At 42.8% G+C, this 144179-nt stretch overlaps 2 protein-coding genes across 2 annotated transcripts; both read left to right on the top strand.

Annotated features, from left to right (window-relative positions):
* The first annotated feature begins 35573 nt into the window (after positions 1 to 35573).
* On the top strand, positions 35574 to 107863 carry LOC142499946 (vomeronasal type-2 receptor 26-like). The gene is made up of 5 exons (XM_075610003.1): positions 35574 to 35978; positions 63146 to 63437; positions 67551 to 68363; positions 70113 to 70340; positions 107699 to 107863. Exons 1-5 carry the CDS (start codon positions 35716 to 35718, stop codon positions 107861 to 107863), a joined length of 1761 nt encoding a protein of 586 aa, XP_075466118.1. The 5' UTR covers positions 35574 to 35715.
* A 3042-nt stretch (positions 107864 to 110905) lies between these two features.
* On the top strand, positions 110906 to 112038 carry LOC142499945 (vomeronasal type-2 receptor 26-like). Its single transcript, XM_075610002.1, has one exon. The coding sequence runs from the start codon at positions 110906 to 110908 to the stop codon at positions 111800 to 111802; it is 897 nt and encodes a 298-aa protein (XP_075466117.1). The 3' UTR covers positions 111803 to 112038.
* The last annotated feature ends 32141 nt before the right edge of the window (positions 112039 to 144179 follow it).

Below are 144179 nucleotides of genomic sequence, written 5' to 3'. Positions count from 1 at the left end.
ATTCTGCCTGCAGCCTCTACTTCCATGTGCTCTGTAGCTGCTGTCACGGAGCACTCTGGCCCGCCCCCCTCCCTTCACTGGTCATTCCTCCCTCCTTCTGTTGCCTGTCATTGCGAGGAAACCCAGAACTGGAGAACCACACATGCGCAGTAGAGCCCGTTCCTGGGGCTGAGGGGGGTCTCCCATAGTTTCCCTAGTTACCCATGATGCTCCTAACTGCAGTGAGCACATGAGATAGACGCCAGGTGATGACGTCATCTGTTCCTCACCGGAGGAGGTTGCAGTTACACAGGTGTGTGCAATTTTGGTTTTAATTAAGGTAGTTAGTTATGGGTATATATTGGTGGTCATGGTCTATCTGTGGTAAGCACTCCCTTGATAAAGGTCCTGTTTTTAGGACTGAAACGTTGGTGTTTTGTGCCTGCTTTACTAATACAATTCTTTTTGCTAATAAGTGTGCTGTCTCTTCCTTGCTGTGCCTACTTTGGATTCCCTGGATTCTCTGGTCTGCCTGGTAAGGAGCCTTTGATTATATTCATTCATATGGGACTAAGCACCTGTCTTCATCTGTATTTGTGTGCCATCTGCTCTGATACCTATATAGATATGTAGATATATATATATATATATATATATATATATATATATATATATATATATATATATATATATGCAAATACACCTGTATGCTCATCTGCATGTCTTAGGCAGGTCTGCAACCCCGCCTTTCCCCATTATCACCCAGCATACAGCACTGCCACTGTATTTATTTATATATATCTATATGAATATATCAAGAGAGACTAACAGAGAGAGTCAAAGAGAGAGCGAAAAAGAGAGCGAAAGAGAGAGAAAGAGAGAGAAAGAGAGATAAACAGACAGAGAGAAAAACAGAAAAAGAGACAAACATAGAGATGTGTGTGTATGGTTACATCCAGCTAAGTGTAAGCAGAAATCTGTTCATCATAGCACTGTAGATGATTTCACACACATTGTTATTCTAATTCAAAGAGTCTACTTGTTTTGCACATGTTGATTGCCTAAGCCGAAATTAAAGTTTCGATTCCTGTGAAAATAGCAACTTACCCAAAGAATTTCAGCCAATTATTGTAACAAATTTCTTGTGGGAGAAAACCTAGGCATATAACTGCTAGGTTATATTATAACCTTGGAAGAAACTGCGAAGATAACATTTAACTATTCACAGATTCAACCGACATCCGTATGCGTTCAACTTAACACAACGTACACTTGAAGAGAGAAGAAATGGCAGAAACTTCCACATTGCACAGCCATCCACGTAAATCATACAAATTTATGATTTATGAAGCAATTGAATCGACGCCAGAGAAAAGGGCAACCGTGGCCAAAATCTATGACTTGATCCAAAAGAAATATCCATACTATTATTATTATTATTATTACTACCAAGAACCTGACAAACAACGAAATTTTAAAACTTTTGTACGATTCACTTTATCCGCAAATGAATGTTTTGAGCGTGTCCATGATCGGCTAAATCAACGATATGGATGCTGGCATGTTGCGCCATCATTTAAACTTACCATGGAACATGGAACATATCTTCTGTTAAATAGCATATTTTTGCCTAATACCAGTGACACTGAAGCCGCACCGACTGTCGCGTCTGCTGATCTACCATCAAGATCTACCATCTACCCTCCATTCATCAAGACCAGATGCAAGATGGACATAACTACCATGATATGTATCCAAACTTACATGGGCAATACCAATGTGGATGGGAAAACAACCAACAACTGTACGTACCTCCGGACGTCTTGTTTGAAGAAGCCACTGCAGATCCATATGGCCCTCATGGAGATGTGTGTGATTCAGGATTCAACGGTTGCCTCAACCATGGATGATACTGTTGTGCCTTCCTGGAGCGAGCAGTTGCAGCCAAATCAGTTTTGACTTCTACAAGAATGGTAAATACAAATTTCGTTATGCCTTTACTCAAATTATATATGTCTACATTAATAATATACACCATTTGTAAGCCAAATGAGTGGATACAGCTTAACATTGCAGACAGGCTTACATGTAGCGTGCACAAAGACATTATTTCCTATAACAATACACTAAATGACGAACCATTAGTACACATTGGTGACGGAGTCCTAAATCCTAGATTATTATCGCTTTTAAAGTATCATTTCAACATGTTACACTAACTGTAACACACACACCTCATTGTTTAGCATTCAACATATAAAAACAAAGTGTCGCCCACATATGATGTGGGACCGTGGTAATGTCCCAAGGCGTCCTTAAAAAGGTTACCGATGCAAGCCCCACCCGAACCGACATACGCCCGTGAAACCGTATTGGCTGTGCCCGTAGCTTATTGTTGCGGTCAGTGCAGTGTGTCATGCACGTGCGTCGGTGGGGCGGTGCGTGCACAGCACTGGAGGCCAATGTTCATTCAGTGGGAGGGGTGTTTGCTTGCATTTCACGGTGCCTTAACATGATGTCACATGTATTTTGTTCACTCATTTGCTGATCGTCCATTTTTTCCGTGGGCACACGTCCGTTTACAAAGCTTAGATATGTACGTGTGTACAAGTGAATTTGTTTCGCTTCCATATCATAACTTCCAGCCATGATATGCATACTGCTAGCAGCACCATGGAGGGACATGTATTGAACGCACAGCGTACACATCGTTTTGCGCATGCGCTAAGACTTAGTCCACACATTCGTGACGTGTGCGCGCAACAGACGTTGTACACGTACATTATTATGTATACAGGCACCGGAAAAAAAATGTCAGTAGTAATGCCAGCAACGCTATTAGAAAAATGAGACAGTTCTGTATCTGTAGTTTTATCCTTGCAGTTTTAACATATACGTTACTTATGCGTGAATATCCACAATCATATAGAGATGTGTTAAGCGTTGTCATGCTGAGACATATATAAATGTGCCATCTTTGAACATCATGTGTTTGCTGTATTTCACAGATGTCGCGGATGAATACATGGGACCAATGTATGATTTCAGATGAGCCAATCGTTATATTAGATTATTGTGACGACTAGCAAACAACTATTATAATAAATATGTAACAATGCTTTCAATGATTGGTGCGCAGATTAACAATCACTACATAATGTTATCCTATTATGCAAATATTTACTATGCACTTAATTAACATAATGATGTTGCTAAGCACTGAAGTTAGAACTTATATTTTTTTTTGTTCTTTTCTACTAACAACATATGTATTGCCATGTGATATATGCAACAAACATTATCACTCAGCAAACACATTAATCTACTATATATTATAATCTCACGTGTGACTTTTCAAAGAATGTAAATGCTACATAACAACTCGTAGACATTGTATCTGAACGTACACAATAACAATAGTGAGGTGATAGAAACTGTTTAGTCATGTGCATTTTATATTATCACCTAAGTTGTAGTGGTAACCTAACATGCATGAGCTAATGCATGTTAGTTAAAGATCATGAAACTATGAACATTTGTGTTTAAATTTTATTCACACTACTAACTATAGTTTAGTGTTATTAGTAAACGTTCAACACATACATAGCTAAGTGAGGCCGATGATAATAGCAACATTATTATGTTGGTTTATATTATTTCACGTAGAAATAAATGCATCACACAAAAACTACAACACACACACACACACACTGTTGCTGAAATGTGTGCGTATGCAAATGTCCACTTCATTAATGTTCATATGTTGACATTAGTTATAAAGGATCATGATCATTATGAACAACTAACGTTAATGAAATAAAAATTATATTAACTACATTGTCATTGTGTTGAATGAATTAGGAAAAGTTGAGAATCAAAGAACTATATTTTGGAATGGTGTTAACATTTTGACACATGTTACATGTACGTCAAATCAACACACATCTTTCACTTATACATACACATGTGACAATGTAGTAATCAACATGAAGATGAAGTGATACAACAACTAATCACATACATTGCAATGTTAATGATGTTTAAAACATTGGGGTCTTTTCATATAAACATGCATTGAGTGTTAACATCGCTCATGTGCATCAATGGATGTTCTCCTCCCATAATCAATAGCTGAGCAGGGTTTATCCCCTTCTCTCCCCCCACCCCTATATTTCATGAATGGATGTTGTTACGTTTGCTAAATTACATGTTATGTAATGTCCCTAATGATTTTAAAACACACTGCACAATAAACAAGTGTAGCTAAACGCACGTACACAATACAGAAACGACATGTTTCAATTGTCACATCTTTTTCATTGCGTTCTGTTTATACATCCTGTAACTATACCTGTATTGAGGTTTGCACATCTTATGACAGATGTGAATTGAAATACATACCATGAGCAGTCATTGAAGTGATATACCTTGAAAAAGAAAACATGAATGAATATAAATCATTGTCATGACATGTTCATTAAGGTAAGCAACATACAGATTTGACAATTTTGTATGTGATATGAAACAACATCTATAATACGTCAAATATTATTTGAAATACACAATAGTGTACACATCATTGTAACTCACATGTCACACTCCAAAAGCAAAATTGTATGTAACCATACTGCGCTAGCAAATGGCTATCGACATAGTAGGTTTATTGTGTATGCCTAACCAAAAATAGCATGTACAGAAAATATAGATTTAGTACACATTATTTCCTGACGTACACACAACACCTTTTAGTGGTAAGAAGTATAATACAACTTGTTGATGAATGACATACCGGTGCCACATGCAATTGTCCACACAGCAGAGAAGAGAAAGGTGTGCGAACCATATTCATCTGTTTCCTAAGTGAATGGTATTTGGACAAATGTATTTATCATAACAAAGAATGAATACATCTATGTAGTACTATGAACATATATGTATTTGCTTACATGAAAAAAATGTGTTTATGACATTCAGACGTGTCTCAACACCACTGGCTGTTTGGTTAGTGTCAGCTGGTAAATTGACGGGATGCTCCTCCTCCAAGCCCTGACGTATGTTTGTTTGTAAATTATTGCGGAGTGCCACATTGTGCAAAATGCAACATGCAATTATAATATCAGACACTTTAGAAGGCTTATATTGAAGTGCCCCACCAGTTCTATCGAGACACCTAAATCTTATCTTGAGAAGCCCAAATGTCATCTCTATGATGGATCGCGTAGATATATGGGCAACATTGCACCTCTCCTCTGCTTCACATTGAGGGTTTGCCACGGGGGTCAACAGCCACGGCCTAATTCCGTATCCTGAGTCACCTATAATTCATCGTGCACAAATATAAAACAATTTGTGTTAACATTATTACATACAACATTTCCTAGAAAACCAAGAGTTGTTTGTTAACACATCATAATATGTACTCACCCACCAGCCAACAAGGTCCAAAATAGCCTTCTTTGAAAGCATGGAAGACTGATGAGTTTCTCAGGATAGAGGAATCGTGACTGTAACCAGGGAATGTGGCTACCACATGCATAATCTTCATAGTGGCATCGCATAACACCTGTATATTCAGGGAATGGTAGTGCTTATGGTTGCAGTAAGCATGCTCACTCTGACTAGGCGGGATCAAAGCAACATGGGTGCAATCGATTGCACCCATCACACATGGTATCCCGGCTTTGGTATAAAAGCCATTCCTGACTTCCAGCCACACTGTGTGCTCCGTAGGAAAATGAATATAATTCCTAGCGCGTCTATTCAGTAGAGGTGGTGTAGTGGTCAGTGCAAGGTGTTGGACTCAGAAAATAAAAGATAATAAAATACACAAAATCAATGCATATATTAGTTAGACATAGTTGGTATTAAGGTCAAAGGGGGGAGGGGGAGGGGGAAGGGGGAGGGAGGGTAATGAAACGGTGGAGGACAGATGGTGTTATTAATAAAAGAAACAATAAACATAAGTTTCAATGACTCACACGGCCTAATGTGAGACTCTTCCCTCAGAGAAGAATGGGGTGAGTGGGATGTTGCATATATCCTCTAAATTGGAGGAATATTAAAGAAGAGAAAACTCACACGGCCTTGTGTGAGCCCCTTCCCTCAGTGAATGGTGTTGTCAATCTGATAGGAATCAGTCTCGTCTTCCTTTCAAATACTCCCAATGGAGGCAATGCGTGAATGGCTCCTCTCCCAGGTGCCCATATACCAAGAAATGGGCAAAGCCTGGATTAGTAGCAATAAAGGTTTATTACAATGAGTAAAATGTATAAAAACTATATAGCACTCACACAAAACGTAAAAACAGCCCGATGTCAGCCGTAGGTCTGTCCGGTGGACCCGTTCCTTCCAGTTGAACTCCCGCTAGCGCGTCTGACAGCGGGACCGGGAGGGAGGATCTTTCCGGAAGTCTGGCGGCTGCCTGGGTCCCTCACACAATGAGCTCCTGCAGAGAACTACATGTTTCGCAATGATGCTTTGTCAGGTTCCTGCCGGATGCTCATTGTCTTCACTAGATATAGGCAAGTCAATCATTTACTCTATTGTGCTGCTTGACTATACCTGTTGCAGTAAATGTAATAAATGATCTAATTATTGTGTGTGCTTTACTGTCTTCAGTGCGGTGACATTTAAAAACGAACGAAAAAGATGTTGGTACAGAATACACTCTGGCAAGTCAGTTGTTTCAGTAAATAGTGCCTTTATGTAGTGTGGCAATGTCTCCTTCTTACGGACTGTGTACAAATGATGTATATATACAGAATGGCTGGTCTATATCTACACATAAATTAGTATGGCACAATAAATGTGCTATGTCACAGCACCTAGTACTTATTGGAGTTTTAGAGAACCCTAAGTGCATACCTTTGTATGATATCGATACCATCCCTTATAGAGCACTGCTGCTAGATCTGCTCTAGCTTCTAACAGCCTCACATTCTTGCGTGTGCATAAGTGAAGATTCCACACGAGGCGGTGAAGCAGAGCACAGCCGTGCATAAAGGGTAAGTCAGGATCACAGCAGCAGTATAAAAAAACTTCTTTATTGGAACACCATGGTGCAGACAGGAATGGAGGGTAGCTCTTACGCATTTCACGCCTGTACCGCGCTGTGCATAATCTCTTTGCTAGGCAAAACTAATAAAATATATAATGGGAGACTTCCGGTGGCATCAGGGAGGATGGCAGCGTGAGGAGCTAGCTCCCGAGCCCCTCCATTAGTATAGCTTTATGAATAGTGAAACTGTAGGGAAAAAAGAAAAAAGAGCCGGAAAATAAATAAATAAAAACCCCAGTACTGAGCCCCGCGACTCACGGAGTTCCGGTGTGCCCACGCGAGGCTCCGGAGGGCTTTCACCGGTGCTCGGGGGGGCCTCTGGCAGGTGCCAACCCCCTGCTGCAGATCTTCACCTGCAGACTGCCGCGCGACTTGGCGTCAGCTGCGGGAGCGGAGGAGAGAGACGGCGAAGGCACGTGTGCTCTGTGGAGCACGGATAGAAGGGGACCCGCAGGCGAGCAGGGATGGACCCCCCGGCCCCACCCTCCCCCCCTTGTGTTGCAGAGGCACACGTGGTAGCCTCCCGCGGCGTGGCGGCTGGAAGAGGAAAAGTAGAGGACTCCCCCTGGATACCACACCACAAGACTGAGGTACTAACCTGAGCTGGGACCCGGTCGTAAGGGGAGAAAAGCAAGAAGATATCCCCTAATTAAGGGAGGCAGAGGCCCCAGGCACGAGGCTAGCAGGGAGGAGGCAGCCATTTTGAGAGGGTAAGCAGAGGCACCAACACCCCACAAAAGAGCCTAAGGAGCGGACACCCTGCCTGTTGAAAGTCCCTAACCCTACTATCGGAGCCCTAGGGTCACATATCCCTACTCCCCCACAATATTCTGGACTAAAATAAATAAATAACTGGTGGCCTAAAAATAGTGCCAATCGGGGTGAGAAATCAATCAAAACTAAACAGAGCACGGCGCAACTCCAAGGGGATGAGCGTAAGGCCGAAGGGATCCGCGCAAGTTTAAAAAGTTTTTTCATGCTGACGCACAAACCCCCAGCTAGAGACGGCCCGACCCAAGGGGGCGGCTGGACCCCCCCCCCCCCGTAGAAAAGCCTGACAGCATGCCTGAGCAGGGGAGCAGAGGAGAACAGCTAGAGGTGACCAGGGACTACCTAGAGGATCTATTCCTGAGAATGAGACAGGGATTCCAGGATGATCTTAATAAAGCCGTCAACTCGCTCAGAACTGACATGAATGCCCTGTCAGAGAGAACTGACACTCTGCAAAAAAAAGTGGAAGATACAGAACATTCCTATTCCCAAGCAGAGGACGAAATAAACAGGTTAAATTACGAAATTCGCTCCCTGAAAGAGAAAGCAGAGGAACAAGAAAACAGCGACCGATGCCAGAACCTCCGCGTGAGATACATCCCGGAGGAGATAGAGGCTGCCCACTTGCAGCCGTACTTGAAAGACCTGTTTATATTCCTGGTCCCTGAGCTACAGCAGGAACAAATGGAGCTGGATAGAGCGCACAGGGCACTGGGCCCAAAGTCACAGGACCCTAAGAGAGCCAGGGACGTCATCATACGCTTCCATTCTTACACAACTAAGGAGAAGGTGCTCACAGCCAGCAGGGAGAAAGGTGAGGTCCAATTCCGTAATACCCACCTTGAAGTATACAGTGACCTATCTAAAGAAACGGTAGACAGGAGAAGAGAAATGCGGCCCCTTACACAAAAATTAAGGGATCACAAAGTGAGATACAGGTGGGGATTCCCCTTTAAATTGATGGCGCAGGTTGGAGGGAAGATGCACACGGTGTCCTACATGGAGGATGTCCCCAGATTCTTAAGAGCCTTGGGTCTCCAACATACAGACGAGGATGAGACGTCTGAGAGAGCAGAGGAAGAGCAGCCCAGACAAGGAATGGCGAAAACACCAAGGGCATCCCAACGCCTGGCATCGCAAAAGAACCAGATGCGAGACGAGTAAGGAAGTGCAGGAGATGGAATACCAAAAGAAAATAGCAGAGAGACGGTCGCTGCCGCCCCCTTGTTCCTATTTCCCCCCCTTCCCTCCCCCTCCTTCCCTCCCCCTCCTCCCCCCCCTCCCCCCTCCCCCCCCTCTCCCCTCCCTCTCCCCCACCCCCTCCCTCCTCCCCCCCCTCCTCCTCCCCCCCTCCTCCTCCCCTTCCCCCCCCTCCCCCCCTCCCCCCTCCTCCTCCCCTTCCCCCCCTCCGCCCCTCCCCCCTCCTCCTCCCCCCTCTTCCCCCCCCTACCCCCCTTTCCCCCCTCCTCCCCCCTCCCTCCCCCCCTTCCCCACTTTCCCCCCTCCTTCCCCCCCTCCCCCTTCCCCCCCTCCCCTCCCCCCTCCTCCCGCAAGTTCCCCGAAGAATGGGTCTCAGCCCCAGACGCGGGTCGTGGGTGGGGGGGTTGGTTTGGGGGTTTTGGGGGGGGCGGGTGCTGGCAGAGGTCTTTACCTGAATGAGACCGGACTCAAGCGGAGGAAGTGAAAAATATTATCCCTAGAACGGTGTCATTGGGATGTACTGATATACTGTTTATAGTCTTTAATCACTGCAATGCTAAAATTCAGGTATAGATGTTGTCTTGAACTAGCCCTCTGGCTCACCTTGTGGTGAAAGATAGAAATGTTCGTAAGGAATCTGGGATGGGTATGTCAAACCTAGAGTAATGGGAAAGGCTAGAAACTGTTCAGTAGTTAAATAATGTTAAGCCTTTAATACCCCCCACGGGTGACAAGTGGTTATATAAAGGGTTAGAGTGTTGATTTCCAGTGTTATACATGGTCTCGATTGATCTCTGAATACCCTGGAGGGGCTTCGGGACCTCCTTGGTGGATTCCGAAAGTGGACTCACCGAGAAGTCTCCAGAGGGCAATATGCCCGTCTCCCTCACCCTTAGAGTGGTGGGGGTTACTATGTTAGGGCGTTGTTATCGCCCACTTTCTCTTTTCTTTTTCCTTTCTCCTGCCCCTCTGTCTCCCCCTCCCCAGGTGTCCAATCAGCTTGTCTCCAAGCCATCCCCTCCCAGCACAGAACACACAGAGACTAGAAGACTCAGAACTGCTGACGCCAAAAAGACATCCGGACTTCAGTTAGACACGCACGCAAAGGAAGAAGGTAGGATGCTCCTCCACCCTGGGAAAGTGGAGGGATCTCAAGACCCTGCCCAACTAAAAAAGGGAAAATGGTTAGTAAAACACCCCTAAAGATAGTGTCCCTTAACGTAAAGGGGCTAAATTCAGTAATTAAGAGAAGACTGGCCCTCCAGGAACTCAAAAAAACAAAAGGGGATATACTATTTCTTCAGGAAACCCATTTTAATACTACATCTCCCCAAAAACACTTTAAAACGGGCAAATGCTCGAATAAACTCGGCCGCAGCAGTATACTCCCCAAATGATGGGCAAGCAAAATTTTTAAGGGACTTATGTGATAATATATCTCCCCAGCCAAGAACCACACTATTGATAGGAGGAGATATGAATATGATAGTCACCCCAGAACTAGACAGATCAAGTGTGCAAGGAACGTCTCACCCACGCTCCACTGAAAAAAATGTGAAAGCCTTTAGAAACATCTTAAAAGAATACTCGCTTATACTGTAGATATTTGGAGGGCACAGCACCAGGGCCAGAGGGACTAAACGTTCTATTCACCCCCGCACCAGACCTATTCAAGGATTGATTATTTTCTGGGAACCAAAGATGTTCTACAGGCATCCTCCCAGTCAGACATAGGGTCAATATCATGGTCGGATCACGCTCCAGTCTCACTAGTACTCTCTCTCCCCTTCAGTAAAAGCACTCAATATAATTGGAAATTAAACGATTCTCTGTTGAACCAAACAGATGTAGAAATAGACATTAAACAAAAACTCAGAGAATACTTTACGCTGAATAAGGGCTCCGTAGAGTCACCAGCAATGCTATGGGAAGCCTATAAGGCTACAATAAGAGGGACTATTATTTCTACAGCATCGTATAAGAAAAAAGCTAAGCAAAAATTATATAATGAATTAACGGAAAAAGTGCAGCTTTTGGAACAGAAAGACAAAAGCAACCCCTCAAAAAAATTATTCAACGTACTGGATAAAACTAGATCTGAATTGAAGCAGACACAACTAGATGAAGTGGAGAGGGCGTTAAGGTGGACCAAGCAAAAATATTATGATAAAGGTAATAAAGCCGATCGACTTTTGGCATCCAAACTTAGAGGACTGAGAACCAAAACGCAAATCTCAGCTATTCAAACTAGGTTAGGAACAAAAACATACAACGAGACGCAAATAGCAAAAGAATTCTCAGAATTCTACCTTAAATTATACAATTTAAACTTCCCCAAGAATAGACTATCGGGATCGGAGGCTATCTCTGAATACCTGGGGAAATGTAAACTTCCAGGACTTACAGAAGAAAATCAGTTAGAACTAAATAGGGACATAACACAGGAAGAACTTCTAGAAGCCATAGCTCAATTAAAAGCTAGTAAAACGCAAGGCCCAGATGGCTTTTCAAACCAGTACTACAAAAAATTTAAGAAGGTACTAGCCCCATATATGCTGGATATGTTTAATTCGTTCCTAGGGGGAGCAGATATTCCGACAACAATGTCCAAAGCAAATCTAGCAATCATACATAAGGAAGGGAGAGACCCATTACAATGCGGTAACTATCGCCCCATAGCCCTCCTTAATTCGGATCTAAAACTCTTTAGCAAAATCTTGGCAAACCGACTCATCCCAATATTGCCCAGTCTAATTTATATAGATCAAGTCGGGTTTGTCTCGGGAAGACAGGCCTCTGATAATACCAGAAAAATTATCTACCTTATTGACCATGTGCACCTCTCAAATACGAAGGCTATCCTGTTGAGTCTAGATGCAGAAAAAGCATTTGACAGGATACGGTGGGATTTCTTAGATCAAACTTTGATTAAATTCGGATTTAGGGGCCAATACTTAGAGGGGATCAGAGCCCTATACAAAACTCCCACAGCAGTCGTGAAACTCCCAGGAGGAGACTCAAGCCCCATAAAAATTACTAATGGTAGCCGACAAGGATGCCCCTTATCTCCGCTTCTATTCGCCCTCTCCATAGAACCCCTGGCAGCGACAATTAGAGACGAAAAGAATATCAAAGGTATCGATATTGGAGAGACAAATTACAAAATATCCCTGTTTGCCGACGACATTATCCTAACCCTGTCCAACCCACTGACGTCCCTACCACATTTACAATACCAATTAGACCAATTTAGTAAAATTTCGGGATATAAAATTAACACGGACAAGTCGGAGGCTCTGAATCTTTCATTAACAGCATCAGAAGTTAAGCTGTTACAGGCAAACTTTAATTATAAATGGAGCTCAATAAAAATAAAGTATCTGGGAATACAGATAACGAGCTCTTTTAAGACCCTATACCAACACAATTATCCCCCTCTCTTTGAAAAGATTAGAAAAGATCTTCAGAGCTGGAACGAATATCAGATCTCTTGGCTAGGAAGAATAGCCACAGTTAAAATTAATATCCTGCCAAGACTCCTATATTATTTCCAGACGCTACCAATAGACATTCCATTAGCAGAACTTAAAAATATCCAGAATAGAATTTTTCAATTCATCTGGAAAAATAAAAGACCAAGGGTTGCTAGAGCAATTTTGCTAGCCCCAAAAGATTGCGGAGGTCTGGGTGTCCCGGATATCACTAAATACTATCTGGCGGCCCAACTAAAACAAGTAATAATGTGGAACAATGATCCAACTACAAGTTGTTGGCTGGGGATTGAGTCTACCTACGCAGGATCCCTCTCTCTGCCGGCAACCCTTTGGACCGGGGGAGGGAGGGAGAGCCTAGCAGATAAATTAAAACTGGGAGCAATGAGGTGTACATGGAGAATATGGTCAAGAAATAAGGAGAAATATCATTTGGCATCGTCCCCCACTCTAATGACCCCCATATTTAGCAATCCCGAGTTTATCCCAGGCTGCCTCCCAAAGGGACTCAGTAAATATAAAGAGCTGCGGTTGATATTGGCGGATGACTATATATCCAAAAATAAGATTCTTGCACTCCCAGAGTTGGAGAAAAAGCATAAAATTACAAATTTACCGGTGTTTGGTTATTTGCAAATTCGACATTACCTACAAACAGTTTAAAAAAAACACAGCGTTTGCTGCTATGACAAAATTTGAGAGATTATGCAGAAGAGGCTATTATTGCAAAGGTCTGATTTCTGAGGTATATCTGGGTCTGGCGTCGGTCGCGGCACAAACTAATCATAGCTACATGCTAAAATGGGCAGAGGACTTAAACCTAGAATTAGATAGAGAGGACTGGGAGGATATCTGGGAAGCGGCCTCTAAAACATCAATCTGCACAACTATAAAAGAAAATATATACAAAATTATGTTCCATTGGTACCTAACCCCAAATAGGTTGAGCCAGATTTTCCCCGGGTCCTCAGATTTGTGTTGGAGAGGATGCGGGCAAAAAGGAGATATGGCTCATATCTGGTGGAATTGCCCAAAAATTCAGGGGTTCTGGATCATGATGCAAACAATGATACGAGAGCTCCTGGGGATAGAGATAGAGGTGGATCGACTGGTCATGGTGCTGGCTAAACCAATAGAGGACCTACAACCCCAAGAGAATAAAATAATAAGTCATGTCCTCACTGCAGCTCGATGCTCGGTAGCCGCGGCATGGAAAAAAATAAATCCCCCCTCCAGCAGACAGTACTGAGACGTGTCAGGGAAATAAGAGTAATGGAACTCCTCTCGGCGCAGCTGAGTAAAAAGGTGGATAAGTTCCATAAGGTTTGGTCAGTATGGCCAGACAATTAAAAATAAAATATAGGGACCATACAAGATTGGAGTTAATAGGACACACCCTCCCCCCATCCCCCTCACCTAACCTCCCCCCTTCCTACCCACTCCCCCTCCCTCTTCTTTCTTGCTTTTTTCTCCTCTATCCTTGATTTTCTCTGAGAGAAATGCCCGGAAGCGGCTGCTTCCTAAATAGGTTGCTAAAATTTAAAAAAATATATATACAATGTTTTGTAGAATTCAACGGTTGTAAAGTAGCTTATAAGATAAAGAAGACAACAAGGGTATCATTTATGTTGTAATACAATGTTTAATATTTATTCTTTTTATACATTGTGAAATTGTAACAGATGTATGTTGAAACCTGTTATTTGATGTTATTCTCTCAAAAAAAAACAATTAAAAATTTGAAACAAAAATAAAATATATAATGGTTGTTTAATAATAATTCATAAAATGGAGGACCTAAACACTAAACATAGCAGTTATCACACTATATTAACAATTGCTAAATTGAGTTTTAACATATCACAAAAACGTTGATATCTGGACGTTCAATTTCATAAGTTTAAAATCTCAACAGAAGATGTAAGTTCAATAACACAAATAGTAGAAACACAGGTAATCGATTTAAAAATATAGATTTACACTATATTGAAAACAATTGATCTAGAGTGATCATTAAAAGGTAGAAACACAGGTAATCGCTTTAAAAATGTAAATTTACGATGTATTAAAAACAGTTGGTCTAAAGTGATCATGCAAAGGACAAATTATCAAAAAAGGTAAATAGATTTGCTATAATAAATGTATATAGAATTGCAGTCGTGATGGCTTTGCATAAAACATAAGCTGCCATCAGTAAAACACTTGTATTGCAAATACATCATATTCTTTTAGATGCTGCAAAGAAATCCATTTCTATGGGGACAGCTCCCCCTTGTGGGGAATTTTAAATTAGCAATGTTGGTACTCCAGTTGACCTTGTAGGTATCAGCTCTACGTTATATCACATAGACATCCCTTTAAGGAAGGAGGTTCCAGAATGAGTGCATATTGAATATGTAATGACAATACATCAGATAGACCTCTAGCTCGAAACAATTACATCTAGCTCAAAAACAATTACTGCAATGCATGTGGTTACACAAATGGGGTTACATAAATGAAAACATATTATGAGTAAGCCGGCATGATGTGCCTAAAAAAGCGGAAAGGAAATGAAGGGAGGGGGGAGGGGGCGGGAGAACAACAAGAAAGAGAAAAAAGAAGAAAAAAAAAGAAAAAGAATAAAGAAAAATGTTGTTAAAAGTTAATGGATGTAAACTCTTACGCTGGTTGCTACAAAAAAGCCCCAATGTCGATGTCAATATTTAGTCCTTGGGGAGCCAAGGTTTTTAATTTATATATCCAAAAGGTCTCTTTTTTGGCTAGCTTAGTTAGTCTGTCCCCCCCTCTCCAATTCGGGGGAATGTGTTCTATAGCTCTAAATTGCAAGCCAGATGGATCTCCTAAATGCTGGAGTGCAAAGTTTTTTGACACACTATGAGTAATTAATCTTCGTCGAATGTTGCCCAGTTGCTCCAGTATGCGGACCCTCAAAGGTCGGCTTGTGCGTCCGACATACTGGAGACCACATGAACAACTTAATAAATAGACAACATATTCAGTTTTGCAATTGATAAAATGTGAGGTTTTGAAATGTTCCCCTGTTACATTTGAGATAAAATCTAGCTTTTCATTCAAACCCTGTTTGCACGCTTTGCATGTACTGCATTTAAAAAAGCCTTTAACTTTTGGTAACCAATTACCTTCCTTTTTGTTAACTTCTGTTTGAAATAGACTAGGAGCTAGTCTATTTTTAATATTACACTGGCGACACACTTTATTCGAGCTCGGCTAGTCCCACGAATTCGGGTATACCCGGGTGTATTGAGGTTTGTGACTGTTTTCTGCCCGAGTGCATTGGGTTATTTTCCAGGCAGGGATTGAAGCATTTTATTCCCACTGGCTGCAATACTGCATAGTATATATATATATATACTGCATTACAATTCATGAATTTATGCCATCTGGTAGACACGCGAAGCATTGCAGCCTATTAAATCCTAATCATTATCATTTAACAGATCAGCCGCCCGTCAGCCAGGCATGAACCCAGGCTGGGAAGGCAAACGCAACGGGGCTTGTCAGAGGTGAGGAGCGGCGCATTCCAGGTATCTGCCAGGTACATACCGGGTATTTGCTCGAATAAAGTGTGTCGGTGCAGTATCTGCCCTCCTATAGATAACTTTGGGTCTTTCTGGGAGGTGGTCTATTCAGTGCACATAGAAACTGGGTAAAGGCCCGCGAGAATGTAGATTGCGAGACCCCGCCCACTATGCCCACAGTTGTCTGGAATTACGCGGAAGCAAGATAATGTAATGAGCACAGCATTTTAACAAGCCCAGGGACTGCACGACTTCTGGCTGTCACAAAATCTAAATCTCCCCGTATCTCTTCATAAAGAGCTAAGATTGCTGCTGAACTCAAACGATAGCGACTTAGAATCTCCTCCTCACTCATCCCATCTAACAGGGTTCTCTCCCTGTACAAATGAGGACGAGGCACAACTTCTCTCCTCTCTCTTCTCCTCTCATCTCCTTGCCCTCTCCCTCTCCCTCTCCCTCTCCCTCTCCTGTCCGTGTGCCTGTCCCTGTCACTGCCCCTGCCACTGTCCCTGCCTCTGTCCCTGTCCCTTCCTTGGCCTGTGACATCCTCTCCATCAGCAAGCCTCTCGTCCAATAGAATCTTCCTCCGTCTCATAAACATTCGCATCATTTTCAGGTCTTTACTGCTGCGACACACTTTATTCGAGCAAATACCCAGTATGTACCTGGCAGATACCTGGAATGCGCCGCTCCTCACCTCAGACAAGCCCCGTTGCGTTTGCCTTCCCAGCCATGGTTCATGCCTGGCTGACGGGCGGCTGATCTGTTAAATGATAATGATTAGGATTTAATAGGCTGCAATGCTTCGCGTGTCTACCAGATGGCAAAAATTCATGAATTGTAATGCAGTATATATATATATATATATATATACTGTGCAGTATTGCAGCCAGCTGGAATAAAATGCTTCAATCCCTGCCTGGAAAATAACGCAATGCACTCGGGCAGAAACCTCAATACACCCGAGTATACCCGAATTCGTGGGACTAGCCGAGCTCGAATAAAGTGTGTCGCCAGTGTAGCTGTGAATGCGCAGGTAATTGCCCTCCTTTAAATACCTATGTGATGATGTCAGGTGACTTGCTGAAGTGCAAGGTGTTACATTAACATATCCAACGTGTATCCAGTAGCAATTAAAAGGATTATTTATGTGTGTTCACCAGGCAATCATGATATTTGAGAATGATGTAACGTTAAGCTTTGTACAACCATTTATTGGCAAGTATTTCTGGAATGTGTAATGCATGTACCACTTCAGAACGCAACACTCAGTCATCTAATTAGGATACAACCATGACATTGATGTTGAGTAACTACTGCTGCGGCAGACTTTATTCTAACAAATCACCGGTTTGTCCCTGGCTGGTTTCTGGAATGTGACACTGTTCACCTGGAGCATGCCGCGTTCCCAGCCAGGGGTCATGCCCGGCTGACGAGCGGCTGATGTGTGAATTTATAGTGGTTCAGGATTTAATAGGCTGCAATGCTTCGCGTGTCTGCCAGATGGCATAAAATCATGAATTGTAATGCAGTATATATATATACTGTATAACAACAACCCCTATAACCCCTAACATACAGTACTATACACATACAGTACTGTATATGCACATCAATGATACTATGGGCCGGCGGGGGCGAGATGTGATTGCAGCAGAGAGAGATCCGCTGCTCTCTCTGCGCAAACATCGGCACATTAAAAATTATTTAAAATACATTTTTATTCATAGTATACATGTGCAGGGGGTCTCCGGAGCTGAACCGCGTTGGTTTCAGGTCGGGGGACCCCCTGCTTCCCGAAATACAGACCCCATTATGAGGTGCCCATATCCCTCTGCGTTTAAAGGTCCCGAACACGTGACCGCGGAATGCAAACAAAGCAGAGGAATACCGGCACCCCCTAAAGGGGCCTGTATCTCGGGGAGCAGGTGTGCCCCGGACCTAAAACCAAAATGTTTCTGCTCCAGAGACCGTCTGCACATCTACAGTATGAATAAAACACATATATAAATAAAAACTCATTCCTTACCTTAGCGGCTATGTGCTACGGTAATGAAGCAGCATTTCTGTATTTTAATAATATTGTACAGTGAGCAGGGGGTTCCCTGAGCCAGAAATTAATGCTCAGGGGACCCCCTGCTCCTGCACAATATTATTAAAAATACAGAAATGCTGCTTCATTACCATAGCTGATAGCCGCTAAGGCAATGAAGGGGTTAACCCACCGTGCCCGCTTTATTGTGGGTAGCGGGGGTGGGTGAAGGGGGTATTTGGCCCTTGGTGTGAGTTTAGGACTTGCGGGGGGGTTGCGGGTGCACTTAACCCCTTCACGACCGTTGCGGTTAATACCGCTACGGTCATGAAGGGGTTAACTCCTCCCGCTACTCCCCGCAAGCCCTAAACAACCACCGTTGGGGCTAATACCCCCTTCACCCACCCCCACTAGCCACAATAAAAAAAACTCAGACGCAGCAGCCGCCCAGAAAATAAATAAATAAATCTAAATAAATAAATAAATAAATGAATATAAATAAATACATTTGAAATACATTTTTATTCATAGTGTAGATGTGCAGGGGGTCTCTGAAGCTGAACCGCGTTGGTTTCAGAACCGGGGACCCCCTGCATCCCGAGATACAGACCCCTTTATGAGGTGCCGGTATCCTTCTGCATTTAAAGGTCCCGATCACGTGACTGCGGCCTGTTAAGCAAGCAGAGGGATATCGGCATCCCCTAAAGGGGCCTGTATCTCGGGAAGCAGGGGGTCCCCAGACCTAAAACCACAGCGGTTCTGCTCCGGAGACCCTCTGCACATCTACAGTATAAATAAAACACACACATGAATAAGGAATCGTTCTTTACCTTAGCAGCTATGTGCTATGGTAACGAAGCAGCATTTCTGTATTTTTAATAATATTGTACAGTGAGCAGGCGGTTCCCTGAGCCAGAAATTAAAGCTCGGGGACCCCCTGCTCCTGCACAATATTATTAAAAATACAGAAATGCTGCTTCATTACCATAGCGTATAGCCGCTAAGGCAATGAAGGGTTAAGGCAGAATAAACAATAAATACATTAAATACATATTTTTAATGTGTGTGTTAAACCTCCCTGCCTTCACTGTAATCTATGTAAAAACCGCTCCCCCTATTGTGTGTGTTAAACCTCCCTGCCTTCACTGTATTCTATGTAAAAAACCCTCCCCCTATTGTGTGTGTTAAGCTTCCCTGCCTTTACTGTAATCTATGTAAAGCCCCTCCCCCTATTGTGTCTGCTAAACTTCCCTTCTTTGACTAATCTGTGTAAGCCCCCCTCCCCCTATTGTGTCGGTTAAATCTCCCTGGCATGTGTTTCTGTGAGTGCAGTGTACTGTATGTAAATGTGGGGAGGGCGATCCCGTGTAAATAACCACACCCACACCCACTACCCACTACCCACCTGCACATGGCGCCTCCGCTGCTGCAAAAAAGAGACAAAAATTAAAACATACATAGTAATGTCCTCTAACCCTTAAATCACCATAGCGGTTATTAACCGCTACAGTCATTAAGGGGTTAACCCACCCTCACCCACCACTCGGGATGCCTATATACCCTCCCATACTAACCCCCCCTCCCCCGTGAGGCCTAACCACCTTCACCCAGTAACCACAAGGGAGGCCTACACACATACCATTGGGGAAACACCCCCCCCCCCCCCAGTACCTACAATAAAAACAATACAGTGACCCACAATAAACATCATTCTATTTATTAAATACATTACCCACCCCCTGTGCCCCCCCATAAATACAAGATTTATTCTTTTACATACAGGGTTCATAACGCAGCCCCACGCGAGTCCCCGGTGGGCTGGCGGGGCACCTGGACAGACCTACAGTTTACCAGCAGCCCTTTTTACACAGGTTCTGGAGGTCTGCTGGTGGGTACTGCCAGCACCATGGCCCCCAGGTGGTCTCCTTTGGTCACGTGGGCCACAATTGGGTCCCCACAAAAGGCCCACGGATGTCTGGGAGCCCCGGGTCAGACCCACAGGTGGCTGTGGGGCCTTGGGTGGTTCCCACGGGGGTCTGGGGAACTCACGAGTGCTCACTACGGGTCCGCGGTACCCCCACAGTAGTGGGACCACACATCATCAACCCCGCACCTACGAGTCGGCGGTGCCCCCACAGAAGTGGGACCACACATCTTCATCCCCGCAGACTACGGGTCGGCGGTGCCCCCACAGATGTGAGGCCACCGCTTCATCCCCGCATGTGTCACCCGTGGAACCACCAGCCTGATATCCGTGGGATACTTGAGGAGACCCGCAGCTGGTCTCCAGAGGTCCCACGCAGAACTACGGAACCAACCCTGAATGTAAAAAAAATAAACCTGGCCTATACATTCAATACATACACCCCCCCCCCCCCAACACCTACAGTACAATAATGTGCAAAATAACTATTATCCAGATATGGATAATAGATTAATTGCCCATTATTAAAAACATTAACTAGCATATTAAAATAAATAAAGTACTACTGACCTCATCAATACAAAGTATCTGTCGCCAGCAACATTCTTGTCTTGCCCACAAAATACATAGCAAATACAAAGCCAATACATTGCAATTACATTCAGATATCAATTAACCCCTTAAACACCTTATCAGATAATAACCGCAAAGGTGATTAAGGGGTTAAGCCACACTGGCCCGATAACCACCCTTCACACATGAATTTGTACAGTGGCTTCATCATGCAACTATACATATATACTGTATATATATAAAGATATATATATATATATATATATATATATATATATATATATATATATATATATATTGTGACAGAAACCAGGGGTTGGTAATAAACTCCATATACAGGGCTCCCAGGATACTGAACAGTTTCTGTCCTGTCTAAGCTGAACAGGGCAGCCTCGTGGTACAGGCACTCCATTCCACAGTTTGTCTGCTGCCTGTTTTCTGTCACCTGTCATGCTGATTAGAGTTCAGGTATATAAGACCTGTTTCCTGTTTCCTCTGGGCCCCGCCCAAGAGCCTGGAAGGCTGCTGAACTGCAGAGGGGTGAGAAAGCCTCTTTCCCAAATCGCTTCATTCATTCTGTTAGTTTGTCTAAAGACTGCAAAGGTACTTATTTTGTTGGTGGAAGTGGACAAGCCACTTCCAACTCTGAGTCAGGGACATCTAAGTTTAAGTTATCGCTCAGACGAGCAGCTTTTTGTTTGGCTTTGTTTTCTGTTTAAACTGTGGCAGTCTCAGTGCCTGGGACTGAATAAACCAGGCATAGCCTGTTTAAAGGAACAGTACGTGACGTCTCATCATTTAACCTACCCTAAAAGACCGTGTTCTAACACAGCGGTGCGCAATCTGTGGGGCGCGACCCCCAGGGGGGGCGCGAGACTGCCGACGGGGGGCGCGGGGTTTACAGAGGCCCCGCGCGCTTCCCGAAGGCACTTAATTTAAGTGCCGGGGGAGCTGCAGGGCCTCTGTAAACCATACTTACCCGTGGCTCCAACGGCTTCCTCCCGGCGTCGCCATGGCAACGCGGCGTCAAAATGACGCTGCGAGGTCATGTGACGTCACGTTGCTATGGCAACGTGACGTCATGACGCCGGAGCGCGGGTAAGTTGGGGTTGGGGGGGGCGCGGGAGCGAGGGGACAGCCGTCAGGGGGGCGCAGGGAAAAAAGTTTGCGCCCCCCTGTTCTAACAGTCCCGGACAGACGGCGGAGCCCCGGAGTAAGCCGTTTGTCACATATGGTGGAGAATGCGGGCAGAACACTGAAAGGTCTGGGGGTTAAAGAACTTTAAAAAAAAAAAAAAAAGGAAAAAAAAAAAAAGAAGGTTTTTTTTTTTTTCTCTCTCTCCAAACAAGATGGAAGACGTGGTGAGTGCGCTGGTACGCAATGTCGCTGTCCAGAAAGACGCGAATGAAGCCCAGCAACAGGCGAGTGAAACCCAGCGACAGCTGTTAATAGCCCAACAAGAGACTAATGCAAACCAGCAAGAGACAAACCGCCTGCTGAGAGAGGAGCAAAAGCGGTTCGCTCAGGGCTTACAGCAGGAACTCGAGATCCTGAGGGGGACTATCAGTAACCTTCCACTGGCAGAGGCAGCCCCAGTTCCGAAAATGACCAGGGCAAGCCACTACCTTCAGAAGATGGGACCCTCGGATGATGTGGAAGCCTATCTTCTCACGTTTGAACGCACGGCACAGAGAGAGGGATGGCCAGAAGCTGAGTGGGCTGGTCTAATCGCACCCTTCCTAAGCGGCGAACCCCAGAAGGCTTACTTTGATCTAGAGCCAGCCGAAGCTAACGTCTATGCAAAATTGAAGTTCGAGATCCTCGCCCGCCTCGGCGTAACCACGGCTGTTCGTGCCCAAAGGTTTCACGCATGGTCCTTCACGATGGATAAAGCCACCCGAAGCCAGATGTATGACCTCATCCACCTCGCCCGGAAGTGGCTACAACCCGAGATCAACTCAGCAAGCCACATCGTGGAACGGTTGGTCATGGACCAGTTCTTGAGGAAACTTCCCTCTGCCTTACGCCGTTGGGTCAGTCGGAGTGACCCCCACAATGCGGATGAGCTTGTGGCCCTTGTAGAAAGGTACAGTGCAGCAGAAGAGCACCCGCAACCCACAGTCGTGGAGCAACCCCACTATCCGAGGTTCCAGGACTCTTCCAGAGACGGTAAAAGGGTACCGGGGTTAAGGGGAGCTGAAGAGCGGCGACCACCTTCACGCCGCTCCAGCAACAGTGGTTCGCACACTAAGGGCAATAGCCAACATGGGGAGCCGGGAAAAGGCTCTAAGTGGGACACAGACTATGTACCTAAATGTGTAAATTGTCATGAGAGGGGCCACACAGCAAAAATCTGCCCACTAAATGATGAGCCCATGCAATGCAACAGCGTGGAACCTTATTTGCTGTTGTCCCAATGTATGGGCCCTAGCCCAGAGGACCCCTTGAATAACCATCTGTGGGCATTTGTAAAGGTTAATGGTAAGAGGGTTCGGGCACTTCTTGACTCTGGGAGTATGGTCACACTAGTGTCCGAATACCTATTGCCCATTAAGAAGAAACAGGTAAACAGTTCACAAAGAGTGGCAATTTGTTGTATACATGGGGATAATCATGAATATTCCACTGTTGATGTTTTTTTTTAAACAGAATTTGGTTCTTTAGATTTCAAGGTGGGTGTTGTACCCAAACTGGCACATGATGTGTTAATAGGGACCGACTTTCCCCATTTTCTAAAAATGTGGTCCCCAGCTCAGAATAGCGCCCAGAGTTCAATAGCAGACCATAACGAAGTGTTAGAAGAAACAAATCCTTTCCCTTTTTCAGAAATGGAGGTTGACGAGGGCCCAAATAAGAAGGGGGAAAAGGAGGAGTGCTGTGAAATTCCCTTCCCCATCACTACTTTGGTAGGGAATACCCCAAATCAAGATGTTGATCAGGCACTTACCACCCCAGTACAGGATAAGACCCTCGCTGACCTAGAGGTCAGTCCTGGGAGTTTTAAGAAGGCCCAGTGGGAGGACCCCACATTAGCGGTAGCAAGGGGAAATATACGGGACCAGAATAGTACTCATGGCCAACCAGATAGGTCACTTGCTTACCCCTACTTCGAGGTAGAGAACGACCTAGTATATCGGGTTGATAAAAGAAAATCAGTTACAACTAAACAATTGTTGGTACCACGGACATTCCGTAACGTAGTATTACACCTCGCACATAGTCATCCATTGGGGGGACACCTAGGGGTGGAAAAGACAAAAGAAAAGGTTCTCCGAAGCTTTAATTGGCCTGGGGTTCTGGCAGAAATTACAAACTATTGTTCCTCATGCCCAGAATGTCAGATCACCGCCCCGTTCAAAGCATACCGCAGCCCATTGGTACCCCTTCCCATAATAGAGGTACCATTTGACCGGATTGCTATGGATCTAGTAGGACCCCTAATAAAGTCTGCTAGGGGACATCAGCATATATTGGTAATATTAGATTATGCTACCCGATATCCGGAGGCAGTTCCCCTACGTAGCACCTCTGCTAAAAACATAGCAAAAGAGTTAGTACTTCTGTTTTCCCGGGTCGGAATTCCTAAAGAGATCTTATCTGACCAGGGAACACCATTTATGTCCCAAGTAACAAAAGAGCTATGTAAACTCCTAAAAATCAAGCATCTCAGAACCTCAGTCTATCATCCACAAACAGATGGTTTAGTGGAAAGGTTCAATAAAACCTTAAAGAGCATGTTACGCCGGACGGTCGATAAGGATGGGAAAAACTGGGACTGTTTGTTACCATACCTGTTATTTGCCATTAGGGAAGTTCCCCAGTCATCCACAGGCTTCTCCCCGTTTGAACTATTGTATGGCCGACATCCAAGGGGCTTACTGGATATAGCCAAAGAAACTTGGGAACACGAGGTTACCCCTTACAGAAGTGTAATAGAGCATGTTGCCCAAATGCAGGACCGCATTGCTGCAGTCCTACCCATAGTGAGGGAACACATGGAGAAAGCTCAAGAAGCACAAAGGAATACGTATAATAAGGGTGCTAGGGTCAGAATTTTTTTTCCAGGTGATAGGGTACTAGTTCTGGTTCCCACCGTGGAGAGTAAATTCCTTGCTAAATGGCATGGGCCATATGAGGTCTTGGAAAGAGTGGGAGAAGTAAATTATAGGGTAAGGCAGCCAGGTAGGAGGAAACCTGAGCAAATTTACCATATAAACCTACTCAAGCCCTGGAAAGATAGAGAGGTCTTGTTAACCCTAGTACCCCCAGGTCCGTCAGAGAATCAAGAAACTGACCCAGAGGTTAGCATAGCTGAAACACTGTCCGTGCATCAGAAACGAGAGGTCCAGAGTTTAGTGAGAAGGAACAAAGAAATCTTCTCTACACAGCCAGGTAAAACTAACGTAATTAAACATGACATAGTCTCTGAACCGGGGGTCCGAGTTAACCTTAAACCGTACCGAATCCCAGAGGCCAAGAGAGAGGCTATAAGTTTAGAGGTTAAAAAAATGCTAAAACTAGGCGTAATTGAGGAATCCCAAAGTGGGTGGAACAGCCCTATAGTTTTAGTCCCAAAGCCAGACGGTACAACAAGGTTTTGTAATGACTACCGGAAACTAAACGCGGTGTCAAAATTTGATACTTATCCTATGCCCAGGGTGGATGAACTTGTAGAGAGACTGGGCAAAGCCCGATATCTCACAACCCTAGACCTAACAAAAGGGTACTGGCAGGTTCCCCTCACAGAAAGGGCAAAAGAAAAAATTGCCTTCTCAACCCCAGATGGCCTCTTTCAATATAAGGTGCTGCCTTTTGGCTTACATGGAGCTCCCGCCACATTCCAAAGAATGATGGATAAAATTTTAAAACCACATGTTCGGTACGCTGTCGCCTACCTGGATGATGTGGTAATCCATAGTGAAGATTGGCAGTCCCACCTTCCAAAGGTCCAAGCTGTGCTCGACGCAGTTCGGTCTGCTGGACTAACTGCTAACCCCGCTAAATGCACTATTGGTCTGGAGGAGGCCAAGTATCTGGGGTATTCTATTGGTAGAGGGTTACTCAAACCACAAACACTCAAAGTAGAGGCGATACAAAATTGGCCAAGGCCAGTCACAAAAAAACAAGTAAGGACCTTTTTGGGGTTAATTGGCTACTATAGGAGGTTTATTCCCAATTTTGCAACTAAGGCAACCCCACTAACCGACCTCACAAAAGCAAGAGGACCGCTAATGGTAAAGTGGTCCCCCGAAGCCGAACAGGCCTTTAGAAGCCTGAAAGAAGCTCTCTGTGCCCAACCAGTGTTGGTCACACCTGACTTCTCCAAAGAGTTCGTAGTCCAAACCGACGCATCTGAGGTAGGGCTGGGGGCGGTACTCTCCCAGGAGTCTCAAGGGGAGGAGCACCCCATCCTTTATTTAAGTAGGAAACTAAATCCCCAGGAGAAAAATTACTCCATAGTCGAGAAAGAGTGTCTCGCAATAAAGTGGGCTGTAGAGACACTCAAGTATTATCTGTTGGGGAGAAAGTTCCGATTGGTCACAGATCATGCACCCCTTACCTGGATGTGTCAAAATAGGGAGAAGAACGCTAGGGTGACCAGGTGGTTCCTAAGCCTACAGCCCTTTAAATTTTCTGTGGAACACAGGTCGGGGCACAAACATGGCAATGCCGACGGGTTGTCAAGGATGCACTCCCTAATATCCATGGTCGCTCACCCCTCGAGGTCTGAGCTGGGGGGGAGGATATGTGACAGAAACCAGGGGTTGGTAATAAACTCCATATACAGGGCTCCCAGGATACTGAACAGTTTCTGTCCTGTCTAAGCTGAACAGGGCAGCCTCGTGGTACAGGCACTCCATTCCACAGTTTGTCTGCTGCCTGTTTTCTGTCACCTGTCATGCTGATTAGAGTTCAGGTATATAAGACCTGTTTCCTGTTTCCTCTGGGCCCCGCCCAAGAGCCTGGAAGGCTGCTGAACTGCAGAGGGGTGAGAAAGCCTCTTTCCCAAATCGCTTCATTCATTCTGTTAGTTTGTCTAAAGACTGCAAAGGTACTTATTTTGTTGGTGGAAGTGGACAAGCCACTTCCAACTCTGAGTCAGGGACATCTAAGTTTAAGTTATCGCTCAGACGAGCAGCTTTTTGTTTGGCTTTGTTTTCTGTTTAAACTGTGGCAGTCTCAGTGCCTGGGACTGAATAAACCAGGCATAGCCTGTTTAAAGGAACAGTACGTGACGTCTCATCATTTAACCTACCCTAAAAGACCGTGTTCTAACAGTCCCGGACAGACGGCGGAGCCCCGGAGTAAGCCGTTTGTCACAATATATATATATATATATATGGAACACACAATAGATAGATCAAATCACCCTTGTATGATAAAATAATCAGTTAACCAGAGGTCAAGGTAAAAGGTAACCCTCTGGTGGTGCTACCAACCCAAAGGAATAATATGACTAAAAGGGTGGGAGAGTAGGGTCAAAAAGGTGCACTCAAATGCTGAATTTTGAAAAATAGAAATGGACTTTATTAACAAAGAGAAAAAAAACACAAAAGACAGACCCACACAAATCACATGTAAGATCGCTATGCGACACAACGTAAGAACACCAAAGAGGTACAATTGGTCTGATAAGAGCCAAAGCAAGGTAACAATATATCATTACAAATATAACATAACAGAACTAGGGGAAACTTAGTACTTAGTAGTACTTTATTTATTTTAATATGCTAGTTAATGTTTTTAATAATGGGCAATTAATATATTATCCATATCTGGATAATAGTTATTTTGCACATTATTGTACTGTAGGTGTTGGGGGGGGGGTGTATGTATTGAATGTATAGGCCAGGTTTATTTTTTTACATTCAGGGTATGTTCCGTGGTTCTGCGTGGGACCTCTGGAGACCTGCGGGTCTCCTCGGGCATCCCATGGGTATCAGGCTGGTGGTTCCACGGGTGACACATGCGGGGATGAAGCGGTGGTCTCACATCTGTGGGGGCACCGCCGACCCGTAGTCTGCGGGGATGAAGATGTGTGGTCCCACTTCTGTGGGGGCACTGCCGACCCGTAGGTGCGGGGATGATGATGTGTGGTCCCACTTTTGTGGGGGTACTGCGGACCCGTAGTGAGCTCTCGTGAGTTCCCCAGACCCCCGTGGGAACCACCCGAGGCCCCGCAGACACCGGTGGGTCTGACCCGGGGCTCCCAGACATCCGCGGGCCTACTTTGGGGACCCAATTGTGGCCCACGGTGTCCCAAGGAGATCACCTGGGGGCCATGGTGCTGGCGGGACCAACCAGCAGGCCCCCAGAACCTGTGTAAAAAGGGCTGCTGGTACCCTGTTGGTCTGTCTAGGTGCCCCGCCAGCCCACCGGGGACTCGCGTGGGGCTGCGTTATGAACCCTGTATGTAAAAGAATACATTTTGTATTTATGGGGGGGCACAGGGGGTGGGTAATGTATTTAATAAATAGAATGATGTTTATTGTGGGTCACTGTATTGTTTTTATTGTGGGTACTGGGGGTGGGGGGGGTGTTTCCGAACGGTATGTGGGTAGGCCTCCCTTGTGGGTACAGGGCGAGGGTGGATAGGTCTCACAGGGGGGGGTTAGTGTGGGAGGGTATGTAGGCATCCCGAGTGGTGGGTGAGGGTGGGTTAACCCCTTAATGACTGTAGCGGTTAATAACCGCTATGGTGATTTAAGGGTTAGAGGACATTACTATGTATGTTTTAATTTTTGTCTCTTTTTTGCAGCAGCGGAGGCGCCATGTGCAGGTGGGTAGTGGGTAGTGGGTGTGGGTGTGGTTATTTACACGGGATCCCCCTCCCCACATTTACATACAGTACACTGCACTCACAGAAACACAGGCCAGGGAGATTTATCCGACACAATAGGGGGAAGGGGGCTTACACAGATTAGTCAAAGCAGGGAAGCTTAGCAGACACAATAGGGGGAGGTTTTTTTTACATAGATTACAGTGAAGGCAGGGAAGCTTAACACACACAATAGGGGGAGGAGGGTTTACATAGTTACAGTGAAGGCAGGGAGGTTTAACACACACAATAGGGGGAGGGTTTTTTACATAGATTACAGTGAAGGCAGGGAGGTTTAACACACACATTAGAAATATGTATTTAATGTATTTATTGTTTATTCTGCCTTAACCCTTCATTGCCTTAGCGGCTCTACGCTATGGTAATGAAGCAGCATTTCTGTATTTTTAATAATATTGCTCACTGTACAATATTATTAAAAATACAGAAATGCTGCTTCGTTACCATAGCACATAGCCGCGAAGGTAAAGAACGATTCTTTATTGATGTGTATGTTTTATTTATACTGTAGATGTGCAGAGGGTCTCCGGAGCAGAACCGCTGTGGTTTTAGGTCTGGGGACCCCCTGCTTCCCGAGATACAGGCCCCTTTAGGGGGTGCCGATATCCCTCTGCTTGCTTAACAGGCCGCAGTCACGTGATCGGGACCTTTAAATGCAGAGGGATACCGGCACCTCATAAAGGGGTCTGTATCTCGGGATGCAGGGGGTCCCCGGTTCTGAAACCAACGCGGTTCAGCTTCAGAGACCCCCTGCACATCTACACTATGAATAAAAATGTATTTCAAATGTATTTATTTATAATCATTTATTTATTTAGATTTATTTATTTATTTTCTGGGCGGCTGCTGTGTGTGAGTTTTTTTTATTGTGGGTAGTGGGGGTGGGTGAAGGGGGTATTAGCCCCAACGGTGGTTGTTTAGGGCTTGCGGGGAGTAGCGGGAGGAGTTAACCCCTTCATGACCGTAGCGGTATTAACCGCTACGGTCGTGAATGGGTTAAGTGCACCCGCAACCCCCCCGCAAGTCCTAAACTCACACCAGGGGGCCAAATACCCCCTTCACCCACCCCCGCTACCCACAATAAAGCGGGCACGGTGGGTTAACCCCTTCATTGCCTTAGCGGCTATCAGCTATGGTAATGAAGCAGCATTTCTGTATTTTTAATAATATTGTGCAGGAGCAGGGGTTCCCTGAGCATTAATTTCTGGCTCAGGGAACCCCCTGCTCACTGTACAATATTATTAAAATACAGAAATGCTGCTTCATTACCGTAGCACATAGCCGCTAAGTAAGGAATGAGTTTTTATTTATATATGTGTTTTATTTATACTGTACATGTGCAGAGGGTCTCCGGAGCAGAACCACTGTGGTTTTAGGTCTGGGGACCCCCTGCTTCCCGAGATACAGGCCCCTTTAGGGGGTGCCGGTATCCATCTGCTTTGTTTACATGCCGCGGTCACGTGATCGGGACCTTGAAATGCAGAGGGATACCGGCACCTAATAAAGGGGTCTGTATCTCGGGAAGCAGGGGGTCCCCTGACCTGAAACCAACGCGGTTCAGCTCCGGAGACCCCCTGCACATCTACACTATGAATAAAAATGTACAGTACTGTATGTTAGGGGTTATAGGGGACGGCTTCAAAGACAATAGCTCGCAAACGCCCCCATGTGTTTTTACATGGCATTGCAGTATTGCAGCCAGCGGGCATAAAATGCTTAAATCACAGCCGGGAAAATAACGCAATACACTCCGGGCGAAAACGATACAAAACCGAACATCACCGGGATATACTGTAATTTGCGGAACTAGCCGAGTTAGAATAAAGTTGGTCGCCTCTGTACTGCTGCGGCCAAGTTTATTCGAGCATTTGCCCGTTCTTGGCCGCAGCAGTATCCTGGCGCGTGCCGGAGGGTGACGGGCGCGCGCCGAAGCAGCGGAAGAGCGCCCTCCTATCGGGGCGCTCTCCCTACCGCTGCCGGGTCCCCCGGAACCCCCTGCCGCCGTCCCGCGATCGCGGGACACCAGGGCTCCCTCGGGGAGCCCTGGACACGCGTGCAGGGGGCGCTGGCACCCGATGATGCGTGACCGCGCATCGGTGATGCACGGCACGCTGAGGGAGTGCGGCTCGCAAGCCGGGACATTTCCCGGCTTGCGGAATGAGCCGCACTCGGATAAACTGTGTCGGCAGTGTACGTTGCAACATGTGTAATGTGGCATGTTATTGTCACCTGTTCACATGAACTAATTGTTATGTGCATATGCATAATTTAATGCCATCAGGATAGTTGCTATTGATTCAGTTTCAATCGTGTAAAAATGAGTAACTATTATAGATGTGTGTATACTGTAAGTTAGCATGAAGTGATTCTAATGCATCGTGTACAAAGTAAACATGCAATGTTATTGAGTGTCCAATTGCGAACGACATCAAAAGAGGGAGGTCAGAAAGTACATGTAAACATGAAAACAAACAGCTACATTTACGTTTGATCATGCGTTACACATTACAAGCAATGTATAATTTATAGCAACATTACTATACGCTGGATCTGTTAGATGTGTGAAATGTGTTACATCATAAATTAAATTGAAGCATACTTAAGTAACATGTTTCATATTATGTGACCTGTTCCTTTAAGAGTTGAGTTTAGGATTTTCCATTGACACATCATAACATTAAGACTAATGTGACACACAAATCATCATAACATATAAAAGTACAATGTTCTGCCAATAATAAACGTAAGCGCTAACACGATGAAGTGAATGACCTCCACACTATAATGCCAAGCACATTTTTATTATGAGCAATAGAACGTAAACAGTCCTATAATGTTATAAATCCCCGCTCCATTGAGTCCATTGATGTAGAGATGAGGGTTTTTTTCTAAGTGCCGTCCCGGCAACCTTGCCGATCCTTCTCCCCTCCAACTTGCCAACTTTAGTTGGCGGGACCAATTGCCGATGAAATCTCCATTTCTGAGTGCCGATCAGCATCGATAAGCTGATCGGGGCTACTTAAATACAGCCGATTTCAAAAAGTGCCAAAAAGTGCCGATAAGTGGGTTATCGGCAGCAGCATGCCGATAAATTTTTATCAGCAACAAAAACTGCCTATTTTGAGCACTTATCAGCGCTTACTGAATCTCAAATCCAATTTTGGTGGGAAAATGCCGATAAAAGCCTTATTGGCGCTTACTGTATGAGGCCATTAGTCTGTCTTACCTGTCTGGTTTCCTCAGAGACCCCTGTAACAGTTGGTCGCAAATGCAGGGGGACGGCAAAATCTTCAGGTGAAACTACTGATCGCTGCCTCCTGGTAATCACTGCAACAGAAGCCATCTCTGCCGTAAAGCACACATAACATTCCCCAGGTCACTGCCAAGAAGGACCTCAGCGTCAACCCTGGGCAATACCCCCACCTCCCTCATGCCTCGTCCGGCACGTGAATCCAGGAATACCTGGGCAACCTGAATGGACCGTGGTCCACCATCCGGCATGGTAACTTGCATCCCTGTGCCTAGGAGCAAAGCCTCTGGTCTCGCCATATTAGGACGGATATTAGGTCAGCTGCTTGGGGAGATCCAATGGTCACTGGGCACAGATGCTTCTGCCAGGCATCATTGCGCAGGTTAGGCTGCAGCCCAATCTAATGCCCCTCTGTCTCTGCTGCTGGTCCACAGGTGGGAAGTGTAGCTTCCTCCGTCGAAGTCCCTCGCTGGGTTGGTTGAATGGTTGCACTTGGCTCTACTGGGATTGCCAGTCACACACGGGCGACCGGTTTGCTGCTGGAGAGCGTTGCCCCTGATGGGGTCCCCTGGACCTTGGATGGTCCAGACAATCTGGCTGGATGTGCCCCTGTCTAGTTGCATTCGTGGCATCTTCTCTCGTGCTTGAACTCTGCAGCTTTGGGTGTAGTGCCCTCTGCTGCAGTCTTGGTCTTCCACTGAGGGGTGCTTTTGGCTCCCTTAGCCGTAGTGGTTGGATCATGGGTAGCCCCTTTCTCTCTCCTCAAGGCATGTCTGGTAACAAATTCATCAGCCAATTTAGCAGCTTCCACATAAGTCTTTGGTTTGTGGTCAAAGACGCATTCCCTCACATCCGAGGGGCACTGCTGCAACAATTGTTCTTGAAACATAAAGTCCAGTAATAAGTAGTACTTAGTAGCACCATACCCCCCCCCCCCCCACCTACTGTGTCCCATGTAATGCCAGGCGAGATGCAAACCACTTGGTGGCAGGGGATTCTCCCAGAGGGTGGGGGAAACACTGCTACATAAGGATAATTCTCCCAGCTTCACTTCCTTTTTTCTCCATGTAGCCAGGTCCCATCTGGCTCTTCGGTTTCCCATTTCTCCCTCCCTTACCCTCGCTCCGGTGGGGGCTGCTGTGAGGGCAATCACAACGCCGGGGGCTTCCGGCGGCATCAGCTACAGGGCACCGCCTTGTTTGCTAGGCTCGTGCATGCGCAGAAAAGCCATGGCGGCCATATTGTGGTTGGCCCAAATGTTCGCGCATGCGCAGAAGCATGCGCAGGAGATCTCGCGATGCAGCGGCCATTACACAGTCACCCATGCGCAGAGAAGAGCAGCGGCGGCCATTACAGGGTTGTGCATGCACAGTACAGGTAGCGCATGCGGCCTCAATAGTAAAGGGCTCTACCAGGGACTACATTACCCAGAAGCCTCTGGGGACTGCTCTTTCACTTCTATCGCCTGCTGCATTACAGACAATAGGGCTTACAGATTCTCCTGCTGCAAAGGAGGTATATTGTTGCGCGCTGGAATCTGTAGGTCAGTAGGAGCTGGGACACAGACAGGGGAGGGTGTATATGTGCAGAGAGGCAAATAGCCTCTGCACTAGGCCAGAGACCTCCCCTAGGCTCCAGTAGGCCCCTACTCATCCTAGCTTGTGGCTGCTTTAGGGAATGCCCATTCAGTTAGGGACTTTGCCTCTTTAGCAGTGGGTCTGTTCATGGATACAGCTGCAGTGCTGTGCAGCCCTGACAAGTAAGGTCTGGGACCAGACCTATCTCACAACAGATTAGACACTATCAGTATGGTGAGATCACCATGATTGAGACCACCCTATTTGGAGGAGGACGCCAACTCTGATGCTTCTGCGCTGGACGCAGATGGATCCTCTTCCTGCTGCTCTGCTGTACCCGGGTGCAGGAGCCCCAGGCAGGTATCAGTCACCAAGTGAATCAACTTTACATCTCATCTAGTACGGCGCTGATCACGCCTAAAGGGTGGGGTTATGGGACTCTTGGGTAACTAGTATGGGGTTATGGCCCTAGGAGGTCAGAGGTAAAGGGTGACACTAATGTACTATTGTTGATATGTTATGGTTCTGTTCTGCATATACAATTTATGCATATACGTTTAAACTGTTTATATATATTTTGGTGTATGTGGATACTGTGTATGATGTCCTGTGTCAGGGGTTATTCTACACTCTAGGATCATGCACAGGTGGAGGCGCTGTAAGTACGTTCCAGGATACACCCCAGGTTCCCATCAGCGGAGGCTCAGGCCTCCTGTGAGCCTGACAGGTCTTGCACCACACCTGGTAATGCATGTAGATTTCCCCACTGGGTCCCTATCTGCGATTGGGTTGGGGGAAAGTATGTTACATCTATATACTGTACTTCAAAATTTTAAAGTCAAATTATTCTGTCTGTTCCATGCAACCACTGACCTTTCAAATAAGAAATATGTGTATCACTGTTTTCTGTCTTTAAAACTACAGCCTTTTAGTTTCAGTTTGTGATTTCATGCTCTAGTATTTTATGGGGCATAGTATAACGTGACACAATGATCCATTTTTGCCTAGAGAGGTATTAGAAAATTGATCCACATGCATCACCTATTTTGCTCCAGGCACATCCGGGGCAGCTAGAGGAGGAGTTACTATTGTAGATGTACATATTATAATGAGATGTACAGATGTACCAGATGTTATTGTATGGATTCTGCTCGATCCATGCCGGGTTTTGATGCAGTTCTGATTTTCAAACTCACCTGCCCTTTCTGCTCGTTGTGGCCATTTTGGGTACTGGCAGCTGGCTATATAAGGTTCCTAGTGGGAGTCGCCGAGCAAAGTTCCTACGTTTGCAGCTCTTGTTGGTTTTTGCAGTCACACTTTACCACTTTTGCCTGTTTTGATTCCCCTGTTGCTGACCCCGGACCGTGACCCCGACCTCGCTGCTTATTGCCTGTCCTGACCTCAGCCTGTCTTCTGGACTTTGCAACACTGCCACCAGCCCTGACCACTGCCTGCTTACCGACTACGGATACTCTTACAGGACACTGTCCCTGGGCTCTTGTTGGTTTATTTGCATCCAAACCTCAGCCCTGCGGGTCCACTTCCTGATTTGAGACTAGATGTTATTGCACATATTATTGCACCTTAAAGAACTAATTGGCGTTTTGCGGTATGCATACGCCTCTATTTTGCCATTTTATTGTATTGCAAATCGCTCTGTTAAACTTGTGACTGCGGTAATGAAAATTGTGCACTAGCCGGTGCAATAACATCTGCTACATCTGTAAAACATTCTACATGAGTGTCGTTTTATTTTCCTTTTATGTGCATCACTATTTACCACCAAGTCTATCTTGGCATAAACTCCTCTAACTAATTATCTGCACCTAACATTTGATTAATATTTGGTGCAGGCACTGTGCAGCTAGATGGACTATTTTGGGGATTTATTCAGAGCACCCATGTTTTCTAGACCACATTTCTCAACTTTGTTTTAATCATAACCTGAATGAAGCATTAAACTTTGCAAAGGAGAAATAATTTAAGCTTAGAGCTCAGGTGTATATTATTCATCTGTCAGCATCTCTTCTGGGAGATGTTGTCCTGCCTGAGACTTTTCACTATGGACTGATTACAAGAAGGCTATTGGACATAACCATGTATTTCCCTCTGTGATTGTGAGTGACATGCTGCTCTGCATTTAATTAATAGGTTATGTCAGCAAGATGCATAATGTCACCACTGGTATGTAATTGCCCCTAATTATAATGTACAAGAAAAGTATACCCTTGTCATCATGACCTGTCCCATCTGAACAGTTTAAAAAGAGATATAAGGCACTCTTATTTTCAGTGAAATGACCTACTATATTATGTCATTTCATTGCTTCCAGTACTGTATGTGCAGCTGCGTATTAAATAGAGTTTAGATATTACAGATATATTTCTAACAGTAATGGCATTCATTCAGTCTTCCATTGTAAATGGATTAACATACTGTACTCCCTTAGACTTTTGTCTTAGTGATTGCTAATTCTTATATGCAAATAAAACCCTCCAGGCATCAACAGCGCACATCATCAGAGATGATCCTAGTTCTCTTTCTTGTGTTGGTGCTGTTAGTACTTCCCCACGTGGTCGGCATTTTTGTCAACTCAGACTGTGCTCTCAGAATTCCCACATTGCAGCAATATTTCAGGGACGGAGATGTCATCATCGGGGGACTCGTCACTGTGCAGATTTTCCCCTTATTCCTGAAGAACAGTTTTCAACGCTTACCTGAATATGAGATGGTTTGTCGTATGTGAGTAAGCTGTTCTCCTTTTTTCAAGCTAAGTGTTTTCCTTCTATTATGTAAATATTGCAGTTGCCCTCAAAGTTCCGCATGTACAAACCTCGGCTTATTTATCATACGGTATGTACAGTATAGACATTTTTATAGTTGCACATTAATAGTACAGTGCTTGGAACTGTATTCACAAATGATGCAGCAGATGGACTGAGAAATAGCCCATAAAAATGTTAAAATATATATACTAATATTTAACAATAGAATCCAGACTCAATTTAAATATGAGACGGAGCCTTGAAAAAACACTGAGGAAGAAGATTCCAAATGCCATTAATTAAAAATTCAATTTCAAATTTAAAAAAGTCAATTTCTGTTACACATCATGCGAACGACTTAATGATTGGTTTCACTGGTATTTGTTACATAGAATTACATTGTTAATACATGTACATTATAGAAGTTGACGTGCTCTCATCATGTCTGTCTATTTTAATATCACTGCATCATGCGATCCCATCTTCTATCCCTGTATTATCTTCACTGCTGAATCTGATAACATCAGCAACAATTGTTTCTGTGCCTGGAATCCGTTATTTCACAGCAGAAATGCTCTTTAATCATAGTTACATAGTTACATAGTTACATATAGTTACATAGTAGATGCCGTTGAAAAAAGACATACGTCCATCAAGTTCAACCTATGCTAAATTTAGACAACAGATACTTTATCCTATATCTATACTTATTGATCCAGGGGAAGTGTACCAGTGTTGATCAAAGAGAATTGATCAGAAAGATTCCCCTTATATATAGCACTCTATTGTCATTCATATAATCAAGGGTAGACGATATATGGTCTTGCAGTAAATTACTACAGATCTACCTGGCTGACCAGAATCACTGCGGATATCAGAAAAAATAATAAAATTTTATTAAATCTACATAGATAGTTAAAAACACATATACATTGTTAAAAATCCCTATTGTGGCTGATATGTAAATGGGATGAAAATTAATTTGGTCTAATGCCATATACCATCATATCATGACTCTCAGAATAATAACAGCAGGTCTGACTGTATTAGATTAATATGTCACAGCAAATTGGACATGTGTCATAGCTAGTCAGTAAATATATGATTTCAATTGACAGTTGATGTTGTGGTCTCTGACTAGAGTGTGGGGTGGGTTGCTACTGTGAACCAAACCAAATGTTCATAAGGCAAATACAAATGATCCTGTTATCACCATAGTGTGCAGGTAAGCAACATAGGTCTATTATATTGCTATGGTCGTCTCTGCAAGTTATTTTTATCCCAAATTAATTTTCATCCCATTTACATATCAGCCACAATAGGGATTTTTAACAATGTATATGTGTTTTTAACTATCTATGTAGATTTAATAAAATTTTATTATTTTTTCTGATATCCGCAGTGATTCTGGTCAGCCAGGTAGATCTGTAGTAATTTACTGCAAGACCATTTATCGTCTACCCTTGATTATATGAATGACAATAGAGTGCTATATATAAGGGGAATCTTTCTGATCAACTCTCTTTGATCAACACTGGTACTGTACATATCATATTTATACCCCTTGAGCACCTGTCTTTCCATCCTATACACCTATTTACATTGGTGATTGCGGTCGCATTCACGTATTCTATGTGTTCCAGGGGAAGGCAAACAAAAATACCTAGAGTCATATCATCCAATGATATCTCATATGGGGAAAATAAATTCTTTCCTAAATCCAAGAATTGGCAATTGGATTAATCCCTGGATCAACATTCTTCCCATGTATACTTATTTGGTATATCCCTGTATACCTTTCCTATCTAAAAAGATGTCCAACCTGTTTGTGAACAAATCTATTGTATCTGCCATAACAGTCTCTATGGGTAATGAATTCCACATTTTAACTGTCCTTACTGTAAAGAAGAAGAAGAATCAGGCACACGGTCTTAATCATCAAATGAAAAAGGGGTTTAATGTGCCAAGGGATCTAATGTTTTGGCAGTAATACCAATAGGTGTAGGCCTTGAGAAAGGCAGTATTACTGCCGAAACGTTGGATTCCTTGGCTCATTAAACCCCTTTTTCATTTGATGATTAAGACCATGTGCCTGATTCTTCTTCTTCACTGGATCTATTTGGGACATAAGGACCTCCCCAGAACCAGCTCACGGCGGTTAAGTACCCCACTTTCACCCTTTTTGTTTAAGTGCATGCACTACCTTCATTCTTACTGTAAAGAACTCTTTCCTTTGTTGTTGGTGAAATATCCTTTCCTCCAACCTTTAGGGATGGTCCTGTGTCCTTTGTACTGCCCATGGGATGAATAGTTCTATTGAAAGCTCCTTGAATTGTTCCCGAATATGTTCGTATATAGTTATCATATCCCCTCTTAGACGCCTCTTTTCTAATGTAAATAAATCTAATTTAGCTAGCCTCTCCTCATAAGTTAGATTGTCAATCCCCTTTATTTAATTTGTATTGTATTGTATTCTGTCTTTATTTATATAGCGCCATTAATGTACATAGCGCTTCACAGTAGTAATACACGTTGTAATCAAATAAATAACAGATAATATAAATAACAGATCATGGGAATAAGTGCTTTAGACATAAAAGTAACATTTAGGAAGAAGAGTCCCTGCCACGAGGAGCTTACAATCTAATAGTTAGGTAGGGAGAACATACAGAGACAGTAGGAGGGAGTTCTGGTAAGTGCGTCTGCAGGGGGCCAAGCTTTATGTATCATGTGTTCAGAATATCCACAGTGCTATTCATATGCTTCTTTAAGCAAGTGTGTCTTAATTTGGGTCTTAAAGGTGGATAGAGAGGGTGCTAGTCGGGTACTGAGGGGAAGGGCATTCCAGAGGTGTGGGGCAGTCAGTGAAAAAGCTTTAAGGCGGGAGAGGGCTTTAGATACAAAGGGGGTAGAAAGAAGACATCCTTGAGAAGAACGCAAGCGTCTGGATGGTGCATAACGAGAAATTAGGGCTGAGATGTAAGGAGGGGCAGAAGAGTGGAAAGCTTTAAAAGTGAGGAGAAGAATGGAGTGTGAGATGCGGGATTTGATTGGAAGCCTGGAGAGGGATCTCATGAGGGGAGATGCTGAGACAGATCTAGGAAAGAGTAGAGTTATTCTGGCAGCAGCGTTTAGGATAGATTGTAGGGAAGACAGGTGAGAGGCAGGAAGGCCCGACAGCAGGAGGTTACAGTAATCAAGACGGGAGAGAATGAGGGTCTGAGTCAGAGTTTTAGCAGTCGAGCAACAGAGGAAAGGGCGTATCTTTGTTATATTGCGGAGGAAAAAGCGACAGGTTTTAGAAATGTTTTTAATGTGAGGGGCGAATGTGAGAGAGGAGTCGAGTGTGACCCCTAGGCAGCGTGCTTGGGCTACTGGGTGGATGATCGTAGTTCCAACAGTAATGTGGAAGGAGATAGTCGGGCCAGGTTTGGGAGGAAGTATGAGGAGCTCTGTTTTAGCCATGTTGAGTTTATGGGGCGGAGGGCCATCCATGTGATATAGCAGAGAGACATTCAGAAACTTTGGTTTGTACAGCAGGTGTAAGATCGGGTGTTGAAAAGTATATTTGTGTGTCGTCAGCATAGAGGTGATAATTAAACTCAAAAGATGTTATTAGGTCACCTAGAGAGAGTGTATACAGAGAAAAGAGAAGAGGTCCCAGGACAGAGCCCTGGGGTACCCCCACAGAGAAATCAATAGAGGAGGAGGAGGTGTTAGCAGAAGAGACACTGAAAGTACGATGGAGAGGTAGGATGAGATCAGGATAGAGCTTTGTTCCGAATACCAAGAGTATGGAGAATGTGAAGGAGAAGAGGGTGGTCCACGGTGTCAAATGCTGCAGAGAGGTCGAGTAATATGAGCAGAGTGTAATGACCTCTGTCTTTGGCAGCATGGAGGTCGTCAGTTATTTTAGTGAGGGCTGTTTTCGTGGAGTGAGCAGTGCAGAAGCCAGATTGTAGAGGATCTAGGAGAGAAGTTGAGAAAATGGAGCAAGCGAGAGAATACAAGACGTTCAAGGAGTTTAGAGGTAAAAGGCAGGAGGGAGACGGGTCGATAGTTAGAAAGACAGGTAGGGTCAAGCTTGCTGTTTTTGAGTAATGGTATGACTGTTGCATGTTTGAAGGAGGATGGAAAGGTTCCAGAGCAGACGGGGGAGTTAAAAATGTGTGTGAGCGTAGGGATTATAATAGGAGAAAGAGGTTTTAGGAGATGGGGGGAATGGGGTCAAGAGGGCAAGTGGTAGAGGGAGAAGAGGCATTCAACAGCGACACATCCTCCTCTGAGACAGTTTAAAAAGAGTCAAGGAAGGCAGGAGGAGAGTTAGGAAGAGGTGTAGGATGGGAGGAAGAAACAGAGGGGATGTTCTGACGTATGGATTCCACCTTTTCCTTAAAATAGTCAGCAAAGTCCTGAGCGGAGATGGAGGAAGGAGAGGCAGCTGAGGGTGGTTTGAGTAGAGTATCAAAGACAGAGAACAGTCAGCGTGGGTTAGACTTGTGCATGTTTATTAGTGAAGAAAAGTAGGCTTGTTTAGCTTGCGAGAGGGCAGAGTTGAAACAGGATAGCATAAATTTGTAGTGAAGGAAGTCTGCGAGAGTATGAGATTTCCCCCAGAGGCATTCAGAGGAACGAGTGGAGGAACGCAGCATGCACGTGTTGGAATTTAATCAGGGTCTAGGGTTAGAAGGGCGAGTGCGGCAGAGCGAAAGCGGGGCATGTAGATCAAGAGAGGAGGACAAGGCAGAGTTGTAGTTCCTGACCAGGTTGTCAGGGTCTGTAGCAGAGCTGAGAGAGGAGAGGGAGGAGTGTAAAGTGGTCTCAAAGTCAGGTAAGTGAATAGAGTGCAGGTTTCTGCAAAATCGGGGGGTAGACGGAGGTGGAGAAGGGGAGAAGCGAGATAGAGAGAATGAGACAAGGTGATGGTCAGAGAGAGGAAAAGGGGAAATGGAGAAATCGGAGAGAGAGAAGTTTTTAGTGAAAACCAGGTCTAAGTAGTTGCCTCCTTGTGGGTGCTGGCTGCAGTCCACTGTTGAAGGCCAAAAGAAGAGGTTACAGAAAGAAAGCGGGTAGCCTAAGGGAGAGAGGTGTCATCAATGTGGCAATTGAAGTGCCCAAGGAGAAAACAGGGGAGTCTGAGCAGAGAAAGAAAGAGAGCCAGGATTCAAAGTGAGAGAGAAAGGCAGAAGGGGGATGCATAGAGGGAGGTGGACGATAGATGATCGCCACGTGAACAGGAAGAGGAGAGAAGATCTGGACAGTGTGAACCTCAAAGGAGGGAAAAGCAAGAGAGGAGGAAATAGGAAGGGTTCGGTAACGGCAGAGAGAGGAGAGCAGGAGCCCACGCCTCCACCCCTGCCATCAGGGCGTGGAGTGTGGGAGAAGGAAAGGCCACCGTAGGAGAGAGCAGCTTCCAGAGCAGAGTCAGACAGAGTGAGCCAGGTCTCAGTTATAGCAAAGAGAAGCAGGGAGTGAGAGAGAAAGAAGTCATGCACAGAGAGGAACTTGTAAGAGAGGGAGCGAGTATTCCAAAGGGACAGGAGAATGGGAGAGAGGAGGGAGGGTGGCAGGGGATGGGTATAAGGTTGGAGGGGTTAACACCAGTAGGAGTAGAAGTTGCATGTGGGAGGCGAGGACGAGAGCAAGTAGAAAAAAAGAAGGGACCAGGATTGGGAGAGATATCCCCAAAAGCGAGGAGCAGAAGCATGGAAAGAAAGAGAATGTGTGAGGATGATTTGTAGGGGTGTGTTTTAGTGCAGGGTATATAGCTGTGTGGTAACAGAGGGCGCAGGTAAGAAAGGAGTTCCTGTGAACTGAGAAGTGGGAAAGATGGAGATATATGAATAGAGTTAGAGACATAAGGAGACTGGTGGAAGGAAGTGCATAATTTGAAAATAAGTGCGGTTACAGTAAATATAAAAAATAAAGGTGGCATCACAGCAATTGTTAAGTGTTGAGATGTGCAGTCTGGGATAGATGATATCCTCCTTTCCAACGTAGATCAAAAGCAGGAATCAGAAGCAGTAGGTGGTGTCAACTTTTTCACTTCTTTTTGAACTTCCTTTTTAAACTTCATATCTACTTTAAACATTTCTACTTAAAATCATATCTGCTTAGGAGCTCTTCTCTGCACTCTCTCTAGTTCCATAATGTCTTTTCTTAGGATTGGTGCCCAAAATTGTACTCCATATTCAAGGTGTCGTCTTACTAATGCTTTACAAAGGGGCATCATTTTGTTTACTTCCCTTCCATCCATTGCCCGTTTGATGAAAGATAAGATCTTGTTTGCCTTTGCAGCTACTGCATGACTTTGGGCATTATTGCTAAGCCTGCTGTCTACAAGCACTCCTAAATCCTTCTCCATCAAGGATTCCCCCAATTTATCCCCATTTAATTTGTAAATCGCCTTTTTATTCTTCCATCCCAAATGCATAACCTTACATTTATCTGTATTATACCCCATCTGCCATTTACCTGCCCACATTTCCAGTCTCTCCAAGTCCTTCTGAAGATAAATTATATCCTGCTCTGATTCTAGTACCTTACACAATTTAGTATCATCAGCAAAGATGGAGACTTTGCTCTCGTTCCCATCCTCAAGGCCATTAATAAACAAGTTAAAAAGCAGGGATCCCAGTACCGATCCCTGAGGTACACCAGGCATGACTTTAGCCCAACCTGAAAAAGTTCCATTTATGACAACCCTCTGTTTCTGTCCTTTAACCAGTTTCAATCCAGATGCATATATTATTAGAGTCCAATTTTCTTTATTTTTTACACCAACCTCTTGTGTGAAACCGTATCAAAAGCATTTACAAAATCTAAGTAGACCACATCAACTGCATTACCATGGTCTAAATTCCTACTTACCTCCTCAAAGAAACAAATAAGGTTAGTTTGGCATGATCTATCTTTCATAAATCCATGCTGACTATTACTAATAATTTTGTTTTCCATTAGGTATTCCTGAATATTATCCCATATTAAACCTTCAAGTAGTTTCCCCAATAATTAATAATTTACAATAATGTTTAGCAGTCTATTTATCAAAGTTTCCCAACTAAACAACTGGGTCAAACCAGTGCATAAAATCTACTGTGTTTATTAAAAGAAAAAGTCCTATTGCTTCTTTGATAAATCTGGTACATTTAGAGATGATCTGTCAGCATAAAGTAATTATAAAGGCAAAAAAATATCACTAAACGTTATCACCTACCCCAGGCTGGTCTTAAGCCTGTCTTGTCCATGTGTATAATGGCCACTAAATAAATACTATACGGACGATGAAATTGGCCAACCTAGAATAGGTGATAAAAAATACACCATATCAGCATTGAAGAACATATGAGAAGGGGGCGGCGACGGTGAGGAAGATGGAGTCTTGAGTTCTGAGCTCCTCTCCCACCGGCATTAATAAAGCTAATAGCAGCAACAAATCCCACGATCTAACTATCTAAACCATATAGAAAAACTTATAAACATACAAGGATGCCAGCAGGTAGGGTGGCCCGAGCTAAAAGTCAGCCGGTTACTACATATTTTAAAAAGAAAGCAGAGACACCTGCAGAGAAATCAAAGCTTCCCGCTCAGCTTGATAACATAGACCCTGAAAGTGATCCCTCTCAGGAGGATGAAAGGGACGAGGAGATGATCAGACGAAAGGACTTGAAGGAATTTTGTGCCAAGATGCAAAAAAAATTTAAGACTGAATTATGGGCTCTTAGGAAGGATGTGGACGCACTTGGGGAGCGAACTGACACCCTGGAGAGAAATGCTGATGAAACTACAGCCACCATTGCACAGACACAGGATCAAGTCTCCACAATGAACGACAGAATTAAATTTCTAGAAGATAAAGTGGAAGATGCAGAGAATAGAGACAGAAGGTGCAATATAAGGCTGAGGGGTATCCCAGAAAGTATCCTGGACCCTGAGGATTTCACAAATAGCTGGCTGGAACATATTTTCCCTGATAAACCAGAGTCTGAAATCAAACTGGACAGATGCCATAGAGCTCTCCGTGGCAAACCTCAGAAGGGTGACCCCCCAAGAGACATTGTGGCCCGCTTCCGTACTAAAGAAGAGGTATGCAGGCTTGCCAGAGAGGATAACTCCCTAGCATTTGAAGGAGTTAAAATACAAATATTTCAAGATCTGGCACCAGCCACCTTGCTCAAACGTAAAGCCTTTGCACATATCACTAAGGCCCTCAGAGATAACAACATGAGGTATAGATGGTTGTTCCCCTGTGCCCTTCTATCTATTAAAAATGGAGTAGCACACACTCTGTGGAACCCTGAAGAAGGAGAGGGATTTTTGACCAAACTTGGAATTACTGGAACTAATCACAATCCACCCTAGGCCTCTCCGACCCGTTCCAACATCCCAACACCCAGCTGGAGTCGAGCTGGCACCTCTGGCATCAGAAAACCCACCAAAGATGGCGCAGCTGAGATGGCACCTAGATCTGATAAAGCATAATTTGTCCTGCTTACTTTATCATATCAGATCGGATCTGCACCCCCGTGTACATATTCATATCCTTACCCTGCACCGGAGGAACCGTAGCATCACGAGGACGGCGCCCCGACAAAGACCAACCCTGCCTGGATGTCTACTACTGTAGCTGAGAGAATCCTTTTCCCGCTCGGAGCAGACACACACGCAACTTTTGCGACACGGCCATCTTGCCAGGCTCCTTCCTGGTCTGGCGCGGGAGGTTGAGTGGCTTTTCGTGCGCTTTGGAGGATGACGTCACCGCCGGGCGCTCTCATCTCACGAGAGCTCGGGCGCCCCGGGATGACGCGATATGGGAACACATCAGGATCCAAGATGGAGGTCGGGGGATGTCTGGGGCAGTCGTGACGGGGCCGGAGAGATGCTGAAACCGTGGAGCTCCCCTCCGACCGCCCTGGGCATCCTTGAAGTGCAGTGCGGGCCCCAAGATAGTTCTATTTGCCCTGTCTGGGACACAGGGATGTATATACATGTATACTGGGTTACATAATGCCACAACTGCCACAACTGAATAAAGAGTTCCCCCTGCCTGCCCCTTATTTCCCAAACACTTATTAAACTGTGCCTCATACTGTACTTAATAATTATCCCCCCCCCCAAGGTATATGATTGATAGGGTATATGTAATTAATTGTTTTATGTACTATACTATATTTATGGATTGTATATTGCTTATATTACATATTATATGGATTTTAGATGTTTATGTACAATCAATCAATGTGGTTAATGGTATGGTTAAATGTGGTGTACTATATTATACTATATATGGTATATTATATTTAGTATATTGTATTGTATTGTACTATTATATACTATTATTGTTATTATTATATGGTATTATATTGTACTATATGTGGTACGTTATGTATATACACTGTACTGTAGAAGTAATATACTATCTACAATATATACAATATATACATTACTGAGATGAGATACAGGCATTAAGCACGGTTGTTATATTATAAATATGATATGTATGGGATGTATGGTGTAGTGGTTGTAGATATATAATGCAATATACAATATAATACAATATACATAAGTAAGGGCATAATGCTGACGTATAAGCTATATATGTTACCATATATGATCTATAGGCGGCTATATGTATTTTTAGGACTACGGTTATGGGTGTGTGTTTGTGTGTGTTTGCGGGTGCGGATATGTTTATATGTGTATATAAGGGAGCATGTCTATATGCGTGTATATATACATATGTATACGGGTGTATGTAGATGTGTGTACGTGTATAGATACATATGTGTATACGTATTGACAGTTAGTCTAATTACAAGTTATATAAAGTATATAATAAGAGACAGTGGACGATCTAAACAAACCTGAAAGTTGACGGGTAGAACAAACAATAAGTTGACAAGTTGGACGAGTGAGGAACATCGACGGATCTGACAGAGTTGCTAAGTTAGTTCGTTAAATTAGACAAGATATATAAGTTAAATATGAGTTATATATATGTGTATATATGTGACATCAGTTTTATAAGTTTTACAAGTTGTACAATATTGTTGTATTGTTGTACAATATTAATATTAATATAGTGCCGGGGGAGCCACTCTCCTTCGTGCATGTACCCCTTTTCTCGGTCCTCAGTTTGGGAGGACCGTTACCAAGACCCAGGGTGGTTGATCTCCACTTTAGGGGCTCCTGAGATACGCTCTTGTATCCTGTGTTTTTCTTTACTATTATTTATTTTTCTCCCACCTTTTATTTTTCCCCCCCATCCTTCCCTACCGCAACCCTACCGTTGTTTCCCATGTATTGTCTACCTATACCCAGCCTCTCCCTCACCCCTCCCTTCCTAGGATGTATGATATCCAGTCGCCACATCAAGCCGACATAGCAGGTATGAATATTACTATAAGAAACCCCAGGAAAAACACCAAGAGAAAGTACAATGCTCACTTTACACATTTTCTCTTACACATAAAAAATGGCGCTTACATGTATTTCACATAATGTAAAGGGCTTTAATAGCCCGACCAAAAGAAAGCTGGCTTTCACAGATTATAAGAGAAAAGGGACGGAAGTGTTATTCTTGCAGGAGACGCACTTCAGCAAGAATAACTCACCTGGGTTTTTAGACAAAGGCTTCACTCAATTTTATATGGCTTCAGCATCTGTCAAGAAAAGAAATCTATCCTTAAAATACCCAAAATGTGTACTACAATAGCTCAGGAGATAACTCAATTTTTTTAAATTAACACAGGCTCTGTGGAATCCCATACGGTCTTATGGGAGGCTCATAAAGCAACTTTAAGGGGCATAATAATCAGTATTACCGCCAAAAGAAAACGAGTCAGAGACTCCAAAATTCGGACGCTCCAATCCAAATTACATTCCCTGCTATCAAAGCATAAAACCAACTCAGATCCAATTACAGCAAAGGAACTGAAAGACACAAAAATCGAATTAAATATGTTATTGACTTCCCGAGCAGATAACTCCTTATGTTGGTCTAAGAGAAAGTTTTATGAAAAAGCTAACAGGCCGGATACGATGCTAGCTCGAGCACTAAAAGATAGGCAATCTAAGTTTAACATCCAAGCTATACGCTTAAAATCAGGTATTCCCACGGCCAACCCTAAAAAAATAGTAGAAGAATTTGGTTCATTCTATGGTTCACTATACGACGGAAAGAAAGTGGCACACAATAAAAACACGAGCAGTGCACTGAGAGATTTCTTGGCCAGCTCAAAACTGGAGAGATTGACAGAGCGTGACAGAGAAGCTATGGGCGCTGACTTCACATTGGAAGAAGTGTCACAAGCCATCAAGGAACTGAAACCATCAAAAGCACCAGGTCCTGATGGCTTTTCGGGGCTGTATTACAAGAAGTTTTCTGAATCACTCGCCCCACAGCTGCTCCATTTGTTTAATGCTATTTTAGCAGGAGCCCCTATTCCCGGGGACATGCTACGGGCGTCTATATCACTAATACATAAACCTGGCAAGGATCCGCTCAATTGTAAAAGCTATAGACCAATTTCTCTAATCAATACCGATATAAAAATATACGCCAAACTTCTGGCCAATAGATTAAGTCTAATCCTACCCAGACTAATACATCCAGATCAAGTTGGGTTTGTTAAGGGGAGGCAGGCAGCGGATAACACCCGACGATTCATTGATCTGTTAGAATTGGCAAACAAAAATAACACAAAAAGCATGTTATACAGTCTGGATGCAGAAAAAGCTTTTGATAGGATAGACTGGCCATATCTACAAGAGACGCTCACGGCATTTGGCTTCGGAAGTAGGGTGAGTGGAGCGATTATGTCGCTGTACTCAGGCCCATCTGCCAGAGTCATACATCAGGGCTTCCCCTCAGACCCTTTCCCTATCCAAAGTGGCACGAGACAGGGGTGCCCATTATCTCCCCTCCTGTTTGCCCTATGTATCGAACCTCTGGCGGCACGTATTCGAGAAAGCCCGGATATCTCAGGGTTAAACGCATACTCTCAATCACACAAAGCGGCCCTGTATGCAGATGATATCCTATTAATCATCTCAAAGCCCCTCACATCATTACCTAATCTATTTGACCTTTTGGATAAATTCACTAAGGTCTCTGGGTTTAAAATAAACCAATCCAAATCTGAGGCTCTGAATATCAATCTCCCCGGACATATAGAGAAACTTCTGAAGTTGAATTTTAATTTTAACTGGCAAAAAAATACACTCAAATATTTAGGGATTCATATCACCAAAGATGCAAAAAACATGTATAAAGCAAATTATCCCAAAATAATTCGGACTCTAAAACAAGACCTAATCAGATGGTCCTCCAAGAAGATTTCTTGGATAGGAAGGATACACAGCGTGAAGATGAATTTACTTCCACGTATCCTATACCTCTTCCAGACATTACCTGTGCCACTCAAACTGAAGGATATACTCTCACTTCAGTCTGAAATATCTAACTTTTTCTGGGGAGGTAAAAAACCGAGAGTAAATAAATTAAACATGAAGAGACCTACTTTAGCAGGGGGTTTAGCGGTACCCGGCCTGTTGTCATATTTTAAAGCAGCTCAATTAAGCCAGATCATTCAATGGCATTCCGACCCTAAATTAAAAAGATGGGTAGAGCTAGAAACTGCTGCTTGCTCCCCATTAGAACTTAATAATTTGATTTGCTACCTAAAGCTTCAAGAAAAAACACTTTGTTCCCACTCACCTCTACGACTAACTCTTTATCTGTCTGGGAAATATCAAAACTGAAAAACTCACTCACATCAGCAAACTCGCTGATGACACCTATTTGGAACAATCCTAAATTTGCGCCTGGGGTTATTGGTCATAATCACTCAATATGGAGACACAAAGGATATGATAGACTCAAAGATCTGGAGGGCTTCGATCTAAAAATTAAATCATTTGACCAACTCAGATCAGAAAAGGATATTCCCCATGCTGAATTCTACAAATTCCTTCAGATCAGAGCATTTTATAATAAATTCGCCCCATACCCCCCATTGACGAATTTCGAAAAGCTCTGTCGGGCAGAAACCGACACAAAGGGACTCATTTCTACAATATACGGAGAGGTAGTCGAGTCTGCAACTTCAAAACAACAAATACCCTAATTTCGTACCCAATGGGAGAGAGACCTTGGGGAGCCCTTAGAGGACGAGGAATGGAACACTATATTTATAGGAGCCGCAAAAAGCTCGATGTGCACCACACTAAAGGAGAACGCATATAAAGTCCTCATGAGATGGTACCTCACCCCACTCAAACTATCTAAGTTCATACCAGGGTCCTCTCCATTGTGCCCTAAACAATGTGGAGGAACAGCTGACCTGTTACATATGCTGTGGTCCTGCCCGCGGATATCCCCGATATGGGAAAAGATCAGAAATTGGATCCAGAGAATATTTGATCTCACAATCCCCCCAGACCCGTGGTTGTTTCTCCTAAACAGACCTCTTAAGGGCCTATCAAAACCCAACAATAAACTAATTGCACACTTTGCAATCGCCACGCGGTGCGAGATCGCAGCATTATGGAAACGCCCCGAAATTAGAATTATCCCAAAGATTCGGAACCGTATTTGGTATATTTGCCAAATGGAAAAACTAACAAGCCTAGTTAATGATACTGGGGACAACTACTTAAAAGTTTGGGCCCCATGGCTAGCTCAGACAGACATCCCAGGGGTAGAGCGTGACACAATTTGGCTATAATAGTAATAGATGCGTTCTCTTTGGGTGGAGTGGAAATTAAGTTTACAGCTGGATCACCATCCCAACTCATTGACTACTTTTACGGCCACACGATCTTCTACGAGGTTCTATAGAGTATGAGCCGTCTTAGTAAACTCCTGAAACCACTACATCCTCACCCTATAAGTTCCCTTTCCTCCTTCCATCCCCCTCTTACCTACCTCCTCCCCTTTTTTTTTTTTTTTTTATTATATTATTATATTATTTATTTATTTTTTCTTGTTTGTAACTAATATTATTTTACCAAGGATACACATCACCTAAAATAAGATCTCTACCTACGCGGCGGAGTAGGGCTCGAAAAGCCGCGTGGGCTTATTAAATATGTTATACCTACATCATTATGTAATGTATGCTATCCTGTTTACCATGTATTGGATATGTTTTTCATGTATATCATGTATTTACACACCAATAAAATAAAAGTTATAAAAAAAAAAAAAAAAGAACATATGAATATATTAACCCCTTTGTAGCCCAAGTGATCATGTCAGCTCAGGTTTAATATTTGCACATATGGGTGTTATGTTTTTTGTGTTTTGTTTGTAGGGTGTTTTTGTTGCATGTTAACCCTTTAGTTCCTGAAGATATTCTCTTGCAATGCATTGGTAACCTTAATTATCAAAGGGGTTAAATAAACTTCTGCCATATGTTTTGTTTATAATCTCTTTATTCGTGGTTTTTGCAATATTACAGTATGAAGGGTGTGGATAAAAATGGGGTTGGATGTTGGCAACATACTGTACATTGTACATATATACAGTATGGTTTTTAATATTTTTTTATAACATAGCCCACAACCTATAAACGCAGATTTGTATGATATATCGCTTAGGCAAATTGCGAGGGCTATTTAGCAGAGTTAACACAAATGTCCGCTATTGATTTGACCAGCCGTTAACCTAAATTAGTGCTTCATTTAGTGCTAACGGATATCATCAAAGCGCACTAACGCAGTGTTAAATGCTGTTTTCATATGTAACTGGCCTTGTTTGAGGAGTGAAGCAAAAACTTTAACCAGGCTTTGTGACCACTTTGGGAATGTGTGTTTTTTTGTCTGTTTTTTTGTTCGTGTAATCTCTCCACAGTCCAAACGCTTCGAACGATTCTGATAAAAATGTTAGATTATCTTTCTGCCATCCTATCTTAAATCTGTTAGAAGTTTGAACCAAACTGGTGCCGCCCCCAATCATCGTTCATTTTTATGTTTTTTTAAGTGATAAATTTGTTTCTAATGACCTTGTAATTGATGCATGGAAGTGTTTTACAGTTTGTGATATTCAATTAAATGTACTTCTTTTCAAGTTGCAATAATGTGAGAGTTGAAGTATTGACATTTTTTGTTTAACTTCAAGATAGGGTTGCCAGGTGGCTTCTCCAAAAATACTGGACACAATGTTAAAATGTGTGACTCAACTCTCTCTGCTCCATGCTGTTTCCTCCTCTCTGTGCCCCACCCCATGCACCTAACCCCTCCACCTAATTGTCTGCTGGATTATGCAGCCAATCAGGATGGAGGAAGCTGCCCAGCCCCCTAGCAATAGCCCTGCTCAGGGAAATCCTGCGTACCCCCAAGCCGGTCAGGTCACTATATCCAGAGAGGTAATACCAGACACATACATGTCAAATCTTACCTCTCATTTTTTTATTGGACCGAGTGTCAGTACAGGACAGTCCGGTTTAATACTGGACACCTGGCATCCCAACTTCAAGACAGTGCTTGATCTTTGGGACAGACAATAGCTGGCCTTTCTAGATGGCTCTGCTGCCGGTGCCTCGACTGTCATTGTAACAGGAAACTGAAAACTAGGTTTATTTATAGGCTCGTATAATAACGCACAGTAATGTTAGAATTAAATTGGCCAGATATTACCTTTTTTAACTAAAGTTTAAGAATACTAGGACAATTTGATGACAAAATTCACAAACCGATGGCGTTTCAAATTTTTGATTTGCTCGTCTTTCATTCCATGTTATTAATCTTTGTCCTATTAGGTTTACCCACTCATCCCACAAAGGGGTATAAAATATAGTTTTTTCCTAGTGTTAAGTATAATGGACGTTGGTGCTAATGATATGCAAAATAGGTTTTCCCTCTGACAACGCCTATCCGCAAAGCGCCTTTTGTAATTAACACAGGGATATAATGATGCATTAGTTAGGTCATACCTAAAAAGTGGAAATAGCTCCCTCCCGATCCTTAAATAAAGGTTTTGCATGAGGGAGATAGAGAGGGAAAGGAGTGAGAAGAAACAGAGAGGGGTTGAGGTTAAGAGACAGAGAGAAGATGAGGAGGAGAGAAAAAGGGAGATGGGGGAGGGAGACAAAGAGTGTGGGAAGGAAAGAGGAGACGTGGGAGAGAGGGCGAGATAAAGAGAGGAGGGCGAGATAGTTGGAGAGAGGGAGAGGAAGCCGTGAAGGGGAAAACAGGGGGAGGGGGATTATTCACTTTGTAGATTTTCATTAACCCTCGAGGAACATAACCTATGTTCATGATTTTGATAACAAGATGCTATGAGCCCTGAGTCAACTGAGCTTTGTGGATCTGCACCAAAGTGCAATAAAAAGAACTACAACAACTATTACACCAGTTTCACATATGTTCAGATTTAGGATTTCAAATGTTTACCGAAGAAGATAAAGTGGAAAGCTTTTGAGTCAATATCATAAATCGGTTGATACTATTTAATGAACAAAAAGTATTCACAGGTGTGCACGTGCATTTTGTATTAGAAGAAAAGGATTGTGAAGCTTATGAACTGCAGTTCTATTAAAAAATAAAAACACTATTCTTCTCCAGGACCAACACTAAAACTCAGAGACATAGAGATTTAGTCAATGTTATTACAACCCATTTAGTGCTCCCGCGGGTGAAATAACTGATGGGCCCCGTGCCATTCTCAACATGTTCATATCAAAATAATGGCTGCTTCTCCTGCTGGTGTGGTGTGTATATCATGCATATGCCACAGATGATGATAGATCTGTCTACATCTGTATCATGACATTGTTACTCTGCTAGTTATTTATTAAGTGGTGCTATTCCACGAGATACCTGTATGTGCCAGTGGACACGTTGCAGCACCTTTAAATGAATGGGTATTAAAATGATGTCAATAGGTGTCTCCCGGCACAGCACTGCCTATTAAATATAGCACATGGTCCAATCATAGTGACCATTAAATCAAAGTTATGTTTGTATATGTCACGGATGCTCACCACAAACTGGACTAGACCGCGAGGCTGAGGTGGGGATATATGAAACCGCTGCCCTACGATCACGAGGGCAGGTCCGGTAAGCAGAGTCAGTGTTGGTTAGCCAGGTCAGCGTAGGAGAGTGTGAAATCGTAGAGGTACTTGCCATAGTCAGTGTTGGAGAGATCAAGAATAGACAGAGTCCAAAGCGAGGTCATGGAGAGGGGAGAGGAGAGATCCGGTAGACGTGTCGAGGTCCAAGGTGCCAGAGGTCAGAAGTCCGGGTCAAGGCTGAGGTCTAGGTATAAAGGCAAAACAGCAAAACAGCATAACAGCTTGTAGCAAGCACACAAAACAAAGTTTATGCTCAGCAATCAGCATAGGGCTGATTGAGTATATATGAGAACAGGAGCCAATAGGAGGAATCCCCAAATGGTGAGGTCAGAGATATGTTGAGTGCTGATAGGAGGAGGCAGGGTGCAGGGCAGATGTAAAACTACTACGGAGACCATTGTGGTCAGGTGTAGTGCTCTGTGCATGCGCTTGTGACGCGCAGGGATGCGAGGTGGTGGGCACGCCCCCGAAGTGACCGTCCGGCACCAGGGGCAGCCCGCGGTGGCTGCGCGTGCGCATCGGAGGAGGTGTGCATGCATGTTGAGTTTCAGCGTCAGCAGCGGACCGGGACCGGAGCCTCCGTGCATTTCCCCCCACTAGAGCGGGAGCATATGTGCCCTGCTGCAACGTGTGCAGTGGCCGGCAAGAAGAGGGGCCGTGAGCCCCTTATAGTACCCCTCCTTCAGCGTCAGACTCCGGACAATCCATAGAAGGTTTCAGAGGAAATTTCAGATGAAATGCTCGAGCAAGCCTGCTGGCATGTACCTGGTCCCGCGGAATCCATTCCCTCTCTTCTGGACCAAAACCCCTCCAATGCACAAAATACTGGAGACCTCCTCTTGAGAGACGGGAGTCCAAGATGGACTGAACCTCGAACTCCTCTTGTCCGTCTACTAGTCTGGGATGAGATATTATGTGTCGGGTTTGAGGGTTTTGTTTGAATGTTTTGAGCAAAGAGCAGTGAAAAACCGAGGGGATTCTCATGGTTGCAGGCATATGGTTGCGATATATCTGGGTTCCAGCTTAAGAGAGGTGACCTTTAGGCGGATGTTCCTGGTGGATAGCCATACCTTCTGAACCGGAGTATAGTTGGGTGGATCTTGATGGTGGCGATCGGCCTGTCCCTTCTGCATTGCAATGGCATGCCTGAGGTTACCTTGGATCTTTTCCCAGGATCCCGGAAGATCCCGAATCCTATCCTTGGCGGCAGGAGCCCCTTTACTGGAAGCTGAATTGGGAAGAGCAGAGGGGTGAAACCAATAATTGGTGAAGAGCGGAAACCGTTGTGTGGATTCATTCCTGAGCTTGTTATGCGCAAATTCTGCCCATGGGAGTAGATCAAGCCAATCATCTTGAGCGTCGGAGACGAAGCAACGAAGGAACTGCTCTAGTGACTTGTTGGTCCGTTTCATTTGGCCGTTGTTCTGTGGGTGATATCCAGAGGAGAAGTGAAGTGCCACATTGAGTTTCTTGCAAAAGGCCCTCCAGAATTTGGATATAAATTGAGAGCCTCGGTCTAAGACTATGGTTTGAGGGGACCCATGCAATCTGAAGACCTCCTTCACGAATACCTCAGATAATTTGGGTGCGTTGGGTAGACCCCTGAGTGGGATGAAATGTGCTTGCTTAGTGAAGCGGTCGACCACTTCTAAAATGGTGTCCATCCCCTTTGCCTTGGTAACTCAATGATGAAGTCCATCTAGAGGTTTCTCCATCTTTGGTCTAGGATAGGGAGAGGTTAAAGGAGTCCCGGAGGTTTGTTACGTGGAACTTTATTTTGTGCCCAGGTGGAATATGTGGCAACGTAGTCCTGAATGTCCTAGCGCATCCCTGGCCACCAGAAGTTTCGCTGTAAGAGATCAATCGTCCTTCTTGTACCTGGATGGCCTGCTGTCCTGGACGCATGTCCCCATTGCATTACTCTGTGGTGGAACATGGGAGGCCTGAACAACCGTTCTTATGGTACCTTAAGACCCTGAGGGATTTGATCTTGAGCTTTGGTGATCTCTGGTAGGGCGTCAAAAGTAGTCGCTGAAAAAAGAAATAATTGGGAGGGAGCATGGTATCCTGGTGGTCCTCAGATATATCCTCTACTGCAAACTGTCATGAGAGTGCATCCGTTTCACATTCTTAGAACCCGGGAGGTAAGAGATGGTGAAGTTGAAGCAGGTGAAGAAAAGGGACCAGCATGCTTGTCGTGAACCCAAGCGATGGGTTGTCTCAATATATAATAGGTTTTTATGGTTGGTTAGGATGGTGACGGGGTTCTCCGAACCTTCCAGAAGGTGTCGCCACTCCCCCAAGGCCATCTTGATAGCGAGGAGCTCAAGGTTACCCACATCATAATTCCGTTCTGCGGCGGAGAATTTTCTAGAAAAAAATGTGCATGGATGTAGTGTGGAGTGTTGGTTCCTTCTCTGAGATAAGATGGCTCCTGCTCCTATATCAGAGACGTCTACCTCAAGAGCGAATGGGCGTCCAGAGTCTGGGTGCACCAAGATGGGTGCAGTAACAAAAGCTTTTTTCAAAAGTTCAATGTCCCTGGTAGCCTCGGGTGGCCATTGTGCCGGGTTGGCATTTTTCTGAGTGAGGGCCGTAATGGGCGCTACTACTGAATAATTTTTTTTTATAAGCCTGCGGTAGTAGTTGGCAAAACCTAAAAACATCTGGACCGTTTTCAGAGAGAGAGGACAAGTCCAATCCAAGACTGCTTTAACCTTGGCAAGATCCATAGCGAGGCCTGTGTCTGAAATAATGTATCCAAGGAATGAGGTGGACGTCTGATGAAATTGACATTTCTCAAGTTTTGCGAACAGATGATTCTCCCGCAGCCTTTGAAGTACCTGTTTCACGTGTCCAGAGTGTTCCTGGATGTTCTTGGAGAATATGAGGATGTCATCCAGATAAACAATCACATGTTGATCCCGTAAGTCCCTAAAGATGTCATTGACAAAATCTTGAAAGACTGCGGGTGCGTTGCAGAGCCCGAAGGGCATCACCAGCTACTCGTAGTGCCCATCCCGCATGTTGAAGGCTGTCTTCCATTCATTCCCTGACGAATCCTTACCAGGTTGCATGCCCCCCACAGGTCAAGTTTAGAAAAAATGGTGGCTCCTTTTAGTCTATCGAATAGTTACGCGATCAAGGGCAATGGGTACCGGTTCTTGATAGTTAACTTGTTGAGGTCACGATAGTTCATGCATGGACGCAGAGGACGCATCCTTCATTACAAAAAAGAAATCCACCCCAGCTGGTGATGATGATTTCCAAATGAAGCCCCTCTGCAAAATGTTCCTGTATGTACTGCCTCATGGCCTTCGTCTCAGGGGTCGACTGGGGGGTATGAGCATCCTCTGGGGGAAATGGCACCTGGGAGTAAGTCGATTGGACAGTCATAGGCATGATGAGGTGGTAGCACCTCCTCTTGGGTCTTGTCAAAAATGTCCCTGCACTCTGTGTAGATCTCTGGAAGTGGAGGACTAGCGATTTGGATGACTCTAGGCAAGCTTCTTGACATCGAATACCCCAAAGAATAGGTTGTGACAGGGTCCAGTCTATTTGGGGGTTGTGGAGTTGGACTTTCTCACAACCCAGGGGGAGCATATGGGAAGAAACAACAAAGAAAACACACTAAGTGCAGACAATAGAGTAAAATGGTGAAGCTTGAATTCAAACTTGGCTCTTATGTACAGCCTACTCACAGGATGGCAGTAGATTAAAGGCAGTAACAGGATGGGTGGAATCTGGTGAGTCTTTCTGGACACAGACAGGAAGCAACTCGGGCTCAGAGGTCAAGTGCACAGGTACATGGAGAAATAAAGAAAAACCTCCATGGTGCAGATCAATGATACAAAAGGTAATTTTATGGAATGCTAAAAAATGTGCACTTACAATGTTAAAATACAATATAAACGTTAATCACTTAAAAAGTTAATAGGAGTGTTAGAGATGATTGCCGCAGCTCACCGCACCGCCGACGTCTCCTGACAAAGCCTGCCATTCCATTGGCGAAACGCGTAGAGTGGACCCCCCTAGGAAGTGAGAGGATTGGTGCTGCAAGCTGTCAATTTCGAGCCGCACCGGAAGTGACGCGACGGAGCTGACGTGCCCACCGGAAGTGACGTATCGCACCGGAGGAACTGCTGGAGGTGATCCCCACACATCACGGTGGAGAGGGTACCACGGAAAGCCTGCGGTACAGGAACTTCGGGACGTCGGCGGTGCGGTGAGCTGCAGCAATCATCTCTAACACTCCTATTCACTTTCACTTAAGAGCCAAGTTTGAATTCAAGCTTCACCATTTTACTCTATTGTCTGCACTTAGTGTGTTTTCTTTGTTGTTTTTTCCCACATGCTCCCCCTGGGTTGTGAGAAAGTGTATCGATCATCTGGGACCAGCCAAGACAGTCCCTTCCAGAGGGTTTGAGCAGGGGGTTACAACCTTTAATATATATTTTTCACAGTTGCACTATTTATAGTCACTTTAAAGTTTAAGTGTAACACTATTACATGTGTATTATTTACTCACTTAATTATCAGTGAACACTAGTATTTTATTAGCGCCTGATTTTTCCCCATCACTTTGTCACATTACGGTTGTGGAGTTGGAGCCAAGGTAGTCCCAGTATTACGTCCACCGAGGGTGTGTGGATGGCATACAGCTGTATCCATTCGGAGTGGCCGCCAGTCAACTCAAGGCGAAGACGCACGGTCTGCAGAGGTATATAAATGCAGGCTGTAGTGGCCTAGGTCAATGGCTTCAAGCCCCACATGATTCTCTTTAGATATAAGCGGGATCCTGTTTCTCTATGCGAACCCCTGGTCAATAAAATGTCCCCCAGAGCCGCAGTCCAGGAAGGGTTGGGTTGTAGTGTTGCCAAAGTTTCCAGAGAGAGTAACGGGGAGAAGTAATTTGGAGGGAAGTTTGGTAGTTGACGGTTTTACGGTACCCAGCGTGATCCTCCCGGCACTCACTGGGTTTTGGCATTTCCTGATTTTAATGGGCAAGCAATCACCAGATGTCCACTGTTCCCGCAAAACAGGCATAGACCCGCGCAACGTCTGCATTGTTTTTCCACCGAGGAGACACGAGTACCTCCCAATTGCATGGATTACGCAGCTGGTGCAGATGCGGGATCTCCGGGAGCTGTGTACGAGAATGAAGATGGACGTCTCCCCTTTTCATTCTCCTTTCTTGGAGATGCTGGTCCATGCGTATACACAACGCAATGAGTTCCTCCAATCCGGTAGGGTGTTCCTGGGCAGCCAATTCATCATTGAGAGAGTCGGTCAATCCTTGCCAGAATGCCGCGGCCAGCGTCTCATCGTTTCAGGTCATCTCCGCCGCTATGGTACGGAACTCAAGCGCGTAACGTGCCACAGAACAATTTCCCTGCGTGATATTGAGGAAAGAAGCTGCGGTTACTGTCCTTCCAGGCGTGTCAAACACTCTACGAAATTCCTGGCAGAATCGGTCCAGATCGGAGGTCAGATCTGGTCGTTGTTCCCATATCGGTGTAGCCAAGGCCAGGGCATCTTCGGTCAGCAAAGAGACGATGTAAGCAACCTTAGCTCGTGGAGAGGGGAAAAGTGATGGTAGTAGCTCAAATTGTCTGGCACACTGATTCAGGAATCCACGACAAGCAGATGGATCCCCTATGTAGCGATTTGGGGTAGAGAACCGTTGTTCGGATGTCATGGTCGGAGGGACAGGCGGTGGAGCGGGTGGTGTAGGAGTGATGGTATCGGGAAGGATAGTCTTTAATTGGTCTGAGAAGGTGCCTAGGGAGTGTTGGAGCAGTTCCATTTGCTGATTGTTTTGGGAGAGGCATGCCTCTACTTGTTTGAACAAGCCGTCATGTTCTTGTAACCGTCGATCCAACTCAGCGGGGTCCAAGTTTGTTGGGCTGAGCATAATGTCACGGATGCTCACCACAAACCAGACTAGACAACGAGGCTGAGGTGGGGATATATGAAACCGCCACCCTACGACCACGAGGGCAGGTCCGGTAAGCAGAGTCAGTTTTGGTTAGCCAGGTCAGGGTAGGAGAGTGTGGGATCGTAGAGGTACTTGCCGTAGTCAGGATTGGACAGATCAAGAATAGTCAGAGTCTGAAGCCGAGGCCGAGGAGATATCCGGTAGACGTGCAAAGGTCCTGGGGTGCCAGAGGTCAGAGTCTGGGTCAAGGCTGAGGTCTAGGTACAAAGGCAAAACAGCAAGCAGCTTGTAGCAAGCACACGGAACAAAGTCTATGCTCAGCAATCAGCATAGGGCTGATTGAGTGTATATATAAGAACAGGAGCCATTAGGAGGAATCCCCAAATGATGAGGTCAGAGATATGTGGAGGGCTGATAAGAGTTGGCAGGGTGCAGGGCAGGTGTGGAACTACTCCGGAGTCCATTGTGGCCAGGTGCAGTGCTCTGTGCTCGTGCCTGTGAAGCACAGGGATGCAGGGTGGTGGAAGTGCCCCCGAAGCGACTGGCCGGCACATTGGGCAGCCCGCGGTGGCTGCGCGTGCACATCGGAGGAGGTGCGTGTGCATGCAGAAGTCAGCATCAGCGGACCGGGACCGTAGCCTCCGTGCGTTTCCCACCACCGGCACGGGAGCGTGGACGCCCCTGCTGCAACGTAGTTGAACTTGCCGTAGTCAGGATTGGACAGATCAAAAATAGTCAGAATCCAAAGCCGAGGTCGAAGAGAGAGGAGAGATCCGGTAGATGTAAAAAAGACAAAACACACACAAGCGCACAACAGATTAGTAAAATGTATATCACAATATTTAATAAAGGTCACTATGACCACAAAATACAAAGAATAACTTGATAAAATGCACAAAACAAAATAAAAACACATATGAAACATATACGGTGTTTGGTAAATCACACCCTGTGAATAACAAACCAAAGCATAACTCCAGTGAAATACATATAACTAGTATCTATATAGATAAAATAGCATCCACGCAGTGTGCTCAATAACCTCTAAAAAAAAGCCCAATTGAAAGGAACGAAACTGAACACAAGAAGTGGCAGCAGGGGCTCAGTGTGGATGCAAAACTGTCACGACACGCGAACACACGGCAGTAATTACCTCCCTGAAACCACTTCCTGGAATCCAGTTCCAGCCAAAGGGAGACTGCGCAGTACTGCCTCTCGTGACCCCTACCGGTTTCGCAATCAATGCTTCGTCAGGAGTACACGCCTTGAGGCAGCACATGCGCATGAAGTAACCCTGATCACAAATGAGATCAGCTGAAAAACACACAGTCATTCAGCGCCCCTAATCACCAATGAGATCAGCTGAAATAAGCGCAACACTATAATAAATGCATGTGTATATATAAATACAGTATATAAATGTGATAATATAAACAAAAAATACTACAGTATAGTGAGAATACCCAGTAATATAATAAAAAAACATATTAAATCAACATAAATCACGTGACGTGACATTTTAATGAAACATCATAAAGTACTTATTAATAATAATGTCGTTAAGGCATAATAAATATATGCAAATAAAATAATGAACACCTAATATATAAAAATAAACTGTGGGTGTATATTGCTTAGTAGCACATATAACCTAAAAGAAAAATACATTTCATAATAATGACTATAAGAACCAGCAAATTTGTGAAGTGATATAATGAAAATATATGTTAAATCAACGTAAATCACGTGACGTGATAATATAGTGAAACATCATAAAAAAGGTTATTACTAAGAATGTGTTAAGGCATAATAAATATATTCAAATAAAATACCTAATATATATTAATAAACTGTGGGTGTAAATATTGCTTAATAGCATATACAACCGAAAGAAAATTTTCATAATAATGACCATAAGAACCCACAAATTTGTGAAGTGTCCAAAACATCAAACATAAAACAAACATACCTATAAAAATATATTATACAAACTAATGAAAATTATTTAATACATACTGTATACACGTAATAAATAGCTATAAAAATATATCCATTAAACATATGTGTATTGATGACATGATGAATATAGGCAGACACACAGTATTCTATCTTAGAAATGGTGTTAACTCAATTAAAGCATTAAACCCCTTTGGATGTTTAGATTCAAAGGTATATATCCAGAATTGTTCTTTTTGTAGTAAGAACAGGTCCCTATCTCCCTCTTGTTTTATTGGGGATACATTCTATACCCATACATTTTAAACGTGAGGAATCACAATTGTGTACCTCTTGAAAATGTTTTAGAAGTGGGGTTAGGGGTTGTCCTTTTTCCACAATTTTTGGAAAAATTTTAATATTCCGTAAATGTTCTAAGATACTGTACGTCATTTCAATATTCTTTTTGTTTTGCCTATATATTGCATATTGCATTTGCATTGCAACATACAGTACAGTATATATAACGTGAGTTGTAAGGCAATTAATGAAATTACGGATAGGATAGATTTCTGTGTTATAGATGATATTGCCTGATTCTCAGTCATCATTTGCTTGCAAGCTTTGCACTTCCCGCAATTAAAATTTCCAACTATTCCTAGTTGGGTTTTAATATCTTTAGGAGTTTTATTACTAATTTTCACTTGGCTTGGTGCCAAGATGCACTGTAAGTTCTGGGCCTTTCTAAAAATTATATCAGGTTTAGACCTTAAAAGTGGACCCAACAAAGGTTCTAACTTCAAAATCCCCCAATGTTTGCACATGATCTTTTTTATGGACCCATGCACTCTATTAAATTGGGTAATACAAGATGGCACTTTTCCTTTCCCATTTTTATCTTGATTTTTCTTTAGTTTTTGTTTATATTGTAACAGTTTTGGACGTGTCACTTTTTTGACTCTCTCAATAGATGAATTAATGAGAGATTCCTTATAGTTTTTCTGAAGGAATCTTTCCTTTAAGAAATCTGTTTGTATATTAAAATTATTATCTGTAGTACTATTTCATTTTAATCGCAGAAATTGGTTGTAGGAGATATTGTCTATCCATTGTGGGTTATGGAAGCTAGTGGGATGTAAATATGAATGAACATTAGTATCCTTGAAGTGTGTTTTAGTTTGAATGGCACCTCCTTCTATGGAAATCTCAAGATCCAAAAATTGAATCACTACAGTACTGTTCATACCACTGAATTTAAATTATATTCATTATTATTCAGAGATGCCACGAAGTAAAGCTAAGAGCATTCACTGCCCTCCCAAATGATCAAAATATTGTCTATGTATCTCCTCCACAGGAGGTACACCGACTATAGATATAGGCTTCCACTGCCCCATGTATGTGCTGAAGTCCAAGGGTGCCAGAGGTCAGAAGTCCGGGTCAAGGCTGAGTTCTAGGTACAAAGGCAAAACAGCAAAACTGCAAGCAGCTTGTAGCAAGCACACGGAACAAAGTCTATGCTCAGCATTCAGCATAGGGCTGATCGAGTATATATGAGAAAGGAGCCAATAGGAGGAATCCCAAAATGATGAGGTCTTAGATATGTGGAGCGCTGATAGGAGGAGGCAGGGTGCAGGGCAGGTGTGCAACTACTCCAGAGACCATTGTGGCCAGGTGTAGTGCTACGTGCGCGCGCCTGTGACGTGCGACACATGTGCGGATGCGGGGTGGTGGGCACGCCCCCAAAGCTTCCGGCTGGCACCAGAGGCGGCCCGCGGTGGCTGCATGTGCGCATCAGAGGAGGTGCGCGTGCATGCGGAGGTCCGGTGGCAACAGCGGACTGGGACCGGAGCCTCCGTGCGTTCCCCACTGCCGGCACGGGAGCAGCGGCCGGCAAGAAGAGGGGCCTTGAGCCACGTATCCTGTATTAATTAACTTTATTTTATCAATGTATCACATGATCTTATTTGTAAAGTAAATATGTCAAATACTGTTGGGCGAGCTTTCTTCTCTTTTATCTAGTCTCCTAAACTCTATCACTGGTCCTCTCCCCAGTGCAATACAAATACAGACATGCCAACTCCTTTAATTTTTTCACTGGCACCTTAATTAAAGTACAGTATCATCACTTGTATTGTAATGGAAACCAGTGAACTACCACTCCTCTCACGTATATTGGACCTTCTCTTATTGTAGAATACAGACAAGGAACTACCAGAATCTTTTGGCCTTTGTGTTTGCAATCAATGAAATTAATACGGATCCTGAGCTCCTTCCCAACACTTCCCTAGGTTTCCATTTCATTGACACTTGTTTAAGTGAAGGGATTTCAGCATTGGGTGCGATTAACATGATCTCTGGAAAGTCAAGCTCAATACCCAACTTTAGGTGTGAGCACTCAAGAAACATGGTGGCTTTTGTTGATGGCCTTTCTCCACAAGTTACACTCGAGCTGGCCAGAATTTTCGGGATGTACAAGATACCACAGGTAAAGTTAAAAAAATATGCAGACCAATACAAACATACTGTATTGCTGAGTATATATGGGCGGTAATCTTCTACTGTTTAACTCATTCCTTTTTTTTCTGCCATTCTGCATTTCCACTTGATGTATACAGTATATGTGATTTATGAAATTGGTCTAAATGATACAATGATACAATTTTTTATAGTTTAATTTATTTAGCTAAAGAATTAAAACAGAATTTGATACAAGGAGTAAATTTATTGATTTAAATACTTTTGGCTAGTCTAATCCTCAATCTAACCCACCTTTATCTCCCTTCTTCATCCAACTACTTCTTCACCCTTTCTACCCCCACAGCCCGAGACCAGTCACCCACTTCACAGACCTCACCTCATACACCTCAATCCACCCTCAGCTCAATTTCCCCTCTGACTGTGGATAAGGTGTCCGCACTCATTACATCATCTCTCCCTACAACATGCCCCCTTGATTCTATTCCCTCACACCTCCTCTACTCCATTTCTAACACACAAAGCCTCACACTAACTAACTTATATAAGCTCTCTCTCTCTCTCTCTTATCACCAGCATCTTCCCATCTTCTTTTTAAAATATTCCCATTATAAAGAAACCCTCTTTTGACCCAGCCTCCCTCTATACCTACTGCCCTCTCTCCCCTTTGCCTCCAAGCTACCTGAGAGATTTGTATACAACCACCTAATTCACTTTATATTCTCCAACCTAATGCTTGACCTTTTGCAATCTGGTTTCTGTCCACTACACTCCACTGAGACAGCACTAACAAATGTGGCCAATGACCTACAGTACTTTCAGCCAAGTCTAAGGGTCACATCGCCTCCTTATTTTGTCTCCGGGATCTCGCTGCTGCTTCGACACTGTTGATCACCCCCTTCTCCAGAACACTCTTCAATCCTTGGCCTCTGTGACAAAGCCTATCCTGTTTCACATTTTACCTTTTCAACTGCTTCTTCAGTGTTTCCTTTTCTTGTGTCTCCTCCTCTTCACTTTCCATCATTGGCTCTCTCCTTGGTCCTCTGCTCTTCTTTCTCTACATCTCCTCTCTTGGCGAGCTAATACAATCTTTTGGCTTTCAGTATCATCTTATCCTGATGATGCCCAAATGTACCTCTCCTCCCCTGACCTATCCCCCTCTCCTATCCTGTGTCACCAACTGACTGGCTGAAATATCCCCCTGGATGTCCCAACATTACCTGAAGGTTAACATGTCCAAAACAGAACTACTGCTCTTTCCTATTTCCACTGCCACCCCTACACCCAAACTGCCCCTCACTGTCAATAAAATCGCAATCTCATCAACACCTCAAGCCGTTGTCTAGGGGTTATCTTTGACTCTGATATCTTCTTTATTCCTCACATTCAGTCCTTCACAAAGTCCTAACATCCTTCAGTCCTGTCCACCTACCCCAATGCAATCCATTCAAAATGTGCTGCCAGATTTATCTACCTCACTCACCACTTGACTTCTGCTTCTCCACTATGCAAATCCCATAGCCTCTAGAATCAAATTTTAAACTCTAGCTTACAAAATTCACAACTACACTTTCCCCTGCTTGCATCACCGTACTCATCCCCAAATATATCTCTATATGTTCCCTACGCTATGCCCATGACATCCACCTTTGCCTTATCACCTTCTCTAACTCCCACCTACAAGGCTTCTCCCATGCTGTCTCCTCTCTCTGGAATTCCCTACCACACACCATCAGGCTCTCCCCCAGCTCTCAGATGAAAATAAAAACTCCATAAAAACTCTCACCTTTTCAAGTAACCAATCTAGCACACCTCTAACGCCTTCCCTATCTCTGCCTGCCAACCCCATTTTTATCAGCTGTGTGGCTAGACCAAACTGCACCCTATCTACCATCCCCCAAAACCAACACCTACAACCCTTAATGTCAGTGGACAATACTCCCTCCTGAGGCATACTACATCTCACAATGAGCAGCCCCTTCATCTTTTGTTTCAACATTGTCCTTATTCCTTCTAGATCAGGGGTGTGCAAACTTGGGGGTGGGTGCAAGATTTTATAGGGGGCGCAGGGTGATGATAGAGGCAATCTAAGAGAATAGTGGGCTATAACCAGCCCCCAAGTCGGTGCTCCAAAAACAAACAGTATGTATTGAGCTGGAAAAAAGCTGTAAACTTTGCAAATGAATCCTTAACGTCATCGCTTTTGTGTATCTGTGATTAAAAGTCCCCAATTCGGTTTCTCACCGGAGGTAAGTAAGGTTGATATATATATATATATACACACTGTAATACTGCTGATTAGAGCCACTGTTAACGAGATAACAATGTGGCCCTAAAACAACTTGCTTAGCATTTTAAGCACAATAATGTTGGTGCGGCTACTCATGATCACCGAGAAGGGATCTGACGGCTCCAGCATGATGTAGTTGCCCGCAGAGCAAGTAGCTTCACTCAGAAGAACCAAATGGTAAGCTTCGGAGTATACTCACTGAAACCTTTTTACAGCGAATTCAGCGAAACGTGCATACAGGCAGGGTTATCAGCATAGAACAAGATCCAAAACAGAAACCGGAGCACAGCCAAAAAGATGTGACATTGGACAGATTGACCATTCAGAAATGTATCTTGTTAAAAAACATGTAGATAAAGTCCTGACAGATCCTCTAACATGTTTCACGCATAGGGCGCTTTGTCAAAGCAAACGGTCAATCTGTCCAATGCTACATCTTTTCATCTGTGCTCCGGATTCTGTTTTGGATCTTGTTCTATGATGATAGAGGCAGGCTGGGGGAGATGATGGCCGCAGAAATAGTTTATGAAGCGACAGCAGTTTACCAGAGTGAAGCAGTTGGCAGAGGAGTTAGGAGTTGCACAGAGACAGAGCAGGATGGCGGGGGAGGAGCGCTCCCTGTGGTCTGATCCGTAAGTCTTCCTTACTTCCGGTGCTTATGCTGCTGCAGCACGATCTTCCCCGGCCATTCTGCCTCTGTGCAACTCTTAACTCCTCTGCAGGCTGCTCCTCTGCTTAACTCTGGAGGCCCACCACCACTGTTATCATCTCCCGCCTCCCGTGTCTATTACCAGCCTGCTCTACAGGTAGTAATGGAGAAGGGGTAGAAAGCAGGAGGAGGGGAGGAGAAGAAGAGGAGGGAGAGGAAGAGAGCTGGAGGGGGAGCGAGCTGGAAGGGGTGAGAGCTGTGGGGTCGAGATTATGAGGAGAAGGAGGTGGACGGGGAGAGGATATGAGGAGGAAGGAGAGAGGATCAGGGAGAATATGGGTGGGAGGGTGAACAAAATTGCAGTCTGTGTTCTCTTATACTACTATGCTGATTTATTTAAAAACAATCCTATATCATTTGTCATGTTTTTAATGTTTTCAATTTTTTATACCAATTAATAAAAAAAGTAATGTAATATAGATTACATCAGGCAGGGGGTTCTCGACTAATATCACAGATAAAAAGAGGGGCTCTGTGTAAATAGTTTGCTCACCCCTGCTTCTAGATTGTAAACTCTCATGAGCAGGGCCCTTATAACCCCTCTGTATTTTTGTGCATTTTTGTCCTCTCTTGTATATAACTGTTTATGTAATTTGCATATCTCTGTACCCCCACTGTACCACGCTGCGGAATATGCTGGTGCTTTACAAATAAACGATAAGAAGAATATTATAAATTGATGTCAATGCTTGCTGGTAGTAGGAGCGGGATCGGTATGTGTTTCTATATAAGATGTAGACTTGGCCTCTGAATTATCAGTAACAAATCTGTATATTACAGACTGTGAGTACAAACCAGTGGTTTTGCTGGAATAGTATTTCTTAACTGCTACAGAGGGAATATAAATCGGTAAATGGTAAGAAGCTAAAGATAGAAAAAAAGTATAATTAGGGGAGCTTTGTACGTCAAAGTTCTTTTTTGGAACATCATAAGAAGGCTTTTGCCTCTGAGCATATTGAAGTAGCCTATCCCATGGTATTGAGGTAACATTTACAGTTTTCTGAAGCACACAAAAACGAACAATAATATGGATTACGTTAACAGATCTGCTTGCACTTTGCACAACATCTTTCACCTGCAGGTTCTCACTAACGGATTCTGAACACTGACCCCATATTTTCCAGATCAGCTACGCCACGTTGGATCCGATCCTGAGCGATAAAGTTCAGTTTCCTTCTTTCTACCGCACGGTCCCCAGTGAATCAGCCCAATTCCTGGGCATTGTCAAATTATTAAAGCATTTTGGCTGGACCTGGGTTGGAATACTGGCTTCAGATGATGAGTCTGGTGTAAAGGCCAGTCAGATTCTACAGAAACGGATCACACAGAATGGGGGCTGTGTTGAATTCAATGAGTTTGTACCTCTTCGTGTGAAATTAGAGGAAGGAAAGAGGATAAAGATCATCAATATTATGAAAAAGTCTACATCCCAAGTGATTATAGTTTATGGTAATTCAGATTACATGTCTACAATAAACATAATCATGTATGCCATTTCTGACGCTGTCCCAGAAAAGGTTTGGATCATCACTTCTCAATGGGATGTGTCCTCTGGATTGTATTTTAACTTTCTACCCCTTGCACCTTTTAATGGGAGCCTGGCTTTTACTCCCCATTATAACGGTATCCCTGGATTTGAGCAATTCCTTGTAACCTTCAACCCTGACCTTTTGCCAGGACACATGTTGACTTTAGGCGCATGGTTTGAATTGCATTCTTGTAATTGGATAACTAAACCCATGTATGACACCGACAGATGCACTCGCAATGAGAAGATTGAGAACTCCTCCTATCCGAATTTTTATACAGATATCTCAGTCTATAGCTGCAGTATATATAATGCTGTGTATGCTTTAGCACACGCCTTACACAATATGTACTCTTACAACAACGAACAAGGAAAAAGCCTGCTTCTAAGTGATGTACAGCCCTGGGAGGTAAGCTAGCTTTTATATTATTATATTATTATTATTATTATTAAAGAAATAATGCCTCAAAGACTGCTTGATCTCATTAAATTCAAATCCTGTTTAACATTGGGACAAATCTCTTTGGACCACACTTTCAAATGATTTATACAAGCAGAAACATAGAACAGCTTTCTTAAAAATATATACATAATATAATTAAAAGTAAAGCAAAACTGAAAAACCGCGGCAGTTTTTAAAACAATAAAATCAGAGAAATGGTTAGTTCTTCTAATACAATCACACTTTAACCACTGTCTAACGGCAACCAGGAAAGGTAACCAGTCTATTAATTTTCCAGATATATACTGTAGCAGGAACTTATTTCATTGGAAAGCTGGTACAGTTAAATTGATCCCAAATGTCAGTTTAGAGCTGCATTAAAGTATCAATGAAATTCACTTATATTCTGACTGCTTTAGCACTAGTGGCTGATAGTAGGAATATGTTTTAAAAAAGAGAATAGGAATGACTTAAACCACATTTGTTAACAATATTTATTAAGTACTGTGTCTTGGCCTGTTATTTTCCCTCAGTAAAAAATATTCCCAATTAATTAGATGACATGAACCCATCTGCCTATCAATCTATAAGTGGGTTTACACTTTTTTCTTTTCATTTCAGGAACTCAAACCACATTCTATATGCTAAACAAGAGCTGACATTTTGCACAGTTGTCCAGTAGTCTAATTGTTAATAGAATGAGTGTTAAAAAAAAGGAGAAATCCCATTGTTCCCCCGGATACTTTTTCCTCTACTTTATATTTTCATTATATCTTTTCCATCCCATAAAATGATTGCAGCATTCATAATAGAAAATGTCTTGGCCTTGAATTCACAAAAATTGTGGGTTAATTTCCAGACCGCTTATAATCAGTGTAAATTTCAGCAAATACGGGATTTTTGGAGCAGAGCTGCAACATATTTACTGTAAGAACATGTGCTGCAGAAAGTTAGATTTGCACCACTTCAGACATGGAGGATTTTTGTGGGCAAATAAAATGGATAAAAGAATGTTACAGAGACGCAGACTGCGATACATCTCATTATAATATGTGCACCATGTAGCTCAGAAAAGGTGGGGGGTTCAGTGACCTGTACTCAAAGGAAAATTCACTTAAATGCACACTACCTATATTTAAAATTTAACCTTTAATATAGTTGGATTCTATATTAAAGGTTAAATTTTAAATATAGGTAGTGTGCATTTAAGTGAATTTTCTTTGGAGTACAGGTCACTGTACCCCCCACCTTTTCTGATTCACTTTAGTTCACAGTTGCACCTACTTTTCATTATCAATTGAATTTATTATTATTACATATTCTACACAATTAGTATGGTTTAGTCGATCACTCCCTTTTCCCTCCCTTTTTTGTTCACCATGTAGCTCTCTCCGACTCCTCCTACTGACATACCCTAAAGTGCATGCTAGGGCAGACGGGACAACATTGGAGCAAAATGCTTTGATACATAGGTGCAGGGTGAAAATCCTTCATCCTTGCACCAAAATTACCTACATACATTGATCTATTTATCTTTTTACAGTATGACTTCAGGATGTAACTAAATACACCTTTGCTGGATAAATATTCATGTCTCCTCACTGTACAGTTAATTATCAGTTAATTTTAATTTACACTACATTTTGTATACAGTACTGAGGTTACACTGTACCTATTTATATAATGCTTCATCACATTTTTTATTTATTTCTTAAGCTCAATAAGTACCTGAGAAAGGTCCGTTTTACAAACAGAGCAGGAGATGAAGTGTTTTTTGATGAAAATGGAGACTTGACTTCTGGCTTTGATATTATCAACTGGATTGTTTTCCCAAATGAGACTTTGGTTGGTACAAGAGTTGGGGGAATAAACACGCAGACTTCTGCAGAAGAGCAATTCATACTTCATGAGAAGACAATCCAGTGGGGTAGCGGATTTACCACGGTAATTTTATAACTACAGTATGTTTCTTTGACTTTGTCAATTATTCTGATTATAGCCGTTATTGTATACAACAAAAAGCAGGGGTGCCCAATGCTACATCCAATTGACAAAACATATATGGTAATAAGTATAAAGTTCAATAATAATAATAATTACATGGTTATTTAGTTAAACCCTTTGTCCAAAGCGTCGTAAGCCTGCATACCACGCCAACGTATAACCAAAAATGCAGGTCCTGCACTTCACTGTAAACCCTTACCTTTACCACTGTATGAGGGGAAAGAACCATAGTAGGTCCTGTTGTTTGTCAATTGGGTGCAGCATTGGGCACCCTGTCCTTTGTTGTATACATTTGCCACGCTAAGAAGAACTCTTTTTGACATATACAGTATATTTATATACATTATATATATATATATATATATATATATATATATGTATATATATATATATATATATATATATATATATATATATATATATATATATGAACAACAAGAAAAGAAAGCGCCCAATCCTAGTGCAGCATGAAAAAATACAATTTAATAAAAAATGGTAGATCCAACAAATTTAAACTCACAAACGGATAAAAGGAAAAAGCATGTAATGAGTATACTCATTCGCCAACTGCACAACGATGTTGCTCCACTTGCACGCCACTCTCTCCTTCTGTGAAGTCCCAGCTTCTTTAAACAGTCGTCCAGTAGAGGTACAGAACTGCACAGCCCTTCACAGCATGACCCGGAAGTCCACTACCCTCACAGCAGTATCCGGATGGGAGGTATGGTAAGTGTGACCCCGCAAAGGCGGATGTAAGACCCAGCAGTAAGCAAAATGTCCCAAGAGCGTCCGTGGTGCATTAGCAGTTAACGGTGAGTGAATGAATGAATTCTCAATAGCTTAAAAAAACCTCTTCCCTACGCGTTTCATCACTCTCACGGTGATTTCATCGGGGATATGTGACGGAAGTACGTCATGCTATTTATACAGGTGTATGTTAATCAAACCAACCACTGGTTGATTACTAGAAATTAAAAACACGTGAATGTACTCAATTGGTATTACAATGATATAAGAGAAGACAACCAATGTCCTGTACACTTTGCAATATTAAAACACTTCATAGGTTATAATTAAATATAAAATGAATGCACAATTGAAGTGATAGAGAAAATGTAAACAGTTTGTTTGCTCTTGGATGACATATAGTGATAGTATTCATTCATGTCTGCATCGGTTTTTATACCTGATTTAATAAATGATATAATAAAATTATGGATGAATATTTAAATCATATTATCCCTAATTGGCAGGTAACCCCATGATATATGTTGAAAAGACCCATTGGTGTTCTGATTGTTGATAATCCGTTACAGACAGGAATGATAGCTACCTACATGATAACGACCATATTGAAAAAATGAATAGCAATGGTGAACAATAAGTGATATACTTAATATGATTAAAAATGAAATCCTAAATGCCTGTGTCCCATGCCTACCCCAAATTGATAGACATGTGAACTCAGACATGGGCCATTAGGATTTGTATAATACAAATATATTGTTGAAAGGAAGAAAAGACCACACTATGAAAAGTGAATTGGGATGTTCAGATGATTAAATGTATATAATTTTATGATTTCAAATGATAGGAGAACGATTGACCCCATCTTCTGTATCTGATTGAGGTGTTTTTATTAAATATCCCTCTTTTTTGCAGGAAAACCAGGAGAACTGGCTGACTCCGACTTTGTATCCCACAGTCACCTGCATGACAAAATTAAAAGCAAATGCATCACGGCTTATGTGTCCATGCTGGCAAAGAGTTTCTATTATTATGTGAACTTAATCAATTAATGTGAACCATAAATGTGTACAAATGATTAATTATATCCAAAGGAAATATAATAAATTGAAAAGAAAACCTTAGTGTGAAAAATTGGTATGAAAATTTAGTAACATTTTTTTATTAATATAAAAATCAATAATAATTAATCAATAATAACTCTATTCTAGTTTTTATATATTTTTAAATAATATATGTGTATGTGTGTTTATTTATTAATAATATATTCTTAGTTTTTTCTTAATGAAACTTACTTATTGTGTCAAATGAATATGTTTTTTCATTATTATTTCTTAAATTACTTATATTCATTGAGATTATTTTAAAACATTATTATGTGTCGTGAGTGATTCTAATTAAATATATCTATTCAGAAATGAACAGACCTGGAAGGACACTACCCGAGACAGATAAAGAGGGAACATGACAAGCATGTTCAACCCAGACCTCTATACCAATGCCCTATGAGAAGCTCCTCTCAGATGACCGTACTGACATCTATGCAGTCATTTAAACCGGATGGACTGAGAGTGTTTAGAACATAAATCCAGTATGTTTCACGTAGGTTAAGGCTTTTATGTCTGTCACCACTCAGTAGGGTTGATTTTATATTTTCTATACCCATTATTCTAAGTGTTACTGGATCTTGATTATGTTTTAGTTGATAGTGACGTGACAGACTGTGTGTTTGTAGCCCATGTATAATGTTCCTACGATGTTCTAAAAACCTAGTGCTTAGGGCTCTCGCCATCCGGCCAATGTATTGTAGCCCACATGGGCACATGATGGCATAAACCACAAAACTGGTTAGACAATTGATGTTACCCTGGACGGAATGAGTGGATCCATTTGAAGCAGATACAATAGAATTAGATGTGTTAAGATGTTTGCAAGTAATGCATCTGCTACGTTTACAATGAAAGTTGCCATTTGAATGGTTTTTATTTTCACAGATGCCTTCTACACTTTTTAATCTGCTTGGTGCTAAAATGGATTTAATGTTACTTGCTTTTTTGAAAACTACTGGAGTCCTTGTAGGTAGCTTATTTCTAATTATTGGATCATTTCTCAATATGTTCCAATGGGAATTTAAAATCGATTTTATTTTGGAGAATGAGTTATTATACTGAGTAATAAAAGATGGTACTTCAAATTTATTTATTTATCTTACTCTCCACTGTCTTGTTATTCTCTACTTTTGATTTGCTTTTATCCAGTAGTTCACATCTCTCTAGAGCCCCCACCTGTCTGAATGTATTGGTGATGATATCCTTGTCGTATCCCTTATTGATGAATTTATTGACTAAAACATCCCCCTGGGCCAGATAATCCGAGTCCAGAGAACAATTTCTCCGGACCCTTAAAAACTGACCACGGGGGATATTAAAATGGCTATTTACCATAATGGTTACTGTTGTTATGTATATATCCATTCGCAGCCACTTCTTTGAAAAATGTTTTAGTAATGATGTGGTCGTCACTATCCACACTAAGTTCTAAATCAAGAAAGGTAATAATAGATTTATTTATCTCAGATGTGAACCTCAACCCCATGTTGTTATCATTGAATTTTGAAAAGATGTCCAATAGTTCCTGCTCTGCGCCATCCCATACAAATATTAGGTCGTCAATGAAACGGCCATAGAACACAAGTCCCGCCCCCAGCCTTGCATTTCCCCACACATGGATGCTCTCCCACAGCCCCATGTATAGGTTTGCGTAGCTGGGGGCAAACCTCGTGCCCATGGCCGTTCCACAGACCTGTAGATAATATTGGTCTTCGAATAAAAAATAATTATGTTCTAAAATAAATCTAATAGCCTTCAAAATGAATTCTCTTGGTACATATTCCAACTTCGTGTCTGTCTCTAAAAAAGTGTCAATTACCCGTATACCTTTTTCGTGGTCAATGCACGTATATAGAGATGCCACGTCACACGTGGCCCACATATACGTGGACTTCCAGGGAATGTTAGAAATCAAATCGATGACGTGCAGCGTGTCCCTAATATCTGACCTCAGTTTTGCCACAATTGGTTGTAAATAATAATCTACATACTGGGACACGCTGGACGTCATCGACTCGACACCCGATACTATGGGTCTTCCTGGTGGTGCCCTTACATCTTTATGTATTTTCGGTATATGGTAAAAGACTGGTGTCGTCGGGTGGCGTTTATATAGAAATTCAAATTCAGATTTACTTATTACATTTTGTACTTGGGCATCCATCAGCAGAGTTTTTAGTTGTAATTGATATTCAATCAGGGGGTCCTTATTTAGTGTAACATAATAAGCCTCATCATCTAATTGGCCTTTGGCTTCTACTATATATAAATCCCTGTTTTGCAGTACTATTCCACCCCCCTTATCTGCCTGTCTTATGACCACATTCTTATTTTGGCTTAGTTCATCTAAGGCTCATTGTTCATTTGGGTGTAGATTTTTTCTTTTTAATGTTGGTGTTTCTTCACAAAGTTTTTCAAAGTCTCGTAAGACTAAGGTGTAGAATGTGTCTATAAATCCACCTTTTGACAGGTAAGGAAAAAATGTTGATCTTGGGACAAAGGGGGAATGTAGAATCTTAGGTTCAGTGTTCACCAGAGATTCATCTCTTACAATAACTGACATTCCTAATGAAGTTTGTGTAGAATGTTGAGTGAATAGCTCAAAATTTGGAGGTGTTCTTGTATTTGTGGATTCCACATTATAATTAGTTTCAATCATTAGTTGTTCATCCGGATTTTGTGACTGCATAGATAACTGGGATGTCATTAACCTAATACAGTTTTGTTCTTGTGTGATAAATAGCACCTCTTTCTCTCTGCTTTTAATGGTAAAGTTTCTCATGAGAGTGACCTTCCTTATGTATCTGTTAAGGTCAACAAACAGATTAAACTTATTTGGTGTACTGTTAGGTTCAAATGATAAACCCTTAGCCAGCAGTGACACATGATGAGCCGATAATACAAAACTAGACAAATTGAAAATACCGTGACTCTCTGGCGTCAAAAGTCTCAGTTTGCTTGTCTCCTCTCTTTGCTGCTGTTTCCCTCCTCTTCTTCCTCGGTGTCTCGTTTTCTGCGCGGTGTTGTTGATGGTGTGGTTTGGTTCCAAAATGGGTATATTTTCTCTTTTTTCTCTAGAGCCTCGTGTTGGCTCACCATCTCTAAAAAAGAAGCAGTATGAGAAACAGATTTTTAATCCTTACTACAAGATGGTTTGACTAAGTCTTTATTCTGTGTCTTAGGTATGGTACCACTATTAGCCTTTTTGTCTATAATATTGGTTTCTGAAATCCCTGATGCCCTTTCAACTCCCAGTACATCAAATCTGTTATCAACAGACGTGGGTTTGGGGAATTCAGTATTAGAACCAGTACGTCCTTTTCTATCCTTATGATTTGATCTAGAAAAATGTTTAAAAACTTTTGGTTTCCCTGTATGTATATACAGTAATTGGATTCTTTACAGTGTTCTCTTTTTCTACTAGTTTTCCGTCCATATTTGTGTGGAGTTTAGTGGTGTGAACTATCCCTTTTATTTCTTTTCCAATTTCGCACCCTATCAGTTGCGTAATCGACAACATCCCTTTCAAATTTATTATCTTTCCTTTCTAGGATATCCTCCTCATATTTAAGAACTCTCATTGAGACTAGATCATCCAGTTCTTTAAATTCTTCACTATCAATAAAGGGAGCAATTGATTCTTGTAAATCTTCAATTTCTTTTTCTAAACTTAATAGTTTATCTTCACGATAGGAAATGAGGAGTCTTATTAAAGCAAATAAACAGTTCTCCAAAGTTTGGTTCCAATTGGCTGAGAACTCCTTACTGGTTTCAAAAGTGTTTTTTTTTAGGACTCTCAAGCCTCTCGGAACCAACTTTTTGTCCAAATATTTTTGCAATGCTAATAAATCAAGCCAATGCTTCATTTCTTCCTTAGCCAATTTCTCTAGCCCATAGAACTTGGCTTTTAAATCAATATCAATGACACAATTGCTATCATCTTCCATTTCTTCTACAAGATTAATCTCAGTAGTGGCCATATATTGTTGCCTTCTTGCCAATCTTTCTTTACTGCTTAACATCATTGTGAATAAGTGTCTGTGTTCATTGTAAACAACCTGATGTGCTGCTGTCTGAGAGCATTGATACCACACAAATATACAAACAAAAAAGGACTGCACTCCTCAGGTGTAAATCTAACACTGAAAATCTAATTAAAAAGTACTAATCTAACGTCAGTAGTAAAAAAAAGGCATAAAAATGATGTAAACCTGTGATGGCTGATTAACTACACACTGATATAATTGACAATACACAAAAAAATATATTGAATTACATATATAGGATAAAATAGCTAGATATTATAGGCTACTGACTACCATGCTATACCAATTGAGAGAAATATAAAATATTTATGTTGCGACCAAAATACCATAAATCGATAAAAATTATGTGTTGTAGGAAACACACAGAAAAAAACCCTTAGATCCTAGTGCAGCATGAAAAAATGCAATTTAATAAAAAATGGTAGATCCAACAAATTTAAACTCACAAACTGATAAAAGGTAAAAGCATGTAATGAGTATATTCATTCGCCAACTGCACAACGATGTTGCTCCACTTGCACGCCACTCTCTCCTTCTGTGACGTCCCAGCTTCTTTAAACAGTCGTCCAGTAGAGGTACAGGAACTGCACAGCCCTTCACAGCATGACCCGGAAGTCCACTACCCTCACAGCAGTATCCGTATGCGAGGTATGGTAAGTGTGACCCCGCAAAGGCGGATGTAAGACCCAGCAGTAAGCAAAATGTCCCAAGAGCGTCCGTGGTGCATTAGCAGTTAACGGTGAGTGAATGAATGAATTCTCAATAGCTTAAAAAAACCTCTTCCCTACGCGTTTAATCACTCTCACGGTGATTTCATCAGGGGATATGTGACGGAAGTACGTCATGCTATTTAGACAGGTGTATGTTAATCAAACCAACTACTGGTTGATTACTGTGCATCTGTGAAAATAAAAACCATTCAAATGGCAACTTTCATTGTAAACGTAGCAGATGCATTACTTGCAAACATCTTAACACATCTAATTCTATTGTATCTGCTTCAAATGGATCCACTCATTCCGTCCAGGGTAACATCAATTGTCTAACCAGTTTTGTGGTTTATGCCATCGTGCCCATGTGGGCTACAATATATTGGCCGGACGGCGAGAGCCCTAAGCACTAGGTTTTTAGAACATCATAGGAACATTATACATGGGCTACAAACACACAGTCTGTCACGTCACTATCAACTAAAACATAATCAAGATCCAGTAACACTTAGAATAATGGGTATAGAAAATATAAAATCAACCCTACTGAGTGGTGACAGACATAAAAGCCTTAACCTACGTGAAACATACTGGATTTATGTTCTAAACACTCTCAGTCCATCCGGTTTAAATGACTGCATAGATGTCAGTACGGTCATCTGAGAGGAGCTTCTCATAGGGCATTGGTATAGAGGTCTGGGTTGAACATGCTTGTCATGTTCCCTCTTTATCTGTCTCGGGTAGTGTCCTTCCAGGTCTGTTCATTTCTGAATAGATATATTTAATTAGAATCACTCACGACACATAATAATGTTTTAAAATAATCTCAATGAATATAAGTAATTTAAGAAATAATAATGAAAAAACATATTCATTTGACACAATAAGTAAGTTTCATTAAGAAAAAACTAAGAATATATTATTAATAAATAAACACACATACACATATATTATATAAAAAATATATAAAAACTAGAATAGAGTTATTATTGATTAATTATTATTGATTTTTATATTAATAAAAAAATGTTACTAAATTTTCATACCAATTTTTCACACTAAGGTTTTCTTTTCAATTTATTAAATTTCCTTTGGATATAATTAATCATTTGTACATATTTATGGTTCACATTAATTGATTAAGTTCACATAAAAATAGAAACTCTTTGCCAGCATGGACACATAAGCCGTGATGCATTTGCTTTTCATTTTGTCATGCAGGTGACTGTGGGATACAAAGTCAGAGTCAGCCAGTTCTCCTGGTTTTCCTGCAAAAAAGAGGGATATTTAATTAAACATCCTTATTAACCCTCTATAAATAGGTCAATCAGATACACAAGATGGGGTCAATCGTTCTCCTATCATTTGAAATCATAAAATTATATACATTTAATCATTTGAACATCCCAATTCACTTTTCATAGTGTGGTCTTTTCTTCCTTTCAACAATATATTTGTATTATACAAATCCTAATGGCCCATGTCTGAGTTCACATGTCTATCAATTTGGGGTAGGCATGGGACACAGACATTTAGGATTTCATTTTTAATTATATTAAGTATATCACTTATTGTTCACCATTGCTATTCATTTTTTCAATATGGTCGTTATCATGTAGGTAGCTATCATTCCTGTCTGTAACGGATTATCAACAATCAGAACACCAATGGGTCTTTTCAACATATATCATGGGGTTACCTGCCAATTAGGGATAATATGATTTAAATATTCACCCATAATTTTATTATATCATTTATTAAATCAGGTATAAAAACCGATGCAGACATGAATGAATACTATCACTATATGTCATCCAAGAGCAAACAAACTGTTCACATTTTCTCTATCACTTCAATTGTGCATTAATTTTATATTTAATTATAACCTATGAAGTGTTTTAATATTGCAAAGTGTACAGGACATTGGTTGTCTTCTCTTATATCATTGTAATACCAATTGAGTACATTCACGTGTTTTTAATTTCTAGTAATCAACCAGTAGTTGGTTTGATTAACATACACCTGTATAAATAGCATGACGTACTTCCGTCACATATCCCCGATGAAATCACCGTGAGAGTGATTAAACGCGTAGGGAAGAGGTTTTTTTAAGCTATTGAGAATTCATTCATTCACTCACCGTTAACTGCTAATGCACCACGGACGCTCTTGGGACATTTTGCTTACTGCTGGGTCTTACATCCGCCTTTGCGGGGTCACACTTACCATACCTCCCATACGGATACTGCTGTGAGGTTAGTGGACTTCCGGGTCATGCTGTGGAGGGCTGTGCAGTACCTGTACCTCTACTGGACGACTGTTTAAAGAAGCTGGGACTTCACAGAAGGAGAGAGTGGCGTGCAAGTGGAGCAACATCGTTGTGCAGTTGGCGAATGAGTATACTCATTACATGCTTTTACCTTTTATCCGTTTGTGAGTTTAAATTTGTTGGATCTACCATTTTTTATTAAATTGCATTTTTTCATGTTACACTAGGATCGGGCGCTTTCTTTTCTTGTTGTTCACAGATTTCTGGGAGGTCGTTGGTCCTTGCGGAGAGCAGCCAGATCCTAATCCATGGACCCTTTTTCCATTTTTATTTTTTATTTTCATTTTTATTGACATTTTTCATTTTTTTTCATTTTTTCACTGTCTAAGGGTTTTTTTCTGTGTGTTTCCTACAACACATAATTTTTATCGATTTATGGTATTTTGGTCGCAACATAAATATTTTATATTTCTCTCAATTGGTATAGCATGATAGTCAGTAGCCTATAATGTCTAGCTATTTTATCCTATATATGTAATTCAATATATTTTTTTGTGTATTTTCAATTATATTAGCATGTAGTTAATCAGCCATCACAGGTTTACATCATTTTTATGCTGTTTTTTTACTGCTGACGTTAGATTAGTACTTTTTAATTAGATATTCAGTGTTAGATTTACACCTGAGGAGAGCAGTCCTTTTTTGTTTATATTTGTGTGGTATCAATGCTCTCAGACACACATCAGGTTGTTTACTAAGAACACAGACACTTATTCACAATGATGTTAAGCAGTAAAGAAAGATTGGCAAGAAGGCAACAATATATGGCCACTACTGAGATTAATCTTGTAGAAAAAATGGAAGATGATAGCAATTGTGTCATTCATATTGATTTAAAAGCCAAGTTCTATGGGCTAGAGAAATTGGATAAGGAAGAAATGAAGCATTGGCTTGATTTATTAGCATTGCAAAAATATTTGGACAAAAAGTTGGTTCCGAGAGGCTTGAGAGTCCTAAAAAAAAACACTTTTGAAACCAGTAAGGAGTTGTCAGCCAATTGGAACCAAACTTTGGAGAACTGTTCATTTGCTTTAATAAGACTCCTCATTTCCTATCGTGAAGATAAACTATTAAGTTTAGAAAAAGAAATTGAAGATTTACAAGAATCAATTGCTCCCTTTATTGATAGTGAAGAGTTTAAAGAACTGGATGATCTAGTCTCAATGAGAGTTCTTAAATATGAGGAGGATATCCTAGAAAGGAAAGATAATAAATTTGAAAGGGATGTTGTCGATTACTCAACTGATAGGGTGCGAAATTGGAAAATAAATAAAAGGGATAGTTCACACCACTATACTCCACACAAATATGGACGGAAAACTAGTAGAAAAAGAGAACACAGTAAAGAATCCAATTATACACATACAGGGAAACCAAAAGTTTTTAAACATTTTTCTAGATCAAATCATAAGGATAGAAAAGGACGTACTGGTTCTAATACTGAATTCCCCAAACCCACGTCTGTTGATAACAGATTTGATGTACTGGGAGTTGAAAGGGCATCAGGGATTTCAGAAACCAATATTATAGACAAAAAGGCTAATAGTGGTACCATACCTAAGACACAGAATAAAGACTTAGTCAAACCATCTTGTAGTAAGGATTAAAAATCTGTTTCTCATACTGCTTCTTTTTTAGAGATGGTGAGCCAACACGAGGCTCTAGAGAAAAAAGAGAAAATATACCCATTGTGGAACCAAACCACACCATCAACAACACCGTGCAGAAAACGAGACACCGAGGAAGAAGAGGAGGGAAACAGCAGCAAAGAAAGGAGACAAGCAAACTGAGACTTTTGACGCCAGAGAGTCACGGTATTTTCAATTTGTCTAGTTTTGTATTATCGGCTCATCATGTGTCACTGCTGGCTAAGGGTTTATCATTTGCACCTAGCAGTACACCAAATAAGTTTAATCTGTTTGTTGACCTGAACAGATACATTAGGAAGGTCACTCTCATTATACACTTTGCCATTAAAAGCAGAGAGAAAGAGGTGCTATTTAGCACACAAGAACAAAACTGTATTAGGTTAATGACATCCCAGTTATCTATGCAGTCACAAAATCCGGATGAACAACTAATGATTGAAACTAATTATAATGTGGAATCCACAAATACAAGAACACCTCCAAATTTTGAGCTATTCACTCAACATTCTACACAAACTTCATTAGGAATGTCAGTTATTGTAAGAGATGAATCTTTGGTGAACACTGAACCTAAGATTCTACATTCCCCCTTTGTCCCAAGATCAACATTTTTTCCTTACCTGTCAAAAGGTGGATTTATAGACACATTCTACACCTTAGTCTTACGAGACTTTGAAAAACTTTGTGAAGAAACACCAACATTAAAAAGAAAAAATCTACACCCAAATGAACAATGAGCCTTAGATGAACTAAGCCAAAATAAGAATGTGGTCATAAGACAGGCAGATAAGGGGGGTGGAATAGTACTGCAAAACAGGGATTTATATATAGTAGAAGCCAAAGGCCAATTAGATAATGAGGCTTATTATGTTACACTAAATAAGGACCCCCTGATTGAATATCAATTACAACTAAAAACTCTGCTGATGGATGCCCAAGTACAAAATGTAATAAGTAAATCTGAATTTGAATTTCTATATAAACGCCACCCGAGGACACCAGTCTTTTACCATATACCGAAAATACATAAAGATGTAAGGGCACCACCAGGAAGACCCATAGTATCGGGTGTCGAGTCGATGACGTCCAGCATGTCCCAGTATGTAGATTATTATTTACAACCAATTGTGGCAAAACTGAGGTCAGATATTAGGGACACGCTGCACGTCATCGATTTGATTTCTAACATTCCCTGGAAGTCCACGTATATGTGGGCCACGTGTGACGTGGCATCTCTATATACGTGCATTGACCACGAAAAAGGTATACGGGTAATTGACACTTTTTTAGAGACAGACACGAAGTTGGAATATGTACCAAGAGAATTCATTTTGAAGGCCATTAGATTTATTTTAGAACATAATTATTTTTTATTCGAAGACCAATATTATCTACAGGTCTGTGGAACGGCCATGGGCACGAGGTTTGCCCCCAGCTACGCAAACCTATACATGGGGCTGTGGGAGAGCATCCATGTGTGGGGTAATGCAAGGCTGGGGGCGGGACTTGTGTTCTATGGCCGTTTCATTGACGACCTAATATTTGTATAGGATGGCGCAGAGCAGGAACTATTGGACATCTTTTCAACATTCAATGATAACAACATGGGGTTGAGGTTCACAACTGAGATAAATAAATCTAATAGTGAGGACCACATCATTACTAAAACATTTTTCAAAAAAGTGGCCGCGAATGGATATATACATAACAACAGTAACCATTATGGTAAATGGCTTGAAAATATTCCCCGTGGTCAGTTTTTAAGGGTCCGGAGAAATTGTTCTTGGACTCGGATTATCTGGCCCAGGGGGATGTTTTAGTCAATAAATTCATCAATAAGGGATACGACAAGGATATCATCACCAATACATTCAGACAGGTGGGGGCTCTAGAGAGATGTGAACTACTGGATAAAAGCAAATCAAAAGTAGAGAATAACAAGACAGTGGAGAGTAAGATAGAAAATAAATTTGAAGTACCCTCTTTTATTACTCAGTATAATAACTCATTGAGAAATGATCCAATAATTGGAAATAAGCTACCTACAAGGACTCCAGTAGTTTCAAAAAAGCAAGGAACATTAAATCCATTTTAGCACCAAGCAGATTAAAAAGTGTAGAAGGCATCTGTGAAAATAAAAACCATTCAAATGGCAACTTTCATTGTAAACGTAGCAGATGCATTACTTGCAAACATCTTAACACATCTAAGGCCTCGGTCCCGCTGCGCTCGTTGGCGCGGGCGGCGGGTCGCGAGTTCCCCACCAGCAGGGGAATCCTCGCGAGCCGGTCCCGGTCCCCCCTGGCTGCACAGAGCACTACACGCTGTAGCGCGTCAGCCGCTGGAGACACCAGAGAATGGTGTTTCCTAGCGTTGACGCGTGACGTGTGTGGCTGTGAGCCAATGGGGAGGGGAGGCTTCGGGAGGAGGAGAGGCTTCGGGGAGCGGGGAGGAGTGTGGAGTGAAAGCAGGTGAGTGACTTTCTCTGTGTGTGTGTCTGAGTGCGTGCCTGTCTGTGTGTGTATGTGTCTGAGTGCGTGAGTGCCTGTCTGTGTGTGTGTGTGTGTGCCCGAGTGCCTGCCTCTGTCTGTGTGTGTGTGTGTGTATGAGTGCGTGAGTGCCTGCCTGTGTGTGCGCGCGTGTGTGTGTGTATGAGTGCGTGAGTGCCTGCCTGTGTGTGTGTGTGCGCGTGTATGAATGAGTGCCTGGGTGTGTGTGTTTAAACTTACCTTCCAGCTCCAGCCCGAGTCCGTGGAGGGAGGGGGGGGAGAGTAGCGGGTCCCTCCGCTCAAGCCACGCCCCCCCTCCCTGTCAAACCGCCCACCTCCCGCCCACCTCCCGATCAAACCTCCCACCTCCCGCCCACCTCCCGCTCCGGCTCCCGCTCCCTACAGACCGCAGATCGCGGTCTGTGTATCTCAGCGCACCGCCTGTCAGCAGCGCAGGTGTGCTGACTCTGGGAGCGGGGCCTTAGCCTAATTCTATTGTATCTGCTTCAAATGGATCCACTCATTCCGTCCAGGGTAACATCAATTGTCTAACCAGTTTTGTGGTTTATGCCATCATGTGCCCACGTGGGCTACAATATATTGGCCGGACGGTGAGAGCCCTAAGCACTAGGTTTTTAGAACATCGTAGGAACATTATACATGGGCTACAAACACACAGTCTGTCACGTCACTATCAACTGAAACATAATCAAGATCCAGTAACACTTAGAATAATGGGTATAGAAAATATAAAAACAACCCTACTGAGTGGTGACAGACATAAAAGCCTTAACCTACTGTACGTGAAACATACTGGATTTATGTTCTAAACACTCTCAGTCCATCCGGTTTAAATGACTGCATAGATGTCAGTACGGTCATCTGAGAGGAGCTTCTCATAGGGCATTGGTATAGAGGTCTGGGTTGAACATGCTTGTCATGTTCCCTCTTTATCTGTCTCGGGTAGTGTCCTTCCAGGTCTGTTCATTTCTGAATAGATATATTTAATTAGAATCACTCACGACACATAATAATGTTTTAAAATAATCTCAATGAATATAAGTAATTTAAGAAATAATAATGAAAAAACATATTCATTTGACACAATAAGTAAGTTTCATTAAGAAAAAACTAAGAATATATTATTAATAAATAAACACACATACACATATATTATATAAAAAATATATAAAAACTAGGTTATAATTATTATTGATTTTTATATTAATAAAAAAAATTTACTAAATTTTCATACCAATTTTTCACACTAAGGTTTTCTTTTCAATTTATTATATTTCCTTTGGATATAATTAATCATTTGTACACATTTATGGTTCACATTAATTGATTAAGTTCACATAATAATAGAAACTCTTTGCCAGCATGGACACATAAGCCGTGATGCATTTGCTTTTCATTTTGTCATGCAGGTGACTGTGGGATACAAAGTCTGAGTCAGCCAGTTCTCCTGGTTTTCCTGCAAAAAAGAGAGATATTTAATTAAAACATCCTTATTAACCCTCTATAAATAGGTCAATCAGATACACAAGATGGGGTCAATCGTTCTCCTATCATTTGAAATCATAAAATTATATACATTTAATCATCTGAACATCCCAATTCACTTTTCATAGTGTGGTCTTTTCTTCCTTTCAACAATATATTTGTATTATACAAATCCTAATGGCCCATGTCTGAGTTCACATGTCTATCAATTTGGGGTAGGCATGGGACACAGGCATTTAGGATTTCATTTTTAATCATATTAAGTATATCACTTATTGTTCACCATTGCTATTCATTTTTTCAATATGGTCGTTATCATGTAGGTAGCTATCATTCCTGTCTGTAACGGATTATCAACAATCAGAACACCAATGGGTCTTTTCAAAATACTGCACCGACACACTTTATTCGAGCAAATGCCCAGTTTGTACCTGGCAGATACCTGGAATCCGCCGCTGCTCACCTCTTGCATGCTTCGTTGCGTTTGCCTTCCCAGCCTGGGTTCATGCCTGGCTGACGGGGGCCTGATCTGTTAAATGATAATGATCAGGATTTAATAGGCTGCAATACGTCGCGTGTCCACCAGATGGCATAAATTCATGAATTGTAATGCAGTATATATATATATATACAGTACTGTATATACACAGTATATATATATATATATATATATATATATAACAACAACCCCTATAAGCCCTAACATACAGTACTGTACACATACAGTACTGTATACTGTATGCATATACATACTGGGCGGCGGGGGCGTGATGTGTTTGCAGCAGAGAGAGAACCGCTGCTCTCTCTCTGCGCAAACATCCGCACATTAAAAATTATTTGAAATACATTTTTATTGATAGTGTAGATGTGCAGGGGTCTCCGGAGCTGATCCGCGTTGGTTTTAGGTCTGGGGACCCCGTGCCCCCCGAGATACAGGCACCTTTAGGGGGTGCCGGTATCCCTCTGCTTGGTTTAAAGGTCTGATCACGTGACGGCGGCCTGTAAACCAAGCAGAGCAGAGGGATACCGGCACCCCCTAAAGGGGCCTGTATCTCGGGGGGCACGGGGTCCCCAGACCTGAAACCTGTGCGCTTCTGCTCTGGAGACCCTCTGCACATGTACAGTATCAATAAAACACATACAATATACAGTATAAATAAACACTCGTTCTTTACCTTAGCGGCTATGCGCTATGGTAAAGAAGCATCATTTCTGTATTTAATAATATTGTACAGTGAGCAGGGGGTTCCCTGAGCCAGAAATTAATGCTCAGGGACCCCCCCTGCTCCTGCTCAATATTATTAAAAATACAGAAATGCTGCGTCATTACCATAGCGGATAGCCGCTAAGGCAATGAAGGGGTTAACCCACCGTGCCCGCTTTATTGTGTGTAGTGGGTGGGGATGGGTGAGGGGGGGTATTTGGCCCTTGGTGGGAGTTTAGGACTTGCGGGGGGATTGCGGGTGCACTTAACCCCTTCACGACCGTAGCAGTTAATACCGCTACGGTCATGAAGGGGTTAAGCCCTCCCGCTACCCCCCGCAAGCCCTAAACAAGCACCATTGGGGCTAATACCCCATTCACCCACCCTCCCGCTACCCACAATAAAAAAAATACACACACACAGCAGCCCCACAATTAATAAATAAATCTAAATAAATAAATAAATACATGAAGAGAAATAAATATATACTGTATATATATACAGTATATATATACAGTATATATATAATAACAATCCCTATACATATACAGTATATACTTTGTACAGTGTACAGTATACAGTATATATACACACATGATGAACCAATAGTACAAATACATGTAGAATGGTTATCAAAATCATACTGTCCTACAGATAACGCTTCTCTATACAGACAATAATAATAATCCATTTAATAATCCTAACTTATTTTACAATATAAAACATAACATTCCAATCCACACAGTACATTGCATTTACATTGTATAAATGATGCATAAAATCTATGCACCATATACATTCTGCAAATGAATGTTAACAATATAATTGCAAGCTACTCTACCAGTAAATACAAACACTTCTTTACTATTTTAACCAATCAAGTATACAAAAATCAATATATACTATAAGTACCAACCAGAAAACACAATTTAAAACCAAATCTAACCCTTACAATACCAAGGATTACATCTATCTAATTGTAAAAAACCTTATACATTATACACAGCATTGTTTAAAGCCCCCTCCCCCCTAATGTTTCTGTTAAACAGATTACATTGAAGGGAGAGAGATGTAAAGGCCTAAAGCCCCCTCCCCCCTAATTTTTCTGTTAAACAGATTACATTGAAGGGAGAGAGATGTAAAGGCCTAAAGCCCCCTCCCCCCTAATGTTTCTGTTAAACAGATTACATTGAAGGGAGAGAGATTTTACAGAAACACACATGAGGGGGCTTTAAACAGATTACATTGAAGGGAGAGAGATGTTTCTGTTATCAGTAAATCTCCCTCCCTGCATTGCTAACCACCCTCACCCCCTACCCACATACCGTTACCCCCCCCCCCATCCTGGCCATGGCCCCTCCGCTTCTGCAAAACAGACACAAAAATTAAAACATACAAAGTAATGTCCCCTAACCCCTTAATCACCATAGCGGTTATTAACCGCTACAGTCATGAAGGGGTTAACCCACCCTCACCCACCACTCGGGATGCCTACATACCCTCCCACACTAATCCCCCCCCACCCGTGAGGCCTAACCACCCAGTCAGTACCCACAAGGGAGGCCTACCCACATAACGTTGGGGAAACACCCCACCCCCACCCCAGTACCCACAATAAAAACAGTACAATGACCCACAATAAACAGCATTATATTTATTAAATACATTACCCACCCCCTGTGCCCCCCCATAAATACAAGATTTATTCTTTTACATTCAGGGTCCATAACGCAGCCCCACGCTAGTCCCCGGTGGGCTGGCAGGGCACCTGGACAGACCTACTGTTTACCAGCAGCATTCCACAGGTTCTGGAGGCCTGCTGGTGGATCCTGCCAGCACCATGGCGCCCAGGTGGTCTCCTTGGGTCACCGTGAGCCACAATTGGGTCCCCACGGTAGGCCCAAGGATGTCTGGGAGCCCCGGGTCAAACCCACAGGTGTCTGCGGGGCCTCGGGTGGTTCCCATGGGGGTCTGGGGAACTCACGGGTGCTCACTACGGGTCCGCAGTGCCCCCACAGAAGTGGGACCACACATCATCATCCCCGCACCTACGGGTCGGAGGTGCCCCCACAGAAGTGGGACCACACATCGTCATGCCCCCAGACTACGGGTCGGAGGTGCCCCCACAGAAGTGGGACCACACATCGTCATCCCCGCATGTTTCACCCATGGAACCACCAGCCTGCTACCCTTTAGGATACCCGAGGATACCCACAGGTGGTCTCCATAGGCCCCACGCAAAACCACGGAATCAAACCCTGAATGTAAAAAAAATAAACCTGGCCTATACATTCAATACATACACCCTCCCCCCCAACACCTACAGTACAATAATGTGCAAAATAACTATTATCCAGATATGGATAATAGATTAATTGCCCATTATTAAAAACATTAACTAGCATATACAAATAAATAAAGTACTACTGACCTCATCAATATGAAGTGTCCGATGCCAGCGCCTTCCTTCTCTTGCCCACACAATACATAGCCAAAACCAAGGCAATACATTGCAAGTACATTCAGATATCAATTAACCCCTTAAACACCTTATCGGATAATAACCGCAAAGGTAATTAAGGGGTTAAGCCACACAGGCACGATACCCACCCTTCACCCATGAATTTGTACTGTGGCTTCATCATGCAACTATATATATATATATATATATATATATACTGTATATATATACAGAGAGAGCGATATATACAGTATATATATATATATATATATATATATATATATATATATATATATATATATATATACACTGTATATATATATATATATATATATATATATATATATATATATATATATACACACACGTTATATACACACCCATGATAAACCAATATACAGTACAAATAAATGTAGAAGGGTTATCAAAAGCATACTGCCCTACAACCAAGTAAACAAAAATCAAAAGCCAATACATTGCAATTACATTCAGATATCAATTAACCCCTTAAACACCTTATCAGATAATAACCGCAAAGGTGATTAAGGGGTTAAGCCACACAGGCCCGATACCCACCCTCACCCATGAATTTGTACTGTGGCTTCATCATGCAACTATATATATACTGTATATATATATACACAGAGAGACAGAGAGAAAGAGAGAGAGAGAGAGATATATACAGTATATATATATATATATATATATATATATATATATATACACACACGTTATATACACACCCATGATAAACCAATATACAGTACAAATAAATGTAGAAGGGTTATCAAAAGCACTGTCCTACAACCAAACTCTTCTCCATACATACACACTAAATTAAAATCAATTTCCTTTAATATTCATAACTGATCTCTCAATCTACTGTAAATCATCACTAAACCTCTGAAAAGCCATTTAAACAACTTACATTCCAATATAAATGATGCCTAAATATCTATGCACCATATACATTCTGCAAATTAATCAACCAAGTAAACAAAACTCAATTAGCAATCATTATTTACATCCCTAAACAATTCACACTAGATCCCGAACAATAAAACCATTAACAAATTCAGGCCTAGAGCAGAACAATTAAGCCTTTGAAAAAATATATGTACCGACAAAAATACAACCTTTACAAACCAAGCCTATCCCTGACCTTCCTCAAACACACAATACAATACCAAGGAATACTGTACAGTACATCTATCTAATTTTAAAATACTTTAAACTCACAATAAAGCATACTGTAGCAGCATACACAAAATAATTTAAAACACATACAATCCAGCTTTTAAAACAACATCATTTCTTACCCTGTACTGTACTGTATGTATATATCTCCCTAGACATATATACATACAAAAAAAAAAAAAAATACACATGTTAAAAACTTTTGAAAAAATTAACAAGTTAAATAAAATACATTTCTTTACTGTAGTTCTCTTACCATTACTTGCCCCCACCGACTCCCGTTGCCCAGCTTACTCACGAACCAATCCACGATCAGGAACCCATAAAATAAAAAACCATAAAATAATAAACATTAAACTAAAAATCCAAACCAATCCACGGGTCTTCTAGTTGTAATCCATCTTTATCTTCATCTGTGTTCTTCTTTCTTCTATCTCCTTCCAGCGGGGCGGGGCGGGGTCTTCTCCCCGTCTGCGGCCACGCCCTGGTCTTCTTTCTTCTCCGGAGGTCCTTCCTCCGCGGCGTCTGGCTTCAAAATGAGACGACATAGGCTTTTAAAGGCCTATGACGTCACATTTTGCGTCATGGTTCCCACGGTCCTGATTGGACCGTGAAAACCATGTGTTTTGGCCGACAAAAAAAAAATGATGACGTCACTTAAAGGGAATGAAAGCACAGCCAATCAGAATGGCTTTGCTTCAATTGCCTTTAAGATGACGTCATGAAAAGGCACATGGCCGCCTTCACATGGTATGGTAGCCAATCAGAGTAGGGATGGAGTTATTAATTGTGGGGCTGCTGTGTGTGTGTATTTTTTTTATTGTGGGTAGCGGGAGGGTGGGTGAATGGGGTATTAGCCCCAACGGTGCTTGTTTAGGGCTTGCGGGGGGTAGCGGGAGGGCTTAACCCCTTCATGACCGTAGCGGTATTAACTGCTACGGTCGTGAAGGGGTTAAGTGCACCCGCAACCCCCCCGCAAGTCCTAAACTCCCACCAAGGGCCAAATACCCCCCCTCACCCATCCCCACCCACTACACACAATAAAGCGGGCACGGTGGGTTAACCCCTTCATTGCCTTAGCGGCTATCCGCTATGGTAATGACGCAGCATTTCTGTATTTTTAATAATATTGAGCAGGAGCAGGGGGGGTCCCTGAGCATTAATTTCTGGCTCAGGGAACCCCCTGCTCACTGTACAATATTATTAAAATACAGAAATGATGCTTCTTTACCATAGCGCATAGCCGCTAAGGTAAAGAACGACTGTTTATTTATACTGTATATTGTATGTGTTTTATTGATACTGTACATGTGCAGAGGGTCTCCAGAGCAGAAGCGCACAGGTTTCAGGTCTGGGGACCCCGTGCCCCCCGAGATACTGGCCCCTTTAGGGGGTGCCGGTATCCCTCTGCTCTGCTTGGTTTACAGGCCGCGGTCACGTGATCGGACCTTTAAACCAAGCAGAGGGATACCGGCACCCCCTAAAGGGGCCTGTATCTCGGGGGGCACGGGGTCCCCAGACCTAAAACCAACGCGGTTCAGCTCCGGAGACCCCCTGCACATCTACACTATCAATAAAAATGTATTTCAACTGTATTTATTGTCATTTATTTATTTAGATTTATTTATTTATTTTTTGGCGGCTGCTGTGCTGTGTGTGTGTATTTTTTTTATTGTGGGTAGCGGGAGGGTGGGTGAATGGGGTATTAGCCCCAACGGTGCTTGTTTAGGGCTTGCGGGGGGTAGCGGGAGGGCTTAACCCCTTCATGACCGTAGCGGTATTAACTGCTACGGTCGTGAAGGGGTTAAGTGCACCCGCAACCCCCCCGCAAGTCCTAAACTCCCACCAAGGGCCAAATACCCCCCCTCACCCATCCCCACCCACTACACACAATAAAGCGGGCACGGTGGGTTAACCCCTTCATTGCCTTAGCGGCTATCCGCTATGGTAATGACGCAGCATTTCTGTATTTTTAATAATATTGAGCAGGAGCAGGGGGGGTCCCTGAGCATTAATTTCTGGCTCAGGGAACCCCCTGCTCACTGTACAATATTATTAGAATACAGAAATGATGCTTCTTTACCATAGCGCATTGCCGCTAAGGTAAAGAACGAGTGTTTATTTATACTGTATATTGTATGTGTTTTATTGATACTGTACATGTGCAGAGGGTCTCCAGAGCAGAAGCGCACAGGTTTCAGTTCTGGGGACCCCGTGCCCCCCGAGATACAGGCCCCTTTAGGGGGTGCCGGTATCCCTCTGCTCTGCTTGGTTTACAGGCCGCGGTCACGTGATCGGACCTTTAAACCAAGCAGAGGGATACCGGCACCCCCTAAAGGGGCCTGTATCTCGGGAGGCATGGGGTCCCCAGACCTAAAACCAACGCGGTTCAGCTCCCGAGACCCCCTGCACATCTACACTATCAATAAAAATGTATTTCAAATAATTTTTAATGTGCGGATGTTTGCGCAGAGAGAGAGCAGCGGATTTCTCTCTGCTGCAAACACATCACGCCCCCGCCGCCCAGTATGTATATGCATACAGTATACAGTACTGTATGTGTACAGTACTGTATGTTAGGGCTTATAGGGGTTGTTGTTATACAGTATATATATATATACAGTTTATATACTGCATTACAATTCATTATAGGGGACGGCTTCACAGAGAACAGCTCGCAAGCGCCACCTTGTGTATTTTCACGGCATTGCAGTATTTCAGCAAGCCGGAATAAAAAGCTTAAATCCCTGCCGGAAAAGAACGCAATGCACTCTGGCAGAAAACGATCAGAAACCTGAATACACCCGAGTATACCCGAATTCGCGGGACTTGCCGAGCTCGAATAAAGTGTGTCGCCAGTGTATATCATGGGGTTACCTGCCAATTAGGGATAATATGATTTAAATATTCACCCATAATTTTATTATATCATTTATTAAATCAGGTATAAAAACCGATGCAGACATGAATGAATACTATCACTATATGTCATCCAAGAGCAAACAAACTGTTCACATTTTCTCTATCACTTCAATTGTGCATTAATTTTATATTTAATTATAACCTATGAAGTGTTTTAATATTGCAAAGTGTACAGGACATTGGTTGTCTTCTCTTATATCATTGTTATACCAATTGAGTACATTCACATGTTTTTAATTTCTAGTAATCAACCAGTAGTTGGTTTGATTAACATACACCTGTATAAATAGCATGACGTACTTCCGTCACATATCCCCGATGAAATCACCGTGAGTGATTAAACGCGTAGGGAAGAGGTTTTTTTAAGCTATTGAGAATTCATTCATTCACTCACCGTTAACTGCTAATGCACCACGGACGCTCTTGGGACATTTTGCTTACTGCTGGGTCTTACATCCGCCTTTGCGGGGTCACACTTACCATACCTCCCATCCGGATACTGCTGTGACGGTAGTGGACTTCCGGGTCATGCTGTGAAGGGCTGTGCAGTTCCTGTACCTCTACTGGATGACTGTTTAAAGAAGCTGGGACGTCACAGAAGGAGAGAGGGGCGTGCAAGTGGAGCAACATCGTTGTGCATTTGGCGAATGAGTATACTCATTACATGCTTTTACCTTTTATCCATTTGTGAGTTTAAATTTGTTGGATCTACCATTTTTTATTAAATTGCATTTTTTCATGCTGCACTAGGATCGGGCGCTTTCTTTTCTTGTTGTTCACAGATTTCTGGGAGGTCGTTGGTCCTTGCGGAGAGCAGCCAGATCCTAATCCATGGACCCTTTTTCCATTTTTATTTTTTATGTTCATTTTTATTGACTTTTTTCATTTTTTTCATTTTTTCACTATCTAAGGGTTTTTTTTCTGTGTGTTTCCTACAACACATAATTATAATCGATTTATGGTATTTTGGTCGCAACATAAATATTTTATATTTCTCTCAATTGGTATAGCATGGTAGTCAGTAGCCTATAATATCTAGCTATTTTATCCTATATATGTAATTCAATATATTTTTTTGTGTTTTTTCAATTATATTTGTGTGTAGTTAATCAGCCATCACAGGTTTACATTATTTTTATGCCATTTTTTTACTGCTGACGTTAGATTAGTACTTTTTAATTAGATATTCAGTGTTAGATTTACACCTGAGGAGCGCAGTCCTTTTTTGTTTGTGTATATATATATATATATATATATATATATATATATATATATATATATATATATATATATATATTCATGATATGGTGGGTGTAGGAGTTTGAGCTAGCTAGGAATGTGTGTTATAGCCCTGATTGATCAACTAATTACTGACATGGTTGTTTTTTTTAAACACACAGGGGCCTATGCAGAGAGCAGCGCTAAAGTAAATCTCGCCATTTTTTTGAGAAATTCGCGCAGAAAACAGCAGAAAATGGCGAGGTACGAAAAACGCGCCATTTTTTTTCTTTCTATTTCTGAATCTCGCCGCGCGGCTGGCGAGAACCTACATCTCGCCAGTGTTAAAAATATCCGAATTCAGAAAGGCGCGATCGCCATCTAGCGGCTGTTCGCGCCAAGAAAATGGCGCGATTTTCTACAATTACCTCCGCCAAAAAAAGTTGGCACGAAGCTGGAGCTCGCCGGCCATAGGGAAAAAAAAAATGCGCGATTTTTTTTCTCTCACTTTTCTGCAGCGCTCATCTCTCCCTTTTAAACTCGCCACACGCATTCATGCCATGAATTGCGAATTTCGCCCATTTCTGCATATGGAGAAAAAAACTCTCCATTAAAGCTACTTTTTCTTAAACTCTCCAATTTAATCTAGCGCTGCTCTCTGCATAGGCCCCACAGTGTATGTTTGGAGATGCAGTGTTGGTTTCTCCGGCTAGCGTTTAGATTTTTTGACATAACCATTTTTAACCCCGCCTGCCATGAGATGGTCCTAAGCAGATTTAATGGCTCATCGGATTAACACAGTTGTGGTCCCTGCATTTCAATGGAACGCCAAGAGTCCCTATAAGACACGCACAGTCAGAGAGACTGAATCAGTAAATCGCGGGGCTTTTATTTTATTTTAAAAATACAGTATTGTAGCAGGGGGTCTCTGTAGCTGAACCGCATTGATTTTAGATCCGGGGACACCCTGCTTCCTGAGTTACAGGCCCCGTTATGGGGTGACGGTATCCCGTTGCCAATGTTTAAATTCTCCCGCGTCACGTGATGAGATATTTAAATGCATAGGAGATAACGGCACCCCATACTGTGGCCTGTATCTCGGGAAGCAGGGGGTCCCCGGATCTGAAATCAATGCGGTTCAGCTCCGGAGACCCCCTGCTACAGTACTATGTTATCAAAATAAAATAAAAAGCAGCTTCATTACCTTAGCGACTAATTAAAGTTCTACTTATCCCTTCAAGGATGAAGGCCATTTTCATCCTCCTCGTCTTCCTCTTCTTCAGTGGGCACCAACAAAAACATAACTACTGGCCACCAAACCCTTAATCACCTTAGCGGTTATTAACTACTAAGGTAATTAAGGGATTAACCCCCTCCCACTACCCACCCAGAAGAGCTAACCACCCACCCCAGGGCACATACCCCCATGTCCTCTACCCAATGATTGGCACAGTGACACACCGTTGCCACTATGCCAGTCAATATGCAGCCTGCCTGCGAATCCCCAAAACAAGCATCAAACTTCAAAGACATTGAATTTTAAACAAAAAAATGCCAAGGAACCAATTGATTGGGCCTATGGGCATGAGCTTCCACTATGCAAGTCCATATTCAACATGCCAATCTCAAAAACAAGGCTCAAATTAAAACCACATTCAATTTCCATTAAAACAAAAAAAAAAACAATACACTAATTGATTGACACAGTGGCACACTCATGCCCTATGGGCATGAGTTGCCACTATGCCAGTCAATATGCAACATGCCAATCTAAAAACCAAGCCATTACAATAAAAAAATGCCAAGTTACCCAATGATTGGCACAGTGGTACACCAATGTCATATGGGCATGAGTTGCCACTATGCCAATCAATATGCCACCTGCCAAACAAGCCTACAACTAAAACCACATTCAATTTCCATTAAAACAAAAAAATGCCAATAAACCAATTGATTGGCACAATGGCCCACCTATGCCCTTTGGGCATGGTCTGTCACTTGGGAAGCAGGGTGTCCCCAGTCCTCAAACCAACATGGTTCTGCTCCAGAGACCCCTAACCCCTTGCACATCTACATTAGTAAGAAAAGACAAATGTAAGCAATGTTAAAATTCATTACCATAGCGGCTATCCGCTAGTGTTATGAAGCTGCTTTAATGTAATTGTTAATAATAGTGTGTAGGAGCAGGGGGTCTCCTGAGCTGAACCGCTTTGATTCCAGCCTCAGGGACCCTCTGCTTTCCGAGTTACAGGCCCTGGTATGGGGCATCGGATGCCAGTAACTCAGTGATTAAAAATATCTTGTCCTGTTACTCGGGAAGAAGTTCCCCGAGGCGGAAATCAAAGCAGCTTCATTACCTTAACGGCTAACCGCTAAGGCAATGAAGAGGTTGAACACCTGTGCCAGGAATATTGTGGGTAGCGGGGTGGGTGAAGGTGGTATTTGGCCCTTGGTGAGTGTTTGGGACTTGCGAGTGGGTTGCGGGTGGACTTAACCCCTTCATTTCCTTAGCGGTTAATATCACTACGGTAATGAAGGGTTAAACCCCTACCGACCCACCCGCAAGGCCTAAACACCCATCCTTCGGTCTACTACATCCTTCACCCACCCCGCTACCCAAAATCAAAACAATACACACAACAGCCCCACTACCCACCTCCTATGTCCCCAAGACACATTGCAATATCTAATACACCACCCACCCTCTGTGCCCCCCATGAAAACATGATTTATTATTTTACACACACGATTAATACCCAAGGCCAGTTGAGGTCTCCCCGGTGGTCCTGATGGGTGTCCGCAGGTTCCACATTGCACCCGGGGTGTGCCCACGAGTGCCTGGGGGCCTCTTTGGGCAACCAGATGCCCCATGGGGGTCCCCATTGGTCCCCATGAGTGTCTGGGGGTCTCCGGGTTCTCCCCACAAGTGTCTCGGGCCCACAGGTCAGGGGGCCCTTGGGTGGTTCCCACGGAGGTCTGGGGGGCCTCAGGTGGTCTCCATGGGTCACCACTGCCCTGCGGTACCAATCCTGTATGTAAAAAATAAAACATGTCCTACATTTCAATAAATACACCACCCACAACCAAATACATACAGTACAGTAATGGGCAAAAGGGCTATTATCCAGATATGGATAATAGATTATTTGCCCATTATTAAACACACATTAGCCAGCATAAATAAGGTAAATAAATACCCCTACTTACCCCTGGCAATATGAAGGGCGTCCTCGTCAGCTTACTGCAGGTCCCTGTCCTCCTTTGGCAGAAAATACATAGCAAAAAATATATTCTAATGTCCCCTAGTCCCACAATCACCATAGCAGTTAATAACCACTAAAGTAATTAAGGGGTTAAATCACCCTCTGGCAATACCGACCCAGGAGGCCTAACCACCCTCCCCAGGCAACTACCCCTCCCTTCACCCATTCATTGGTACAGTGTGTACATACAGTGGTGGCCGCTCTGAGTCTAAAGCGGCCGCCACCGCGGGAAATTTAAAACCGCGTGCAGGTGCCGGTTCTTGCCCGATGCGTGCTGCGCAGCCGCGCGGCACTGGTGCCTCCATTGCCTCCGTAGCCGCCGTTCCACCGGCATCCCGAAAATGTCCCATGACGCTGGGGATCAGCTCTGGGGAAGTAGAGCGGAAGCAGACGCTGGGAAGCCGAGGGGGTGCAGCCAGCGGTCGCGGTCCAGATGAAGGGAGGAAGGGAAGATGCGGCTGGCGCACGGCCACGTTCGGCCACCAGCCGAAAAAAGCCCAGGAATATCACGGGCATTTGTTAGAGTCAGATGTGCCGCAGCAGTAATGCCCATATAATATGGCATCCTTTACCAATATACCAAGATATCAAGAAGGATTAAAAACACAGACCCAAATAAAAACATTACATAGCCAAATCAAACAGCACATATAAAAATCAACACACCACAAAATAAAATACGGAACATAGACCATTAAATAGATAACAAATGTCAATCAAACAATTGAATGGCACAGTGAGTACATAATGCCCATAGTATGGGCATCATTTAACACTATGCCAGTCAATGGTCAATCTAAAAGAAACAATTACAAACAAGATCCAATGCCATCAAAAGAATCAGAAAATAAAAACAAACCAAGAAGTAAACACAAATTACCAACAATCAATTAATCCAATCCAAAATAAATTCCACAATTAAAACACCAAAAACCATTATGAAATAAATGAAAGCTCAAAGTAACCACCATCAGCCAAAATCTACTGTAACTACAAAAAAGCTACTATTACAAAGCAAGCACACCCCCTTAAATAAACTATTGAAAACACCATTCAAAAATACATTCTGCTAAATGAAATTAAAAATTAAATTGCACAAACATTCTTAAACCAACAAGCAAAATACATTTAAAATGGTCTACTACAGCCAATCAGATTGGGGATGTATTTCCCACGATCTGATTGGCTCAAGTACCATGTGACATTGGTCATCTTGCTTTTGATGACGTCATATAAAGGGGAAAGGAAGCACAGCCATTCTAATTAGCTGGCTTCATTTCCTTTACATGACATCACCAAAAAAAAAAAGAGAAACGAAAAGCACATGGTTTTCACTGGCCAATCAGGCCCGTGGGAACCATTTGCAGAAAATGTGACGTCATAGGCCTATAAAAGCCTATGTCACCTCATTTTACACCGAGGAGCTGAGACGGAGGTAACTCCAGGATAATATCACCAGCAGCTGAGGTATGCGGACGGACACCCCTGCATGCTGGTATGCGGACGGACACCCTGCATGCCGCCACGCGGCTTGAAGCATCGAGAGATGGAGCTGACAACTACTACCACTGTATGAGGTGAGACAGCCAGGCGGAGGACGCACTAATAGTGGTTCCTACTTACAGGCACAAGTCCTCAAGACGGATCGTGAGTAGGATTCCAATTTTAAACATTTCTTGGAGGAGTTGATTCTATTAGGATTTTTTTGGGGTCACAACCAATGAACTCATATCCAAGCTTTTTTAGCTTTTTGCAGCATTTTAGTTTATTTCACATTGTTAATAAATTTGCATCCAATAGGAGCTTTTTATATGCCTATAGTGTACTGGTAATATTTGTTTAATCTAATAATAGGTTTCAGTTATACGCATAGTATTTTCAAAGGTAATGCACCATTGGGGTTTTGTATGCCTTTTTTCTTGTCATTCACATGTTTCCAATATTGGGTGAGACTGCAACAAGGAACTTTGGAACACTAGCAATTTGGCGTATTTCACCCGGAATCTTCTAAGGGTTTGATTGGCTATTCAAGCCTGTCTAAGTGTTTATTGGTGCCATATAGATCATTTGCATATTCAGATCTTTTCTGGTTTGGAGAAGCCAGGTTGACTGGTTAGGCAGCCATTGTACTTCAAGGACATTGGACTCATTCACAGTTAATATATTTTGGTATATTGTTTGTTGTACTTTACTAGTGCTTGTTCACTAATTTTTCTCTATATGGCTATGTAATGTGTTTTATTTGTCTATGTTATGACTGTGCTTTAATCGGGACAGATTTGTTTAATCCTTCCCCATTTCTTGATATATTGGTAAATCATGCACATATTATATGGGTATGATGTACCAATGAATGGGTGAAGGGTGGGTACTTATTTTATTTATAAAATATTTTACCAGGAGGTAATACATTGAGAGTTACCTCTCGTTTTCAAGTATGTCCTGGGCATAGAGTTAAGACAAATAATACATGGTTACATAAGTGTACAAGGTATACATTATATACAAGTTATTGCATGCACAGTTTAAGAAAATGTATATTATAGGCGTATGTAACAGTTACAGACCAGATTAAAATGTGAAACAGATTTAGGATTGAAAGAACTTAAACTGGTGGTGGATGTGAGAGTCTCCGTTAGGTTGTTCCAGTTTTGTGATGCACGGTAAGAGAAGGAGGAAGGCCGGATACTTTGAGCTTTGGGACCATGAACAGTCTTTTGGAGTCAGATCTCAGATGATAAGTGCTGCATGTGGTAGGGGTGAGGAGCTTGTTCAGAAAGCTCTGTAGCTTGCCCAGAAAGTATCTGAAGGCAAGACAGGAAAGGTGAACTTTATGTCTAGACTCAAGTGATGACCAATCTAGTTGTTTGAGCATTTCGCAGTGATGTGTGTTGTAGTTGCATTGGAGAACAGAACGACATATTGAATTGTAGAAGTTGTCAAGTTTTCTAATGTGGGTTTGGGGTGCCGAGCCATATACTGTGTCTCCATAGTCGATAAGTGGCATTAGCATCTGCTGTGCAATATGCTTTCTGACAAGCAGGTTTTGGATGTCAGGGTATCAATGTGCATCCTGAATGTTAAGTGGGAGTCATAGTGGGTCCGGGGTGGGTATCGGGGCAGGGTGGGTTAACCCCTTAATTACTATAGCAGTTATTTACCGCTAAGGTGATTAAGGGGTTAGGGGCCATTAGATTGTATTTATTATGTATTCTTGCTGACATCAGAGGGCAGGCACCTGCAGTAAGATGACGAGGATGTCCATCATAATGCCAGGGGTAAGTAGAACTGTATTTATTTACTTTATGCTGGCTAATGTGATTAATAATGGGAGAAAATAATCTCTTATCCATATCTGGATAATAGTTATTATGCCCATTACTGTACTGTATGTGTTTGGTGGTGGTGGAGGGATTGATTTAAATGTATGCCATGTTTTATTTTTTGACAAACAGGATTGGTGGAAAAACAGAAATAAACTGTGCGCTACTATCTATCTCCTTATAATTGAATACAGTGCAGTGACTAAACCATATATAAATAAAGTAAACCACAATACCACAGTGAATAAGTGATTAAATAATTAAATTATAACATAACCGTGTGGTTGATAAGGGCGTCTGCTGCTATAAACATTAGGGGTGGCTCAGCACCCCACACACTCTAAGAAATGGAAACAAAAAGAAAACAGCGCACAACGCCAAATAGTGAAGTAAGTAATAGAATGTATTACAATGTTAAAGGGGTAATAAATCTGTGTACATCAGATGGATGTATTAATGCCATCATTTTGCCTATATTCATCCTTTGGATTTGTATCACTATCAGCTTATATTGGCTGCCACCGTGCTAACTGAGCGATTTCTGCGCCGGTAAGAGACTGTAAGGGACTCTCCTTCCTCCTCCCTATTGATTCCTCCATTGCCACGAGAACTGTGACGTCACTCCGCTACACCACGTGACGGAGCGGCATCGTGGCACGCTGTGTAAGCCCCTGCAGCTGCGGAAGTGTTTGCAGAGCAATTCCAACAGCTCTGGACTGCCCTAAGATCATAGCAGCTGGGAAAAGCAGCAAATCTACACAGGAGAGACGGGGGACTGTAGGGGAATTCCCCTGGAGGCAGTATATCGCCGGTTGAGGAGCGGTCCCACTAAGTGTCTGAATCTGCAGTATTACCAGGCTGCTTGAAAGGAATCCCCTTGTGAGCAGCGTCCTGCTGTGTGAGGAGTGCATGAAGGATCCCATGCCCCAGAACCATCATAGAGGCTCCTGCAGAGACAGCTGAGTGCCAGACCGTCCTGTTTAACAACTACAGAGTGGTAACCAGTGTGTTATGCACTAAATGCACATGTTATTTCTATCTGATGTACGCAGATTTATTACCCCTTTAACATTGTAATACATTCTATTACTTACTTCACTATTTGGCGTTGTGCGCTGTTTTCTTTTTGTTTCAAACAGGATTGGTACCTCCGGCCTGCGGGGGACCACCCGAGGGTCCCAGACACCTGTGAGAACCACCGAGACACCTGTGAACAAGCCGAGGGCCCCCAGATCCCCGTGGGAACAACCTGAGGACCCCCGGATGCCACGGGTACCTCCTGAGGACACACGGGGACACCTGCGGGGAAGAACCTGGGGCCCCACAGTTGTGGGGGCCCGCGGACCCAAAGGGACCACCCGAGGGCCCCAGACACCCATGGGAACCACCTAGGGCCCCGAGACCCCAGTGGGGATGACCTGGGGACCCCCGGATGCCCACAGGTACCACCTGAGGACCACATTGTGGCCCACGGACACTTGCAGGTATCACCTGGAGGCCCAGAGGGCCTGGTGAGGACCACCCGGAGGCCCCCAGACACCCATGGGCACACACTGGGGTGCACTTTGGGGCCAGCGGACACCCGTTGGGACCACCGGGGACCGCCGCTAGACTGGGGTATTAATCCTGTGTGTAAAATAATAAATAATGGTTTTATGGGGGGGGGGGCACTTTGTGTATGGTTGTTTTATTACATATTGTAATGGTTTATTGGGGGCCTAGTAGGTGGGTTTTGGGGCTGTTGTGAGTATTTGATTTTATTGTGGGTGAAGGTGTATTAGCCCCAAGGATGGGTGTTAAGGCCTACAGGGTAGGCAGCGGGAGGGGTTAACCCCATTCATTACCATAGTGGTATTAACCGCTATGGTAATAAAGGGTTAACCCCTCCTGCTACCCACCCGATAGGCCTAAACACCCATCCTTGGGCTAATACACCTTCACCCCCGCTACCCACAATAAAATAAAATACTCGCAACAGCCTGTGATGGTGAGGGGGTACCCAGGCCAATAATAAAGGTATTATGCCTGGCTGGGTGCCCCTGAGCCATATTGGGGAATTGTAAAGTGCCAGCTCTGCAACCCAATGATGGCAGAAACACTACAAATGTAATGAGAATGTATGTGTGTCTTACTATTCCGGGAGTGTCCGGCAATGGAGAAATCACTGCTTCAGCACAGTAAAGCAAAAAACCCGGACGCTCCTTCTGAAGAGAAGTGGTAAAAGGGGTATATATAAAATACATTTTTTTACAACCTTAAAACAATTGTGCAAGGGTCCCCTCAGTGATGTCGTCTCTCCTATGACTCTGACCCCTATAGGATCTATCCAGGATCCTTATTATGCAGAGAAACAGGGGAAAAAAGGCGGAGCACAGGTAGAGGGATGGTATAGTGGTATACAACTGTAAAAGACTCTATATAACACTCTAATAGAGGCTATGTGGGATAATAATAAAAAATGCAAACACACTTACACGGCCTTGTGTAAGTGCTATCACATCAAGGTATCTTTACCGGTCTTCTTTTCTTCTCTCACTTTCTTTTCTGTGATGTTATGTGTTCTCTTCTTCTTTTCTTCTTTGGAACCGGATATGATTTTTCTATTCGGCGACGATTTTTCTTTCAGGCGTTGCCCTCAAGTCAAACAGAAAATATATGCATGTACTGTATGAGCAATATACACTTAAACACAAACAATAAGACCAATGTTCGTTTTAGGCAAAGGTCAACCGTATTTAAGGCAGTGAATAGATAAATACATAAATAAATACAAACACTCACACGGCCCAGTGTGAGTGAAGCCTATATGGGGGGTATCTTTGCTACTTCTTAAATAGCCGCCTTGTCCAGTCCAGATCATCAATGTTTATATTGCACGTGGGGAAGTGAACAAAGATATTAAATGTTAATACGGAAAGCACATAGCTCACACGACCTTGTGTGAGTGGATTCACGTACTGTAGGGGTGTCTTGAAATGGTGACAGGTGTTAAATAGAGATTAAATGATGAATAAATAAATCAAATGATACTCACACGGCCATGTGTGAGAAAACACACATAAAGGTATCTTTAGTGGATGCTGGTCTCCCCTCTGGGGGGAGAGATGAGTGACTCCTACCTCCCAATACAGAGGCACATAGAAATGTTCCAATAAGTACACATAAACTTTATTAAAACTAAAAAGTAATAAAAATGGAGCACAAAACTCTTAAAATAAACAAAAAGAAATAATGAATAAAATTTAATACAAAGATGCAGCAAGTCCATTGGAAGATAAGACACGCAGGGACAGACCAGAATAGTAAGACCGGGCTTGGAGAGTGAATCACATTCACGTTCCCTGTGAAAACAAAGAAAAACCTGGCGCCAAAAGTTCATTGGATAATCCTGTACTCCTCAGGATATCAGCACACTTGCTTGACAGGCCATGTAGGGGAAAAAACACAAACAGACACAGATCATAGTGCAACACTGTAGGGTTAAAACAGGTCTACACTAATACACACACTGCACATATAACATAGAGATGCCTAGTGACTATAAAAACTATTTATTAAATAAAAAGAACTATGCTATAAAATGGTTTGGACAAATGAGAACACCGCTGGTCATCCAGATGGGAAAAATCAGAGCCCTACTTAAAAGCAGCAAGGCAAATACAGGCAATGCAACAAAGAGTCCTCCAGGTGCTGCTGCTAATGTCTTTGCAGAGATGTGATTCCTGCTGCACCGCGACTCTCGTGCTGACTCTCCCTCCAGGGGTTAACAGGAACAGTGGCAGTGTTGGAGGCCCAACACTGTCTCTGCAAAGACATCAGCAGCAGCCGGAGGACTCTTTGTTGCATTGCCTGTATTTGCCTTGCTGCTTGTAAGTAGGGCTCTGATTTTTCCCATCTGGATGACCAGCGGTGTTCTCATTTGTCCAAACCATTTTATGGCATAGTTCTTTTTATTTAATAAATAGTTTTTATAGTCACTAGGAGTCTCTATGTTATATGTGTAGTGTGTGTATTAGTGTAGACCTGTTTTAACCCTACAGTGTTGCACTATGATCTGTGTCTGTTTGTGTTTTTTCCCCTACATGGCCTGTCAAGCAAGTGTGCTGATACCCTGAGGAGTACAGGATTATCCAATGAACTTTTGGCGCCAGGTTTTTCTTTGTTTTCACTTTCACTTTCTCTGTCAGTACTGACAGTATTACTAGGCAGCCTTTATATATATATATTTTGCAATTGTCACACTGGTGTTTTAGTCTTTAGCGCTTGTGCACATTTTTTCTTTTTCACATTCACGTTCCCTGGTATATGCCCCAGGTTCAGAACATCTCCCACCAGGTATAAGGTGGCGAGAGTAATGTCATTTCTGGTTTAAAGTGTATAAATGTAACAGTGTTTCATGTGAAGGAAAAAATGGTTTTAAAGTCCGGCACTTGGCCGCATTGAAAGCGGTTTTGTGCTAACTCTGGCTAGGAAGCTGAGATTTGCTGTGAGCGCCGGTCAGGTAAAACCATGAAAAGTCATATAGCGTAACTTTTAGAAAGTTATATAAATATTGGTGAATGAAAGTCCCCCTATTTTATTTGTCCCAACATATTGGTCAAAAGGGATTTTCATTTGAAATGCCAGCAAAAGAGGAAACACTTAATTTGCAATCGCTGTCATTAGAAATGCATGGCAGGAAATTCCTGCAAGTGAGTGGACCATATTCAGCTACGGAGTTCTAAAGCATCCCGCTGGCTCAATGCTACGATGTCTTGGAAAGACCGAAGTTGAAAGGCTCAAGCCGACTAAGGTGTGAAATGGGGAGGTGTAACCAAAGTACCCCTATCTTAGTGTAAAGTCCAGGCAAGTTAGCAAATGGTGACTCGCCCAGACTGAGTGTCACCAGGTAAGGAGGTTGGGTCTCATATATACTAAGCGTCAAAGTGCGAGGTTCGCACATGCCCTTAGCAGAATGAGAAGCCACCTCTGCCAGGTTTGCTAAGTATTGGCAGCCCCGGGATAGGTGGGGAAAATTATTCCCACGGAGTGCTTGACTGCACAGGTTAAGTATAGGAGTTTTAACCCTATAAGAATCCGTGCAGCCCATCAGGAACCAGATTCATCTAAGCTTCATTTGCAAACTTTGTAACATCTTGACAAGATTTAAGAGTTCGTCAGAACTAAGGTTCCAAGATCCAATACTACAGAGGCAGAATGAATGAAGCAACTACGACGGAGTAACAGTGGTTGCGAGTGGTGGCACTGACCAAAGACTGTTTCCAGCTCTGTTTGTTCACAACTCCCGCTACTTGGAAATTGCTCCTAGAGACATTTGTTTCCAAGATTTCGTTTTGGGAATTTTTTTTTGTTTGCCCTGTCCCAGTAAGTGTATTTTTAGTGTAATTGTGTAACATAGTGTGTATGTCATTTGTGAAAATAAATTACAATTGATTTTATCTCTTTGCTTTGCTCAATCAAAGGATCCGTGTATAAATGTGTTAAAAGTGCAGGTCTCCCATGACAGCCAACATATGGTTGCAGAGTTGGCACTTTACAATTCCAAGAAAAAAGGGGGAGGGGGGTGTGGATGGATAGGGCGCTTCAAACAGTGATATAAAAGTGTCTAAAATTAACACATGAAGTGATAAACACACTAATAAACCTTACACCAACCAGTGGTACAATAGTGATAATAATAAATGTGTGTAAATACAGTAGCTGCTCAACTTCCTCAGGTGGGATAGTTCCAACTCCTGAGGAAGCAATTTGGCAAAACGTGTAGAGTTGACGTGGTGAACCGGGGACCTGAGAGACTGGCAAGACAGGAGCTGATACCAGACACAGATTGTATTTCCGCCCTCACCTGTGACGCGACCGCGGAAGTGACGCGACGGAAGTGACGTACGCGGAAGTCAGTGGTGAGGTGCGAGTGAGACGCTGGAAAGCTGCTTGCAGACGGGGTCTTTCAGATTAATCGGCGGTTCTCTCCCCTACCTGTGTGTTATTTGGAACATGTGAGTTGATCTTACTCGCGGTGATTTTAAATATATTGGCTGAACAGTATGCACTATTGTGGTTTTCTCTCTATTTTTTTGTATGTATACCACACCTGCCCATTGAGGGATATCCTGGTACCTACAGTTGAAAGGGCTCCAGTCAGAGAGAGATGGATCTCTGACATGCCATAACGCACGAGTTGTTTTGTGAGTTCTATTCTTAGAGACTATAGATTGACATTATTGGTCTTTACAGTCTGCACTATATTTGTTTTATTTTTTCTTATAAATTCACGATTCACCTGGCGCTCCTCCTCACCCCCGAACAAAGAAAACTTTACAATTACCCAATATGGCTCAGGGGCCCCCAGCCGGGCATAATACGTTTATTATTGGCCTGGGTACCCCATCACCATCATAGGCTGTTGTGAGTATTTTTTTTTTATTGTGGGTAGTTGGGGAGGGTGAAGGTGTATTAGCCCCAAGGATGGGTGTTTAAGCCTACTGGGTGGGTAGCGGGAAGGGTTAACCCCTTCTTTGCCATAGCAGTATTAACTGCTAAGGTAATAAAGGAGTTAAGTCCACCCGCAACACCCCCACAAGGCCTAAACACCCACCAAGGGCCAAATATCACCTTCATCTACCCCCGCTACTTACAATAAACCTGGCACAGATGTTTTACCCCTTCATTGCCTTAATAATAGTGGTAAGCCGCTAAGGTAATGAAGTTGCCTGTAAATGCATTATTCCTGCGTCTGATTCATGCTAGGGGTCTCCAGTGCTGGTATTAATGGGTATCAGCTCCAGAGACCCCCAGCATCAATCCGATGCAGGAGGAAGGCCTGATTTTTTCTAAGTGCCGTCTCGCCGCTCATCCACCGTTTCTCCCCACCTTCCTACCAACTTTTTGTGGTGGGATGATTAGGAGAGAAAATCGCAATTCTAGAGCGGTGAAAAAATGGCTACAAGAAAAGCTGGCGATGAGCGGCGAAAAAATGGTTTATCGGCAAGCGGTTGCGGGTTTGTTTTATTTCAGGAAAAAAAGCCTGCAATTTTTGCTGGCTATATGTGGCTTATCGCTGCATACTGCATGAGGCCCTTAATGTACTAGTGCAAACTGATGAGGCTTCTGCTGTTTGTCGCACAGACCCCACGCTCTGTCTGCAGTGAAAGCTGCCTTCCTGGATACAGAAAGTCATCACGGACAGGACAGCCGTCCTGCTGCTATGACTGTATTCCTTGCCCAGAGGGAGAGTTTTCCAATCAAACAGGTAAGAGAAACATTCAGCTTATGCTATGTCCCCCATATTAATAACTATAATATTCAATGTTCTTTTTGCTGTCAAAGTGTTGTACTGTATACCGTATGGTACTGTAGGATAGAGAATGCTCAATAATTAATACCCACTTCCTCAGGATACAAATGCAGACTTACTGTCCTCAGCATCACAGAAGAACAAGCAAAAGTGTGTGGCGCAGGGGACAGTGTCTGCTGTGATAGAGCTGCAGAGGCGGTGTGGGTGACCGCGCGTGGGCAGCGGCACTGAAGACAGCAAGTCTTCCTACATCTGTACAAACTTTCAATCCCATTACCCGTATACAGTAGGTACAGTACCTCCAGGAATTGGAGTGAATTCATGAGCTTTCTAAAGGTTACATTTTTGGTGAATTTAAAAAAAAAATACTGTAGGTGCAATATTCCTAATAAATACGCATTCAAGTCATCCGGGGAAAAAAATGTTTGTAAATAATGTCAATTGAAAGCTGGTTATGTTTCCGTTCCCTTATCAGCTGCTTTATTATAATCTTACTGCAGTTTAAACCCCAACGAACATTTAATTGTTTTTATTACAGGTTTGGAACAGGGATCTTCCAGAGCTGAACCGCACTATTTTCAGTTCTGTGGACCCCCAGGTTCCCAAGATATTTACTAATGAAGTTACTGGTATTATTTCCTGGTTTAAGAAGGGAATTTAGATTCATCCAACAGGAAGCCACTCTGATGGTAGGTTTAGCTGGCCTCACATAATAAAGGTGAAGACCGGCTAGCTATCCCTAAAACGTGTGTTGTTGGCCGCTTATGCACGCTTGCTTGGCGGACACATTTTGCATGTTTTGACCCCTTGTGGAAAATAGCCTCATAACTGGGAGTTAGGGAATGGGGTTATTAATGTATATATTGGTGGGGAGGGGAAAGGTACAGAGAAATGTATATAATGTAAAGCACTTTTATTTCTGGTACCACTGTTTTTTTCCCCAGCTAGCAGGCTTGCATGGTGTATTGTATGTCTTCATTTCTATGAAGGGAGACTCGTGATTGAATGAGCTGAGGCACCTGCATAGAAATGCTGGATTGAGACAAGGGCTGGGAGCAGCAAGGTGTTAAGACATTTGTTGAGCTGGGAAAGGCTATGTATCAGGTCGGGGATGGGCTCTCAATGGGGAGAGCCTTTGTTCCTCGCAAACACTGAAGCGCCTACCCAGCGGTAGGTATTGGGCTGGCCAGGGGAAGCCAATGCTGAGACAGAGTTCCTAGGTTCGGTTCCCATTGTCCAGTTCGAAATTTCCTGCTCGCCAGAAGCCCTGTCATCACAGAGCGGTCTTCAGCACCTTAACATACCCCGTCCTCTGACAGGTAAAGCCAGGCAAGCCCCAGGCTTGGGATTGGCTGCACCATCTCAATCCATGCACTGGTTGGTCGGTGACTCCTTCTCCCTGTAAAAGATGGCAAACTTCTTCAGCTGCACCCCCTGCCCGGGAGCTGCAGCATTTGCAACCCCCCTCTGCAAATACTCAGCGTCAAAAGCTGCCACGGGTCATGTGCCACCACGTCACGTGATCCCGCCGCGTCATTTGACACACGTTACCATGGCGACGTGTGACGTCACATGACCCCGCGGCGTCATTTGACGCCACGTTGCCATGGCGACGCGTTGCCGAAGACACAGCTGAGTGCAAGTAAGTGAGTTACAGAGGCCTCTCGCCTTCTCCGGCTCCAATCGCTGATGTAAGGAGCACTGCTGATCAGAGTACCAGAGCGTCCTGTGAGTTTGACGGTGATAGCACTGGTGGGATATTCAAAGTTGCTACAGACAAAATAGCATTTTGTGATACCAGGACAACAATTAGACAGGGTAAGCCTACCTGTAGAAGGCCCTGCACCTAGTCGAGGACAGAGTCTACTCCACAGGCCCCCAGTTGGTATTGTAACTTGTTATTGTGTATTTTGATATGTCTGCTGGTTTGCCATAATAAATTCCATTTATTAAACAACTCTGTCACATCTGGTGATAATGATCTCGGTGGTTTCGGTCTAAAAAGTACTGGTCTTCCGTGACAGCCACAACCGATAATGTTGCAGATTCCTTTTGGCCTGAGATTTGGCAGTCATTTTGATTTCTCTCAGGGAGGTTTAACCCGGTAATCTCAGATATCATGGGGTCCCCACAGATGAAAATAGTGGTGTTCAACTCAGGAGGACCCACGGGTTACCCCTTGAGGAGTAAAACACAAGTAGGAGAACCTGATTGTTTAACTACCCATTCCTGCTTGAAGTTAGAGATAGAAAAGAAGGACTACATAAAAATCTTAAAATGACAGAAAAAAACAGACAATACTGTAATTGCTCTATGGATCACAGATAAAACAATTGTACGCAATTCCTGGGTTAGAGGGGTATAACTAGTAAGGTAACTTCATATATATAAATATGTTGTTCAATCACGCTATACATACACTGGCGACACACTTTATTCGAGCTCGGCTAGTCCCACGAATTCGGGTATACCCGGGTGTATTGAGGTTTGTGACTGTTTTCTGCCCGAGTGCATTGAGGTATTTTCCAAGCAGGGATTGAAGCATTTTATTCCCGCTGGCTGCAATACTGCACAGTATATATATATATACTGCATTACAATTCATGAATTTATGCCATCTGGTAGACACGCGAAGCATTGCAGCCTATTAAATCCTAATCATTATCATTTAACAGATCAGCCGCCCGTCAGCCAGGCATGAACCCAGGCTGGGAAGGCAAACGCAACGGGGCTTGTCAGAGGTGAGGAGCGGCGCATTCCAGGTATCTGCCAGGTACATACCGGGTATTTGCTCGAATAAAGTGTGTCGGTGCAGTACTGTACCATGCTTCATGGATTAAAGTCACAATACTTTCAGATGTATACATAATGAACAGAGAATTGTATATGTATTCAATGGCATATGTGTCTTAACTCTATGATTTCATATTTGGTGGGAATGTCTCTTCTGTAAGTTACTAGAAATGTGTTAAATAATGTTGTGAATTTGTACTGAATACACTTTCCACTAAAGGAATTTTGCTTTTTCATTTTTAGATATGAGCACCTGTGTCAAATGCCCAGCAACTCAGTGGCCAAATAGTAACCGAGACGACTGCATAGATAAAGAAATAATTTATTTGTCCTATGAAGATCCCCTGGGAACATCTCTTGCTTTGATATCTGTTCTGTTCTTTCTTCTCACCACTTTAGTTATGGGAATATTCATCAAATACCAAAGCACTCCCATTGTGAAAGCCAACAACAGAGACCTCAGCTACATTCTGCTTCTCTCTCTCAAGATGTGCTTCCTCTGTAACCTGATATTCATTGGTCACCCCCTCCAAGTGACCTGTATTCTGCGACAAACAGTGTTTGGAGTCACCTTCTCCATTTCTGTCTCTTCCATTCTAGCCAAAACTGTGACTGTAATCATTGCCTTCAATGTCACCAGGCCAGGCAGCAAGTTAAGGAGCTGGATGGGATCCATAGTGTCTAACTCTATCGTCCTCTTCTGTTCTCTGACTCAAGTTCTAATATGTGCTGTTTGGCTGGGAAGCTCCCCTCCTTTCCCATACTATAACATGGAAGATGAGATTGGGAAGATATTACTTACATGTAATGAAGGGTCACTGATTGGATTCTATTGTGTACTCGGATACATGGGATTTCTGGCCTTTATCAGTTTCATTGTTGCTTTCTTAGCCAGAAACTTGCCTGATAGTTTTAATGAAGCCAAGTTTATCACATTCAGCATGTTGGTGTTCTGCAGTGTCTGGATCTCCTTCATTCCAGCCTATATGAGCAGCAAAGGCAGATACATAATAGCTGTAGAGATATTTGCCATCCTGGCTTCCAGTGCTGGGTTACTGGGTTGTATATTTATTCCTAAATGTTACATTATACTTCTCAGGCCTGAAATGAACACTAGAGCCTATCTAACCCAGAAAAAGTAGGCTGGCAGGAGAACCACAACTGCCTTTAATAGATTCCTGAATATATTGAAATGAAGAATATAATCTCTTCTGTATCTATATAATAACACTGACTTTGGTTTCCATCACATAATACTTAACATGTCTATGTACAGTAGAGGAACATGCGATTAAATGCTTTTCATCTCCTCTTAATGATCAACCCTCCTTTCTGTTATAAATTATACTAAGAACCCAGTAATAAAATAATGTTATTTTGCCAGAGTCTTCCTTTTAAGTACATAATCCTTTCCCCCAAAAGATCAATGATTACCACAGTCTTAAAAATAATCCACATTATATTTTTTGGTTACATTTCTCCAGAACAGATAAAATATTCATGTTATACCAGATGTCATGTTACTATTGTTTCTTCAGGGGGAGACTGGATTCGTTATTATATTAGACAAAACCTCAGTAAAGCAGAGAAAAGATAAATAGTCAGCAGTGTAGAAAATATAAATGAGCATAGTAATTGGTTGTCCCTTATCTTCTTATCTCAGATGTGGGTAATAAATATAGAAACATAGGATTTGCCCACCTGGTCAGTCCGTTCTCCTACAGAATCTACTGTAAAAATGTAGGCCCCATTTAATTCTTGTCTTTTTTTCATATTTAGTATAGCTTTAGGTCTATAAGTATTTTTCATTTCCCTTCTTGTACATACAGGTGCGCCGATGAGTATTCTAACACTTGCCTTACACTTGCCTTTGAAAATCTGGGGCTATAACCAACAAGATCCAGGTACATGCTGCATAATGTACATGCTGCAAACATTTCAGTGACATTTCTGCGGAGACTAATGGCCCATCAGATTAACACAGCAGGGGTCCCTGGCAAGACCCCCGCTGTTAATCCGGTAGGCCATTAGTCTCTCTGCAGAAATGTTGCAGCATGTACCCAGCACGTTTTCAGCATGTACCTGGGTCTTGCTGGTGATTGCCCCTGATTGGTTTTAGAATACTCATCGGCCCTACAGTATTAGCCTCTACCATCCTGGTTGGAAAGCTATTCCATAAATAATAACACCAACTTTATTTCATATTGTGTTTTTCTCCTAATGGGACTCAAAGCACGTCACAATTACAGTAAAGCACCCGCTATGCAGCACATAAGAATGTTACAGACACAGTCCCTGACCAGATGAGCGTACAATTTATGTTTTTGGTGCTTGAGGCACATGAAGATAAAAAGTTATCTTTTTAGTAAAGAAGTACTGTACTTCCTCACATTGAAGAGAGAGAGGCCCTAATAGAACTTTCCAAAGAAACCTCTATCGTAATTAAACCCTCTGATAAAGGGGGCAACATTGGAGTCATGACTAACAACGATTATGTAAAGGAAAAAAATAGACTACTAAGTGATAAGAATTGCTATAGGGTCCTTGACGGCAATCCAACTCTAAAATGTAACTCTGAACTCATTCACATCTTAGATGCAGGAGTATCAACAAAAGCTTCGAGTAAACAAGAGAAAGACTTTATTGTATTGTATTGTATGTCTTTATTTCTATAGCGACATTAATGTACATAGCTTTATGAAGGTTAAAACACCTCCTCTATCAACCTTCTACAGTCTCCTAAAGGAACATAAGAGAAAATCCCCACCTCCGGGCGCCCAATAGTATCGGTAGTATCGGTTATTGGTAATCTTACCGAAAAGGTCAGCCAGTACATAGACTATATTTTAAGACCATTCGTTACAGCCCTGCCCACTTACTTACAGGACAGTAAGGACGTACTATAAAAACAAGATGGATCTCTATCGACAGTGACACACTCCTGGTGTTACTTGACATGGAAAGCCTCTATTCTAGCATCCCGCATGATGTAGGAATAGGGGCAACAAAATATTTTGGGGAGAATGTTATAAAAACCATAATAAAGTGGTTGTTGAGCTTCTAACATACGTACTCACAAGGAACTTTTTCCTCTTTGATAGTACGCTTTTCCACCAGACCCACGGTACAGTTTTGGGGACTACATGTGCCCCATCTTCTGTGAACTTGTACCTGGGCTGGTGGGAAGCAGAGACAATATTTTCAGAGGGGATGGAAACATATGCTGACAACATTACATTATGGGTAAGATAACTTGATGATGTGCTTCTTCTCTGGAAAGGGGACTCTACAACCCTGAAGAAATTCATCAATGTACTCAATTAAAATCAAACTAATTTGAAACTTTACTACAAGTATAGTATGAAATAAATTAACTTTCTGGATCTAAATATCTCAAGAGGACCGAACAATGTATTATGACTAACACACATGTAAAGGACACAGCTACCAATAATCTTCTACGTGCAACAAGTCATCATCCACATAACCTCATTAGAGGGATCCTGGTAGGACAGTTCCTATGTATTCATAGGAGCTGCTACACAGATGAATGCTTTGAGGCGCAAGCTTCACTTACAGTATCTCCACTTACAGACTCAAAGTTTTCTCCAAAGGGGGTATAGCAAAAAAATTGTGAAACAAGCATACAAACGGGCGAAATATACACAAAGATTTCAGTTACTCGAGGACAAAAAAGCAGGAAATTAGCAAAAATGTATCAATTTTATTGGTACTTATAACCAACATTGGGGGTCTATACAACATTTTTTCAAAAAGCACTGGCATATTCTTAGGGACGATAACGATCTCAAAGACATCCTTATGCCGTACCCATCCATCACAGGTAGACGACCTCAAAACTTTCTCCTCATTCAAAGTCATTATGAGAGACAAATCAGACCTACCTGGCTACAGCCTAAACCTAAAGGTTCTTTCAAGGGCACCCAATGCAAAGCCTGTGAGTACATCAAAATAAGCAAAACCTTCAACAACTGGAACAATTCCAAAGAATTTAGTATTTGATATTTCATTAACTGCTTATCAACAGGGGTAATATAATCAATTGTAATTTCGTAGAAGAATACTCAAACATATTGGGGCTGTAAGAAACAAACTAGATACCCCGGTAGCTAGACATGTACAGATTAGACACCGAGTATTCTAAAGCTTGCCTTAAATAGCCCGGTTACATTCTGGGTACGTGCTGGGTGTAACCTGGCTAGTTTAAGGCATTTCTGCATTGACTAATAACCCATAGGATTAAAACAGCAGGTGTCCCTGGCAGTCCCATTCAGTGTGAATGGGACTGCCAGGGACCCCCGCTGTTAATCTGATGGGCCATTAGTCAATGCAAAAATGCTGGGTCTAGTTTAAGGCAAGTTTAAGGCATGTACACAGCATGTATACTAAATGACTTGCCTAGGCGCCACAGCTTTCTAATAAATTATAGAGTGTAATACAGTGCAATTAAATGATGTTACCCGACAGGGTACTTCTCAAACCTTCCAGGGAAATATGCTCGGATTTCCCACAAGTACAGTCGTGATTGGTTGTGGAAAGTGAGCGACCCAGTCAGGAAAACAACATGTGAATAAAAAACATATACAAACAATTATAGTGCAGTATTGTGATTCAATGATAAGTTAATATACGTGAATCTTAGCTCTGGGGGAGAACCTACTTACAGCACAATGTAGGGTAAATTAGCTTTTTTCTGACTTTGTCAGATAGTGATAAGGTATTGAGGTTTTCTTTGGGTAGGACTTTAATCCCCTCTTGATCTTCCCTTCTGAGGGTTACTCCATGGATGGTATAGCTCGGTTTCCCATAGAATATATATAAAAGAAGAGCAGAAGAAACGGCCAATAGTATAGCTTGCAAAGAACAGAGTTTTATGATCAATGAAATTGTAGGACATGTACTCACATTCAGTACACAAATATCAGACACATAAAGGTATCTTTATGTGTCTGATATTTGTGTACTGAATGTGAGTACATGTCCTACAATTTCATTGATCATAAAACTCTGTTCTTTGCAAGCTATACTATTGGCCGTTTCTTCTGCTCTTCTTTTATATATATTCTATGGGAAACCGAGCTATACCATCCATGGAGTAACCCTCAGAAGGGAAGATCAAGAGGGGATTAAAGTCCTACCCAAAGAAAACCTCAATACCTTATCACTATCTGACAAAGTCAGAGAAAAGCTAATTTACCCTACATTTTGCTGTAAGTAGGTTCTCCCCCAGAGCTAAGATTCACGTATATTAACTTATCATTGAATCACAATACTGCACAATAATTGTTTGTATATGTTTTTTATTCACATGTTGTTTTCCTGACTGGGTCATGTACACAGCATGTACCTGGGTGTACCTGGGTCTTTTTGGCGATTGCCACTGGTTTGTGTTAGAATAGGGAATGAAACACAAAAGCGCACCGAGGGTCAAGATTTAATTAAAACATGTTAGTAGTAGTAACAATAAAAACTTACATATAAGGGTAAGTACATCCAGTATTCAGGTGCAGAGGAAACAGTCCTGGTGGTGTCCTGGGCATAAAGAGATGGTGCAGAGGCTTACAAGGTAGACCCGCGCGCTGGGGCTGCCTGGCTCAGCACCATATAGTTCTTACTTCCGGGTTGCAGCTTCTCGCAGGACCCGTGAATAGTAGCCCGCCTCAAATGCCGGTTCCCCAGAGAAACTCACTCCGGCGTGCCGAAGGGTCTCTGGTTGTTGATGGGACAGCTGGGGGTAGGAACACCTGTGGGCTGACTTCTAGCTGCACCGTAGGGCTTTCGCAACGCGTTTCACACAGTGTTGTGCTTCATCAGGCGTATTTTGGACAAGAATATAGTCTCTTCTATTCTACAGTAAATAATAACACTGACTTTGATTTCCATCACATAATGTTTAACATGTCTATGTACAGTAGAGGAACATGCGATTAAATGCTTTTAATTTCCTCTTAATGGTCAACCCTCACTTCTATTATATATTATACTAAGAACCAAATAATAAAATAATGTTATGTTGCAAAAGTCTTCCTTTTAAGTACATAAGCATTTCTCCCAAAAGATCAATAATTACCACAAAATAATCAACATTATGATGTTTTTGTTACATTTCCCCAGAACAGATAAAATATTCATGTTATACCAGATGTCATGTTACTATTGTTTCTTCAGAGGGAGACTGGAATGGTTATTATATTGCACAAAATACAGTATGAGTAATGCAAAGAAAAGATAAATAGAAAGCAATGTAGAAAATATAAATGCGCTTAGTAATAGGTTATATCCCTTATCTTCTCATCTCAGAAGTGAGTAATAAGCATAGAAGAATTTGCCCACCTGGTCTGTCCGTTCTCCTATCTACTGTAAAAATGTAGGCCCTATTTGATTCTTGGCTTTCTTTCATATTTAGGATAGCTTTAGGTCTATAAGTATTTTTCATTTCCCTTCTTGTATATATAAGCCTCTACTATCTCTGTTGGAAAGCTTTTCCACAAATAATAAGAACTTTATTTCATATTGTGCTTATCTCCCAATGAGACGCAAAGCGCGTCACAATTAAAGTATAGTGCGCGGTACGCAGCAAATAGGAATGTTACAGACACAGTCCCTGACCAGATGAGCTTACACTATGTTTTTGGTGCCTGAGGCACAGGGAGAAATAGTGACCCTTTTAGTAAAGAAGTACTGTACTTCCTCACATTTGCCATGAGCCTCCCACCCTCCCACTGCAGAACAGCACCTCTTGTTCTAGCGCTTCTCTTTCTCTGAAATATGCTTCCCTCCTTAACCTCGTTGAAACCGTTGCTCATCATAAGCTAGGTCTATATAAAGCTCTATTAAAAAATAATTTAATAATAGCTGTCAGTTTATCAATGTTACGCCGGTGCTGCCCGCAGACCAGACCCATCCCCTGTACTGAAGGGGGAGGAAGGAATACATGCACCCGCAACAAAGGGAGCGTGTCTGGAGTGTGGTATTAAGCGTTGCCAGGCCAGATGTAAGTAACGTAGACAATACTTGCCGGTACCTGGTATAGGAGTAGAATAGTGATTGCCTTGCCGAGGTCAGGGAGCGGAGAGATGAGGAAGGTCGAAATCCAAGCTGTGATCGTGGGATGCCAGAGAATACGTAGTCCAAGGAGAGACGAAGTCGAGAGCCAAAAGGGGCAGTCATACGAGCCGTGTCAAAACCTGTAGTAACTGAGAGTACACCAAACACTTCCATTCAGAGACTATGTTGAGCGATGAGTGAGGGCTCAGAGATGCTAGATAAGGCTGGGCTGACCAATCAGGGAAGGAAGCGGGTCAGGAGGACTACAGGGAGCCTCTCTGGATAGGTGTGGCTGATACAACCCAGGTGAGCACTGGTAGCACCCTGATTACACCCGTGCGGTGTTCGGGGGTGGAGCCTGACAGCAGGAGTGGAAGTAGAAGAGTGTATGCTGGGTGTGCACTCTTTAAGCTGCGTGTGCACGCGACCAGTGTTGGAGGAGGACAAACGTGTGCGCGCGGGACGGAGGACCTGCGCCTGCCACTGGGGAGGAGGAGCGGTGGGACCGCTGAGGGGAGTGACCCTGCGGCAATGGAGGAGCTGACAGCCCATGGATGCAGGTAAGCGGAGGTTGCGCTGCGCGCCCTGAGTCTCCCTGAGGGTAGTCTGTGTGTTGCACGGACGGCGCTGAGAAATCAGATTCCTAACAATCAAATGAAAAACTCCCTTTCCTTTCAATGGGATTCCCTTCCTTTGATAAATTTAGAGCTGTTTTTTATCTTGTTTTTCAGCTGGGGACTTAAGGCAATCACCCATTACATATCTTAGGGCAGCAACTTCCCTCCACTACTGTACATACACCAATAGCAGTGCTCGTGAACTTGTGCCAAATTAGAACCGTGAATGGTCTTGATGTGGCCCGTGGATTAATTCGTACTCATGGTGACAGCGCCTCCATCTCTTGCAGGCCCCAGGGATGTGGGGGACAATCAATACAGGAAAAATTATTTACCCTCCCCCTGATAGATTGCAGTCTCAGGCAGAAAGGTATAGATGAACAGGAACACACTTTATTGTACACACTGCAGATGTTCAGCATACACAGCTCACACAGTGGTTACAGCAGTTCTTGGGGCTTCACCATCAGGATGTTCCCTGGACCTCCACTGCGGGTACAGGGCCCCCACAGCAGTCCTTGCTCTTCCCTGACTCCTTATTAGAGTCAGAGGAATGGTCTCACTCCCAACTCCCCAAGGGGAGAAGGCAGAAAGTGCACAGCCAATCAGCACTTCTGGGTGAGAACCTGTCTCTATCAAGGGTAGAGAAAATGACTTAATTTGGGGTGTGCAGCTTCTTAAGTACAGGAAAAGCAGGAACCAGGTCTGAGTCCCTGATTGGACACATAGGCCTAGTCGCACCGCCTCCTCTGTGACTCACTGAAGCTGCTTGGGGTGGGGAAAACCTAGGATTAGTCCTGGCAGGCCTGCTCTTTCTAGGACTTACTGCCAGGAGAAGGGCAGACTGGTAGCCATATATATATATTATATAAATATACATACATATATAGCATAAATCAAGGAACAGCAGGCACTCCGTAAAGGCAGTCAATAATGTGGGTGCAAATCCTATATAGAATGATAGGCGATACGATACTGTGGTAAGACGAAATCACAGGCAGCACTCCAGATGGTGCTCAAAAATGATATATTATGAACAAGACACAATACCAAATTTGTGTCTTGTTCATAATACAGTATATTATTTTTGACCACCATCTGGAGTGCTACATACATATATACATACATACATACAAACACACATACTGTACATATATATATATACATACATACAAACACACATACTGTACATATATATATATATATATATATATATATATATATATATATATATATATATATATATATATATATACAGTGTTCGACAAACCTATACATTTGCTCGCCCCGGGCGAGTGGATTTAACCCCCGGGTGAGTAAATATTGGCCCAAGCAGCACACGTTTGGTACTAGGTGGCGAGTAGATTTTTTTGTGTGGCGAGTAGATTTTTTGGTGATTTGTCAACCACTGTATATATATATATATATATATATATATATATATATATATATATATATATATATATATATATATATAGGAAGACAAGAAGAGAGAGCGCACGCCCCTTAGCATAATAGAGTAAATTTAATGATGGGAAGGAACAGGGGGGGGGGAAGAAATCCGCTCACAAGGGTAATATAAAAGTAGGCAGTTGTGAATCAAATATCACCACCAATCTGATGTCTCCACGAAACCTCCGCTGTTAGAGCCTCACTTCGTGGGTTCAAAGAACCACCACGGTCCGATGGAGGGCTGGGAGCACCTGGATAACCACAAGACGTCTGTCTGGAGCCTCAGTAAAGCCTTCAATAGAATGCAGCCACAGATCTGCTCCGCGGGTGATCCGGCTTGATCACGCGCTGCTTGATGACGTAATGTTGCTTGCGTGATGAGGCTCCCTGACGTGTTTCGTCGCACACGGACGACTTTCTCAAAGGGATTATTTATATAACTGTGATTTTGGCGCTGTTATAATCTGTTTGTGTATATATATATATATATATATATATATATATATATATATATATATATATACAAATATAACTGTATGCTCATCTGCATGTCTTAGGCAGGTCTGCAACCCCGCCTTTCCCCATTATCACCCAGCATACAGCACTTCCACTGCAGCAAGGGATTCTGGGAAATGACATGCAAATGAGCACACAGTGTCACTTTTTGCCTCAATAACCATTTTTAACATGGTTCCCTATAGGCTTAAGCTTGCTGCATGGTCACAGCTTTGAGCACAGCCAGGGTTAAGGTGCATACCCAGAAAACCACCCGCAGACAGCTGTTTCGACCTAGATAGCCTCTCTTGCATTCCCAGTAAAATCAACCCCACACTGATGAGACCCATCTAGGTCGAAACAGCTGTCTGTGGGTGGTTTTCTGGGTATGCACCTTAACCCTGGCAGTGCTCAAAGCTGTGACCATGCAGCAAGCTTAAGCCTATAGGGAACCATGTTAAAAATGGTTATTGAGGCAAAAAGTGACACTGTGTGCTCATTTGCATGTCATTTCCCAGAATCCCTTGCTGCAGTGGAAGTGCTGTATGCTGGGTGATAATGGGGAAAGACGGGGTTGCAGACCTGCCTAAGACATGCAGATGAGCATACAGTTATATTTGCATATTTGCTTTCCTGTGGAGGGTTTTTGTCACTTTTTTTACTCACCATAACTTAACTCAGTATTATGGTTTATATATATATACAGTGGTTGACAAATCACCAAAAAATCTACTCGCCACACAAAAAAATCTACTCGCCACCTAGTACCCAACGTGTGCTGCCTGGGCCAATATTTACTCGCCCGGGGGTTAAATCCACTCGCCCGGGGCGAGCAAATGTATAGGTTTGTCGAACACTGTATATATATATATATATATATATATATATAGGCAATACGATACCGGATGAGCGAATATCAGAGGCAGCACTCCACGAGGTAGTCAAAAAAGAGTTGTATTTAGTAAGACATCAATTCCAACATTTCGGTCCTACACACGGGACCTTTCTCAATGTGATGTACATACAGAGTGCAATAGAACACATATATATACCCTAGCAAACCAAAACAGACAGGTGCAACACATAATTTAAATCAAACTAAGTGCATCATGCAGTAAGCAGCGAAAAAATGCATTAGCCAGTTTAGCAATTAGCCATGTTTTTGGCGTGTTAAACTGCTGTATGCTGTAAGGGGCGAATCCCTGGCGAATGAATTAGCCACCACCATTTGATGAAATGGCGTGTAACCGGTGGCGGGACGGCTGCCTGGCGAAAAACTGCCGAGAAGCCGTCCCCTGCCGAGTTGTGTTTGCAGCAGAGAGAGATCCGCTGCTCTCTCGGCGCAAACATCAGCACAATAAAATTTATTTTTAAAACCATTTTTATTCATAGTGTACATGTGCAGGGGGTCTCCGGAGCTGAACCGCACTGGTTTCAGGTCCGGGGATCCCCTGCTTCCCGAGATACAGACTCCTTTATGAGGTGCCGGTAACCCTCTGCATTTAAGGTCCCGATCACGTGACCGCGGAATGTAAACAAAGCAGAGGGATACCGGCACCCCCTAAAGGGGCCTGTATCTCAGGAAGCAGGGGGTCCCTGAACCTAAAACAAATGCGGTTCAGCTCCGGAGACCCTCTGCACATCTACACTATGAATAAAACACACATATCAATAAAGACTCGTTCCTTACCTTTGCGGCTATCTGCTATGGTAGCGAAGCAGCATGAATATTTATTTAATAATACTGTACAGTGAGCAGGGGGTCCCCCGAGCTGAACCGCAATGCTTTGTGGACCAGGGACCCCCTGCTACCCGAGTTACAGGCCCCGGTATGTGTGATCGGGTGGGCAGTCTCGCCGCCATGTTTATAGCGTCCCATACGCTACGTGCCCGCAATAAACATGGCATCCACACTAACCGATGCCCCAAACTGGGCCTGTAACTTGGGAAGTAGGGGGTCTCTGAGTCACAAATCAATGCGGTTCAGCTCAGGGGGGACCCTGCTCCCGCACAATATTATTAAAATACATTAATGCTGCTTCAGTACCATAGCGGATAGCCGCTAAGGCAATGAAGGGGTTAATGCATAATAGCATGTTTATTGGTGAAAAATACCCCAAATAAACATAGCAGCAATACAAAACATACAATACAGTAATGGGCAACATTACTATTATCCACAAATGGATAATAGTGCAGTTGTCCATTTAAAATACATACAGAACAATAAAGACATTAAATACATATAGCACTCACCCATGTGCGGCTGCCACGATGAAGGCCATCCTCATCTTCATCCTGCCCCATCCACTTCTGCAAAACAGACACAAGAATAAAAACATCCAATGTAATGTCCCCTGACCCCTTAATCACCATAGCGGTTATTAACCGCTACAGTCATTAAGGGGTTAACCCACCATCACCCACATACCCTCCCCCACTAACCCTCCCACCCCCTGAGGCCTAACCACCCTCACCCACTACCCACAAAGGAGTCCTACCACATACCCTTGGGGCCAATACCCCCTCCCCCCAGCACATACAGTACAATATGGTGCCAAATAAATATTATCCACATAGGATATCTTCCGGGGTCTTCTCCCCGTCTGGTGCCACGCCCTGGTCTTCTTTCTTCAGTAGGAGGTCCTTACTCCTCGGCATCTGGCTTCAAAATGAGACGACATAGGCTTTTAAAGGCCTATGACGTCACATTTTCGTCATATGGTTCCCACGGCCCTGATTGGGCCGTGAAAACCCTGTGTTTTGGCCGATAAAAAAAAACTGATAACGTCACTTAAAGGCAATGAAAGCACAGCCAATCAGAATGGCTTTGCGTCAATTGCCTTTAAGATGACGTCATTAAAAGAAACATGGCCGGCCTCACATGGTACGGCAGCCAATCAGAGCGTGGGAAGTCTATCCCTACTCTGATTGGTTCTAGTACCATGTGACAGGCTTTCAATGTCGTCATATCCATTCTTCCCCAAGCCTCTGTCACATGGTCTACTAGAGCCAATCAGAGTTGGGATGGAGTTCCCACGCTCTGATTGGCTGCCGTACCATGTGATGCCGGCCATGTTTCTTTTAATGACGTCATCTTAAAGGCAATTGAAGCAAAGCCATTCTGATTGGCTGTGCTTTCATTGCCTTTAAGTGACGTCATCATTTTTTTTTTTATCGGCCAAAACACATGGTTTTCACGGCCCAATCAGGGCCATGGGAACCATATGACGAAAATGTGATGTCATAGGCCTTTAAAAGCCTATGTCGTCTCATTTTGAAGCCAGACGCCGAGGAGGAAGGCAACCCTACTGAAGAAAGAAGACCAGGGCATGGCACCAGACGGGGAGAAGACCCCGGAAGAAGATAGAAGAATATAGATGAAGATGGATTACAACTAGAAGACCCCTGGATTGTCGTGTTTTATTATTTTAATGTTTATTATTTTATGTTTTTTTATTTTATGGGTTCCTGTTCGTGGATTGGTTCATGAGTAAGCTGATCAACGGGAGTCGGTGAGTGGGTCAAGTAATGGTAAGTTAAATAAAGAAATGTATTTAATGTAAATGGTTTTTTTTTTGCTTTTCATGTGTATATTTTTTTTAATGTAAATCATTTCTTGCCTATGTATGTATGTCTAGAGAGATATATACATACAGGGTAAGAAATGATAGTGTTGTTAAAGCTTGATTTGCAGTATTGTAAATGATTTTGGCTATGCTGCTATGCATAGATGTGTGCTAAATGTATTTTATTATTAGAGAGATGTAATTTTTTGGCTTCTATGCTATACTGTAGGTAATGTTGAGGCTTGCTTTAGTATATTGAAAATTTTGGTGTCCTTTTTTCTATGATGCTAACTTGTTCTCTGTAACGGTTGCTATAGTTAATTGTGTAATTGGTATGGATGGTATTTTATCTGTTTAGGGATGTAATTCATGTATGTTAATTCATTGATGGTGACTTTATTGGATAACATAGTATACGTCTTGTGATGTAATGCTATTTTAGTTGGATTATTGTATTGTTAACATTGATTTGCAGCGTGTACATGTAGCTTACATTTTATGCTACATGTATACATTGTAAATGCAATGTTTTAAGTGGCATTTGAGGCTTTAGATTGAATGATTACATGAGATTTGTTTAGGAAATTTCTTTTTAATTCATTGAGGATGTTATGGATAAATGCTGTTGCCATTGCAGGATGGCTTCACCCCTTAATTACCTTTGAGGTTAGTACCCGATAAGGTGATTAAGGGGTTCATTGGTATGTGAATGTCATTGAAATGTATTGGCTATTTATTATTTTGGCAACGGAACAGAATGATGATGCTGGCGACGGGGGCTTCTTATTGATGAGGTTAGTTGAATTTTCTTTATTTTACTATGGTATTTAATGCGTTTAATAATGGCAATATAATGTATTATCCCTATGTGGATAATATTTATTTGGCACATTATTGTACTGTATGTGCTGGGGGGAGGGGGTATTGGCCCCAAGGGTATATGTAGGACTCCCTTGTGGGTAGTGGGTGAGGGTGGTTAGGCCTCAGGGGGTGGGGGGGTAGTGGGGTAGGGTATGTGGGTGATGGTGGGTTAACCCCTTAATGACTGTAGCGGTTAATAACCGCTATGGTGATTAAGGGGTTAGGGGACATTACATTGGATGTTTTAATTCTTGTGTCTGTTTTGCAGAAGCGGATGGGGCATGGGCAGGATGAAGATGAGGATGGCCTTCATCGTGGCAGCCGGATATGGGTGAGTGCTATATGTATTTAATGTATTTATTGTTCTGTATGTATTTTAAATGGACACATGCACTATTATTCATTTGTAGATAATAGTCATTGTGCCCCTTACTGTCTTGTATGTTAGGGGGTATAGGTGTTGTTGGGGTCATATATATATATATTTATATATATATATATTTATTTAGTTAGTGTGGAGCTGTTGTGTATTTTTTTTTTATTGTGGGTAGCGGGGGTGGGTGAAGGGGGTATTAGCCCCAACGGTGGTTTGTTTAGGGCTTGCGGGTGGGTAGCGGGAGGCCTTAACCCCTTCATGACCGTAGCGGTATTAACCGCGATGGTCGTGAAGGGGTTAAGTGCACCCGCAACCCCCCGCAAGCCCTAAACAAACAACAAGGGCCAAATACCCTCTTCACCCACCCCCGCTACCCACAATAAACCTGGCACGGCTCTTTAACCCCTTCATTACCTTAGCGGTTAGCCGCTAAGGTAATAAAGTGGGCTTAAAATGCATTTGTCCTACCTCGGATGCATGCCGGGGGGGTCCGGTGCTGGTATTAATGGTGCCAGCTCCGGAGACCCCCGGCATCAATCCCAGCCAGGAAAAAGGGCAGAATATTTTCTAAGTGCCGATCCGCCGCTCATCCGCTGCCTCAAAGCAGCAACTTGCCAACTTTATCTTGCGTGGCTGATTCGCCAGCAAAACGCCATTCTAGATTGGCGAATAGCTCCGCTTAGCTACTCGCCTCTACTAGAATACAGCGTGGCGGAAAATGTTTCATTTTTAGGCGGAAAGTGCCTTCTCGCCTCGCCACTGGCGGAAAAAACAAACCGCCAGCCAAACTGGCGTTTTTTTTTAATCTCGCCACTTTCTCGCCCCTTACTGAATACGGATAGGCTTTTTTGGTGGGAAAGTGGCGAGAAGTGCCTTTCCGCCGGTTACTGCATGATGCCCTAAAACTTACATGCTAAATGCAGGACCCTCCCATTGTAACCATGCAGTCAGGCGTTAACTGAGACGCAAAGATGAATCTGTCCCATGAAACGCACTCACTGTGCATGCATGGGTGAAGGGTTATAGGCTATAAGTCAAAAAAGCTCCGTCGCGTGTCAAAGAGCAAGAGAGTGGCACATGTAACTAGTAAAACGCATTTCTGCGCATGCGCGAGCCGCGAGCTGGTGAAGGGAGAAGAAAATCGGGTTGAGCTAACTCGATGACCATTGCGCATGCGCAAACCGCGGGAAATAAATAAATAATAAACGCAACTGCAGGCGAAGTGGTCCGTCGCGATCTGAGCGTCTCAAAGCAGGACTCTAGGTTATGATGCTAAATAACTAATGTGGTAGCTAATAAACAGGTGTTAACCCATGTAACAACTGGCTAGAAGCCAAGAAAAGGAAAATGATAACCAGGCTAAAAAAGGCATATGTGAATGCCTGATGATGTTAAAGAGCATATAATATGTCAATACTAGCAACATTAGCTAATGGCATCATAGGCTAGTCAATGCAATAAAAAAGCATGAGAAATGTGGCACAAATAACACCCCTATAAAAGTGCAGTATAGTGATTAACATAAATGTGAACATATATGTGCTGAGATGTACTGGCTTATTAACAAAAATATGTATAAATCAATCATCATATAAGCTAATGACCTGACTGGTGTGGCCTCTTAATGATAAGAGCCAAACCATACGTGACAAAAATGACACACATAATAGATTGGTTACTGTATAACACTTAATTGGCAGTCAATATGGTTAATTGCACCTTGGCATACAGGCGCACAATCGGATGCTAAATATATCGGATAAAGCCAACGAGTCAGTCCAAACTAGTGGCTATGGTTCCATGTAAACATGTCGCAAGATGTCAAAAAAAAAATCAAAGTATCAACAAAAGGCAAATAGCTTGATTAGTCCATATTGAAGCATAACTGGAAAAAAACAAAGCATGAAGAGTCCAATGTAGTTATTATTGAGATGGCACAACCGGTCACAAGTTCCTGTGAAGGCAAAATGTTATAATCGTGCTGGTAATGAAAATATAATTATTTATGAGTAACGAAGTACCAAGTATCCCCCTGCTGGTTAGTGGAACATTGGTGATGATAAGAGTTCAGGGCATCCATACATGCAAGATATATAAACAACATTGAATGAAAATGTCAAATCCATCGTGTCGTTCCTGTGCTGGAGACAAAAAGAATCCTATGATGTACAGGAAAAACATATAAGGATGTTGCACCTGCCTGTTTTGGTTTGTTAGGGTATATAATTATGTGTTCTATTGCACTCTGTATGTACATCACCTTGAGAAAGGTCCCGTGTGTAGGACCGAAATGTTGGAATTGATGTCTTACTAAATACAACTCTTTTTTGACTACCTCGTGGAGTGCTGCCTCTGATATTCGCTCATCCGGTATCGTATTGCCTATTATTTCATACAGGATTTGCATCCACCTTGATTTACCTGACGGAGTGCCTTGATCTCATCTATTCACTATATATATATATACACATACAACAAGAGACAGGGGGTGCCCAATGCTGCATCCAATTGACAAAACTTAGAGGTAAAGGAAGGGTTCACAGTGTAGTGTAGGACCTGCATTATTTTGATTATATTTTAATGTTGGTATGCAGGCTTATTACGCCTTTGGCCAAAGGGTTAACTAAATAACCAAGTATTTAATATTATTGAAGTATTTTACTTTATACCTTCATTATATATGTTTTGTCAATTGGATGCAGCATTGGGCACCCCCTGTCTCTTGTGGTATACCATTGCCACGCTCAGTAGCTCTCTGGTTGACATAAATATATATTTATTATGTGGTGGGTGTGGGAGTTTGAGCTTGCTGGGAATCTGTATATATACACATATATATATGAACAACAAGAAAAGAAAGCGCCCGATCCTAGTGCAGCATGAAAAAATACAATTTAATAAAAATGAATATGAATAAAACCAACAAATGCGAACTCACAAACACAGGATAAATAAATGCATATAATGAGTATACTCATTCGCCAACCGCCCACGTTGTGCCTTGGATGGCGCGCCCTCTCTCTGTCTGGGTTTTCTCAGCTCTGCTGAACCGACATCCAGCAGGGGATACAGGAAAAAGCTCACCACAATGTGACCCGGAAGTCCTCCACAATGTTAGTGTATCCGGATATGAGGTCTGCAGTCCGTGACCCCGCAATGCAGGGGCTGATCAGAGAAGTCTCTCTGCACTCCCAAAGGCAGTCCGTAATGAGGTGGGCAGTGAGGATAGAGTCAAAATGTATATCACGGTGTGACAGCAGCTAAAAAACGCTCTTCTCTACGCGTTTCTTCACATAAAGTGATTTCATCAGGAGATATCTGACCAGTCTACGTCAGAACATATTTATAGTGATGAGTCAATCAACCACTTGGTAGCTTAATTAGTATAAACACATGTGTGATGACAATTAAAGGAACAAACATTAATTGAAGACAATGAGTGTCCTGTTCATAGTGCACAACACCTTGCAATATCAATTAGTTATATAATTAAAAATTGGCAGATCAATAATGTTATCAAATGCCTAAAACAAGTGTAAACATGTAGTATATATAAACAATATTGCATGAATATACTATTATGATAAACACTACACGTGTATTGACCATGAGAAAGGTATACAAGCCATTTACACATTCTTAGAGACTGATACTAAACTGGAACTTCTACAAAGGGAATTCATTGTAAGGGCGATACGATTCATTCTAGAACACAATTATTTCCTGTTCGAAGACCAATATTATCTCCAAGTCTGTGGAACGGCCATGGGCACGAGATTTGCCCCCAGCTACGCAAACCTATACATGGGTCTGTGGGAGAGTATCCATGTGTGGGATAATGCCAGGCTGGGGGCGGGACTCGTGTTCTATGGGCGTTTCATTGACGACCTAATATTCATATGGGATGGTCAAGAACAGGATCTAATGGATATTCTTTCCAAATTCAATATTAACACCATGGGGTTGACATTCACCTTTGAAATGAATAGGTCCCTTATCGCCTTTTTAGATTTGGAATTCAGTATAGACCATATGAATAATATCCTCACGAAAACATTTTTCAAAAAGGTATCCGCCAATGGATATATCCATAATAACAGCAATCATTATGGCAAATGGCTTGAAAATATCCCCCGTGGTCAGTTTCTAAGGGTCCGGAGAAATTGTTCTCTAGACTCAGATTACCTGACCCAGGGGGATATTCTAGCCAATAAATTTATCAACAAAGGATATGACAAGAGTGTAATCATTGACACATTTCAACAGGTAGGGACATTAAATAGATTGGATTTATTACAAAAGAGCAAATCCAAATTTGATAGGGGTCAAATAGTGGATAGTAAATTAGGAACATTTGAGATACCTTCATTTATAACCCAATATAACAACTCATTTTCCAAAATAAAATCTATATTAAATTCCCATTGGAACATATTGCAGAACGATCCAATAATTGGAAACAAATTACCTAATAGGCCACCAGTGGTTTTTAAAAAAGCTAGGAATATAAAATCCATTCTAGCACCTACTAGACTAAAAAGTACATCAGTCATCTGTGAAAGTAAAAATCAAAAGAATGGTAATTTTCAGTGCAAACGAAGTAGGTGTATTACATGCAAACATCTAAAAACATCCAATTCCATCATTTCTGCTTCCAATGGATCCACCCATTCGATTCTGGGTCATATCAATTGTCTAACCAGTTTTGTGGTTTATGCCATCATGTGCCCGTGTGGGCTACAATACATTGGCCGTACAGCAAGAGCCCTGAGTACTAGGTTCTTAGAACATCGTAGAAACATAATCCATGGGCTACAAACTCATAGTCTGTCACGTCACTACTCATTAAAACACAACAAAGACCCAGCAACACTTAGAATACTGGGGATAGAACATATAAAATCCACTTTATTAAGTGGTGACAGACACAAAAGCCTAAACCTTCGTGAAACATATTGGATTTATGTTTTAAATACACTTAGTCCATCTGGGTTAAATGACTGCATTGATATAAGTACAGTCATCTGAGGGTACATTCCTATAAGATCTTGAAGTGGAGGTCTGGGTCTGAACATGCTTGTCATGTTCCCTCCATATCTGTCTCAGGGAGTGTCCTTTTGGTCATTCAGTTCTTCATGATTTAAACATTATAGACACATTGAGTATTAGTCATTCACAATCATATTGGTTAATGATTCTTATCATAAATAGTTAGATAAATTAGATTTTTAATATATACACTAGACATTGACCATTAAGCACGCACATTAGAAATACATTCATGTATTCGTATATGTTTATTCCATTTAAGTAGTCACAAACAAGCACAATGAAGATCACAATCACGTTTAAGTATCACCTATAACACACTTATTTTATTTAATATTCACATAACTCTTTATTATTCATTCACTTCTTTATTTTCCTTGGCCAGTGGAGACACAGGTGCTATGATGCATTTGCTTCCCATTTTGATATACAGGTGACTGTGGGATACAAGGTTCCAGTCTGCAGTTCTCCTGGTTCTTTGCCAATCCTATATAACTAATTTATCCTTGAGTTCTCCAATATAACAATATATTAGACACACATACAGAGGTCAAAGTTTATCGCCTCAGTTCACTCATATATACATTTATATAATCATTCAACTATCCAATAATTGATTTACATCCACATCCCCAATTATTTCCTCCAGGTTATTCATTTCTTCTAAATGAATATTCATTAATTATCATGCTATAGATCCTATTAGCCCATGTCTGAGGTCCCATATATACTGACACAGGTTGGTTAGGGAATCCAGACAATTAGGATTCTAAATAAGAACACATCATTGTTTTATTTGTGCATTCATCAATCTGACATAGATGAGAACATTCAGGGCTGCAAGTATTCCCACTAATAAGGATATCCAATTGAGTTCTCAGTAATCATTATTGGGTGTATGTACAAATTGGTGATTATTTCTTAGTACTCACACACCCATAAATATATTGAATGCAGTCCTGAATGAATTTTATCATAATAGTATATTCATGCAATATTGTTTATATATACTACATGTTTACACTTGTTTTAGGCATTTGATAACATTATTGATCTGCCAATTTTTAATTATATAACTAATTGATATTGCAAGGTGTTGTGCACTATGAACAGGACACTCATTGTCTTCAATTAATGTTTGTTCCTTTAATTGTCATCACACATGTGTTTATACTAATTAAGCTACCAAGTGGTTGATTGACTCATCACTATAAATATGTTCTGACGTAGACTGGTCAGATATCTCCTGATGAAATCACTTTATGTGAAGAAACGCGTAGAGAAGAGCGTTTTTTAGCTGCTGTCACACCGTGATATACATTTTGACTCTATCCTCACTGCCCACCTCATTACGGACTGCCTTTGGGAGTGCAGAGAGACTTCTCTGATCAGCCCCTGCATTGCGGGGTCACGGACTGCAGACCTCATATCCGGATACACTAACATTGTGGAGGACTTCCGGGTCACATTGTGGTGAGCTTTTTCCTGTATCCCCTGCTGGATGTCGGTTCAGCAGAGCTGAGAAAACCCAGACAGAGAGAGGGCGCGCCATCCAAGGCACAACGTGGGCGGTTGGCGAATGAGTATACTCATTATATGCATTTATTTATCCTGTGTTTGTGAGTTCGCATTTGTTGGTTTTATTCATATTCATTTTTATTAAATTGTATTTTTTCATGCTGCACTAGGATCGGGCGCTTTCTTTTCTTGTTGTTCACAGATTTCTGGGAGTTCGTTGGTCCTTGATGAGAGCAGCCAGATCCTAGCATGGACCCTTGGTTTGGTTGATATATTTTTACATTTTTCACATTTTTCATTTTTATTTTTATTTTTATCTTTGACACACTTAGTGTCATTTTTTCTGTATTTTTCCATTCATCATTCATTTAGTATCATTCAGGAGGGATTCATTAGTGCAGTAGTCAAACTACCAACACATGCCATTTTATTATATTTGTATTGTTCACTGGCATATATTTGTGTTTACAGCAGCTTTTTAAACATTGGCATTCAGCATTTTATTATAACATATTGCATGTATTTTTATTAGTGTGAGTCAATCATCCATAATACTGTTGCATTCACTTTTGCCATTCACCTTTGCTATATCCATTTAATACAATCATTTGGTAATTAGTCTGATTTTACACCTGAGGAGCGCAGTCTATTCTTTGTTTGACATATATATATATATATATATATATATATATATATATATATATATATATATATATATATGTCAAACAAAGAATAGACTGCGCTCCTCAGGTGTAAAATCAGACTAATTACCAAATGATTGTATTAAATGGATATAGCAAAGGTGAATGGCAAAAGTGAATGCAACAGTATTATGGATGATTGACTCACACTAATAAAAATACATGCAATATGTTATAATAAAATGCTGAATGCCAATGTTTAAAAAGCTGCTGTAAACACAAATATATGCCAGTGAACAATACAAATATAATAAAATGGCATGTGTTGGTAGTTTGACTACTGCACTAATGAATGAATATATAAAAATAGAATTTACCAGATTGGAGTCCGGAAAAAACGAGACAGCACACAGTCTTAGTGATTCCAATGCAGATGTAATCAAAGTAACATGGCACCACCTCCAACGTTTCGGTACACTCAACGTGACCTTCCTCAGGGACGTGCAATAAGTGAATGCTAATCCACCACCTTATATACCCAAACAAATCAAAATTAAATCAAACTCACCCGTGTAGGCGCACATTGCCCGCGAAACCGCGCCGCTGTGACACGCATACATCCGCTGGAACGCATCGCCATCTTGGATTTACACAAACCTCCCTTTAAACTACGGTGGCCTCAATGGTCTGACCAGGCATAATCGCATATGCGCGGACTCATCCTATCTCTCTGTGTCGTGACCCGCAACACGCTGCTGAAACGCATCACCATATTGCCTCTCAGCCTAATGCATAGTTAGCCCAACTACGGTGGCCCGCATAGTGCATAGTTTATCTATAATGGCGGTTCGCGCATGCGCGAACATGCCCAAGCAGCTCAATGTGCAGAATGCATATATACAGCGCAAGCATAGTGTTACTCAAGAGCTAACCCTATTATGTGCATAACAGCACCCATATGAGGATGTGCCCTTACAGATCTGATTGAGGATCTATAATTACAAATGCCAGAACTTCATAAAGCAAGGCACCTAGCCGATAGAGCCATGTGGGGGGGCTATAAAATGTGATCGCATTAAAGCAGATTTGCATGTGTTGAAATATATGCTTGATCTTATTTACAGAGGGACCCGCTCCAGCATAAGGACGCAAAACGCTCACAGCAACCATACAAAAACCAATATATTAAACAACAAACATGTGATATGATGTGTGCATCACTGTACAATATATTGTTATCCATGTCCCACTATAATAAATACTATTACTACAATGACTAAAATTAGTCTAAAATCGAAAACCAGATACCATGTTTGGTCACACATATGTCTTCCTAAATAGAGTGACCAATGGGCTTTTAATATATATGCCCAATGAGACAACATCTAGTTTATACACATGTCTATCCGGAATCACCATTCATACTGTGATCCTTTGACTATGTCCTAGAGCCAGCTTATAACAGGCCTTATTTACACGACATATCACGTATTTAGAAGTCTCATATATACCATGTAGTATCTATGATCTCGAAGCAGGACATGGAACCAACATGATGCACACACCAACACCCTAAAGTGAACAAGTGAAAATAACAATACATGGGCACATATGGAAATAACACATAAGGACATAATGCAGAAATATTATGAAATGAACATTGACACAAAAAGACACATAATTACAGGACAAGAAGTGGGACCATTGAGGCCACCGTAGTTTAAAGGGAGGTTTGTGTAAATCCAAGATGGCGATGCGTTCCAGCGGATGTATGCGTGTCACAGCGGCGCGGTTTCGCGGGCAATGTTGCGCCTACACGGGTGAGTTTGATTTAATTTTGATTTGTTTGGGTATATAAGGTGGTGGATTAGCATTCACTTATTGCACGTCCCTGAGGAAGGTCACGTTGAGTGTACCGAAACGTTGGAGGTGGTGCCATGTTACTTTGATTACATCTGCATTGGAATCACTAAGACTGTGTGCTGTCTCGTTTTTTCCGGACTCCAATCTGGTAAATTCTATTTTTACATGTGCATATGGGGCAAGCATCAGCATTTTATCTATGTTTACAGTGTGCCAACTGAGATGATTTTTTCATATATATATATATATATATATATATATAGCCCTGTTTCCCCCTGAACACAGGAAGTAGTGGTGCTGCTGCTTACACCTGTTGGCTCGCAGGGGGGAGCCTCCCCAAGGCGAGCCTGGGGTTATATATATCTAAATGCAGCGCCTGCACCTGGGAGGGATCCAAACAAAGTGGGAGCGGCCCCTCAAAGGACCCAACCAATAAACACACACACACATATATACAATAACCTTTACTGAAATGTGAACACTCATATACTATAATATGTTTCACGATATGGAATACCCCTTCTGACTAGAAGTACAACTAGCCAATGCACCTCGCAGGGCGCAACCCTCCACCGTGTCCCCACACCATGTCCAATGTCCAACACCCAAACCCTAAGTGTGTGTGGGGACCGCACGGCCCACTGGTATGGAAATGTAATAGTTGGTGCACTTGGTTTAAAGGTACCTGCTGGGCGCTTCAGCACCCGGTAACTCCAACAGTGATCAGAATGAATCCGCGATCCAGGGTCCTTTGCCCCGGCGTCATGATCTTCACGTGGAAGGCTGTCCTCTGAGATGATCCCACCTTGGGGCAGTCTCTCTGGATTGAGGGGCTGGTCCCAGACCCCTCTTCAAAGTATACAGCGTCCGCTGTGTCCCTCCCTTTCCATGCAGCTCTAATGGGGCAGATTCCCTATCCTAGGGCCTGTCCCTACAGCAGCCACAAACTGAAGGGTGTCTCATGGCATATCTGGGGCCTAGGGGGAGTTCTGGCCTAGTGCAGAGGCTACTTGCCCTCTGCACCTGCACCTCCTTCCCCATCCTCTCCTGGCACTGCCTCAATGTGCTACCCTGTCAGCCTCCTACTCCCCTTCCTGGAGAATCCTACCATCCTATTGGCTCCCTGGCATCAGGTGGTGCGCTCCTAAGGCTCATGGGTCTTGTAGTCCCTGCCCAAAGCCTTTTCCCATTGGTCCTGCTTCGCACACGCTTTATCACTGCGCCTGCGCGACATGTAATGGCCGCCGCCACTCCTCTGCACCTGCGCGAGTGTCCCCAAGATGGCGGCACCCTCTGTGCAACCTCCAAAGCCTCCGACGACCCACTCGCCATCCTGACTACTATCGACCCTTTTCAGCTCCCCTGCTGCCGCTCGCGCGCAAACGCACCTTCCCAATGTGCGCTCCCGCCCGACTCGCCGAGGTAAAGGGGCACTCACGGGAAGCTAAAGGGTCTCGAGGCTACATATATATATACATAAATATATACAGTATACCATATCACATTTTAAGTTATGGTGGGTGAAAAAGGCAACAAAAAAACCTCCACTGTTAGCATATAGCCAATAAAGAATATCACTTGTGAGCACATTCACATGTCTTAGACAGGTCTGCAACCCCGCCTTTCATGTGAATGGATATTCCAGGCAAAAGGTAACACATTGTGTGCTCATTTGCATGTAATTTCCCGGAATCCCTTGCTGCAGTGGGAGCACATATGCGAGGTGATAATGGTTGAAAAGCAGGGTTGCAGACCTGTCTAAGACATGTGAATGTGCTCACAAGTGATAATATATATACAGGGCTCAACAAACAAGGGCAAAACCCACTTGTGCCGCCCACCCCAAAAGTAACTTGCCCCACCTGCGGCGGGGTCCGGCGGCGTGTTGTGGCGATCTCCGTCTTCTCTCCTGCAAATTGTAACGTTTCCCTTGCAGGTCTTGAAAAAATGGGCGTGCGGCGTCAAATGTCATGTTCCATGGCAACGGGACGCCGCAACGTCACGGCTTCACAGTGTCACGTAGCGTCCATGGCAATGTGGCATCATTTTAAGCCTGCAGGGGAAACATCACAATTTGCAGGGGAGAAGACAGAGTTTGCCGGACCCCGCCACAGGGGGGGCGAGTTACTTTTGGGGGAGAGGGGGCGAATGGGTTTTGTCCTTGTTTGTCGAGCCCTATATATATACACACATACACACACATACACATATGTACATACCATCTTTGCATCATACAGTATACAGTGGCGGAAAAACAGTTTGTGAACCCCAATGATAATTATGGAAATTCCATAGTTTTTCCATGATGACCTTCTTGAATCAAAACCAGTCATTTCTTAAATATCCAATAGGGTTTATATTAACCAATTCCATGTCTTTTGAAATAAATTGATGTACTATGTTGACCCGAATACAGTGCGAGGTTTTTTTGACAAAAATTGCCCTGCCAAAACCTTCACTATATACATATATACACACTATATACTCGCACAGTGTGGAATGGAACGTAACTACCCTGCTAAAAGTTTGCAATGAAATCCAGTGTGGAATGGAACGGGGACAACTCACTGGTGCAGTATTCCTAGATTTTGCTAAGGCTTTTGATACTGTTGATCATGCTATCCTGCTTAACAAACTCCAGAGCTCTGGAATAGGGAAGCATGCTTTAAACTGGTTTCAGTCCTACCTATCAGGAAGATCCCAACATGTGTCCATCTCAGGCTCTAACTCCAACCCCCTGGATATCACCTGTGGTGTCCCGCAAGGCTCTGTTCTGGGGCCCCTACTCTTCTCAGTGTTCATTAATGATCTTCCCACAGCTTGTAAGGAAGCCTCAATACACATGTATGCAGACGACACAATCCTATATGCACACAGCCATAGCCTCTCTGACCTTCAACACATACTTCAGTCTGACTTTTTGAGACTCGAAAACTGGATTTCCCAAAACAAACTGTTTTTAAACACTGACAAGACTGTAACAATGGTATTTGGGACCAAGACTAAATTTTTCAAGCTTCCAGCGACTGAGCTCCACATTAGAACCAACACTAACACCACCCTGATACTAGTTTTAAATACCTGGGCATATGGCTTGACTCCCACTTAACATTCGGGATGCACATTGATACCCTGACCAACCAAGACCTATGCCAAACTAGGGGTACTTTACAGGAACAAATCTTCCCTAAGTCTCCTGGTCAGAAAACGTATCGCACAGCAGATGCTAATGCCAATTATTGACTATGGAGACAAAGTATATGGCTCGGCAACTCAAACGCACCTTAGCAAACTTGACACCCTCTACAATTCAATTTGTCGTTTTGTTCTCCAATGCAACTATAACACACATCTCTGTGAAATGCTCAAAGAACTAGATTGGTCATCACTCGAGTCTAGGCGCAAAGTTCACCTTTCCTGTCTTGCCTTCAAATACTTTCTGGGCAAGCTACCCACCTATCTGAACAAGCTCCTCACCCCTACCACATGCAGCATTTATCATCTGAGATCTGACTTCAAAAGACTGTTCATGGTCCCAAGGCTCAACAAAGTATCCGGCCGCTCCTCCTTCTCTTACCGTGCACCCCAAAACTGGAACAACTCTCACATCCACCACCAGTTTAAGTTCTTTCAAAACTAAGGCTGTCTCACATTTTAATCTGGTCTGTAACTGTTACATAAGCCTATAATATACATCTTCTCTAACTGTGCATGCAATGTATTGTATATAATGTATACCCTGTTCATTTATGTAACTGTATCTGTAACCATGTATTATTTGTCATATTAACTATGCCTAGGACATACTTGAAAACGAGAGGTAACTCTCAATGTATTACTGCCTTGTAAAACATTTTTATAAAAAAAAAAAATTCGCAGCCTAGCATTTCAGATGGGGAAAAAATCCAAGATGGTCACCGGATGCTCCCGGTAGTCCCGACACGGCGCTGGCGCCAAACAGAGTGGGTGACACTGACTTTAGGAGGTGAGACCTGCAGCAGCAGAGAACCCCCTGACAGGAATCCGGTCCCAGCGCTGTGGGAGGCTGACAGCTGCGGACCTGTGGAGCTGCAGCGGAGGGCCCACGGGTAAGGAGAGGCGAACATTTAGTCCCGGCACTTCACTGCAGGCTCAGGGTTCATCTGCACTAGGCCAGAGACCACTGATAGGCCGCAGCTAGACCCAACTCCCGTCAGTTTGTGGCTGCTACAGGGACAGGCCCACAGATTGGGATACTACCCCTGTAGCTTGTAGTGAGGTACTCAGCCAGGACACAACGGCATCCTGGCCCTTGGTGGCCTGGGACCAGACCATCCCACAGAAGAGACTATCCTTGAGGTGGACACCCCACGCCGGGACCACCCCACGCGGAGGCGGAAGTGCCGGAGTCGCGGATCATCTTTGGGTCCATGTACCCCACCGCAGGATGCCACGCACCCGGGTGTGGCTGCACCCGGCAGGTACCCCATGCACAAGTGCACCAACACACACTATAGTGGCAGTGCTGACCACATATAAGGGTGAGGGTTTATATCCTTGTTGACACAAGGGTGGTTGGGTGCCCAAGGGCCCCATCAGGTACTGTGGACAGGAGTGTGGGACACTTGGCGGGTGGTTATGGCCGTGCGAGGCCTGGTGGGTAGGCTGTAACCTGTAGCCATACTTTCGTCCTGCAGTAAAGCTGTTATTTTATGTTTTACCCAGTGTGTGTGGTTATTGTATACAGTAAGTTTATGTATATAGGTCCTGTAACGGGTAATTCCACACAGTAGAATCCATTACAGGTGGAGGTGCTGAAGAACACCGTACCAGGATACACCCTAGGCTCCCTGCAGCGGAGGCTCAGACCTCATGTAAGCCACAGGTGGAAAATGCACTACACATACAACCCCCCTCATACATATACATACACTATCTATCTATCTATCTATCTATCTATCTATCTATCTATCTATCTATCTATATCTATATCTATATCTATATATACACACATCATATAAAAAAACAACCCTCCCCGACCCATATAAAAATTCCCCCAAGCCCCCCAATACATTGCAAAATTCCCCCAATACATATAACAAGACCCCCACTCCCCCCCAATACATATAACAAGACCCCCACTCCCCCCAATACATATAACAAGACCCCCACTCCCCCCAAAACATATAACAAGACCCCCACTCCCCACCAATACATATAACAAGACCCCCACTCCCCCCAATACATATAACAAGACCCCAACTCCCCCCAATACATATAAAAGACCCCCACTCCCCACCAATACATATAACAAGACCCCCACTCCCACCCAATACATATGAAAAGACCTCCACTCCCCCAATACATATAAAAAGACCCCCACTCCCCCAATACATATAAAAAGACCCCCACTCCCCCAATACATCTAAAAAGACCTCCACTCCCCCCAAAATAATTATACAAAAAGTAGACATACATTGCGGACCGGCGGTGGCTGCGGGGGACCAGCGGAGAGTCGTGGACCAGCCATCAGATGCAGGCCCCCTCACTATGTCAGTGCGCACTGGAAGCTGAGGCACACTGATGGCAGAGGGGCCCGGCTTGCTGGGACAGGAAGGCCTGCATCTGATGCAGAGCCAGGCCCGGCAGCCATTAACATTTGTTCCCCCCTCCCCCCTTAGCGGCCCCAACCCATGGGGCCCAGGACGCCAAACTGGCAGACCCCATCCTGTTGGCGGGCCTGTCAATGAGAAACATAATATTTGCATTTAAACAGAAGAATCTCATATCAGCGGTCAATCATGGTGATGGGAGTGTGATGGTTTGGGGCTGCTATTCTGCCTAAGGACTTGGATGGCTTCCCATCATTGACACCGACATGAATTCTGCATTGTATCAGAAGATTCCAGAGGACAATGTTAGGCCATCCGTCTTTGAACTGAAGCTGAAGCGAAAGTGGGTAATGCAGCAAGACAATGATCCTAAACATACATGCAGATCTATAAAAGGATGGCTGCAGAAGAAGAAATTCTGTGTTTTAGAATGGCCTAATCAAAGTCTGGACTAAACCTCTGTAACCCTGCTTCCCCCCTCCCCCCAGACTCTACGGTGGTGTCTAAGGTGCATGGGGGCTGATTACACACGGTGTGGTGCATACCTGTGAGGAACAGGAGGGCCTGGGCTTCCTGCGATGTTATTGGGGAGCCAGGACCGGGCTTCTGGGGTGGTAGCCTCCATGATCTCTAGTGGTGCAGCGCCTCCATCTTCTATACTCCCAGGAATATGGGACAGGACCTGTATAGAAGAACCCCTTCGGTCCCAGGGTAATAGCTTCCAACTCACACACAGTCTTTGGTACAAAGGATAGTCTCTTTATTGGCAGATCAGCAACTCCCAAAGGTAGGGACGTCCAGCAGCAGAAACAACAGCAACAAAACCTTGCTAATTACTCCGATCTCCTCTCACACAGATATCTCCTCCTCTCCTTCCCTCCAAGTCTCTCCTCCGACAGGATGGTCTGGGCTGGGGCTTCAATACCCCACGGCCCACATCCGAGGTTATCCTCGCGGTTGGGCTTGGATTCTCCCCATCACCCCAGGCAGAGTGGTGAGGGGCATTGATCCACCAGGTCTTTAAGGCTATCAGCTCTACTAAAAGTCTCTCCACTCCTCTCTCTGCTCCTACACGGCTGTGCGGGTGAGACCGTGGTCTCTTCCAACTCCTTGGACCGATCCGCAGGACTCACTCTCAGACAGTCCCATGGCAGACTCGCAGCATACTCCCGGCACCTCGCGGCAACCCGCGGCAACTCCGTCACTTACAGGAATTGGCTGCTAAATATAGAGCTAGCCCCACCTCTTGTGATGTCAGCAGAACCTCCCCTCTTGCTCACGCCTGCAGCAGAGTCCAGGCCTGCCTCTACCACTCAGGGCAGGGCTATGAAGGGGGAAAACCCATGATGATTACTGGTGCCTGATCTTAACAGGACTTACCACAGTAGAAGGGAGATAGTTATAGCCTGTGCTGTTTACAGGGGGCTACAATCTCCCTATGGTGGAATCCAATGGTCCCCATTTGGACCTAGTCTTAGCAGACCCATCTTGCGGCGAACCACCTGGGAAACAGCACACATAAACATCGTCATAACACATGGTATAATGAGGTAGTTTAGTACAAGTACAACCGGGTACTCCCAACATGAAGAACCCTACAGATAGTGCTTTGGATCAGGCTTTCTTACCCGCCGTCCATTATGATCTGTGATGGTCACAGTGAACGATTGGACCGGCCCATGCTCAGGCCTGTATGTAACAGCATGCATGTAGATACATCTACCTATGCTCCATATGCGTGCTAATTCACTAATCTTATCCTCATTGTGATACCCTCCCTGACCGAACTTGGTCCGAAGGTATTCCTGGACTGCCTCCCTGAGCCAACTGTCTCGGTTCTCCTCAATTTCCCTCATGATGGGCTCAGGCACATAGGGATACTCATACCCGTGGGATTGCCGGTATCTAGCGACTATGGCCCTGTCAGCTCGACTTAGTACGGTGAGTTTGCGGTGCTCTGCCCTGCTCGGCAGTACCCAAAAGACAGGCTCTTCTGGAGCTACTTCATCGTACAAAATACTGGGGCATCGAGGTACAATTAGTTTCTGTTCTATCTCCCTAAACCGGTGATCTAACTCATCCTCCACCTCCTGCGGAGTGAAAGAACCAGCCGCCCACCAATGGTCTACTACATTATTCTTAATTAATAATTAACCGTGTACAGTCCAGCCCCTCGTGGTATCCGGTGAACAAAGGCGCCCACCATTTGTCGCGGTGCTCGTACTCTGCGGAATGACTAGTGCATTCTACATCGGACTCTACTTGTGATGATACACCGGATGTACCCGCATCAGTAGATCGCGAGCAATCTCTCCTCCCCTTGGCATTATAATACGTATTAGGGTTCACTTTGTGCACCACTTTGCTGGTAGACCCAGCCTCTACTGAAGTGTGAGACCCATGGGCCCTCCCTCTAGCTGCAGGAGAAAACGGCACAGGGTTAGGCACAGGTATAACACTCGAATACGGAATCTCCCCATCAGACCCTTCATCACTCAACTCCCAATCCCGCAAGTCCTTGGAGTATTTGGGGTATTTACATAACTTATCCCTGGTAGGTCCGGGTGGCACCACTCGTGACGGGGCAGGGGCAGTGGCCGGGGCAGTGGAGCTATGGGCCGGGGCTGGAGGAACATCCATGGCATTGTCCAGCAAGCGGGTTATACCACGCCCAATGAACATTTTCTTAGAGGCACTCCCCGCCATACTTCTGGCTTCTCGGGAGGGGCCTCGACTCTGTAGGGTAGCCAGGGCAATGGCTGAGTCTATGCTTCGAGAGGAGAACACTCCTCCAGGCCTTCTCTTTCCGGGGGAACCGGAAATGACGTCATCAGGATCGCCCGCAGAATCTCCACCCGCTGTGTGGTCACGCACCGGAAGTGCGTCAAGGACCTGCAGGGGCGGTGGCGGAGCATGCGGTACATGGTCGAACAAGTAGGCCTCAAGCCTCTCTTTCTTGTTTGCCAGGGTTGCAGTCTGCGCCTGGTGGGAGTAAGGGGCTGGTGGAGTCTCCTTACCGCTCCGCTGCTTTTGGATGACATCGGGCTCCTCTAGGATCGTCTCGGCCTCCGTCTCCGTTTCCACCGCACTGGGAGTCACCACTCTGCTCCTGCACGGCTGCGTGGGTGAGACCGCGGTCTCTTCCAACTCCTTGGACCGATCCGCAGGATTCACTCTCAGACAGTCCCACGGCAGACTCGCGGCATACTCCCGGCACCTCGCGGAAACCCGCAGCAACTCCGTCACTTACAGGAGTTGGCTGCTAAATATAGAGCTAGCCCCACCTCTTGTGATGTCAGCAGAACCTCCCCTCTTGCTCACGCCTGCAGCAGAGTCCAGGCCTGCATCTACCACTCAGGGCAGGGCTATGAAGGGGGAAAACCCATGATGATTACTGGTGCCTGATCTTAACAGGACTTACCACAGTGGAAAGGAGATAGGTATAGCCTGTGCTGTTTACAGGGGGCTACACCTCATTGAAATGTTGTGGCAGGCCCGGAAGCGAGCTGTCCATGCAAGGAAACCCTCAAATGTCACTGAGTTGATGCAGGAAGAATGGGCCAAAATTCCTCAAAACCGATTTGAGAGGCTAAGCAGCAGTTACAGGAAATGCTTAGTTGAAGTCATTTCTGCTCAGAAGTACAGAATCTAAAAGTTAACATACTTTTTCACACATGGATATTGAATGTTTAATCATTTGTGGATAAATAAGTGTTGAAAAAGTATCATGTTTTGTGTCATTTGTTTGCTCAGATTATTTTTTATTCATTATTAGGACTTAGATTAAGATCTGATAACATTTTAGGTTTGAAATATATGAAAACCCTACTGTAAGTGGTTCACAAATTTTTTCTTGCCACTATATATATATATATATATATATATATATATATATATATATATATATATATATATATATATATATATATATATATGTATATATATATATATATATATGTATATATATATATATATATATATGTATATATATATATATATATATATATATATATATATATATATATATATATATATATATATCAAATGGAAATATTACTGTATGCTCATTTGCATGTCTTAGACAATTCTGCAACCCTGCCTTTCACCATTAGCACACAGCACACAGCACTTCCACTGCAGCAAAGGATTCTGGGAAATGACATGCAAATGAGCGCACAGTGCCACCTTTTGCTTCAAAACCATTAACATGGTTCCCTATAGGCTTAAGCTTGCTGCATGGTCACAGCTTTGAGCAAAGCCAGGGTTAAGATGCATAGCCAGCAAACCTACCATGCATCTTAATATTTCCATTTGCTATATGCTTTGCTGTGGAGGGTTTTTGTCACTTTTTTTACCCACCATAACTTAACTATAACTTAACTATATATATATTGTGACAGAAACCAGGGGATGGTAATA

The sequence above is a fragment of the Ascaphus truei genome, chromosome 7 (assembly GCF_040206685.1).
Source record: "Ascaphus truei isolate aAscTru1 chromosome 7, aAscTru1.hap1, whole genome shotgun sequence".
Classification (NCBI taxonomy): Eukaryota; Metazoa; Chordata; class Amphibia; order Anura; family Ascaphidae; genus Ascaphus; species Ascaphus truei.
This window is presented reverse-complemented; position numbering and strand designations above follow the sequence as displayed.

Bases quoted from the DNA above. Each gene is read 5' to 3' on its own strand.
- LOC142499945 (XM_075610002.1), top strand. From the start codon at position 110,906: ATGAGCACCTGTGTCAAATGCCCAGCAACTCAGTGGCCAAATAGTAAC.
- LOC142499946 (XM_075610003.1), top strand. From the start codon at position 35,716: ATGCAAATAAAACCCTCCAGGCATCAACAGCGCACATCATCAGAGATG. The intron at 63,438-67,550 runs GTAAAGTTAAAA...CATATTTTCCAG, and splicing joins GGATGTACAAGATACCACAG to ATCAGCTACGCCACGTTGGA. The intron at 70,341-107,698 runs GTAATTTTATAA...TTTGTCGCACAG, and splicing joins GGGGTAGCGGATTTACCACG to ACCCCACGCTCTGTCTGCAG.